General features: G+C 46.2%; 1 protein-coding gene across 3 annotated transcripts; it reads right to left on the bottom strand.

Moving 5' to 3' along the window:
- Positions 1-29,022: 29,022 nt before the first annotated feature.
- l(2)k09022 (HEAT repeat containing 1 homolog l(2)k09022) lies at positions 29,023-136,406 on the bottom strand. Of its 3 annotated transcripts, none has more exons than XM_055069069.1 (42): positions 135,901-136,406; positions 134,819-134,987; positions 133,149-133,365; positions 131,636-131,777; positions 130,970-131,071; positions 129,102-129,356; positions 127,071-127,171; positions 124,511-124,741; positions 123,809-123,928; positions 119,329-119,551; positions 116,925-117,017; positions 115,535-115,620; positions 113,383-113,576; positions 109,994-110,100; positions 107,696-107,981; positions 104,146-104,297; positions 100,883-101,096; positions 96,532-96,700; positions 83,063-83,201; positions 78,504-78,752; positions 76,291-76,419; positions 69,887-69,984; positions 69,253-69,396; positions 66,610-66,802; positions 60,318-60,446; positions 59,210-59,434; positions 55,571-55,688; positions 54,753-54,889; positions 53,678-53,863; positions 50,831-50,971; positions 47,481-47,690; positions 44,216-44,391; positions 39,891-39,990; positions 38,950-39,102; positions 37,280-37,417; positions 34,446-34,550; positions 32,960-33,030; positions 32,490-32,587; positions 32,076-32,221; positions 30,849-31,004; positions 30,282-30,390; positions 29,023-29,139 (listed from the first exon to the last, which is right to left on the bottom strand). In XM_055069069.1, exons 2-42 carry the CDS (start codon positions 134,961-134,963, stop codon positions 29,051-29,053), a joined length of 6,276 nt encoding a protein of 2,091 aa, XP_054925044.1. In that variant the 5' UTR covers positions 134,964-134,987; positions 135,901-136,406; the 3' UTR covers positions 29,023-29,050. The 3 variants fall into 3 exon arrangements, with proteins under 3 accessions (XP_054925044.1, XP_054925045.1, XP_054925046.1); XM_055069070.1 differs by having other exon boundaries at positions 135,937-136,406; XM_055069071.2 differs by lacking the exon at positions 135,901-136,406 and adding an exon at positions 135,804-135,870.
- Positions 136,407-144,179: the final 7,773 nt, after the last annotated feature.

The raw sequence follows: 144,179 nt of genomic DNA, 5'->3' as shown, positions 1-144,179 counted from the left end.
CAACGTAGTCCCGGACCATCGAGCAAGCCGCCGTCTTCAACAACTGCCCCCGGAGCACGGACTTTTGCCTGAAACCAGGAAGATCACCACCAAGTCCACCCCAATGGCAGCCCCAGCATCTCCCATCGTGCTGCAGCAGCCCAGGGAGCCTCCGACGTTCCGCGGTTCAACGTTCGAGGACCCGGAAAGCTGGCTTGAGACATGCGAGAGGGTCGCTGCTTTTAACAAGTGGACCAGCGACGACAAACTGCGACATGTCTTCTTCGCATTGGAAGACGCTGCCAGGACGTGGTTCGAGAACCGAGAAGCCACCTTGACGACCTGGCAGCTATTCCGAAGCGGCTTCCTGCAGACATTCGCAAGCGTTGTACGCCGAGAACGAGCCCAAGCGCTATTAGAAACCCGGGTGCAACTACCAAATGAGACCACCGCGATTTTTACAGAAGAAATGAGCCGCCTATTCCGCCACGCCGACCCGGAAATGTCCGAGGAAAAGAAAGTCCGCCTACTCATGCGTGGTGTAAAGGAGGAACTTTTTGCCGGGATGGTACGAAGCCCACCGAAGACTGTCGACGAGTTTCTTCGCGAGGCCACCAGCATCGAGAAGACACTCGAGATGCGAAACCGGCAATTCGACCGCCGCACGAACTCGACAAACTACGCCGGAGTTCAGTCACTGGCCACCGACGACCTACGCGAGACTATCCGAGCTGTCGTGAGGGAAGAGCTACAAAAGCTGTTCCCATCATCACAGCCTCAAGTGGCTACGATTGCCGACGCCGTGCGTGAGGAACTCCAACAACAACTTGGAGTAGCCCCTGAATCGCCGCAGCCTGAGCCGCAAGCGATGACCTACGCCGCCGTCGTACGCCGTCAAGGTCTCCCTCCGCGACCACGCCAGGGCCCTGTCACGCCGCAATTCCGTCGTCCGCCGCCAGCACGACCACCCGTCGCCCAGCGCACCTACGCGAGGAAGACGGACATTTGGCGCGCTCATGACCACCGCCCGCTCTGCTACCACTGCGGCGAAGCCGGCCATGTGTACCGCCGATGCCCATACCGCGACCTGGGATTGCGAGGCTTCGCCGTCAACGCACAGCGCCCGAGGGAACGTGAACGCCCTCGTGACATCGCCGACTACCTCGCCGCTACTCAGTGGAGCCCTCGACGATCGTCCCGTTCGCCGTCACCAGGCCGCTACCTGTCGCCGCAGCGCCGACCATACACCGGCCCAGCCCGGGGCCGCACTGTGAGCCCATATCCGGAAAACTAAAAGCAGCAACCGATGGAGGTGCGGTTGCTGTTCGTCGAACTGACGAAGATCCTCCGCCGCCGACAAAGACGACGAAGAGACCACCTCGACGACATAATAACGACCCGCCGCCCTCCCGACGAAGTCAGGAAGCCAAGACTACACCGACGAAAGACCACTTGACGACGCGACGTTCCAGCTTCAGTTCAACACGACGCAGCCGTGATCCGACGCCAAGACCTAACTGCAACGCCAGACAAAGAACCACCGACCTCGACGTGCTTCTCGACGGCCACGCAGTTACCGCCTTAGTGGACACAGGTGCTGATTACTCCGTCATGAGTGGACACATCGCCGCCCAGTTGAAGAAGGTTAAGACTGCATGGGAAGGCCCTCAAATTCGCACCGCTGGAGGACACCTGATTACGCTAACTGGAATCTGCACGGCAAGAATTACCATTCATGACCGGACTTACCCTGCCACCTTCGTTATCCTGCAACAGTGTTCACGAGACGTCATTCTCGGCATGGACTTCCTGAACCAACACGGCGCAATCATCGACCTGAAGTCGCAGTCAGTAACGCTGTCGGAAAATCAAGCGATACCGTCGGAGAGCCCTCGTAGTCACCACGCCTTGAGTGTGCTCGAAAATCAAGTGAGCATCCCGCCTCGCAGCAGCGTCGTTATTTCGGTCGGCACCGAAACACCCGCTGACGTAGAAGGCGTCATCGAAGGCGACCAACGTCTACTACTCGACCGTGAAATTTGCGTCGCAAGAGGGATCGCTCGACTGCACGGAGGAAACACGAAAGTGCTGCTGACAAACTTCAGCCAGGAGTTCAAGCACATCAACAAGGGCACGACGATCGCATTCATCGAGGAAATACAGGAAACCAGCGATGCGTTTGTCCTCTCGGATTCTGTCGTATCTACCCCGACGACCGTAGTTCCCGAGCCAGACTTCGACATAAATCCAAGCCTCCCCGTGATCAAGCAGCAACAGCTCAGAAGTCTGCTTCGACGATACAAAGACTGCTTTTCGACGTCATCGAGGATTCGACAAACACCAGTCGCAAAGCATCGCATAATAACCGAAGAGTGCGCTCGACCACTCCGCCAGAGCCCTTACCGAGTTTCGACGCGAGAACGCGAAGCTATAAGACAACAAGTCGAGGAAATGCTGCGCGACGACATCATCCAGCCATCGAAAAGCCCGTGGGCGTCTCCAGTTGTTTTAGTTAAGAAAAAGGACGGAACCCTACGTTTCTGCGTCGATTATCGTCGACTGAACAAAATCACGAAGAAAGACTTATACCCCCTCCCACGGATAGACGACGCATTGGATCGGCTCTGCAATGCTAAATACTTCTCATCGATGGACCTCAAGTCTGGCTACTGGCAAATAGAAGTCGACGAAAGGGATCGCGAAAAGACCGCCTTCATCACGCCAGACGGCCTCTGAGTTCAAGGTTATGCCATTTGGACTGTGCTCGGTGCCTGCAACGTTCCAGCGAGTGATGGACACGGTTTTAGCAGGATTGAAGTGGCAGACGTGTCTTGTTTACTTGGATGACGTCGTTGTCTTCGCCGCAAATTTCGACGATCACCTAGGCGGCTTGCGACAGTATTAGAAGCCATCAATTCATCAGGGCTCACTCTGAAGCCGGAAAAGTGCCGCTTCGCTTACGATGAGCTTTTGTTCCTAGGCCACGTCATCAGCAAATCAGGAGTACGCCCCGACCCACAGAAGACAGCTGCCATCGCAAAGTTCCCTCAGCCAACCGACAAGAACGCAGTGCGCAGATTCCTTGGCATGTGTGCCTACTATAGGCGCTTTGTCAAGGACTTTTCACGCATCGCGTAGCCGCTAACACATCTAACCAAATGTGATGCCGCGTTCAAGTGGGAAACGCCGCAGGCCAAGGCATTTCAAGAGCTCAAACGACGCATGCAGTCGCCGCCGGTACTTGCACACTTCGACGAGGACGCAGATACCGAAATCCGCACTGACGCCAGTAGCCTAGGCCTCGGTGCCGTCCTAGTCCAGAGGAAAAACGGAGTCGAACAGGTGATAGCTTATGCTAGCCGGTCGCTGTCAAAAGCGGAAAGCAATTATTCTACGACTGAAAAGGAATGCCTTGCCATCATTTGGGCTACAGCTAAATTCCGCCCTTACCTCTATGGCAGGCCATTCAAAGTCGTCAGCGACCACCACGCGTTGTTTTGGCTAGCTAACTTAAAGTACCCTTCCGGACGGCTGGCGCGGTGGAGCCTCAGACTACAAGAATATGACGTCACGGTAGTATACAAGTCCGGAAGAAAACACTCCGACGCCGACTGCTTATCACGCGCCCCAATCGATCCCCCGCCGCAAGACGACGAGGACAACGACGCCTTCCTTGGGATAATAAGCGCGGAAGACTTTACTAAACAGCAACGAGCAGACCCGGAGCTAAAAGGCCTCGTCGAATATTTGCAAGGGAACACCGACGTTGTTCCTAGGGCATTTAAGCGCGGGTTGTCTTCGTTCACACTACAAAAGAACCTGCTCGTGAAGAATTTCTCACCAGTCCGCGCCAGCTACCTTCTTGTTGTGCCATCAGCGCTGCGTCCAGAAATACTGCACGCCCTACACGACGATCCAACCGCTGGGCACCTCGGATTCTCCCGGACGCTATCGAGAATACAGGAAAGGTATTACTGGCCGCGTCTGACCGGCGACGTCGCCCGTTACGTCAAGACATGCCGAGACTGTCAACGACGCAAGACACCACCGACAAGGCCAGCAGGATTACTACAGCCGATCGAACCTGCTCGTCGACCATTCCAGCAGATTGGGATGGATTTGTTGGGGCCGTTTCCGATGTCAACATCCGGGAATAAGTGGATCGTCGTGGCGACGGACTATCTCACCCGCTTTGCTGAAACCAAAGCTCTACCGAAAGGCAGCGCAGCCGAAGTGGCTAAATTTTTCGTCGAGAACATCCTGCTGCGACATGGTGCCCCAGATGTCCTCATCACCGACAGAGGAACGGCTTTTACAGCAGAACTCACCCAAGCCATTCTGCAGTACAGCCAGACAAGCCACAGGAGGACAACTGCCTACCATCCGCAGACGAATGGTCTCACGGAGCGCCTGAACAAGACCCTCGCCGACATGCTAGCAATGTACGTCGACGTCGAACACAAGACGTGGGACGCGGTCCTGCCGTATGTAACCTTCGCTTACAACACGGCGGTGCAAGAAACACAGATCACGCCGTTTAAGCTGGTTTACGGCAGGAACCCGACGACGACGCTCGACGCCATGCTGCCGCACGTCACGGACGAAGAGAATCTTGACGTCGCGACCTTCCTCCAGCGCGCCGAAGAAGCTCGACAACTCGCCCGCCTACGGATCAAGAACCAGCAGCGTACCGACAGCCGACATTACAACCTCCGACGACGCTTCGTCGAGTACCAGCCCGGTGACCGTGTTTGGGTTTGGACCCCTATACGCCGACGAGGACTGAGCGAGAAGCTTTTGCGTCGCTATTTCGGACCGTACAAGATCATACGACGTGTTGGGGCACTGGACTATGAGGTCGTGCCAGACGGCATTTCGCTATCACAGCGTCGCCGCTCACGACCTGAAATAGTCCACGTTGTGCGACTCAAGCCGTACTACCAGCGATAATGAACTTTGGGACTTCGCGTAACTGACCTTTGGACTTACTTTCTTTTCGTTGTTTTGTTACTTATGTTTAATAAGTGTCCTTTTGTGTTTTGCTCTCTTATATTTGTAGCATCGGGACGATGCTTTTTAAGAGGGGGGTATTGACGCGTGTACTTATCTTTATCGGGCGACCACGTTTTCGCCGCCTAACAAATGTAATCGCGCAGCGCGGAACGCGCCTGCATGTATCCGAAGTTTCTGGAAAGTTATCGATGCTTCTATCCGCTGTCTGTTGTCGCCGAACCTTGTATTATCTGATTTCATCGCGTGACTCGAATGTTGTAGAACTTTGTGGAAGGCATGCGGGTCCAAACGATTAGTCTGGAACATTCGACGACTGTTGTATAAAAGCCGACGCGCTTGACCCGCTGATCAGATTTCCGACGATCGCCGACCTTGTTCGCCGCTATCGTTGTGCTATAAGTGTAGCCTGTTCTTGTGGGCACAGGTTCGCCCAATAAAAGTTAGTTTTTGCCTTTCACAGTATCGCTACTGTGTTCTTAACGTCACCACCACGTGACAATATGCAAGTAGTGATGTATGACAGCTATGGCCGTGTGTGTTCCAAACGTGCTCATATTTGTCTGTAGTTAAGGTCGGTGTGGATCGCAGGTGCTACAGCAGATCTAGTTGGCCGTGCATTGAGTCCGTCGGACTTAACTTAAATGTGGATGCTGCGATGATACAGAGATATAGGAAGATGTGAGCGAGTAGCAGTGAGAAGAGGGTACGTCCGACAGAAGGGGGGCGGGTGGGACATATGGTAACCTAGGTAGGCAAAAATTGGTCCCTGTCGAGTGAGGAGAATGCGGATTTCCTGACAGCCTCTATGGATGACAGCTAGAAAATTTCAAGCACGCGCTAGGTACTGGCATTGATTAGGAAGTCCAAGGCCAACTTCATCTTCAACAACAGAGCTGTTTATGGCTAGAGTTCCGTGCATTTTTCGTGTCTGTCAACAAATCTGAGCAAAAACTATCACCACCATTAATGGCTCGTGCCACTGCCAGTCGGTGCGGTGGTTTTGGTCTCAAATTGTCGCTATATATCGCGACATGAAAACACGAACGCACTGAACGAATGAATAACCCGAATCAACGCGGAGAAATAAAGTAGGTGTGTGCGTAGCTTTCGTCACGGTGACCACCTAACAAGACAATAAATGTGTTTGTACCTTTGTTCAAAATTCTATGTGACCTCTTTGTCGTGTGCCACATAGCTACGATGGTCATGGACCTTCACATAGTTGAATGGCAAATGATGTTTCTACGTATCAACGCACACAACTTGGTTTTCTGCTGCTTTGCGAGTCGAGTGTACGGGGTATGGTACCGGAGGCGGAATATTAACAGGGCGTTACAGTCTCAGCACACCCATCTTTCCTAGTTCACGAGAGGAAGTGGAAATACGACGGAGTCGGCTGAGTATGCGCTCGCCTTATTGGCCCTTGTCATAAGTGCACACCAAAGCACCTTCGATGCAAATTAGCATAGAGCTTTCAAGGGAGCATTAGTTCAGAAGAGTTGTATCATTGCACATGGCCTCTGATGAAGCTTTTAACAGCAACAACAATGTGCCCTTGGCGCATCGGTCATCTGAAAAGAGGATAAAAGGTTTGGGCCGAAATACGCATTACAATGCATTTATATTTCGTATTCCGCAACTTCTCTTAGTACATTAGAGCTAAAAACAATACGCACGTAATAAAGTCGTTGCTTTACCAAATACGGATGCTTTGGTTCTGATGCTGGGCACTATGTGCGCCGGCAGCGCACTATACAGCTGTCCCATGCAAGTGTCACCGCCAAAGGAGCCCGCCAGCGAATAAATAAAGCGCGGATAAATAAATGGCGATGACTATGAGTAATGTTGTTCTCATCGGGTACGGGCTGTACAATTATGGCTTTAGCCAACTTAAAAGTCGAGTAAAACAGAACACTTGAGTTTGTGATATGAAACCATTTCATCAAGCTGAAGCATTCATTCAACACTGCCTCCGTTATTTTCCAACCAGTTACGAAATTCTACTACATTTATTATGCCTAATTCTATGATTTCTTGAATCATCATTCTGTTAGTGGCGCACAATGCTTACAACGTACTCTTTGTAAGTCATTGCTGTTTATTTTCTTGCGCTGTGCAACTACGCAAGTACACCATTGCAGGTACAGCATCTCTCGACTTGCCTTCGTCAACCATGGAACACGTTCAAGTACGTCATCGTGGTTCACAAGGACGCTGTCCAGGCGCATGTGTGTATAGTCCGTCTGCATTGGCCTAGGTGGTTGCAGGACCACTTTTCAAACCTCGAAAGAAATTGGAAATGGAGTTTTAATGCCACCATTGATCCTATGTGATCACTCTTTACCCGCTCGCGCCAAATCTTATGAAGCCTTTTCACAGGTCCGATGGTAATGTGCACAGCTGCTACCACTACGACCTTCTAGGTCGAGAATGATATTGAGAATACCATCAGGAGGAGGCTGAAAGCCTGACTTAGTGTTTTTTTTTTAATATAAAATGGATGCAGACGTTGCTAATGTGCCAGTGATCGTAAGGACATGTGTGCTTCGAACATATGTCAACACTCTGCTGAGTTTTTTAGATTTGTGGCTGCACGAGAGTAAAACAAAGCACGTTGTAGGTACGGCCTGCACATATACAAACCGGTAAGTTGTAAGCGCTGCTGGTGTTAGGGCAGTCCTTGCCGAGTACTTTGGCCATCGTGAACAACTCTTATACAGTGCTGCATGCTTATGAATGTCCCTGGACTTTTCAGAAAGGCTTCAGGTGAGCCTAGTTAGAACATATTTCCGCTTACTGTGCTAACTTTCACACAAAACCTGTTTGTAATTTTCCTTTTATTTAACCAGAGTAGCAAGCCAAAACAGGCTCACCTTTTTTTTAAATGTGAAGCATTTCTTTGCTAACATCTGCCTCTTTGACAGTATCTGTATCTAGCCACCTACGCCTTGGTGCTCTCATAGCTGTTTCGTTATGTTTGTATGCACCAAAATTGGCATACTATGGCAAGAGTATGACGAAAATAAAGGATATAGGTCATGATATGGGCGTGTCATGTAGGCCATGAAGGGCCGCCTACGTCTCGGTGCTCTCATGGTCGTTTCGTTAACTTGCTAGGCTCCCCGCACACTGTTTCGCATAACGTCGATTCCCGCAGGGCGTGGGAACTGCCTATTTTTTTCTGACAAGTCGCACTCTGCCCTTTTTCCTCAGTTATCACTTTTACTCACTCAGTGATCCGATTATTTCGTATCGATATGAAAGCAAACTAGAATGACTGAAAACAGAAAACGCATTTATTTGTTATGTAGCTTTTGTACATTTACTATTGCTGCAGTGGCTGTAAAGGCTTAAAGGACCATAACAGATGTTTCCCCACACTATCGCCAACCCCTTTGTCGTTGTGGGATTGCGAGGCGAAGCCATGTCCTAGGGCACGGGGTCGACACACACACATACAGAAGTCGTTTACTACAGCGAGCGTACGTCTTCCATTTGCGCGGGTTCTGAGCGTGTCCTGCGAGTCGCGTTGCATGTACAGTCGAGAACAGAAGTCTAGAGACCACGGCATCATCAAAATATCAATTTCTTCCAGCATAGCAGTGCAACGTGAAATTGATTTAACGCAAGACGCTGGTCAAACGGGCGCACGTAGGTTGCACTACTTGATTTTAGCGCTTCAGTGATGGAAGTCGCTTTTGCTGTTTTGAAGCAGAACTTCATGCTTTTGGAACAGAGAAAAATACTACACAGCAAGGAAACCATAATATGAGAAAAACTGCGTACTTTAAAAATGTCTGCATTTATTGTGGATCACATATTGCATAAATTCAGTTTACTAAAAAACATAAAATGAACACTTGAATTCTCAAGGTATACGGGACAGTTTTTCTTTTGCACATTATAACAGTGTCACAGGAATATTCAATATCAGAATGAAAATACCACATCACAGATTATTCAGCACAAAAAAAAATGCAATATCACGGTGAAATTTATCAGCGGGCCACTATATTGAAATCTGTACTTCTCGACTGCACTATAATTATTTAGGCCTTTAAAGGCTGCTACAAAATTTGCGCTGTGCACTTTGTGCGAATTGCATGGATTCATATCCCGCAAAGCAGGATCTACGTCCTCATTTAAACGTTTCTTCAACGTCAACATGACATTGGGCCCATCACTGTAAAAGCAAAGCATGTTTCTCTGAGGCAAAGTTTGGATAGTTTCCTTTACACACGCTAGAATGATACCTGTCGTTGCATAGTCCAAGTGAAAGGAGTGCAGATCCTGGACTACAACACGTTTTTGTGCACCGAAAAATGTGACGATGACGTCCAGCTGTTGGCAGCATTCTGGGAGGGGTGTTTCAGCATTTAACATGGTGTAATGTTACGTGTTTGCCTTGTTAAGTTCGTCTGGCTGCTTTCTTAGGGTGGGATCCTAAACCATCTGATATTACGCAAAAAATCTTATTTCGCCCACACTGGAACTCTCCGGCAATTTTGGAGTCCGGGGACATCAATGGCATAATCCATGTGGCCGCATCCCAGTATAAATAGGTATCCAGGCATGGAAACTCGAAGTTCAAGATATGTTTCCGTTCGAGCAGCGCGGTCCGCCTCTGAGAGTCCTGGTCCAGATGATAACATGACTACAGTTGAATTTGATTGTAGCAGGCTTCCTTAAGATCCCCAGCACATTCCTTTGTTGGCTGCAGACATTCAATGCAGCGCTTATTCGCAGCATGACGCGGTTACGCCGTGCTGTGAGCAGCTAATGAATGTCGCAGAAGCTGCACAAGGCTTCTTTGATTCCTCCTGTGCAGTAACTAGAGATGGTGTCTCCACTGGAATCAACCTTGCTGAGAACTTGTACATTAAATTTGCTATGACCACCTGAAAAGAGAAGGTTTACTCAGATTATACAAGCTGATAACGCAACCGCACAAAGTCTCCTTATAGCTTTAACACATTAATACCTAAGCGAAAATCAATTTTTAAAAAATTTGTCAATCATTCCTAAAAAAAGTCATACCGCGTTTTGGTAAATTCGGACCACCCAGAGTCCGGCGCTAAATGCGAAGATGATAGCGAAGAAACAAGGAAACAGTGGTGCTAGCATGCACTCGAAGAACTACACGTCTATTTCTGCCTTTCGGTTTTCGCCTCCACGACGCACGCACGGCTTGCCCAGAGCATTCGAAGAGCGAACTATGGGGAGCGGGGTTCGGGGGTATGCACTCATCGAGCAGCTGCTCTTTCGCTCAGCGCGCGGCCCGAAGCAGTAGCGCTTCACACATGACCACTTAAAACAAGAACAAAAAGTAAACATGCGCGCAATTATCGCGAGCTGCTTCATATGTAGAACTCACATTGCTGCCGTTGACTTTACCAGGTGTATAATCGGAAGCACGCACTAAGTTGTCAGACGCGCGCTTCGGTTAGCGCAGGCGAGCGTCTGAGGCACGTAGTCTAAGGTAATCGTCGGCTACGATCCGCTGTTCCCTAACTTCATTCAGGCCCATACGCACGGACTTTCGGCTAATTTGGACAATTTTCGTGGTTCCATGGGATCCGCACGAATTAGATTTTACTGGTCGTGCTTGCAGAAGCTACGTAGGGGGTGACAGTTCAACACCACTGCTGTCAGCGGCAAACAGCGCGCCATAGAATCGCGCGCCCACACTAAGCTGCGTGAATATGTGCAACGTTATATACATCGCAAATTGTTGTCAAGGCAGAAAATGAACGGTAAACAGCGAGAGGCTACCGATCTTTAGACAGACTGACCGAGGCTTGGGTATCGTATGTTTAAATTTGCACGTGCTATCCATGCCCGCGTGGTTGAAACAATAGATGCCCACGACACAACACGTATTAAAGGCTTACCTTTAAGCTTCGAAAGGGCCATTGCAGTTCAAAGCCAGGCATACAGGAGCCCACACAAATCGGCAAACTCCTGCGCTTCGGTGTCGTTACGTACTCAAATAGGGCCCCGATGCGACCACAAGGAAGTCGAGCGTGCTGCCATCGCTGCAGGTACCGCTTGGCTTGGTTGCAAGGATACCATACCCAGAGTTTTGGAACTATTACAATCCCGCATATTGTGTGGACGTGAGAGGTTACGCCGCTCATGTACGCCTTCGCCCAGGCGTGAGGCAAATTACGCGAAAAGGCGCAATTTGGCGCAGCATGTATCAGTATTTCTATTTCGGTGCAAAATGGCGCACTTGGCGCAGCACTTATGTCTCTGGCTAGGCTGCGAAGAAACATTTTTATCAGCACCTTTAGTCCCTAAAACTTTTGCTCTCAACTGTACGTGCACGGAATAATCTAGATTTCTACTTCTGCGCCGGGTATATGGGACGGCACGTTGAATGGAACAGTTGTCACTGGCTATGTAATCTGTATCACATATCGCGAAGCCTCGATCCTGTGAGGGGCCAATGCATGTGTTTATATTATGCGGTGGGCGCTGTCACTCGTGACTTATTCCGTTTGAGGTGCTTCTTGACTTGTGATTTTTGCTGCTCCGAATTCGTATTCCTTCACAATGGTCTGTTAGCTGGATGTGGTCCCGAGGCGGAGAGCATCACAGTAAGGCAGCGGAATGTACGCATCCTAGCCTAGCTTCATCATGGTTTGCTTGTGTGGATCATACATGGGCATCTTGTGACAGCTCATTGTGACCAATGCTCCCGTATGGAAGCCAAAACTTCAAATTTTTCACTAAGCGTTTTCTTTTTCTTGGTCGGCGTTGTCATTTTTTCAAGATGCACATCTTGAAAAAATAAAGTTCAGTGCAGTCGGGTAGGCCACTGCAGCTCTTGGGCATGTTAAGGAAGGTAGCGACGAAGGCTGGTGGCCAAGTGGCGCAGTGGGGTCAATCCAATGTTTGCGTTTATCTACCGCTGAGTGGATAATATGGCAGCCTATATATCCCTATGGAAATTACAAAAACTGATAAATTCACGCACATCTCACTGTACCACACACTTCGGTTGGGATTGAACACCCGCCAAAGCACAAGGTGAATCTGCTGTTTACTTGCATTTCAGCCAGGCGTTCACCTTGCAGTGCTTTAGGATAAATCTGACGCCGCGATGACGGACCCAGCTTCGCCTGCAGCCATCGTACTAAAACAGCCCAAGGAGCCACATACCTTCCATTGAGCTTCAACGGACGGCCCAGAAACCTGGCTGGGGACTTTCCAAAGAATCTCAACCTTCGACAAATAGAACTCAGAGGAAAATTTGCACCGTGTATACTTCTCCTTGGAAGGCAGAAGTTGGTTCGACAATTAGGAGCCTTAGAAACTGGGACCTCGTTCGCAGCAGCTCCTTTAAGATTTTTACAAGCATCGTCCGAAAAGAACGCGCAAAACTTCCACTACAATCCCCAAGGCAGCTGCTCAACGAGAACATCGCCGTCTTCTCGGAAGAGATCACCCGTCTTTTCCGGAACGCCGACCCGGAAATGTCCTGTAAGAAAAATGCCCGCTTCCTCACGTAGGGCGTAGAGAAAGATCTCTTCGCCGAACTGATCCGAAACCCGTTGAAGTTGACAGGGGTGACGACGATTGAGAAGACTAGAAATGCGCAGTAGGCAATATAACCGCCAACTACTCACGCCGCAGAGCGAAATCCAAGCATTGGGCTCCGACGAGCTCCAAGAGATCATCAAAGCCATTGCGCGCAATTAACTCCGCAAGATGTTCCCTTCTTCGTATCCTCGGGTGGCCTCGATCACTGCCATGGCCAAAGACGAATCTCAACTGTCACTGGGAGTTTACAAAGAGCAGCCCGAATCGCCGCTTTCCATGCCTGAAGTGATGACATACGTCGCCATCAAGGTCCTCCTCCGCGCCCGCGGCAGGACCCCGTCGCAACTTCCCAAGGAAGACTGGCTTACGGCGCGCTCCAGACCACTGCACCTTCTATCACTGCGTAAAGCGGGGCATGCCTACCACCGTTGCCGATTACTGCGAGATGGGACTACTACGGGTAGCCGTCAATGCTACACGTTCCCAGCAAGGCGAACTGCCTTGTAACCATAACCGACTACCTTGCCGCAACTCAGTGGAGCCCTCGACGACACTCCCGTTCGCCGTCGCCAGGCCACTACCCGTCGCCGCAGCGCCGACCACACACTGGCCGAATCCGTGGCCGGTCAGTTAGCCCATATCCTTAAAACTAAAAGCGGCAACCGATGTAGGTGCGGTTATTCGTCGAAATGTCCAAGCTCTTCCGTCGCAGACGACGGTGCCAGAACCGCCTCGACGACGTAGCAACGACACGCCACCACCAAGACGAAGACTCGATGCAAGGAAGACGCCACCGAGACAAGACGTGACGACGAGACATAACTGCGGGACAAGGCGACGCAGCCGTGGCCCGACGCCGCGACCTAACTGCAATGCAAGGCTAAGAACCACCGACATCGACGTGCTTCTCAACGGCCACGAAGTCACCGCCCTTGTAGCGCAGCAGCCGGCTATTCCATCCTCAGTGGATCCTTCGCTGCCGAGCTGAAGAGTCAACACTGAATGGGACGGCCCTCAAATCCGCAAGTTTGGGGGGACACCTTAATAAAGTAGATAGGAATCTGCACAGCAAGAGTTAAGGTTCATGACCTGACACACTGAGACATTCGTTATCCTCCAAGAATGCTCACGGGACACAATTTTTGGCATGGACTTCCTGAGCCATCACGGCGCAGTCATCGAACTAAGTGGATAACCCTGTGCACCGACCAAGTGATACTACCGAAGAAAATTCTCAGATGGGTCTTGTACGTGCTTGAAGACCAACTCAGCACACCGCCTCGCTCCGGCGTCATCACTTCCGTCGGAGCTGAAACATCCGCAGATGTAGAAGGCGTCGTCGTGGGCGAACACCTACTGATCGACCATGAAATTTGCGTCGCAAGGGGAATCGCTCGACTGCACAAAGGGAAATTTAAGTGAACGTGCTGCTGGCATACCTCAGCCTGGAATACAAACACATGAGCAAGGTCTAGGCGATCGCCTACATAGAAGAAATTGTCGAAACCAGGAAACGACGGACAGCCGACGCTAGAACCTTGGACAAAGCTATGAGGAATACCAGTCCGGCGACCATGTTTAGATTTGGTTTAGATTTAGATACCGATGAAGACTTAGTGAAAAATTTTGCTACGCTATTTCGGACCCTATACAAGATCCTATGACGTATTGGTGCACGGTAATATAAGGCCGTGCCGGACGGCATTACGCAATCACAGCGGCGCCGCTGATGACCTGAAGTAGCCGATATAGTACGCCTGACGCCGTTCAACTACCGCTAACGAAATCTATTTCTTTGTTGCTTGGTATTTCTTTCCTGCGCGTGCTTTTGTTTTCCGCTCTCGTGTTATGTTCGAAGCATCGGGATGATGCTTAAGAGAAGGATGTGACACGCGTACTTTATCTTTTACCACAGACTGCGTTTCACCGGTTGATAAATGTTAGAAATTATCACTCAGCGCAAGACGCACCAGCATGTATCAGAACATTCTCGATCATTCTCGCGCCAATTCTATTTGTTGTCTGTGTTGTAGCCGAACCTTCTGTAATCAGATCGCACGCGCGACGCGAATAGTGTTGTACATTTTGGAAGTCACGCGACTGCCAGCGATTACCCGTTCATCTGTGACGAGTGGGGCGTTCGGCGGGACGAGAGGAGAGCTCGAACTGTGGTTCGAGATTGGACGGCTCGGCAGAACAGTCACGGGACGGCGACGACCCGGTAGGACCTGCTCCTACCGGAGCAAAGAGCAGCAGCAACCACAAGGGTTGTAGTAATGAGACACTACAGGAAGCTTCGGTCTTCCGTTGTAGCAAGCCAGTACAAGGCATGCAAGGAAAAGGCGTGACATACATCTCATGCTCCGGAAGCATGAGTGGCGAACTACAAAGCTTGAACATAGAAGCTGTGTAACGAAGTGGAAAAGAACCACATGACCAATGGTCCCATGATGAGGACACGAGTTCCACGAAGAGTAGCCTCCACATTATCGTGAAGCGCGGCCAAAGTGGAAGAGCGTGCTATCTAAAGACAAATGTGCTTCAAAAGAGTGTACATGTTTGCTACTTTGTGCGCTGTGGGATGGCCATACACTCAGAAGTTTTGAACATCACGGTTGCGCCTTTATTGCAAGTGTCAAAAAAGCACCAAAGCACAGAGAAGGTGCTAGGAAAAAGGAGCGGTCGTTTTGCGCGAGCTTGTGGATGAAGAGAAAAAAAATTTAGGGCTCCACACGCTCGACCAGGTGCTTAACGCGCTTTATACGCCGAAATAGGGTTAATACCAGTGGGACACTGTCCAGGGTGATGGAACTTTTTTTCTTGTTAGTACTATATTTTGTTGGGCAAGTTTATGGTAGGGATGTTCCTATATTGTGTGCTCTCTTCATTGCTTGTGTGTGATGTGCGCTCAATTGTTGCCGTTGTACCACCTCCGGACTCAAACTCGCGACACAACGTACTGAAAGTGGGGGGAGTGTGAAATGTGGGGCGTTTGGCGGGACGAGAGGACGGGGAAAGGAAGAGTGCGCGGTGGTGCGTGGCCGGCGGCACGCGAGAAGAACTCGAGCTCTCGAGGTTCGGGATTGGACTGCTCGGCAGAACGGTCACGGGACGGCGCCGGCCTGGTGGGACCTGTTCCAGGAGCGATTGAGTCGGCTACCGGTCTGTCTCGATTGCACAGCCGGGCAGCCCAAGCACGAGCGGCTAACGGTCCACTCGGGCAACCGTCCGAGCCTCCTGGGGACCAGGGAACGACTCAGGCGGCTGACGATCCGCACTGTTGGCTGTGCTTGCGCTAACTTTCTACCCTACAGTGGCAAATAAAGTTGTTTCTATCGCTCTCTCTCCCCGCCTGGGAGCCGCCGCCGAAATCAAACCGCGCTGCAGTTCGTGTAGCCACCATCAGTGCTTCCGGTCCTGTTACGCTGGCAGGAACCGGCATAGCTCGCCGCCAACGGGTCCGTCACGCTCCTCGAGACCAGAGCGGTGAGCGTCTTCGCCCTCTATCCCGTTGCCCGAGCGTGGCAGCTCCACTAGACGACACGGCTGCGGTCATTCGGAGTACCCTGAGGACACCGCCGTGGCTCTGCGCGAGAGTTAGTCGCCCGTCGGGTGAGAGCGGACACTTCGCGACAGCGAACTGTGCCGCGTAGACACGGACTACTAGAATAAAACCACGAAGTCTGCTCTAGACTTGTTTAAGTACTGTATGGCTTCTTGTGTTTTGTGTGGATGTAGATGCTTTGCGCACCCTGGCATAAAAGGGATGTAGACAATGTCAAAACCCCATGCCTTTCTCGCTGTGTGTTGAGCCCTGGGCCCACGAACCCCAGTGTATATCGCACATCTTCTCGACGAGTAATGTATACACAGCCGACGTGCTTGACCCGCGTAATCGGGTTTCGATGATTGACGAGTGTGCTCGCCATTATCATTGTGCTGAGTGTCGCTTGTTTTGCTGGGCACAGGCTCGCCCAATAAAGAGTTAAATTTGTGCCTCAGCAGTTTTGACGTGCGTCTTCACTGCCGCTACAACGTGATAATAAGCAGGGCTATTTGCCTGCACGGGCCACGCGAGCGTAGCTAGAGTAGGAAGAAATTTTTTTTAATTGATGTAGAGAAGCTGTAGCTCTTCCTGCTCACACAAAGCTATTTTTACAGTCGAAGTGTCGCATAAAAACTAAACTTTTACACCGTATTTTCGGTTAGTGTAAGCAGCCGACGACAGAAACAGGCTCGCGTTGCAAATGCGTGGCACGATTTTGTCTACGACTGTCAGGACTGTCTATGTATGTGTGTACGTGTGTGTGGTGACGATAGCTAAAGAAGGTTCGCTGCAGGGATGGCACCGAAGTGACCGCATGTCACAGAGAGAGGTGTGCGAATCTTCCCAGATATTATACCCATGGCCCACGGGTGATGAGCACGCAGACACAGCGAAGCTGTCTATGGCTAGGATACCAAGATTTCTTCGTGACGTAACGTCGACGGGAAAATATCTATGGCTCATGCCCCCATAAGGCGAAGGCTACAAGCATGAAGTGTATTCTGCATGCTGCAGAATGCATGCATTCTTTGGAATCACGCATACCACATACAGAACAGCATCATCATCATCATCATCAGCCTGATTACGCCCACTGCAGGGCAAAGGCCTCTCCCATACTTCTCCAACTACCCCGGTCATGTACTAATTGTGGCCATGTTGACCCTCCAAACTTCCTAATCTCATCTGCCCACCTAACTTTCTGTCACCCCCTGCTACGCTTCCCTTCCCTCGGAATCCAGTCCGTAACCCTTAATGACCATCGGTTATCTTCCCTCCTCATTACATGTCCTGCCCATGCCCATTTCTTTTTCTTGATTTCAACTAAGATGTCATTAACGCGCGTTTGTTCCCTCACCCAATCTGCTCTTTTCTTATCCCTTAACGTTACACCTATCATTCTTTCCATAGCTCGTTGCGTCGTCCTCAATTTGACAAACAGAACAGCGTACGTTTCATTAAAGAACAAGCTGAAATCAAGCCTTCGAACCACATAATAAGGCGCTCCGACGCTTACATGCAATGCTAACCACGTAGCGCTCCGCGCATACGTTTCCCGGTAAAGATTACTGTTGCACAAGCTACCGTGGCGACGGCAGCTTGACTGTAGCATACGAAGCAGGGAGTGACGTGACTACACTTCCGCACGTAAAAGAATTAAGAACCTGCCTAGCAACTTATTTGTGTTGTGGCATTACTATGGGAAGGCCCCGTACAGTGAGGACTCCAGAAGAGCAGCGCGCATACCAGGCGCAGCGAATTTCTCTGCTCTCTGGTCCACTCTTTGTAGGTGCACGAAATACATTGCGGCGCAAGCCAAGTCGAAGGCCGTCGAAACGTGCTATAGGCTAATAGTTAGGCAAAGTGCATGTGAATGTCGCCACGTTAATAAGCTCAACCTACGTCGCAATGGGTAATCGTTCTAGTTGTTTACAGCTTCGCTGTTCGACAACCTACACAGCATGGATTGGAGACCAATTTGTTATATATATATACATATACATATATATATATATATATATATATATATAAGGGAGTCTTACCATGCGTTGCTCATTCGCGATGTATTTATCTGCAGTTCGTGCACATCGAATATTTAGCATAGATATTTAGCTTTTCCAATGTTATATACAGCATCCAAATGTACACCCGTGAGCAAAAGTATACGGACCACGGGAGCGCGTGCCAAACTGCATCGACGCGCAGTCTACCAACGCGGTGCCTGCTGTCGAGAGGGCCGCTAGAGCAGCTGTGCGCGTCCCATCATATCTGCTGGCCTGACATGTAGCTTTGCCTGACGTCGCTGTGGTGCTCGTAGACTAAACGTCCACTGGGCGTCGTTTTCTCTGCTCCGTCGCATCTGGGCCATTGTTTTACGCAGCGGCTGCGGCTGGGCTGGCCCGCGCGTCCGCCGCGCTTCGCTTTCATTCTTCGGGGGAATTATCGCACGCCGCACTGCCTTCTCTGACGCCTTTAGATGACTCGCACAAAGTGGCCTTCTGCGGCTTTGTCTTATCTCGAACTGTTCCAATGCTTGCTGCCGCAGGTAGAAGCAAGGTTTTGCAATCGGTGTCCGCCGTCGCGTTAACAACTAGAACTGAGCTGCAGGGGCTACTATGCTCCGCAAGCAGCAAAATGCTAAAAGGAGAAATTGGCGGCACCGTACTGCCCTTATTTCTTCAAACCCTTCAACAAGGCTTGAACAAAAAATGCACGCAAGGGTGCCACTACAGACAGCAGCGGCAACGCTGACATGCGCGAGAATATAAAATCAGGTGCAGCTGTGCGGTGCACGCTGCCATGAAGTTCCAATTACGGCTGCTACCTTGCGAATCGGGTCGAGGTTACGGACCTGAATTTCCCATCCGTGGTCCGTATACTTTCGCTCACGGGTGTACAGTACATCGCCACGTCAGGAGGGAGGCTAAAGGCTGTATATGCCTGACGAGGCCTATCCTCCTCGTGGTGACAAACAGTGCATTTGAGACAACAAGCTTTCTTAAAATCATTAAAATAGCACGTGTTGCTGAAAGGAAACTGGTACATCGGCTTTTAGTGCTCAGGAAAGGGCGCATACACAGCTATAGTGGGTGCGAACACAGGCCCAGTGTGCTATGATTGACCACAGCCCAGACATTCCCGAGTGCAGCACACGTCGTCATAGCCTCTGCCCGACACTACACTCGCCTGCACGAAGTGTAGGCAAGAAAAATATCCCTACTGCAGTGCAATTAACTCTCGTACATGGCGAGGTTGACAAGAGCAGGCGACACTGCCCCGTGGAATGCCGCGTTGGGTGTTGTCGTGGTTCGGGGACGAGACGCCGCCCAAGCTAAGACAGCATGTGCGGCCGCGAAGGAACCGACGAACATAATTATATGCTCTGGCGCCACAGTTCGGTGCTTGGAGCTCCTCTAACGTGTTATGATGATAAACGTTATCAAAAGTACTTTCGAAGTCAACTGCAAGAATTAGTCGAGTTGTGCCAAGGGCGGAGAATATCGCCTCCCGGAGTGGAGCGCTTCTTTGGTTGGCGTGTCGTCGGTACCCAACGAGCGAGTGTGGGAGGCGTCTCACGTCCAGGTGCGTGTAAAGAAGGCGGATAATTACCCGCTTCACAAGATTTTCAACAAAGCGAAACGTTTCAATGGGCGTAGAGTGAGAAAGCTTGCGTACGGCTTACATTTCGGTCGCCGAAGAGCCGCCGTATAGTCCACCCCACGTAACGTGGATGCACGGTGAAAAGCCGCCTGCCCCCCCTCCGTCGTCGTCGGCAACGAGGAGTGGCCATAGGCTTATCGGCCGTTAGCGGTGTAAATGGAGAGGCGGTCGAAACAGGAGTTACCGAAGGTAATCCGACCTGTTCTGGGGAGTGAAGGGAGCACACTTACAAGCAGATGACGCAATCAGACGCTGGTTAGCGGTATCCGCCGTACTTCGAGAGCCACAGCCAGGTTTTGGACAGACCGATGCAGACACGTCCGACGGCGTTGGGCAAACGGCGCGCCCCACTCGGACCGCCGAGGAACAGGCCCACCGATGGTCCTGGCTATGTAGAACGTGAGGCGACGCTTTGGGCCGCACGGGCGCGTGATACCGAGAACGCCTGGTTCGAGATAGCGCGCATTCGTCCGAGCATGCGCCGCAACACTGATTGGGCTGCACTGATCTTTTTTCGCCTTACCGGTCACCCAGACTTCGTCAGATGCAATCATGTGCCATCGCCAGAGAAGGCGCCGTAAGATCGAGGGGCAAAAACGAAGATAAAACACGTAGGAAAACTTTCAGGGTAGCGCGTGCCGAAACGTTTCATTTGTTCTTGCTCAGTGGCCTTTTTTTACGCGCTATATAATGCGCTTTCTTTTTGTAGCTAAGCAGCGAAAGCTTTTCAAATGCCGCCGTCGCGTCCTAATCACCGGCGCTTGACTTCAAGCTGCTTTGGTCCGCCATGTTCACTGTAACGTGGTGGTACGACGCTCTGGACTACGAAGTGCACGTTCAGGATTACAACGTGTTTGAACTTCAAATCGCCTAAAATGATGCCGAGAGGTCGGCGCATGAACCGTGTACTTTGCTGACCCCTGCTATAGCGCAACATTTGATACTCTAATGGAAAAACTTAGAGCGCTACAAACACAGAGGACGTAGAGAAGCAACACACACCACGCGCTCACTCACAACTGATATTTAATGCACGTATGGAGAAAAAGATACATATGTAGAAAATGGACGCATCGCGCATGTCAAGACGAAGTACACAACAAACATACATCCAAGGAACGTGTTAACATTGATTAATAAAATTGAATTATTTCTCATGCAGTAATAAGGATGGCTGGCTTACAAACAGTGCGGCGTTCTTGGTGATGTGATGGGTTTCCGAGATCCCTCGTGTGGTTTGGTTAGGATGACGGAACAAAATGACCGTGTTTTCGAAAATGGGTTTACACGGACCCGATTTACAATGTGAGGCAAGGTGAGAGGATGGCGCCCCGTTTAATGAATTTCCGTGCTCTCAGTTTAATGAATTTCTGTGCTCGACGTTCATACATCGGCCTGTTTCGCCAATGTACGTATGACCACAGATTAGGGTAATTTTGTACACTGCTCTCGAGACACAATCGACAAAACAACTAGCACGTTTCTGACTACATTTTCTATCACTCGGTGACGTGGCCTGTGCCCTTCTGTGCACAACGGAGCAAATGCGACTAAGCCTGTGCAGAAGATGCCACCCGAACGCCATAACGCCTTGCTACAGGGCATAACTGCCGATTCCTTGTTTCCCTCATCTTGAACAGGACGACGACGCCCGCATTTTCCTTGCTTTGCAATGCGCACAAGCTTTTCACAAACTGATAAGAGTGCATAGGGTAACCTGCGACCTTAAGGCATTCCACTCGCATTCGGGAATTCGTGCTCAGCTTGTGCACGCAAGTTTTTTTTTTTTTCCAGGGCCACGCCTAAGCACGACTGAACAATTCCGCGTTTTACAATTTCCGAGTGCCTCGACCCGTAATCTAAAACCGGCTTTGCAGATCGTGGATTGTAATGCCAGCAAACATGATCCGCACCAAAATTAATGCACACGTCAAGAAACTGCAATTATTATTACTCGGCAGCTCGGAGGTGAATTTTATACCCATGCCTTCTTCTTCAAAGCAGTCAACAATGTCTCCATTTTTCTGTGACGCGCGCGATTCGTCAATAAAAATCGACTAATCCGTCCACATATCTGAAGACTGATACACCCTCCTGAAGTTTGGCGTTTACAGCACTATCTACCGCGCCAAGAAAAAATGGAACTTAATATTGACGCCATGCAAGAACCTATACAAACGCCTGGTTTCTGCGTATAAAGTTTCCCGTGCCAAATCACGAAGGTAAACTTTAAGTAGAAGGTAAAACTTCGAAAAAGGACTCAACCGAAACACCACATCTATTCCTAAAGGAAAATTCGTCGTTAGCTTCTACAATACACTCTTCAACGCGGCTTAACTATTTGTCGTGAGGCAAGGAATAATAAAGATCAACTACGTCAGTGCTGAAGGCTGTGAAGCCAGCAAGGTCATTGCTGCTAAGGTACTCCACAATAACGCCAGAGCTATCAGCATAGAAAGGGTATGGTATGTTAAGAAAGAAAGGTGCTTCTGAAGATACTTAAACACGGCTAGCTGCCAGGTGTCCTTTTGTGGCACAATTGCTCTAAACGCCATTTCCGGTTTTTGCGTTTTAATAGTGAAACATGTTTCTGTCTCTACACCTTTCGCTCTCTGAACGCTCGAGCCAAGCTTTCCTAAATTAAGCCTTTACAGCAGAAGCTTCGCTCTCGTTTTTACCTCCTTGCTTTCACCGAAACTGGTTAACTTCCTTGACTTTTTCGGTGAAGGCGCCATTATAATAGCAACAAGAAAACGTTCTTTATCAGAAGTGAACCTTTAGCTTGTTTTTGGAACAAAAATGTACCAAAGGACCCGTACTCAATTTACGCTTATTGCTCGAATTTCGCTTGAAATTATGTCAACACATTTCGCAACACACCCATGTCGTCTTCGTCTCTGGCCAGCCTAGAGATAGCCCGGGCTGTAGCTACGCTTCCTTCTGAACGGAGGGAAGGTTAATTCCACCGAGAACTTGGACTTGAGACCCCTCCGTAGAACATGCTGAAACTTGTCGGGCAACGCCATGTCGCTCAGGTTTATGACACGTCCCTCAGATGAAGCTCGCCTCTTCTTGAGTGGAAGTTGCGGCCGGACGTAGTTCCATAGGACTTCCGTCATCCGGTCCGAGGTCTTACGCCAGTCACCGAACGTTCCACGGTGGGCGCTTCGCTGAACACTCAGGTCGCATGGGACCCGCAGCCAGTTCTGGTAAAACCGGACTTGCCTGTACCCATCGGAGCGAAGAATGCGACACATCCTCTTCGAATGATCATGGTGGTAGGTTCACCTATCCAAACAACAGCTGCACGTCCGCTGAGCACGAGTCTTGTCGTAAGTGCCACGAAGCAACCCGTGCGCGGCAAGTAGACACAGCTATCCACGATGCTAAAATCACGGGGTCTTGAAGAGAGGGATTCAAACATGGAAAAGAGCCCTGTGTAACAGAAATACATTGAAAAAGCATAGATAGGTAGGCTAGTTGGTAATGCATTAGAAAACTTGGAGCACTCTAAACGCATAGGACGTAGAAAAGGAGCATACACCACGCGCTCACTCAAAACTGACGTTTATAACACGTATGGAAAAAAATGCATATATGGAAAATGGACGCATCGCGCATGTCAAGACGAGGTACAATACAAGCATATCAACGGCACGTGTTACCATCGATTATTAAAATTGAATTCTTTATCATGTAGCAATAAGGATGGTTGGCTTACACAGTGTGGCGTTCTTGGTAATATGACAGGCTTCCGAGATTTCTCGTGTGATTTGGTTAGGGTGACCGTATTTCAAAGATGGGTTTACACGGACACGATTTACAATGTGAGGCAAGATCAGAGGATAGCGTTCTGGTAATGAATTTCTGCGCTATCTGAGGCGTAGGTTATTGACACATCGACCTGTTTGGCCAATGTACGTATGAATATATACAGCTTAGGGGAATTTTGTATTGCGGGCGAGCTCCACCACTGGAAATGCTGGCGCCACCGTCGGCGTGACGTGGCATGAGGGATCACGTGGACTCGGCGGCCGCGTCGGCTGCTTCGGAAGCGCCGAAGTGAGCTGAAAACGACGGCTTAAAGTCCCACCTGCCCTGCGATTCTGATTAATTGGCGAGGCTTTCCCGCCTTGGGTGTCTGTTTGACAACATTTGAAAGCACTACAAGGTAGTGACAGCCTTCTTGGGGGTGCAGCATGGTAGCAGGCTACTACTCGGCGCCACAGTGCCGGACGTACGCAAAGGAGCCCGGTTTCGGCATTATTCACACGTAGCCGCCGGACAAGCTGCGTGAAGCTTGGCTCGCGAAAATTACAACCGGCAGACAGCCATCGGCTACAACTCGGTTATGCAGCAAACACAGACTCGAGGAAGATTTCTGCTACGGCGCCGGGACTGCGATCTTAGGCTAGTAGCAGAAAACGCGCACTGAGACGCTCGCTCGCGCCCGCTGCCCGGCTAATGCCACGACGGTTTGGTCTATGCACTTGTTGATGCTAGATACTGGCAAGCTCACTGGAATTCAAAGGGAGCCGTAAGAAGCACATTAAAGAAAGGCATGGCATATGGTCATGTTTGTGATATGAATTAATGCCCTGGATTACGAAAAAGAAGCAGCGGGAAATCGCACGCTGAGATGACCGATAAATATACAGTGCGAGGTAATTTGAGAAATAATATTAAAACGTCCAAGAATTTAGAAGAAAAAAAAGAATATTGAATCGTCGCGGCGGCACATCACAGTCGCTGTAGGCGTCGAAGTCTATATAACAAAATTACTTTGGACAGTTCTGATAGCGTCCACGCAACAATGGTTGCTTGTATACTGTCAAATGCTTGTATTCTGCGGCCAAATGCTCACGGCACGGTGCGAAAACGCGCACGCAGCGAAAGCGAAACATTGTGCGGGAATATGCATGAAGACGCAGACTCGCTTACTGCGAACCCTGCAATCGCTGCATCAGGCTTCATTCTGTTATGCTCCCTTTGGTTATACAGACAGCCCACTATGAGCATATATTTCACATCGTTTGCTCTCAGCGTTTGCCTACCTCTCACGCAAGCAGCCGGTTCGGGAGACTCCATCGCCGCGACCGCGCGCGCAGTGGCGTTCACTGCGTATTCGATAAAGAGATAGCGTCTGTAAACGATTCTGTGTTTTCAATTTGCCAAAGATTATTATTTCGACGGTACAAAACTAACCTCGTTTTGAGAGTACTTACATAAATGTCCAGGAGGGCTGCCGCGTGGCGTTTCTATTGAGCGCCGCAAGCGAAACCTGTGAGGAGCGCGCCGCGTGATCCCTCGTACTACGCAAGGGAGGCGCTTCCGACACATGGCGACTCCGTTAAGTCGACGCCCCCAATACTGCCCTTCAGACACAATCGACAAAACGACTAACGTGTTTCTGGCTACATCTTCTATCACTCAATGACGTGCCCAAAAAATTTGGCATGCGCAAAAATTCAACATTCCTAATACGAATCGAACAGGTTCTTGCCATTCGATCCGTACTCAATTCGAGACCTCACTGTTCGATATAGACGAATATTCGTTTCTGTTCGAATACAAGGGATAACAACAGTTATTTCAATAGCAATTATATGGACACTCCAGGCGAATTTCCGTCGCATGTTCCGTATGAAGTCCAAGTGCGATAGCATTGCGGCCGCGCGCTTTGTCCTCTAGGTGCGAGCAAAAGCTTGCGAGGGTGAGCCGCTAATGCGGCGGTTTCTTCACGCGCTCGCAAGGGTGAAAGGCGGGTAGGGTGCAAGCCGTCTTCTCTCGCGCGCTAGGAGGAGGGGAGAGCTTACAGGCTGGTGGGCATCTCTTCTACTCCAGCTGCGGCGGCAGCGCGAGTGCTATCTTGGAAGCAGTCTGAGATGGGTTCGAAGGCTAGCCGACCCAACACAGCTGATGGCTTTGGGTGTACTGTGTTATCGCGCGCCTAGTTCGCGTTCAAGCGAGAGGCGCCGCGAAGGGGGATTCGCTCGCCACTGCTGCCTCTCTTCATCACGCCAGCCTTTTGGCAGCGAGTGTCCGCAGTCATCGAGCGGTGTGTGTTCGTGTTGGCCTCTGCGGGCGTGACAACATGCTCGTTAATTCAGTCAGTAAGTGATGGTTTACAACAGTTTATGCAGCTGGTAAAACGACAACCCTAACTTCGTATTGCAGTCTAATAATTTGCTATAGCGATCAACGCTTCGCCTTTCGTGCAGAACTGAGTTTTTGAAGCCTCGACGGAAATAGACCAATGAAAGACGGGAATTTTCCAAATGATTCTGACGCAGGAGACCTAAGACCCAACCACTGGCAAGCGTCGGCATGCGCCTACTCGGCAATAGCGTCGGTCGCGAACAGGATGACGCGTTGCGATGCGGGGATATTTGGACACCTACCAGTGCGACGCGTCGCCGGCGTCCACCAATCCGAGTCCACAACTCCGGCTGCTATGTCTATGCGCGCATAGTCCAAAAAATCGCACCGTGAAGGATTTCAGCGTCCTAAATTTCAGAGGCCCTTATACATTGGCTCTATGGGGCACGTGGAGGAGCCGCGAAGGTGTCCGATTTACCAGGCACGTCCGAACATCGGTCGTTGGCTGTATGTATATAATGCACATAATTAGATGGCTTCGGGTGTAATAAATGCAAAACCCATAATGGCGTTTTGGTAAGCGGTAGTAAATTTTCAGTTGTGGATAGTCCAGCAAATTTGCTACTATTCAATTAATTGTCATACGAACTAATTCATTCAGTATTTAATTGTTTATACGAACAGTGCTGACAAGCTCCGGAGTCAGTTTTCCCCTAACTCAGATAAATTTCCTAGATTTCCCTAAGTTTTTGCAGATATGGCTGTTTGTCAACATGGTCTCTGTGAAGATAATTTTGTTTTTATGCAAATACACGGCAAATTTAGTTGAAACTTCCTTCTAAGCTCGTTTTAGAATATTTCAATAATGATGTAATTCCAATAGTACTACCGCATTTCCAGGCGTACAACTCGCTTTTCCTTTTTATATTCAAAAGCTTTCGCCAGTGCATCTTGTGCAACTTATGTGTGGAGAAAACCATGCATTCTGGTATTTTTTTATTGTTATGAGTACAATAAATCTTCGTGTAGCAGCATTCTGAAATAAACTGAATCTTGTAAAAGCAGTGGGGGGCAGTTGGTAAAGATATTATCTCACAGCTATGTAGGCAATGTGGCAGCAGCAGTGAAAACCGCCAGCTCCGTCATTGGAGGTCACACTATAGTTTGCTGTTATAGTTTCGTTTTTCTTTTTTAAGAAATGTTAGACCCACGGAACTGATGCAGTAGGTAAATAGAGGCACCACAACTTTTTATTGTTGCATTGTGGCACACGTGATCTACCCTTTCCAAAATGGAGCACTTGGATATCATCATCACCAACTGCCCGCGCAAGAAGTTGCAATGCTTCCATTTTCTGCGGTGCTGTTCTGGACATTGTAAAATTCCATAATATTGTCAAATTATGTAGTGGCGGCACTGTGAGGCAATCGGAGAGGCTGTAGCAGTCCTCTGGGCCTGTTCTGGGTCAATCTGCGCTTAGCAAATGGTAATTTCGACAATATGATGGAACCTGACAGTGTCCACAGCAGCACCATCGGTTAGGATGTGCTAGAACCTGGTCGCCATTTTGCTTTTCGCATGCATGTGTTCAGTCTGGTTCAGGCGTGCTGTGGTCTTTTGCCTGTTAGTAGCGAGCACACTGCACCGCAGTGGAAATGCCTGCAATGTGCCTACAACGTCGCAAAGCCAACAACAGTTACCCAGTGATGCTGCCGACTAAGTTTCTAGCAGTGCATTGGAGGATGAGGCCTCCAATGGCTTCGAGTGAAGTGCAATAAATATTGCACTGTTTACTGTGCCTAAGAGGAGTGTTAATTCAAGATTTTTTTCTGCTAGAATTTGTGGCTCAGAAAAATTTTGTTTACGGAAATTTAATGACCTGAAGTGGGCAAGTTGGCACATTGCGGTAAGTGTACATGCACACATCGTTTCATTATGCCAACCAAATTAAAATAGGTGCGTCTCATGTACTGGTGTGACTTATGCGCCAATTTCCTTTTTCGGCAAAACTCAGGAAAAGTGGAGGCTGTGTCTTATACTCCAAAATATATCGTAAAATGATGTTGCAGTGCAAGTTGTACCAACGCAGCCTCCTGCTTGGAGCCACATTCACAGAAGACGTCAGGATGCTTATAGTTCGCTCCACACGCAAATCAAGTTAGGACAACAAAGTGCCAAGATTGACACCGAACCTTACTTGAGTTGCAAGAAAGATGGGTGCCAGGCCCCCCTTACAGAATGTAGCAGTGCCAAAACACTGGCCACTTTACGACACTAATGTAAAATTTGTGCAATACATTTTTCTTGCACACCATGACATACTAAGGTAGCATCACCATATTTACATGCTTACATGTTTGCAGCGAAGCACACCAATATGCAGTGAATTCTTTTTCTTTTTTCTACACGCCAAAACTCACCCAAACATGTGACCACTGGCACTTTATGACTCTGTCCAAGGTTGCTCTGTCTATGGCCAGAGGTGGGTAAACAGGTTGGCAAACAGGTGTTCCGGGTAAACAGGTGTGCATATTGGGCGCCCCACAAACACCTTGTCTTGCTCAGTGCTAGGGATTTGTGTCCACTCGTACCGAGAATTGCCTGTGCTCCTTTGTCTGGTGTTGCAGCACACATTTGCTTTGCCAGTTACAGATAAATTATTTCATTGTAACCGAGCATAAAGCAACAGCACAGCTGGAGGTACAAATGGCAACAGTGCAGTAGCTGCACTCAGTTAACAAAACTCGGGACATCCTGACCGTGTCATTTACCTGAAGATATGCATTCACTGCGCTGCAGTATAATCATAACTCAAACTTCGCATGCTAATGCAAAAGTAATTTGAGGGGACTGAAATCAAAATACACCATGATGTCAGCGGTTCCACGTATAGGAAATCGCGGCGTCGCAGCTGTGGTTTTTCACGTCTCCCGAGTTTTTCTTTCCATTACGTTTTAGCACAAATGTTCCCTAGACTTAGATGAATTTTCCCTGGGGTCAGCAGGACTGTCTCCACAGCCACCAATGAAGATGAAAAAAAGTTTTTTTGTACTTGCTAAGTAATGGTGTTATGGCCCCCGTCGGGTTATTGAGCTTTTAGTGTATGAACAGGTGCTTTTAATGTTGTAGACAGTTGCTCTGCTACAACCTTTATAGAAGTGGAGTAAAATGCAGACCCCTCATGTTCAGAGTTAACTTTATTGCATATTAAAAATATTTCATTAGTGGTTCACCGAGGATCTGCTCCACTTCAAGGATGACGTCTTGGCACAGGCTTTCCACTTCTGTGCTCTCATCTGAACAGGAGAAAAGGATAACAAGATTTTTCTGTACTATAACATTAGCTCCATGCCTTCAAAAAATGAAACTACTGCACATAGATCTGTACAGGCAGAGAAAGATCACACCAGTAAGTGCAAACTGTGACGGCAGTGAGTATGGCTACAGACTGACAAAACTAAGATGATCTTGCAGCCTACTTCACAGTAAGAAAGCTTTCTTGAAGTTTCTTTTTTTTTTTTTTTTTCAAATGTCTAAGTTATGATTGTGGCTTATACATTAATTAATAAAATATCGAAATGATAAAACAAACTGGTTTTTCAGTCACCAAGCCCTGCTGTCTCATGAGTGCAGCTGTTAAACAATATTAGTGTATACATCAGTGCAGAAGAACGATTGCTCTCATCAGATTTTTTTTTCCCCTAGACGATCTGGAACACCCTGAGCGTGTGCCACTACGGCAAGCTACATTCTGAGAGGGAGAACCACAAATGTGGTTTTCCCTTCCCACATTGGTAACTTGAGCTTAGTTAAGTAACACTAACGCATAAGAAATGGCTGCTATTACCTTACATAATGGTAAAAAGAACGCACACAGAAGGCTTCTCCTATGCTCATTGCGTGCTGGTTCATTAGTTTTCATAGCATGTTTAACTCAATGAGAGGAGTGCAGAACCATCTAATGGAATGACCAGACAAGTTTCTACTTTAACAGGATCCGGACTGCTCTTGTTAATGTCCCACAGCCGCTGTCTGTGTGACATGTATTGTGTGACATGCACACTTCCTGTAAAATCATGCATACACATTCCCTGTCCTGCTTCCAATAAACATTCATTGATAACACTTGCATGTCTCGCCTCCTCTGACCATACCTCGATGTTGCACTATTACTATAAACTTCTACATAGATGAAGTTGTTTGCACAGATATATATCGGTGCATTGTGTTCACCGAACTAGTGCAAGTCAAGCTATTACAAGTGCTAGTACAAGTGCAAGTCAGCAGCTATTACTAAAAACAGCCAGCTCTTTGCGTTTTACTGTAACAAGCATTGCCGAACCAAGCTCCTCATGCAGCTGGACATGAAATATCGACCTGTTAATGAAATAGCTCTACCAAAAAAAATGTTTCGCAAAGTAACACAAGTAGTTCATACCTTCCATAAGCTCAGCCAGGAATGGAACAGCCTCAGGTAAGAAGGACAGGTAGTCATCACCCAGCTTCCGCACCGCCTCGCGGAATGCCAGCAGCGTTGTGTAGCGTACCTGCAGAGCGTAGTATTGCATGCAACATAACTTCACCATAATTCTTGCTGCCACATTTAAAGCAGTAGACGGGTGTTTGGCTCTAAATGACTGCAAAAGACACTTATCCATCAGTAAATGTCCTGTGGCAGAAGAACGAGCCACCCCTTGACCACTGAGAACACATTTATAATACCAGTGCTAATTGAATCATCAGTCATGTTGGTATTTTGCTGCGCTAGTAAGAGACAAACACACCCTTCCATCCTTTCCGACGCCGCTGTTGGGAGTGCAAGTTATATGCAGTCGCACACCACATGCATCAAGATACGCTAATAGTAGTACCAGAAAAATGCGAGCATTACACAGAAGCACAGGGTGCACAAGAAGACGGATATTTCTGTATGACCTTGGAGCTACATTGTGAATCATCTAGCATTTCTTGAGAGAGTGCAATGGCTATTGGTGACTCGACAAACCTGTGCCGAAGAGTTGCGCATCTGGTAGAGCAGCTTCTGGTGCCACTCCTTCCGGGTGGCGTCCTCGCAGCCGGCAGCAAAGCTGGCCAAGCAAGGCACCAGGTGTCGCTCCACTCGCTTCTGCGTCACCTCCTCGCCACCCAGCTCATTCTCCACCTTGTCGTAAAGAAGGGTGACATGGTAAGACCTCTTGCAGAAAGTATACAACCACACTTATCTCATTTTTAAGGTAAACGTCTAGGAACCTGAAAACTAAAGTCATAATTGTTTGGTTATTTACACATTAATAAAGGGAAAATGAGACATCCACCCAATCGTAGCAATTGCTATAAATAAAACCGATACAGGTTGCTCGAGAGAAAAGCCTCACAGTTGAAGAAAAATTCGTCCTGGTCCATGACTCAAACCTGGGAGCACCGCCTTTCCGGGGCAGCCGCTCTACTATCTGAGCTAATCAGGCGACTCAGGCGACTAGCAGAAGGCAGAGTGGCAGAGCAAAGTCGAACTTATCAACAACTAGAAGCAAAGGCAAGAGTTTGACGTAATAATTCTGCGGACACCCCCAAAGTGGAGAGAAATAATTAATAAAGGGAGAATGAGACATCCACCCAATTGGGCAGTATTGGCGGTATGTACAAGTGGCAGTAATGGCAGTATCTACAGATACTGCCATTTTGCACAGCAAGACACAGCAGGAGTGTGTACAGATGGCAAGCAAACGTGATATTGAATACAGACTGTGCAAGAGCAAAGAGTAATCAACAGTCACCACAACATGAAAATACATACTTAACAAACCCATCAAGAGGTAAGTCATGCACAGAACCCTCAAGATCAACCGCTCAATAGCGTTTGCAAAAAAAGACAACTTAAAACAATCTACATCTGACCAAAGAGGAATAATATGTGCACAAAATCTATCGGCAATTGACCAAATGACGCTAAACTGCACAGTTTTTCAAGGAATATTGCTTAGCAGAGTATCGTGGTTTGTCAACAAACTTCTGTTTGCTATTGTGAAGCTACAGCTAACCATTAGCCTGAACTGGTTGGCGAAAATTTCGAATATGTAGAGGGTAACCTACAATAGGCATCATGCCAGCCATTCCTCCCCCCAACTCCTCTCCCCACAACTTACTGAAAGAAACCAGTTACACCGGACTGAATACTAATGATGTTCTGCCCTCTACCCTCAACAATGCACTAAAACTAACTCTCGTCACATACCTGGTTCACCAATGGCTTAAGCAAGAATGCAGCCCTCTCGCGGGTCAGAAACTGCTTGCCTCCATGATGAAAGCACGCCGTCAGAGTTGCCAGAACATGGTTCAGCAGGCGACAGCTTTTGGCCTCATTATCAAAATAGTCTTCCTCTGTGGAGAAAATAAAAAACAGGCATAGAAATAAAAATTTCAGTTTGCATTGTTCTTTAAGCAAATGGTTAAATGTCCGAGCAGTTCATGAAATACAGCTCCAAATAGCATTCTTCATTAGTATCAAGGTTTTTCCACTCGGAAGTTTCGACACCGTGATGAGGTCACAACACCAGAACATGTGCATGAGTGTAGCAGCTATTCTAAAGAGAGTAGGCAGCAGAAACCAAGCTGCGTCTTGGAAGAATGAATGTATGGCAGCACGCACCTGTCTTGGCAGAGTTCGTCGCCACCAACAAGTCAGCCCCATGCTCCACAAAGACGCCAGCAAACAGCACAAACAGGCTCTTGAGCATTTCTGATAACCTGCAGATTAAAAAAAAAAAGGAGAAAACAATAAATAAGTAAGGCAGCAACATAAATTACAGAAGCTGCCTGCAGCAGCTCCGAACAGTTAATCAGTGCAATGAGTGACTCCATATGCAAATCATGCTCTGAATTTTACACAGACATAACATTACAGAAGCTGCTGTAACAGCTCGACGTTTCATTAGTTCAACGAGTACTCTGCACTCACTTGCCAAAGCTCTCATCTTACTATGTCAACATCTTGACAACACAAAACTACTTGTACTAGTACAGACAAGAACTGCACCTACATAAAGTGTATGCAATCTAGACTGAATGAAAAGTTCAAGTTTAGAAAAAAATGAGTACTTCTTGCTAGGAATTTTTTACCTTTCAGTGAGGTGGTAAAATGTGAGGACCTTGTTCTTATCTGGTTCCTCCACAGCAGCCCAGTTGTATATCTGAAAATGGTTCACAAGAAGCCTAATTAAAGCACGGACGTGATAAGTGCTCCGCACAGTAGTTCTCAAATGGTGAAGATCAGCTCAGATTGTTTTGCAGGCATGTGGAAACAAAAAGTGACCTACATTCCTAGCCTTGTACACTGCAGATACTGATTGGAGTTAATAAATTTAGAAAGAATGCATAGTTCATGAACAGAAAAATGGCCCTGTAAATCCCCCAATAACATAATGCAGGGATGTTGTACATATTCTGATGATATTAATATGACATCAGATCGGAATGTCGCAAATACAATTAAAAAGCAAAGCTGCGGTGATATATCCAATTTTATTTATTTATTCATTTATTTGCTTACTTAAAACAACATATAACACAGTCTTGAGAGACATGGCTAAAGGCACTGGCTAATGCCCCAATTCAGACACTGGAAATATTTTGAGGTGCTAGCACTGTTTCCATGGGGGTAAGGATGCTTTACCAAAATCTCTTCTGGAGTCAGCCATCATAGCCCAAATTCTATGTTCAATTTCAGGGCTTCAGAGACTTATTCTCTATATATAGGATCCTTGAGCATAAGTATGAAGACAGGATGGTTAGAAATGATTTATATAAATTGAACATGAAAGTTAAACAGAAATGGTTTCACTCTTCTGCACTATACACGTCCGTGTGGCAATGACATGTTCTGCACTCCATGTAGCAGAACTTGAGGTATAATAGAACAGTCATTCAGCCCAGTGTATTATAATCATATGCATGATGTGCATGTCATAATGCTAAGCACCAGTGCAGAGTTCATGCTTTCTTACAGAAATGAGAAGTTGATACAGCAAAGACATTACAACTACTGTCAACTCGAGCAACTTGTAGAATAATCGTTCCTTAAGCATTTCCAAAATGCTGGGACACATTGTGGGAGGGAGTACTGCAATGCTTATAAGTTTCACACACCGGGAATTGTAAAGTTGAGGAAATATTACTAGAAATAAACTAAGCACAGCTAATTTGCTGGTAATGTGTTATGCAGAATAGGGGTCGTGAAGGACCAGATTTCATTGTTTTGTTCACAAAGAAGTTTAAGAAAGAAACTAAAAGTGAGGTAAAGAAGCAGAAGTACTAGTTCTGCAGCACCATACCAGGGAAAACACTGCCTAAAACTGCACAAGTAGTGCCTGCAAAATTGACAGTTAATGTTTAAGTGAAAACTTAAAGCTTCTTTTCTTACATAACTTAGGGAGCTGGTCTAGGCATGCATTATTCGGCGACTGCTTAAAGTCAACACCTTTTTGGTGCCTGTTTGCAGTGCCTTCTTTAATTTGTTCACTTGCAAGTCAGTGGGGCTTAGAACAACACACAAATTAAAACAAGAAATCAAAGTGCCAAACAATACAGGCTTAAACACGTAACACACCTTGTAAAAGAATGGGCGGAATGTGACCTCTGAAAGCTTGAAGGACAGAGACGTCACAACACCAACTATGCCGGTCTCGACGGTGTCAACTTCTGAATCTTCCATCTGAAACCCCAGCACAAAGATCGTCAAGGGTCAATAAGTTTGCACTTACAAAAATGCTAAATGCTTGCCTAAATTAAGCAGCAAAACAGTACAGACATAACACGAACACAGGTGGTCACAGACATTAGTACACATAGCACGTTTGAAATCAAGACTGCATGCCCAGGCTAAAAAAATATTCAGCTTTTTCTGAGATGTTGCACCCTGTAAATGTTTCTCCACTGTAGGTTACCTTACTTGCTCAAACATACGCTGATACTTTTTTAAAACAATTTTTTTAATGTTCAGGTCAACTTAGGTTCAAGGACGCGCTTTGACTGCAACCGCCAGACAAACAAAGTCACCTCACAGCCACAGTGCTCTAGGCAGTACATTGCAGCGTAGTCTCAGAAACTTAGCAGCATACAACCTGATATCGGAAGCCATGATTGCAGCTGACAGGCTTGAACGCATCATTTTATTTGCACATAGCATCCCGTCGTTGGGAAGAACAAAGCAATGAGGGAATAAATCAGTGATAGAGAGGCTAGCAATGTCGATGAAGACAACAAGTGAACGTTGCACATGCTTGCGATCAGTGTCGAAAACAATTCTTTATGCAGTTAAGTGCCTTCTTATTTGGCTTAGATTCTAGGAATTATTTTCTAATCTTCCCAATTTCAGGGGTCTGCTTTGAATCGAGGCCACCCTAGGTTAAAGTAAATACTGTAGCATGTTATAAATCATGTGATGGTTAGAGGCTCAAGCTACACACACTCAGTGGTGTGCCTGTGCGACTTTCTTCATGCTTCATCATCTTCACGTCATTTTTAATGAACATCACCTACTGATCTGACATTCCATCCACTGCTACAATTTACACAGTGAGTAGATGGGATGAGCAATCACTTAAGGAGAGTGAAGACTAAGCAAGTAAAATAAAACTAAAGATAAGAAATAAAACTAAGGGATAATGAGACTTCTTACAAAACCTTCAGCTGCTCAGAAAATGTTGAATGAATATTAGCATTAAATAGAAAAACATGGTGCCCAAGTCCCTATTTTCATTGCAAGTACTATAGCACAAGCACATTGACACACATGAAGGTTGTTTCGAGGCTCTGCCTCGCCATCTCACAAATGTAAAATGGAATCCTTATCCTGCCGATCTGACAATAGATACATCAAAGCCAGCAAAGCTGTATACTCTATACGCAAGTTCTCGCGCCCTTCAAAAGTACTAAGGGGGTGTGCTTGCTGGCATACGGCCTCGCTCAAGCGCAGCTGCTGCATTTGAGCACAGTTGTGCCCAGCTGTTCTTAGCGACGGCTTTCACGCAGGCTGCACTGCAGCAGCATGGCGTCTGCTTTGAACGTCGCAGCCATACAACCCCCTGGCTGACCAATGCGGAGCCAGTATAACGCGACATGAGAAAAAAAAAATTACGGATTACTGGCTAGAAAAAAACTGCACATATTAATTGTACATCTGAATATATAAGCAAGGTAACTTTTGTCTTATAATCATTACGATTCAAAGCAAGTTCGGGGCCTCCGACAGACAGTATGTTGCATTTACATTCGACATCGACCATGCCACTGCAAATTGCTGCATGCTGCCTCATAGAAACCATTGTGAAACTCCCTTTAACAGCTTCGCTGTAAAAACAATGCACCTAATATGTAAGAAACAGCACCAATGAAATACAAATACAAAGTATGTGTTGTTGTATTAGTCGTATGTACAGTGCTCACGGATGAGACCAAGGACAAAGGGAAATACACAGGGCATGCACTGTTTGTTTGTGACTCCTTTTGTGCATCTTAGCTGTAAGCACAGTAAAAGTACAGTAAAAGCTTCTCGAATTCCATGAAAGCAGAAAGAAAACTAATTCTCCAAATTAATTGAATGTCGTACTACTGAATGTAATAAGAAAACAATAATCAAATGCTTACTACATCAACATGCCTTTACTTACAGAAGGAATCCGCAACCCTCATTCAATTTTGCACAAAACCAGCATGGAAGCTGCATTTCTCATCATCTCATGCCTGATAAGCTCTCAGAGCGACGAGGGCTGCACTTCCTGAACAGTGTGGCAGCGATGCACGTTTTCATCCGAGTACAGCTGCTTTCTACTATCATGCACACATCGGAAGTATTTTAACACCAGTGTGCTGGTCAGCAACTGATTGTCCATTGCACTGTTGCCATCGAGTTTTACACCAATGCATGAGACACAGTATAACGGTTCTTCATCCTCGACGGCTTTTGCCATGTTTGTGACAACAAGCGCACTTCATGCTGAATCTAAACGAAATTACTGTTTGCATCAACAGCTGCCGGTGAACCTGCGGTCACTATCAGCAGTGCCATGGATGGTGACCATGCAGTTCTGAAGGCACACAGCCAATGCAGTGTCATGCAAAACAGTAAATGCGCGATTAAAATGGCGTAAAGCATTCCCGTCGTGCTTGTACAGTCCATGCTGATGACTATGGTGATGAGGACTTATGCACAGCATGCTCAAGGGTTGCACGAATTAAACGGTGTACAGCCAAATGCATCCAAATTAACGGGAGCTGGATGCCGTTACATAATGCACACACTTGCCTGGACCAGAGAGCAAGCCCTAGTCATCAGCTTATACAGATTAATGATTAATTAATTAACAAAATTTTGCTGAATTAACTTATCTTTCAATCCGAATGTCACTGTCGTTTTCTAGCGTTCATACATCGCCTGCTCACCTGCGGGTTGTCCCGACGGAAGGACAGCAGCTGGAGGACCAGCTCTTGAAGTTGGGGCAGATGTCCTTTTAGGTCAGCCTTCTCCATGGAGGTAATGAACTCGCCTAGCACAGACATCAGGGGGGCTAGGGCAGCTGCCTGCAATTACAATACAATGGGATGGTTCACAAACTCGTGATCAATCTGCTTGCTAAATATGACAGTGCTCAATTAAGTGCTCAAACTTAAGTCAATTCAGTGCTTGATTACCAACTTAATTCAGTGCTCAAACTTAAGCAAAGAGGTGTACAAAAATGTACTCATAATTTTGTAAAAAAAATTATAAAATGCACAAATATTACAAATTACAACAAAAATAACACTTGACTTAAGAAATGATGCCTGACCTAACTTGTAATAAAGATGAGAACCAAGCGACGAGAACCGTAGCAGCTCGCTGCAGCAGCTTCCCCACAATACTAGCCTGCCTGTCTCACATGAAAATGCTGACGCGCACTCGGTTTCGTATTCCGGTATACAAGCTAATCTCCTCCTGGATTGTCGTACGGTATTCAGTGTTATTGCCACTAACCCTATTGCAATAAGCATCTTCACCTATCTGTTTCACAGAGCGTAGGGCATGGTGCTGTTAGGAGTGCACAGAGTGCGTGCTTTCAATAAGTGATAAGCTGAGCACGGCTTCGTTCTTTGCTGCGGGCAAGTAAATGTAATGTTTTGCTTTGGCTGCATGACAGGCATCATACTCCGGCGTCATCAACTAGCTCGACTTCATTTCCGTTTCCCGCCGCAGTCTTAAAGCACTACGCAATATGAAAACGGAAATGCATGTCTCGAGTCACTTGAAAGTTGAGCCCCACCAGCTTAACGTACATCGGCACTTTGTGCTGCAACAATTCGAGGGGAGTGGGCACAGCAAAAGTTCCCGGCGAAATACCCTGCTCGAAGTATCTTCCCACACAGGCCAAGTTCGAGTAGCACAAATGCAAGTTTGCTGAAGCTGCAAAAACAACCAAGCGCCTCTCAGGCCCCGCCAACTCGGCGTGTGTCAGCGTCTCATTTTGCAATGATTTGCACGACGCTAAGCATTGCACAGATGTTAACTACAGCTGAATCTGTCAAGGCTTTTAATGACTTTGGATCGTACGTTTTCCCGGTTATAAGCAGTAAACAATGCTAAAAAACAGGACAAGGAGAGGGACACAGACAACAGCGTTGTTGTCTGTGCCCCTCTCCTTGTCCTGTTTTTTAGCGCTGTTTACTGCTCGTAATCATGAACCAATCAGCCCAAATGCGTACTCTTCTTCCCGGTTACAATTTTTTTTTTTTTAGAGAGCTTACAAACGAGGTTCTATTGTACTCATGTCATGTTGATGCAATGATTTTCCCCAGTGATGTGGTCTGTTAGGTGTTTGTTGCAGGTCTACTCTTTAACCTACACTTCCACCACACTAAGGGCACCTACAGTCATCAGCAATAAGCAAGAACACTTGCTGGCGTGCCTGCTTTGAAAGCAAAATTACGAACACCAGTAGTATCACCATTTGTTGCTGGGCTAGTTGGTTCGTACTTATTAGGAAGTGTTAAGACGCAAACCAAAGTGAAATTCCTGTTTTTGAGATGTTTCACTTTGCTTTGCATGTTGACCTGTTTGCATGAACACCAGCACTTACCGAATGGCTGAGCTTGTGGAAGCTTTCTTCGATCGCTGGGATGAGGACACGAGCTGGCACGTGGTGAGCAATGTGCGTCGATATGGACTCCAGCCGCTGGCCAAGGATTCCACTGCCAGTCTCCTTCGTGCATGACACGTGCATCAGGCACACCTGTTGGCAGTCGACCCAAGACGACAAACGAGCCAATAAATAAGTCGCCAAATTTCATTCGGTCGATTAGTAATTGATAGCAGCCAAAAACATACACAAACACCAGCAGACAAAACAAACATAAAAAACGCAACTGTTTTTAAAAAATGATTACATTATGCGGCTTTATGTGCCAAAACCACGATCTGATTATGAGGCACGTTGTAGTGGACGACTCCGGATTGATTTTGAACACCTGGGGTCCTTTAATGTGCACCTAAATCAAAGTACACGGGTGTTTTTTGCATTTCGCCTCGAACACAGCTTCTTTTTTTATTTCATTCAGAAGGTGGAGGTTTACTAACAGACAATTTCAACAGATGCGGGGCACAAAAAAAAAGGAAGAAAAAAGAAAAATATGAAAGTGCCGTAAGTTGTCTCCCCCATGGACTAACACAAATCTTGCAACAGAATCAAGACAACAATTTGGCATGTAGTAGTCCTGACTCTGTGTATAAAATACAATTTTCTACCCAGCTCACGCCAAGTTTCACAGCTCTAAATTTAGAATTTTCGTTTAAACGATGCAGCTAGTAATACATGATTACTGCAGTGGAGATTGTAAAATTGTAGCAAGCTTGAAAAAAAAAATTCAATTCAATTTGATGCAGTGCAGCTGGAACACTTGAAAGCTCTCAAGCTCGACAGTTCTAAAAATAAAAATAAATTCCCAAAGAGGCCACACAATATTTTTAAGGCTTGCTTTAGCAGATAAGGCAATATAGAGCAAATTACTTGAGCGCACTCACCTGAACCAGGATTGTGGTCAAGTAAGCACTCAGGAATGGTGCCAGGCTTTCGACCAGGCGATGCAGGGCTGTGATGAGTGCCATTGTAACGACATCTGACCTGCAATGCCCAATGATGAAGGAATGCATCAGACTTGGGTAACATTTTTCACAGAGAACTAGGTTTTACGTTATGTCTCCGCTATTAGCTTTTTTTTTCCTGTTTTTCTTTGTGTGTGTTTTTCTCCTTATCCTAAAAAGAAAAGGTAGCAGACCCTAATCTTTGACTTAGGTGTCTCTCAGTGGCACTCGGACCTCAGCGTTGGTGTTCTTTAGGTTAAGTTTAGGCGAACGCAATGCACAAAGCGAATTCGGAGGCAACTGCTTTCCATTATTTAGCCAGTTAAATATCATGCCACCTACTTGTGTGTGACATCATTAGTGACGTCATTACTTCTGCTTTCTATTTCCGGGTTTCCAGGAATTTCGCTAAAGTCGTGCTCACGTGGCGGGTCTACATTCTATGAAGTCTAGGATTCTGTGCTTTGGTGTGAGGTAATCGGTGATTCCAAATTATTTCTAGTTATTCCAGACACTTCAGTAACTCAACTTGTAACTAAAGTTACGCTCTGATATCAAATGTATAATGAAACCCATGAATTTTGTACTCTACAATATTTTTTTCTACTTCTGGTTTATTTTGACTTTCCTTCCCGGTCATCTCAGGAGGTGAACAGGAAGTGCTGCGCAAGAAACAAGAGTCAAGAGTATCACTCAATGCTCGTGCTACTAAAAAAACAAGGCAACCATGGATGTTGTGAGAGAGAGACTCTTGGCTTAATATGTTGCCAACACTGCAAACATGGCCAGCGGAACCATAAACCGTGATAGGTACCCTCCTTAAAGGGGTACTGACACATGTAGATTCGATTGCTGCAAACACAGGTATCATCTGTAAAGTATTGCTATCAAATGCAGCTTAGTTAATTCAAACTTGAGGTTCATGCGAGTGAGGAATCTGACAGTGCAGCACCTCTTGGTGTAGTCATCAGCATAGGCCCTGCTAGTGAACAATGATACGTCAGAAGTTTCAGCAACTGATTTCAGTGACATGTGACATCATTCGCTTGTCTTGCCTTTCGAAAGACATATCAGCACTGTTTGCATTGGGTCTCTAGCACTGACCGCACACGAAGCGTACGTATATGCGTGCACAAGGAGCGTACATGCAAACTTCTCACTTGTTTATGAATTGTCAGGTTACCGAAGTGGCCGGCAGTAGCAGAGCTGCTGGCGACATCTTGTGACAACTTTTTCAACTACAATGCATTCACAGTTTTTCTTTTTGCCACCTCAGTGAATTTGTTGAAGGGAATTATTATATAAGTATGGTACGTTAGCAGTTATGTTGCTACCAATGCTTTTACACGAGCAGTTAGGTAGAATGTGTCAGTTGCAGCACAGTTAAACCTCGATATAGTGAAGTTGGTAAAATTGGCGATTCGATTCGTTATACAGAAATATTGTAGTAATGAAATTCAATCCTCTAGGAAAGCAAGTACAGTCAAGATGGATTTTTCTTACATGCAAAAAGGACCACAATATTCTCTGAATTATCGGGCAATGGGAAAAAGCAAATTTGAATGAGAAAAAAATAATTTTGTTGAAATTGAGTGTCGGTGACGAAAGTTTAAGTTTCATGTCGTGTCGACGATATCTTTGCTTCCACGGTACAAAAGGAAGCCAGCCATGCTTTCGCGTCCACTTTGCCCCCGCGGCTGATAATGTCGCCCGCAGTGGAATGATGGTATCATGAAAAGCGCCAGCAATGGAGAGCGTATGCTTCATCTGCATCTCGCTTCAACGTGCCTCCGAAACTCAAGATCACACAACCTCGAGCATTAAATGCACAGGAAGACGGCGCACGATGCCATGCCATCTTGGCTCATCCAGACTTTGCACACGGAGCAGATTACACCTAAAACACGGCGTGCTAGCTGCGTGTGCGCTCAGCCACACTTGCAGTCATACACAGCCACACTATAAAAAGGAGACGGGTCCTAACATGCTCCCCTCCTCTTCCCCCCCTTTCTCTTTCCTTTGGCATGCTTGATCAGCCTCACGAGCTCACACCCCACCCTCGCTTTCCCCTTGCTTGTGCAGGAAGGCAACACTCATCAAGTCTCCATCCTTCTTAGCTCACCCTCACACGCTTTCACTCATACCTAAAGCATATAGTGCGTGGGGCATATAGAATCTTATCGCACTTGGACTTTATAGGGAACATGACACTGATCGAAGCAGTTGCTCTCGGTCGCTTGGCACGTGATTTGAGAGGTGCATTCGCAAGTAGCCGGATGGAACTCAGCCATTTGACCAACTGCATCCACGTATCTTCCATTTATTGTCTCGGTATTTATTTGCAGCAGCAGTGAAATTGCGTTACACAATCGAACCCGCAATAACGAAATCCCCTGTCAACGAAATTCTCATGGCAACTAAATATTTTCGTATCCTTGGCAAACCACATAGGATTCAATGCATTTCGTACCTCCTAAGAATTAAATATCGCTGAACTGCAATCCTGCTGCAACTAAATTTGCTGGACATAACCCCGCATATTACCTGCTCACGCGAGGCTAGCAGGCTCCACGAGGTGCTCAAATGTGTTTGCTTCGCAGTAAAATTTCGTACCATACAACCACATTACGCTTACATGGTTGCCGCCATTTTTGTTTACAAAAACAATCAAGCGCCCGAAGCAATCACTTGTGCCAAAAACGTGTGATAGCCACCATCTTGTTCGTTGGTCACCCGTTTGAAGCAACAGTGAAATGCATATAGTAGTGCTGCTCAATGAGAAAAGTGCAGCAAAAACAAATAAATCCCATCCATACAAGTCCCACGCGCCTTATACAAGTCCTGACATGGACTTGTATATGGTGCTTGAGGTTTGCAGCCGCAGTGTGGACTGCCACTCCTCAGGCTGTAATTCAGCAATCATCCAAGAATATGTGTCCCTTGCTTCATGAACGCTGGCTTCTGGCTTCGGTGCCACCCAACAAGCATTGCATGCGGATTCGGCACCGGACATAGATTTGCACGAAAGGGCCATAATATCTAGATTGATCACCTTCAGGGACATGAGATACCATCACTTTGGCGCTCGCCACTGGATGCATTGGCGTCTACGGGTGACAGCGTGCACTGGAGAAGCAGTGCTGCGAGCTTGGAGTGCTGTTGCTTCGCATACGGTGCCAAGCTACGCAAACTATTGCAAAGCGATCGTATCAAAGATAGTGATCGAGTGAGAATACTGCTCCAAGGCAGTGCCGCCGCTGATCGACACACGGGGCATACTTTATGCTGTTGGCAATGCGGTTCTACATCCTCAAGCAAGGCTTGCCAAGGCAGACAAATGGAGTTTTGACAGTAAATTTTCGTTCTCTAATGCATTCCCTATCTGTGCTGCCTCATTTCGCAAGAACCAAATTCTTGCAAAATCAGATTTTCTCGCAATCCCCACCGATTTCATTATTACAAGGCTCAACAGTATTGAAATTGGGTATTTGCACGCTTCGCTATATTGAGGTTCAAAATACAGGGTGCTCTATGTACAAGAGGTCATAAAATGTTAAATACTTTATTATATCGAGGTTTAACTGTATTAGTTTTGCATGTTCTCCAGTGCTCTCTGCGTGCTCACTTTGTCGCCACATGTCATTACCAGCATTGTTCCGTCGTACACCCCTCTGATTACTTAGTTAAGTGCGAACAGTAAGGAGTTTGTAGACGTGCTAAAGCTTGCTAATGCAAAGATCATACTGCATAGAAGACTTTTGCCCAACAAAGCATTACAATGATGTAGCAATGTACAGGTTTCCCACCAAACTAACAGACGAAACAGGCGCACAAATGGCACGGTAGATGGTGCGCCAGCATGCTTCACAGGTCATGTGAGCACCACATGATCAGCTCTCAAGCTCACATGATGCTGATTCTAAGCATGCCTCCTATGTCAAGGGGCACAAAGTACTCTTCGAAATCAAAACCACAACTGGCCGTAACATACGAGCATCGTTTGTTGAGATTGTTTAGTTAAATAATTGCTATATGCTGGAGCAAATTAGTTTCTTTACCATGATTACTGGGTCAATAGTCGCTGATTAATTGCAAGAAAGCCCAAACGATTTTGTTTCAGTACTCTTTAGGCGCACTGATCCTAACCACTACAGCCAACCCCTGTCACAAAGTTGGCATGGCGAAAGTCACAGAAGAAACGGTCTATTGAGCAACAACAGCAATAAAACTAATGAAGAGTAAGGGAGAGGTTGGAAGGTGCTGACCCTTCCTTGCTCTGTTCCTGCAGGATGTTGAGGAAGGGTGGCATGAGACGGCCAAAATGAGCAATGGTGGGCGTCGGCAGGCTGTGGCACAACTCGGCAAAGCACAGCAGTGCACTGCTCATCAGCAAAGGGTTTAACCGCTCGTCAGACAGCAGCTCGTGAGCCAAATCGTACACCTGCATGAGGGAAGCACAGATGTCAACCATCATTGCCCTTGTTTTAAGTTGCCCAGTTGCAAATCAGCAAATGCATGAATTTGCTCAATAATTTTACAATTTGAGTGTGGCATTCGGTATTGTAAACCCAGAAAGCCCCAACAACATTCCAATTCAAGAAAAATTAGAACAACTTGATCACTTTTGTTTCCGATAACAAACAGTAAATGTTAACCAAAAATATTCACGCAGAAACTCCTCAGGGAGTTGTCCAAGTATGTACTATAAGCAATGTACCACTTGCTCATCTTCATGCAGCCTGGTATCACAACCAATGCTATGAAACTTTATCCGACCAGTATAGATGACAGCGTTGCGGTGACACGAAATGCCGTGAACAGCTGCGCAAAATGGACTGCCGCAAGCAAACCACTGTAGGTGACAGCGCCGGGTGCGCTGATGCCATTCCGGTCATTATGAGCCATTACCGCTCTTTAGCGCCTTATCTATCCATGTCGAACCATTATCAACCGTGATCAAGCATACTCCAGCGGCAGCTGCATATGCCACTGCTGGAGCATGCTTGATCTGGAACACAGGCCGCCGGGCAGGCCTGTATCCTCGCCGCTCAGTTCGCGTTGAAGCAAGACGCATGGGCCCTACCTTGAAAGTGATCCGCGATGGGGACGCAGTGCGTCAAGTGCTGATAGCTTCGCGTGCACTGTGTTCTTGCCGTTTAGTTCGCGCTGAAGCGAGAGGTAGCAGAAAGGTGAATTCCCTTTCTGCCACCGTCCCTTTCTCTAAATCAATTGTCTTACACAGCGGACAGAAGGGTTTACTTGTTGGATAAGCATAGAAATGCTTACGCATTTAAAAGAAACAATGAAATGTTGGAGTAATCAATAAAGAAATTTATAATTTCCTCATAAATTAGTGGTTGGTTTGCTAAGTTATCTACAACTAAAACGTTTCTCTAGCACGTGAGAAAAGCTACTGCACCTCTTGTGTTAAGTTTCTCGTGCTTAAATACTCACTTTGAGGTACAGTCAAACCTCGATATATCGAACACGGATATATCGAATTATTGCGTATATCGAACAATTTCTATATCACATTGAAAATCGCATGCATTTTTAATTCTTTATTTCGAACGGGGCCGGATGTAAAATGGGTATATCGAACTCCGCCGCCCCAGACCAAGTGCGCTCTGTTGACATGAGGCGAGCTTTCCCGCAACACTCTCGAAGATAGCGGCGGCGCGATCGGCGTTCCAGACTGCTGCGTACGACAGCTGCCCACATCGGTTGCGCCGAGGGCGCCATTTGAACGTAGCGGCGTACACACGCGGCGGCTTGGAGCCAGCACGGGCGCCTCGATCACGCGCGCACGGCGAGGCTTGCCCCCGCCGTGCGCGCGTGGTCGAGGCGGCCGTGGAGCCAGTTGGAGCGCTTTGTCGGTGCTGAGCCACACATCATGTGCATTGCGGACTTCGTTGGCGGTGACGACAGCACCGGAACAGTGGCGGAGTTAACAGACGTGGAGATCGCGGCAGAAGTGACTGCTGAGCGGCCAAACGAAGACACTGCCGAGGCTGATCCAGCAAGCGCTGATGTTGCCCCGCTCCCGACTGCAACTGAGGCTGTAGCTGCTTTGGCCGTTGTACGCCGCTACTGCGGCGCAATAGAAGGTACTGGACTGTCTCTTGTGGACCGTTTGGACTATGTTGAGGACGCCGTGGTCAAGCACGCGGTTGCCAATATGAAGCAGGCTACGCTGCTTCAGTACTTTCAGCGAACTAAATAAATACTTTGTTTGAAGCTTCATGTGAGTATCTATTGCGCCACGATTGGTTCATTGATTGATTTGCGCTAGTTTTTGACGCGTTTTCTACGTGATTTTATATATCGAATTCTGGCTATATCAAACTATTTTGCGATCGCCGCACTGTTCGATATATCGAGGTTCGACTGTATTAACGCATCAAACTATATATGTTGGGCTTTGGCAGGCTAACGTACATGGAGGAGGCATCCAATACACTTCTTACTGTTTGAAAAGTTGTACAAGAAACATAACTACAGCTGTCATTTCTGGTGTAGGTGTGATTTGACACTTCACCAAAATTATGGCTCAAATTTTATGCACGTGAGTGACACTGAAGTGCTTTCAGCAACTTCAGCACATGAAGACAGCTACTCCAAAATGCAAAGTGCACCTAAATTGTGTATGCTATGGTCAAGTAACCAATTAGATCCAAATCAAAGACAGAAGTAATTGAGTTACACGTAAATGAAAGCGACATGCTAACTGCAGCAAAAGTGTTTTCATTATTTATGTTAACAAGTCCTCTCCTCTTGAAGTAACTAAAAAGGAATAAAAAGCCTGCCTAACTTATATGCTTTCTGTGTTCCAAGAAAGTTCAAACTAATGAGGTTAAACTTGACTCGCATTAACTAAGTGTACGATCTGGGTGGTGGGGTCACAGAAATGAACTTGGTTAAAACACGTTGGCGGGCTAGTTGGTTAGAATCCATGGTAGTGTGCATTGTAGTATGTTTTTTTCCCTTGCCTTGCACATGTGTTCAGTTCAACGAAATTCACCACTCAATGTTCTTTTTCGGTGTTACGTTTGTTTCCACTCGCACAGTATATATTTATCGATGCGTGCGAAAATAAAACCTATAGTTGAAAGTGAAGCGCTGTGTCTGTGTATGTTTCCTTCTTCGTCCTCGTCCAGTCGCGCTTATACACACTACCAAGGGGTCACAGAGCAACACACAGGCTATGAGAGAGGCTGCAGTGAAGGGCATCGAATTAATTTTGACCACCTCGGTTTTTTCAATATGCCCCACGAGCATTTTGGCTACTGCTGCCATTAAAGTACGGCCGCCTTGGCTTGGAAGAGAATGTACAACCATGTGCTTCACAGTGGAACTTCAAGTCTCTTGGCCAGCGTGATGTTAATTAGGGGGATAGAATGTTGGTACTAAAATTTACGAACTTCCAAATATTCACACTGGCTTTCACGTCTGCAAGCCGCTGAGCAAGGGCAAGGACAACTCCACAACTCGAGTGATCGCCACTCACTGCGATCCCGCCTTGCCACTCACCTCGGCGAAAGCGTCGCGATGCTCGGCGCCCAGCGTCCGGATCAGAAGCTTGAGTGACAACAACGCCGTCTGACGGTTGAGTGCTGCTTCCTCGCTGGAAGTGGCTCGAGAGGTTTTGTCACCGTCAGCTGGCTTCACTGGCACAGTGGACGAAGATTTGCCACGAGCCATTTGCAGCAGCATGGGAACCAGCTCCAACAGGGACTGCGTCTGAGGGAGCCGTGCATAGAGAACAAAATGAGTAGGGGTGTGCAAATACTGAATACATAGTAGATTTCGAATGGAATATCAAATCGAATTCAATGTTGAATATCAGAAAGTTTACCACAAAGCTTTATGCTTAAAATTTTGTCAAAAAGAAAGTAAGGTGCCGCAAGTGCTCAGGAGGCTACTCACTCACATTACGTAACAAGAATCTTGCTAGCTCTCAGTAACTTAGCTAGCTGGGAATCGGGATGTATAGTATGCTCTACGCTCATTAAAGGGAACACCAAATTAGTATGCCAGCACTTATAATTAATTCAGTTCGTACACAAAGGTCCGGAAAATATTTTTTATATATAGATTATCTGCTGAATAGATTCAACTGATCTTTTCCCTCTGAAGCTGAAGAAATAGTGAAGTTGTCCTAAATACTAATAGGGTTTTCAGCTTGATAGTAGGCCATACTGTGCTTAGTGGGAGTCTTGTATTGCTTAGAAAGTTTTGCTTTCCAGATTAAACCAGTTCGTTAACGCCAATCTAAGCGACAGACAAAAGCGAGAAATGCGCATTATGTCACTCAACACTGCTCCGCATGGTCAGCAGTTACGGTGAAGAGTTCTGAAATCAGGAGGCCAACTGCAAGTGTGCACGACATTCCCCCCCCCCCCCCACCCCCCCAACTTCGTTTTGTCTGTGCATCCATCTGCAGTCTGTGTAAATGTGTCTGCAGCCAAGGGTCAGCATGCTAGTCACATGATACAGTCAACGTTTGATTTTTCGGACTCGCTAGGTGCCGCGAAAATGTCCGAAAGATCGGGCAGTCCAAAAAAAAAATGAATGCATACCTTTCACTGCCCCCAAGGGCTCAAATCGCCACAGGCACGTCTTAAATAGCTCTAAAGGCCTGCCAGTACACTTACTAGCGGTATCGGTGCTCTTACTGTGGTAGGGGACAACAGGTGCACATGTGTATAATTAAAGAACACATCCAGTGTCCCATGACAATTGCCCCTTCCCACTGTTATGCTTCACCGCGAGCCACTGTTGTATTGAGGCGAGGCTGACTTCCGGGAACCAGCATTATGCAACGCGCCATGCTTTCCGAGCTTCGAAGCGAATGGCGAGGATTACAAAGGCGGAGTCAGTGCCATGGCTGGCAGCGGTGAAATCTTTCAATGGAAACCACAGCACCGAACGCCAAGAAGCTTAAAAGCAAACACGCTAAGGCTGCCAACGGATCTGTTTGCGAGAGTGCCGGTTCGAGGTGGCGAGATAATCAAAACGGCAGCGGTGGTGGCTTTGATCTATGCCGTTTCGGGCTTGCGGTCACAGCAAAAGGTCTGGAAAATTGGACAACAAAGGGTTCTTGTGTCCAAAATTTTAGACGTTTTTATAGACTGACTTACATGGTACACGGTGGTGCCATGAAGCCTTCCAAATTATAGAGCATGTCCAAAATATAGGACGTCCGGAAAATCGGCCATTGACTGTATTTTCGAGCATGCCACGTAAATACAAAGCTGGTCTTGTGATGGGTCACCCAAAACGACGACAAGAGACCGTTGTGCACCCATGAATGGCATTCAGAACGAGCGGCCACTGTACAGTGTTTTGAAATATGGCGGCCGTTAACAATGATCATTCCGTACACTCGCTTTCACTGGTGAGGCAGTTTGTCGGCTTTCTGAGTGTAGTGCGACCACTGTGGATAGATTGGCGTTGATTCGGTATGAAACCATAACTTATAATCGCCGACACCTGACGGCGCAGTACTGATTAGGCCTAACGTGCTAAAGACAGTGTGGCCAATGGTGTGGCCGTAATGAAAATTTGCTCTGGCTGATGCGATAATGAGCTGCAAACCATTGCAGAAAACTTGTCGCTAATATGTTCCCACAGGTGACTCATCAGTGACTGGTCACGAGATCACGTGTACAGGTTATATTAACATCCGTTGAAGTGGCATTTGGATACGCGGGCAACCAGACGGCAACTACCGTGAGCAAGCGAGCCAAGTTTGTCTACGTGCTTGCATATGTGCAGAAGGCTCTGAACTATGCGAATCTGCATGTGTGAATACTGAACTCGCACATCCAATACAATCAGCATGCCTTCCAGTGGCTAATCGGCCCAACCTCCACACGTGCTTCCATGCTGCTTTCCACACTCATTGCTTTTGTTGTTCCCTCTGTTTGCACAGCGTTAAACGTTTCAAATGGTCCACACAGACTGCACGACATGGCAACGCTGAGAGCGTCAAGGCACCAACCACAGCCTAGTCATCAACTGTATATACAGAACATTCGAAAAGCTGAATGTTTGAGAAATCAAATACTAGATATTCAATTTGCGAATTAAATTATTTGAACGTTCCCTAATAGAACGAAACTGAATGAGTATTCACATGCCCCTAAATACAAGTGATTGTTTGTCTTGCTTTTTTATAGTTCCATTGCTGCTTGATTGCCGGGTGTTCTTTTTTTTATTTTTTATTTACTCTTGATCAATCTACAGTGGGCCCATGTTAGTCCAATGTAAAGTCAACATTGGCTCAATATGCCCCCATGTCAAGCTACATTGGCCTTGCTTTCTGTGCTGCTAGAGACACAGCAAACAGTAGTTTTATGGCCAATTCCAGATACTTGCAATGTTAGGCAAGAAATCAACTTGATCCTGCACAATCACTTGTGAGGAAGTAAAGGTGCAATGCTCCAGTATGCTGCAATACAAGATCACCATTGCCACTCTGCCTTCCAGAGTGCCTTAGCCAAAAACTTTCTTTTTTCCACACTTGTGCACAGCATAAAGAGCCAGAAATTTGGCTGGCAGCAGAATTATTGTGCAAAAACAGCATGAAGACGGGACACAGAGGACAAGAAGCTGACGCAATGAAGTGTTCTCTATTTGTTGCCCTCTGTATCCTGTCTCTGCACTGCTTTTTTTATTTTTTTCGCGTTAAGATTTGCACGAACCAGCCCAAGTAACACAATTCTGGGAACAGACCCCACTAGGCTAGTATGTCCCCATACAGTGCTTTTCTAATGGGCAGCAATACTACTGACAAGGCTAGCAGAGAACCCAAAAGTCATGTAATGAATCTTTTAACAGCTGCTCAGTCTAGAAGGCTCAACAAAGCACAGACTTACATCCTCCACTGCAAAGTAATCCTTGGCAGCCAGCTTCTCATTCAGCATGTCCATGGCGCTGCGCCGGATGGATGAAAGTTCGTGGCACATCAGCGACCGAACCACGGATACAAACTGCCCACTCGGGAGCAGCCCATTCACCTGGTGTGCCAAAAGTAAACGATCCGATGAAATTAGTAGGTGCAACAGAAAAAGTCAACAATAACTGAGTAACTGTGTCACAAATGGTAATCTGCAAAAAAAATAATGGAACAAGAGAAAAAGTATGACAAGGCTCCTTGTGTTAAATTCAGAAACATGCGTAAAATATTATGCAAGAATCTGTTTTTCCCACTCTCACTGATTTTGAGCTTCACGAGAAGGCAAGCTCAACGATTAGATGACAAAGCTATGCACAAGGGTTAACCTCTCTATGCCAGGGAGTGCGGGCTTTCAAATAGAGCGCAACACAGCACAATGAATAGAAATGAAGTTCATGGCAGTCACTTCAAGAACAGAAACTATGAAGAGCACAATTGTCGTGACTTTAGCAGATGACCACAAGTGACGCAGTATTTATGCCTCACTGTTGTACGAGTATGAAGCGAGCATCCTGATCAAGCCGCAATCTCACTGAAATGCTGTGGGCTTGCATGCTGGCTTTTTCTGGGTGCAGTGCAAGGACTGACTGCGTCTGCTCAAACGTGCTGATCATCTTGCCCAAAGTCATGATTAATAAGCTGTGACCACACTGATGCATGACTTACAACGTTCTAAATGCACAACAAAAAATGGCTGTGGCTTAGCTAAGGTTAAGCCCAGGATGCGAAGCATACTAGCCTTCATTTTAGTTGTTGAACCACTGTTTAGCCTGATGAACTGCTGTTGCTTGGCTATATTTGGTTCGGCTAGACGAAGAAACAACTCATGCGTTACTCTGCTTCGCCTTCAAGAGTGGAACGCGACAGCGTTCCCGTCGACCCGCCAAGGGGTGTAAGACAATGGGCTACGGCGCAGCGACTACGCGCCCTGCATTGGACGCGGTGAGCGTCGAGCAACGCAGCGTTCGGCGCGGCAACGAAATGTGCGCCTGAGCAAGCGACGCACGCCTGAGCCTTAGAAACAGCTCGTTTCTAAGGCAACACCGCATTCACTAGAGGCGCTTTTGTACCGCTTTGAAGCATTGTACTTGTGGCTCAGTGGTAGCGTCTCCGTCTCACACTCCGGAGACCCTGGTTCGATTCCCACCCAGCCCATCTTGCAAGAGTTGAGCCAAAGCCACCTAGAAAATCAGTCTCTGTAGCACGCCGCAACCTTCGCTTCTCATTCCACCAAGCAGCTCTGTCTCCAGGAGGCATCTCACCTCGTGAGTGTCTAGCAGAGGCAAGCGCAGCTGCTTATATACCGCCGCGACGCCGCCACGCCACGAGCGACGGCGCGAGTTGGAGCCCCGTTTCTCCTCTGTCGTGACGTCACGGTGTCACGTGGCATTGAAGGCGACACCGCCGTGCCTGAGGAGCTGGGTTGAGCTCTCGTAATATGCTTCGCATAAAAAGAAAATCGCTTCCCAAGTCACCACTGCTTTGTGAGGCCACAAAAAGTGGCAGTGAGCAGCCAAGCAATTGCATGGAAGTGGTGACAGATAGAAAGAAGGGGGAAAGACATGCTGGGAGCGTGGCCCTGCGTCTGGTTCAGCTAGTGAGCTGCTGCCGCCAAGTAAAAAGCGATTGCAAGCAATGCTGCCCCACTGCCTCTTTCTTGGTATTATCGAAGTCAAGATTTCGAGATATCTGGAGTCTGGCAAGAAAAACTTTTCTATATAAGAGGTGAAACGCACAAGGGTTGAAACCACAGCCAGAAAGAATGTATCGAATATTTCAAGACACCAAAGTTTGAGTTAATGAGGGTTTGCTGCAAAGTAAAACTTCATCAATTCGACCCTCATTAATTTGGAAGTTCGGATCATTAGGACTCGTCCTTCGGTCCCAGCAGGCCGCGTGCATTATTTAATGACATCCAACTCTCGTTACTTTGGATGTGTTTGGCGGCAAATTAATTATTTCGGACAACCCTGAGAGCACGACAAGCATGGAGGGTTGCAAATGTGCAATGGAAAAGAGCAAAAGCGGCATATGCGGCTAACGGAAACGAAGCAGCAGAGGTCCACATCGCCATAGTGATCAGCAAAAACCGTACAGGAACGGGAGAAACATCAAACATTTCATGTCCATTTGAGCGTTTATGCGTTTATCACCACACAAAGCCACACGTTCCTACAAAACTGCAAGGTCGCCTTCTCTGATCGCGTCAATAATGACCATAGTTTGGCTGCAGCAGTTGCAGCAAATGGTAGTTTTGTTTTTACTGAGTGCGCACATTGGCTGCATTCCTTCAGTACTGCATGGTCGCCTTTCACGATCTTATCGAAACCAACTATGACTTCATCTGCAGCGGCTGCGGAGAGCAGTATTTTCCTTTTGACTCAGTGCACGTGTTGGTTGCGTGTCTTCAGAATTGGCATCGATGGCCACGGTTTCGTCGGTAACGGTCACGGCAGGAGGTAGTTTCATTCAGTGAGCGCATTGGCCAGGTGCCTCCAGAATTGTGCAGCCACAATGTATGATCATATCGATAGCGACTGCAGTTTCATTTGCAGTGTTTATGGCAAGCAGTATTTCTGTTTTTACTCAGCCTAGTGCGCCTATCAGTGCCTCGCATATCAGTGCCTTAACAGTTCCTGTGAATACCCCTCTCACCCTTTATGCAATTCCTCTAGAGGCCTCTAATAGTAGCAATAAATAAATAAATAAATAAATAAATAAATAAATAAAAGCAGTGCATTCAGGGGTTTCTGTGACATTCACGCACCTTGTGAACGACGTCGTGAAGCTTTGACAACAAGGCCTTCCAGACACGCTCCTGGTAAGGGGTCTTGGTAGGGCTGTGACTCCAGCGGCTTACGTGCTGCACGAACTGCAAGCAGGCCGACAGGCAAGGCCCGCAGAGGGCCTCTGTTGTGCCCTGATCTCCCTTACCACCCTGCAGTGCTGCCATCTGGAACGGAAGGTGGCAACATAAAAGTGACAGTCTATTCCGCACGAGGAAAGGCTGATTAATTCAAGGGGTGTAACACCCCAAAGCATCACTAGGGACGCACGTGGAGGGTCCCAAATCGATAATGGCCACAAGGGGGTTTCCTTAACATGTACCTAAAGCACAACAGAGTTATTGCAATGTGCTCTCGTTTAGAATGCAGCAGCCACAGCCGGGAATCAACCTTTGACCTCATGCTCAGCAGTAGAGAAAGAGCATAGCATGCATTTTTATTTTTTCTCGGGCATGCACCTTTCTGTGGGGTACACAACATGCACTTTCATTTTATTTATTATTTAATTTATTATCGCCTTAAAGGCCCAAATGCATTACGCAACATTATTAACTGATTATTAATAACGTGATCGTAGCACACAAGCCCCAGCAAACTTGAGACGGCAGAGCTCAACAACCAACACATTATTTTTAAAAAAAGAGCGGCTTTTTCGGTGACAATCTTGCTTGCTATGGAAATGTATCAGAATAAACTGGGCCAAAACAGGTTCCTCCTTGGTGTTACTTCACCATCAGAAGACTTCCATAGGTATGGTCATAGACTGGTGAGCTAAAATGTTTCACAAACATAACGCTTCGTGAAACTTCACACAATGCTCACTCCCTGAATCACAGAACAAGCCCCAGCTTGTAAACCTTGGAAGAGTTGGCAGGCATGCAGTCACATCATGTGACCAGCTGCAGCATTACATAAAAATTCCTGACCGTCTCGGGAACACATTTACAAACACCACCCAGTCAGTCTCGTACCTTTAACGCGGCGAACTTGAAGCAAGGCAGAAAGCCTGGGAAAATGAAGCAGAACTCAACTTTGACAAGAATTCAGAAAGCTCACCTGGCCCAGGAAGGTTGACGAGCCCAGAAGATTGGCCACAAAGTTGGCAACACTCAGTCGGAACCGCTGCAGCTGCTTGTCCGAGTAGAGTCGCAGGTCAAACACTTCGGGGTGGCTTGGGGGCTCATTGCTGTTATCTGCAATGCAGGCAAGGTCATGGCATGTGCATCAAAATGGCTTGACGTTTGGCAAGTTGGTGAGGAATATTGAAAATGTGCTGCGCTGCAAGGGCTTACACAAAGACAATACAACTTGTAGTGTGGCGTTTCATTACTACGAAAGTTGTATTGTGTATATGTTACAGCTCTAGTGTAGCTTTTCTGTATATTTGTCCTGTTTCCCTAACTGAAATAGCTAGGCACCTAGAATCCTTACAACATACCCTGCTAAAAATATTTTTTTCTAAGGCTGTGCAAGGAACAGGGATATGTGACAAGCGTATTGAAGGTAATGCACTTGAGTGGCCAGTATTAAGCTGCAATCTCAAGAAGAGCATTAGTAAGAATTTTGTAGCTATAATGCTGTGAGATGAGCCAATTGATTTTTATTTCAATTGTGAAACATGTCCCCTGCGCAAATTGAACATGACACAAACAGAAGACATAAACAGCTCCTTGCACTCCCTTCAATTTGTGCTGGTAGCACAGCAGCACCCTCATTCCTAAGGTCAAGCCATGGTGAGAAGTGCTCATGGCAGTATAGAACCCAGCACACAAAGCAGCCACAACCACCACAAAAAGATCACAAATCCGTTTACTGCTTGGCGACGCATGGTGACAAAATGCAATCACTGTGAAGAAGAGTTTCGTGCCACACACCTTTGATGGCAGGCAAAGTGGCAGCAAAACTGAGCAGGTGCGTCATCGTCTGCATCTGGACGGGCACCTCGAACTGGCCACACAGGGACAGGCCAAATTCAAGGATGTTTGATGTAGACTGGGAGGAAATCGAGAAGGAAAGTCTGTGTGAGCTCGGGTGCAAGCCATGAGTAAAGTACCACCATGATAGCAGCACTGTTACCAGCGGGCAGGTACCAGCACTGGTGCTAGCGATGCACAAAGGCGGACAGCCAGGCTAGTTAGTATAGTATAGAGCAGACTTCTGGTAATTTGACTCCGGTTAACTAGACTTTTCGGTTAGTCTGATACTGACAAAAGGTCCCGGCTGGCACCCATACATTTCTATTGGCCCGAACTTTCGTTGTTTCGCGTTATTTCGACCATAAAATTGACCTCTGCCAGATAACTTGAACTTACTTGCCGTGCTCATGCATGACCCCTATGGTGACCCCAATAGCAACCACGTCACTGGCAGCATTTATTTTGGCAGAGCTTAAACGACAGACGTTGAACACGTGTTATCTCCTGCCGAAAACATCTATTTTGGCCTGCCCTAGGAACTGATCACGGGATTTCAGCGATTCTAACGCATGCCTCCCCTCCCCCCCCCCCCCCCCCCGATAGATCACCTTTGCATCGTTCATATGCTTCGCCGCAAGACACGGCTTTAATGCAGAAAAGCTGACTAGAAACCATGTGGCAAGGCTGACTTTCAGAAACTGGCCGCCAAAGAAACAACACATATCAGACACTTGCCAATTTATCATGCTAAAACATTGAGTGGCCATTACATTTCTACTTTTTTTTTTAACTTTATTGTTAACTGTATGTTATTTTTCTACTTTGGACACATTGAAAGTGCACGCACATTTGATTTGAAAGAGTGTTAGAACTGGGCAAATACCGCTGATTCATTTATCAGCAGCGTATTTTGATGCTTTTAATAGTAAATCTTGTGTAATTCGACCTGCTGGATAATACAACCGATTTTGCTGGTCTCATCACTCAGATTTAAAGGGCCCCTGAAACGGTTCGGACAAATTTTGTAGACGCGTAGGGTACAGCTTAAGTAGGACATTTGCACCACAATTTAAGTGAAGCGTTACGTATTAATGGAGCTACAAGCGATTAGAAGTTACCCTCCTCCCTAGCCATGCTTTTCCTCCTCAACTCGTTCGCCGAGCGAGTGGGACTAAGCTCCGCCTTCAATGGTTCGGCGTCACGATGCGACATCACATCGTCCACTTCCGGTTGTTTTGGAGCCCGCCCCCCGCCCGCGCGAGACCTCTCCGCTAGCCGCTTGGCCGTCGACCCCAAGCAGGGCTATCGAACCAGCGTGCGTTGCGAGCAATCTGTCGTAGCGCCGAACGTGTCTGGTATTCCGGTAACCACAGGCAAGCTGATTATTTCGGCAAATGACTGCAGGCATAAACTCAAGCTGATGAAGGAACTGTAGCGGTCCAGACACTTGTTGGCGCAGCGCTTAACCAGCCAAACAAAGCGCTAATATTGCTCTAACCAAGCGTAAAACATTTTAACCATTTATAAAAACAACGTGTTGATGATTACACTCCTGCGAAAAATACACACCAGCAGCAAAGAAGAATACAGTTCGTTGCTGCTACTGTGTATGGTTGAGCTCTGTGGCACCAGGTGGCTGCACCGTGCAGACCATTCACATTTGCCCTTCTGCTCATCTCATGGCTCGTCCCGTTACGGCACAGTCAAGCGGCCAGACCCCGTCCCCTTGCGCTTGCGCTTGCGTTTGCCCTAATACCGGACTCGCGAAACGCTATTGCGTTAGTAATCTTCCGGTGTATAGTGACGGCCACAAACGCGCAAATCCTGGCGCCGATCAGACAGCGGCAGTCCAATGCTCAGCAGCCAGTTCGCTCGTACGCTGCCTTGCAGAGGGACACGATGTCACAGCTTGACATATTGCCAGTCGCTACTTTTGCAGTCCACAAGGCAACAAAGTCGAATCATAGTGCTCGCGAAAAGACTGAGACCGACTCTGACCGCGGAGCTCTCGTCAAAATGGGGTACATTGTATACAAGCAGACGACCATTGCTGTTTGCCGGAAGTGCTTGGGTGTACTGAAAAATTGTTCTTGTGCATTCTCTTTATGTTACTTTCTTTTTATAAGAACAAATTAGCTAACATTCCAACTATTACGAAGATCATTTGTTTACCATAAAGTTGGAAAAATTATCGATCACGCGCCCTGATCAGCCAATCGGATTGCTCGCCCCACAGACGTCATGTGGGTGATTTCGGTCATATGGGTAGGGGCGGCTTAAAATTCCGCCGAGCAGTGCGCTGCGATCGGCAGCGATGTGCATTTTTAAAACCTTATAATAAATTACACGCTTTACGCGGAGCACTTAGATATGTCAATTAATGATCAGAAGGACCTACTCTAACGACTCAGTACGTTTGTGCAAAATCGTCAAAAGCATTTCAGGGTCCCTTTAAGTGTGTGCTTCTGTTTGCACTTCAATGCCATCACTAGTACTTGAGCATACCTCTAGATCAGCTGCAGAAAATTGATAAAGGTGCTTTCCACCATATTCATTCAATTATAGGACAAGCTTTTATGCTGAAAAAAATTAGCAAAGCACACTACACACATCACAATTGAACAATCTCGTAAGGTTCCAATAGCAGCACCTCACCAACATCAACTCAACAAAATGGTACCCTACTACTAGTCTGTGCTATGCAGCTTAGACATCGATACGAATTTGTGCACACCGTTTGCTGTGCCTTTTGCGTCTTGGCAAATGGTTCATTTTTCTCTGCATTTCGATGTGCTTAGTGTTCCAAAATGAACATGCTAAAATTCTGAGAAAAACAAAAGCTAGTGCATTACCACGCATTTTTTGGAAGCACTGCCCCAGAAAATACGAAACAATGAGCGAGTGCAGTTAATTCGAGCTGGGAATGCAGAGACAAAGAAAACTGCACTGGTGTGCCCCATGGAGTACACGCCTATAATATAAGTATTTAGCGCTGATCATTCGCTGGCAACACAAAATGGCTTAAGAGCCTGATTCTTTATGGTATCATAAACTTTCTGATGCGCTGAAGTGTGGCACACGATGACAGTATACTAATATGCTGCCCGTCCAGCACTTTACCCCGGTTATGTGGAGAGGTGGTGCAAGCATTGAGGGCCTAACACATCACGAAAAGCTCAAAATGCACCATTTCCATGGTAGGCATGGTTATGGTGGCTAGCGACGCATCAGACTTCGGCCTTTGGCTCGGGTTTGTCCAAACGGTGGTCCACGAGGGCAAGAAACTTTATTCGAAATAACACGGCGCAGTTTTCAGTTCTAAATAGCAGGAACTATGCCCCTATTCAGGTGCACGACACTGCCGGAATTATTGATAAATTCGAATTATTAGATTTCACTGCAAATGAATGGTGCAATGAGCTCCATTGGTGCACACTACAAAGTGCGAGAACTTTATAGACTTACTAGCAAACTGACGCAGCAAACTGGCACAGATTTCTTTCTTATACGTGCCAAAAGATAGCACGAGTAATGACACCATCAACACAGTTATTGTGCAGTTCAGCATAAAAGCTCAACAACAAGGAGGCAAACCACCTCATCCGTCTCCATGGCGGCCACCATCTTTGTGACGTGGTGCTCGCCCATCTGTGCCGCCAGGACCCAAAGATGGTCACTAGCGCCCAGGGTTGTGGCCAGCTTTGTGAAAAGTGGTAATCGTCTATGCTCGGGAATGTCCAGGAAGGCCCCGACAAACACCCGGGTCACCGATGCCACTGCACTTTCCGAGGCCTCGGCCGACTTGCTCTCGCCAGCGCAAGCCTGCAGGAACACAAGAAAACAGGTGGGTCAGCAATGTTACTGCTTGAAGAATGAAGAAATCTTCTAGGATGAAGCTGTGGGTGAATATGTTTTTCACCTATGCGGGACTCCGTTTTTGCAGCAAAGCTTAGTTTGTGTTCTGATAATCACAAAGCATACGCTTCGTAAGAGACCAGGGTACATGAAATGTTCTCACTATAACATGAAAATTTGATTCCTGGTTCTTTTTTGACAGGTATTTTACTTCAAAACATAATTTCCTGAAGGAAACACAAAGAAGCAACCTGTGGGTCGACAGGCATGGCTTCTCTGCCAGTATTATTTCCTGATCCCACATTCGTTAGTGCACAGGCGAATGCATGGACAAGTGCATTCATTAGTACCAATTAATTCCTATGTCAGTAATGCAGGATGAAGAAACAACTTTCTATGCTTGATTTCACACGGTTGGACAGGAACTGGATGACAGCGTGCTTCATCAAGCAGTCGGCCTATGAAGAAAGACAAGTACTTGTGCCCCCCCCCCCCCCCCCTTTCTTTCTTTTTTCTTTACAATTCGGTAGCCAGTGGCAGCAGGCAACAGGATGGAGAGCAGAACCGTAATTTCAATGAATGACCTTTACCATGGTGAAAACTTGCATCAGATACTGTTTAACATCAAGTGAAAGACCCACATTTAGAGGTCACCATAAATGCATTTGGATTTAGCTAATGCTAAAGCAAATACAGTAAGATAGCCACAAGATTAGCTCATTCGGCTGGTAACTAAAATGGCACTCATACAGCCTGGTACAACAAGCTGGTACATCCTATTCAAAGTGAGTTCACTTTGCAATGGCAAACGGCTTTCATGCAGGACCAGGAGCTCTGCTAGGCACCCTACCTGAAGCAGGGCAGGCACGACCGTTTCAACCGTCTGCATGACTGTCTGGAAGCTGTAGTTGTCGTCCAGTCGCAGAAGGCTGGCCCCCATGAAGGTGAACACCGAGGTTACATTGTGGAGAACTTCCTCCTGCAGACAGGTCAGCAATGCACAGTTGTCACAATGGCTTCATTTCCATAGCTTCAAAAGGCAGACAATGTTATTCCATAAAATACATGTACGCATGAAGTTAGTTTAGAACCAGGGGTGTGCGAATATCAAAATTTTCTAATACGAATTGCATACGAATACTTTGCATCAAATATCGAATTGAATAATGATGTGCACATGCACTTATCAGGGTGTCTACCAAGCTGACATTTCCAAATTCCCTAAGTTTTCCAGGTTTTCCCTAAGTGCCTTTGCAAAATTCCCCAAGTAACACAGAACCATGTTTTATGTCAAGAGAGACTGACACCACGTCGCCCAATGTCACTCTCTAATAAGCACATTAAACAATACAAGATGACTTAATGCAGTTTGAATATCGAGCAGTACTGTTTATCTTATTCAATAAGAAAACAGAAGGGAGGCATTAGTAAAATGCACAGCGAATAAAATATCTTTAAAAGAATATGGCAATGCCCATTGCAAATCAAGTAAAACGTTTTCAAATACAAATAAAAACAGATGCATACAGAAGTAGATATTTTCGAATATGTGCTACTTCTATCAATTGATAGCAAGCTCATTGGTACGAGGCCTGAACATGGTCACAAGTGAGATTCCCTCTTAGCAGCTGGAAAGTCAACCACAACTGTCCTGACATACACTCAGCCCACGTACAATGCCTCAGTGTTGTGTTTCACTGCTTTAAAAAGTTTATTTTGGTTTGGATGAGGGACGCCTGCATCTCAGCATCAGCCAACACTATGATTTTTGAGCTCAAGCTCCTTCCTTTCCCGTTCATTCTCGATGTGTCAGTCCTTTCTGTTCTCATCCTCCTTCCACCACGTGTTCGCCCCATGGACCATTTGAATCATCCGCTTGGCCAGTTGTACAGTCAACGTCCGATTTTTCAGACTCCCTAGAGGCCACGAAAACGTCTGAAAAATCGGGCAGTACAAAAAAATGAACATGTCTTTTTACTGCCCTTAAGGGGGGAGGAGGGGATCAGAACTAACTTTTTTGTTTCTTGACAGAAAGGGCTGAAATTTGGCACACACACTGCACATTGCAATAAAGAGACAAATCTAAAATTTCATTAGGATATCTTAATTAGTTTTTGTTTTATAAGAATTTATAAGTTCCTTGCTTGTGGAAAGCCTGGCACAGTAACGAAACATGATAGGGAGCTGGGAATACTTTGCATGTTTGCCCAGATGTCTAATCTACATCAAGACAGTGTTCGATTTTTTTTTTAGTGCGCTAATAATTTTTTGCTCAACATAACATGCACATGACTGTGCTTCACTGCATGGAGCCATGTAGTAATTGTGAAATAATTAAATAATGGAAAGATAAAGAAACATTTCAGGACTGTCTTTAAGTGCAGCACAGCTTGTGGATCACAGCAAAACAAACTGGGCCAAAATCGGTCCAGCCATTGTTGTGCTACGCTTTCCACGAGCGAGGTGATTGACAAAAAAATGCAATTGAGAAAACTGGCTGCAAAGTTTTAAAAGCACTGCAAATTTAATAAAAAGCACCAGGGCTGTAATATTTTTAATCATTGCTGTCAGGCATCTTCTTACACCTTTGCCTCATTGTTTGGTGGGCTTTGGATGCCTTCTTCATGCGTTCTTTATCCTTTTCTTGCGCCGTCTGGAGTAGTGCATGACCACCATTTTCACTGCCAGACCGAGCCTGGTATCGCACTGCACACCCACAGAACGCTGTTGGCATCTTGGGCACAGAGTTTTAGCGATCAAAGAGTTCATCGCGGAAACAGGCATAATAATGAATTCAGTCACAAGGGGCCGAAATTTGTTCTTGGCATTGCTGCTTCCGCTCAGTCGCGGACACTGCGCGAAGGGAGTCGCGAACACTGCATGCCTGCGCTTCTGCAGTCACCGCTGACAAAAAACGCGGCTCGAGGCGCGTCTGAATCGTGCGACGATTCGTCTGGTGAGCCTTGAGTCACCATACAGTATGTAGCTCGTCGACGGTTGAAGCTTACTCGCAGGCTGCGTGTCCCTGTCGCACGATGCATCGGAAACGCACACCGTCTCTGCCGGCGATGGAGACCTTCGACCCGCGTCGCCTCCAACAACGCGATCTCGGTTGCCGGCTCGCGCGGCCGTACGCACAGGTGCGAGAGCCTCCGTTGGCACGTCTTCCGGTGGCTTGGTTATCAGTATCGATGTCACAGGGCGATTGTCGGTATCGCTGCTGGAATCGCACGGTGCAAGATAACGCGGCACGTTATTCGCGTGTTCAGTCGGGTTCTCCGCTTCCCCCGCTGGCCGCCGCCTTTTTCTCGCCGTAGGAGGCTTGCGCTTCCGTTTTCCGAAGGCATACTTCATTTAAAAGTTATTTTCGAATGAGCGTCGATCCATCACTGACCTGGGAGCTTTCATAAATCCGAATTCCGCGAGTGTCAAACGAAGAACGACGCCGGCGTGGTTTTCAAAGCAGACAACTGCGGTCCGCTGTGGTTGCCAGCTTGCCCGCTGCTACAGCAGCAACCAATGGCGAGACGCCTTTCAGTACGGCAACCAATCGGAGGCCCGCTTTCATCGCAGGGCCCGTGTGACCGCCTCTAGCAGACCCGCGCTTCTTTTGTGTTTGTGTGTTTGTCACAAGATGGCGACGACCGAAGAATTCAGAAACGGAATGGCGAAACTTCGAGCTTTCGAACGATACCAAGATGGCGGCGTTCGGTGGCGGGAAAGACGAGTTATGGCTCCGCGAACTGCGGTGATTTTACGCGATTTAAAGCTGTTTTCTCGCCCTACGCACTGATAAATTAATTTTTTTCGGGCACTTTTAGCGCGTTTTCAGTCAAACCATTTTGATACAATGTAGATTAGGCATTGCAGATACCGAAACGCGTCGTTGCCAAAAATCGATCTTTTTTGCGATTTTCGCGATCTGATCCCCGCGTCCCCCCTTAAAGGGCCCCTCACCAGGCCCCACAGCAAATTTTGGTTATATGCTGGAAACTTATGTGTCATCTAGGGAGCGTTCTGCCGCAAAAATTTTTCAAATCGGCTGATTAATAGCCGAGATAGAAATATTTCAGTGCGGCGAACCCATGATTTCAGCAGGTGGCCTCCATTGCCAAGCAAAACGTTCTTTCCACTCGCCCCGTCTAGCCTTTGCAAGCGAAATTCCTTCCCTGCGTTCTCCCATACCAGACTTTGAGGATCGCGTGACACATACATCACAGGCCCTGCCTTTATATTTTTTCTCCTCGCTTTTTTTCTTCTTTTTCGGCGCTACACACTTCCGCTGACGGCGGCGCACACGAGCTGTTGTCTTGTTCATGCAGCGCACTATTTTGCACGCTGTGCACAAGGAAACACGACTAGCAGTATAATTCAGTGCTACACGAATACAGAGGCAGAACAAGCAGATCGCAGAGCATGGTCACATGCTGGAGCACGGTAGAAAATGGCATGGTTTCAGTACCTATGCACGTGAGCACACGACCATGGGAACAAGCAGATGAAGCGGAAGTACATCTCTCTCTTCGGTAGGAAGTAAAACAGTCATGCTCCAGCTTGGAGCTCGGCGGCCACGAGGAGAAGGAAAAACGTCGTTCGGTTTGAATTTTCATATCTTTCCGCGGCGTGTAACGATGTAATAGACACGATCGTTATTGTGCAATGTATGCTCTGTGCTTGTCAGCTTAAGGGGGGACGCGGCCCTTGAAAACCGAAAAATCGCGAAAAAGTCGATTTTTGAAAAACAATATTTTTGGATTGTATGTCTCATAAACTACCTGTTCCATAATTATCAGCATCTAATTCAACCGTAAAGTACCAAAAATAACGCTACCTTTGAGGCCACCGCGGCCCAAAAAAGCACGCGCAAATGCCGAAATGAAGTCAAACTTCGCGCGCGCGCCATTCCCGGCCCATACGGCCTGCCCGCGCCATCTTGGTGTCGTCTTGACCGTGGATTCTTTGTCTCTATTTTGCCGCCTTGCAAAATGGCATCGTCGGCGCGGTTGAGGCGCTATTGGCGTTTTCCCGCGATGTGATGCGGAGCGCTGATTGGCCGGAGCAGCGCGTTCAAATCTCGCGGGCGAAAGCGCGCCTGCCATTGGCTGCTGCGCGGGCGGCGGCGGCTGCTCAAATCCCGCGGGCGAAAGCGCGCCTGCCATTGGCTGCTGCGCGGGCGGCGGCGGCTGCTCCCTTTGATGCCGCGCTCGCGTCCCTGTTGCCCCTTGCTCCGTGCCTCAACATGAGCTTGCGCGCTATCATCGCCTTGCGCTTTCTTTTAGATTATTTGCTCAGCTTTTTCTTTTTTTTTTTTCGCTAGTTCTTCGCTTCACGCGATGCCGGCAAAGCCCAAGACAGTGCAGATGTTCGGTGCACGGGAGCGCGATATGCGTCTTCTACGAGCATCGAACTTCCGATCTCCCGCAGCGAGTGCCGATTGCGTAGACGCTTTTCAGCGGCGGAACTGTGCTTTCGACTGTCGCCAGTCGAAAATCCGACACACTGAGTGTGCCTGGAGCCGCAAGAGCTAATTAGAAGCTCCGCAGGAGCTTTCTAATAAAAAAACACATGGGTTCAACTTTAAGGCCTGTTTTCTCGGAATTGATTTTTTCGCTAGTAGTGGTGCTGGGGAAGGCGATATCTCAAGAACCGCTCTTCAGATTTGTATGCCGTTTTTTTTATTCTGTTCCCGAATGACTTTGCCAGGGGGTAACAGGCTTCTTTTTTTGAAAGCTGGTGCAGTTAATTTATAATAAGCAATTAATTTTTGATGAATGTGGTCATTACTGGCTACATCAAGTTCAAAGTTGTCTTAAAATTTTTTGGAGGGGAAATTAAAGAAAAGGGCTCTTTAGCCCCCTGGGATATCTATCAAGGGATCATCACGGTGAATTTCAGCTTCCTACGATGTCCTGGCATTTCTTCAGGCTCTTCCTCAGGCATATACATGAATCACCTAGTTAGACCTCAATAACTCTGGAACTAATAAACATATATTTATGAAACTTCGCAGTTCCTCATAGTTCGGTGGTGTGAACGTACCCTGAAAGTTTCATCTGGATATCTTAAAAAATAAGAAAGTTCGGTCTCCAGGGTAGCCTCCCCCCTTAAATTGGCCAGACCTGGTGAGGGGCCCTTTGAGGATTTAAATTACCACAGGCACTTCTGAAAAGGTCTGAAGGCCTGCCAGTACACTTATTAGGCATATTGGTGCTTGCACTGTGACAGATGGCAGGTGCACGCATGTATAATTAAGGAATACATACTGTGTCCCGTCACAACTGCCCCTCCCCAAGCTTAAGCTTCACCGCAATACTTTGTGTATGCTTCCCGCGTAACATTGCCGTAATTAGGTGAAGCTGACTTTCAGAAACTGGCATTATTCAACGCGTCATGCTTGTTGAACTTTGAAGTAAATCGCGAGAATTACAAAGGCAGAATCGATGCCATTGCTGACAGCAGCAAATTCTTTCATGGAAAAACACGGCTCCGAACGGCAAAAAACTCGAAACTCGAAGCAACTAGACCTAACGTTGCCGCGGTGTGGCTATGGCTGCGATCTGATCCCCGCGTGCGAGAGCGCCGATTCTAAGCGGCAATATAATCAAAATGGCACCAGTGGTGGTTTTGATTAATGCCGTTTGGGACCTGCGGTCACGGAAAAAAGTGAGGGACTCTGGAAATTTGGGCCACCTGGGTGGGGTTCTTTAACGTGCGCCTAAATCTAAGTACATGGGTGTTTTCAAATTTAACCACCATTGAAATGCGGCCTACGTGGCAGGGATTCGATCCCGCGACCTCGTGCTTAGCAGCCGAACACCATAGCCACCAAGCAACCACAGCGGGTGCGAGATAAAAATGTCGGTTGTGGCAAGTTTAAGTAATGTCATTTCGGACCAGCAGCCATGGCAAAAGGTCCACAAAATTGGACAGTGAAGGGTTTCAGCATCAGAATTTCAGGCGTTCTTATACAATGGCTCTGTGGGGTACGTGCCGCAAAGGCGTCCGAATTATCGGGTATGTCTGGAAATTATAGGGCGTCCAAAAAATCGGTTGTGCATTGTATAGATAAAGACAGGAACAAACAACGCTGCGGAAAATGTAGGGGTAGAGAGCACCACGTGAGAGAAACCACAGCAACCTACGGGGTACTTTTGGGCGGCGAGGTTTAGCAGGACCAAGGAGAGTTGCTGGGCCTGAGCACTCTGCGAATGACGCAGGCACTTAACAAGGGTGGCCAGCTCGTGCCGTGGCGCAGACAGGCCGTGCGCCTGCAGGCATGTCAGCACGCATTGGCGCAAGTATTCGGCGTGTGGTGACTGGTCCAGCTCAAGGCTCCTGCAGTGAAAAAGAGGTGATGGGGGCACCACAATTTTAGAGCGAAGCTGTTAAAGAGACGCCAATGGAAAACATAAGTGAAGCTCGACTGAAAGATTAGGCTTCTGTAATAATGAATTTGTCATTTGACTTGAAAACACAAATTTCATAAGCAAGAAAATCATAAAAATGAAAAATCAGACTGACGCCACCTATGTTGGACTATGGTACTTCTTATGCAACGCCAGCACTGGCTGATGCACAGACAGCAGCAGAGATGGTTGGTCAAGTGAAGATTATGTCAACACATAATTATGTTGCAGCAGCTGCTGCAACCTGGATTCAATCCTGCCACCTTGTGCACTGCAGCAAAATGCCATAGTTAGAGTTACAGACAACCATTGGTTTATTCCTACCCACCAATGCCAAAGTGGATAAATACATACCAAGGGCTGGGCTTTGCTGAATGTCCATGTGTGCATGCCATTACTAACCGCATCCAGTGTTTTCTAACCGTTACTGACCCCAAAAGCTTAAATGCTTCAAGGGCAAATGTGTCTAACTGTGAAAGGGCTACCACCAGCCTCTGAGCCCTAGCAAAGGCAAACTATACACTGTCAACTCCACTGTACAGCCAAACCTCGTTATAATGAAACATAATTTAAGAAAACAATGAATATAACAAAGTAAATAAACTTCCCTTGAAGTACTCATAAACATTTGTAGTAAAGTGCATGTAGTAATGGATATAACAAAGTATTTCTGGCTGCTCCTCCAACTTCGTTATGACAAGGTTTTACTCTATCTCCCTGTGAATTCTACTTCTGTACCTGCGTCACTGATAAGCCAACATGCTATGCCAAATATTTGGCCACCTAGCATCAGCACAAACTGTTTCAGCTGGTTATGTCGAGAACAGCAAAGTCTAACTCTTAGCACCACTCAGAAGATCATGCATGATGCAGCAGTTAGCCCTTTCAGCCTTGTATATTTCTTCATATAACTACAGTGTTTTGTTTTTTTAACGTAAAGAAATTTCCAGAAAGACAACTCACAGACGAGAAAGAAGCAATTTTGCAATTTTGATTAAAGTTATGGATAATGCATCAAATTATACCATAAGGGCTGAAAGATCGTAAACAGACACTTATCGTAATCTTTGAAACACAAATAGCCTCTTTTCAATTTCCGTTAGAGGCGCCGCAAAAATACTCTTTCCATTTCCATATAATGTCGTCTCGGTCCTAAAATGTAAAAAAAAATAATAATTAACCCTTTGAAGGTTTTCGCCGTACATGTACGGCAGCGGTTTTCTGTCCCGCAAGGTATTTGCCGTACGGGTACGGTTCCAGCCCTCCGTTTGAAATTTCGCGCCATAATGACGATGAGCGCTCATCGGGAGGTGCTGCCACCTCTTAGCACTTACAAGATGCGTTTGAAATTGGTGCTGCCTTCTTGGGGAGATAAACAGAGCTGATTGCTAGCTTTAGCGCGTCGCTCAGACTGCGGCTACGCCCCTTTGGCGGTTTCGGTTTCGCCGCGTGATCGCAACGGAGGCGCGCGAAACGTCATCTTTTTCTTTGTCGGCACTCTCTTGCAGGGCGGTGGAAGTTGATTTCTACCTTGATTGGCGCTGCTCTTAGCTTGCTTATCAGCGCCGTTCGCGAGGTATTCTCGCTCTCAGTGGCAACGCGCTTTCGCGGTTTCGGTTCCGCCGCGTGATCGCAACGGAGGCGCGCGAAACGCGGTTTTTCTCTTTGTCGGCACGCTTTCGCAGGGGCGGCGGAAGTTGATTTCTATCTTGATTGGCACTGCTCTTAGCTTGTTTATCACCACTTGCTTATCAGCGCCGTTCGCGAGGTATTCTTGCTCTCCGCGGCAACGCGCTTACGCGAGAGGGTGCCTCAGACCTCTGCCCAAGGCAGCCGCACGCAGAGATGGCATGTGAGCTGGCATGTGAGCGCCAACACAACTCCTCGCTTCAAGAGAAGAGACACGCATTTTAGGTGTGCAGACTGCGATAAGGCACTGTGCGTAGACCCGTGTTTCAAGGAGTACCACGCTCGGAAATACTATTGAACATTTTGCAGTTCTGAGTGATGCCGACACCAAAATACTGTTCCTAATTATTTTTGACTATTTGTTCCCGACTTAATACATTTTGTACATTCAAGATCCGCAATAAAGTAATTTGACCACTTGGGAAAGTTTTTTTCAAAATAATTCGACCCTCAAAGGGTTAAAGAAAGGTTATTGCATACGTTTGCTTTGCTTTTTCGGTTCAAGAAAACATTTCTTGTCCTACTCAAACCCCAGCTACTGAAATTGCATAAAGACCGTCCCAAGTTTCGCGTTCCTAGGTTAATTTTCCCCATTTATTTCCTTTCTTGATGCCTGCATGACTTTTGCAATATTGGAGCCGACTTATGCCGCAAGGGTCAAAAGTGCTGGATAGAAGCGCACGACCTTACCTCTTGAGCAGGGCGTACAAGGGCGCCACGAGGCACGAGACGTCTTCAATCGACTTTCGGCTCTGGATCATCTCCAGCAGGATGAGGATGCGCTTCCACTGGGGTGACTCAGCCGGGTCCTGCTCTTCCGACGCATCCATCAGCCTGTTGGCAGATTAGTAAAACTATTTTAAATGAAATTCAGGTGTTTTATGAGTCAGTACCACAATCTGATTACGAGGCATGCCATAGTGGTGACCTCCTGGTTCATTTTGACCTCCTAGTACTCTTTAACATGCACTCTATGCACAGTATACAAGCATGTGCACGTTCTGCCCCCATCGGAATGCAACTGCTGCAGCTGGAATCAAACCCATGACCTTACACTCAGCACAGCAATGCCATAGCCACTGAGCTACAGTGGCGAATTGGCAGAGAAGCGACGCTGCAGCCTGATGCTTTGCCACAGAGGCCAAAACTCCCTGAGGCAAACTAAAGAATCAGAAACTGAGAAATAAAGAAGGGGCCATGGTAGACTGGTACTTCAACTAGGTATTTGTTTCCATATTTGCCTGCCTCCTCTCCCCCCGAACAATTTTGATTTGCATGTGAATGCTAGACAAGTGTGTTCATCAATGAATACTGAACCACTTGCCTCATCTTCTTAGCTTCCCGAACCGTCTTGGCTGGGCTCTGCCGCGACGTGCTAGTCCTCTGCAGAGGTTCCACGAGAAGGCTGCCGAAGGAACACACCTGCAAGTATATGCACGAAACATTCCGCAAGTTGTAAGCGAAAGCAGTACTTGCGCCAGACAGCCATCTGCAAACCTTCATACAGTCCACGCTTGATACAACAGATCTGCACGCAACATGTTTTCGGACACAACAGACCACTCGTCTCACTTTGTTTGGTCTGCCTATATTATCAAAGCAACATGTACCACTTTTGACAGACTCAGCTATAACGAACTATCAGTTACAATTTAAGTTTTTGGGAAAATTTGCTCAAGATGGTGCAAATACAATGTACTTTGCTGTGGTGATCCATGTGTGTGGCAGGGCACTGCACGCAATTATTTTTGGCCATTTGCAGAATCAGTGAATATGCACTTTTTCTTAAGGAATCAATGCACTAGTGGCAAGCTTCCCACTATGTAGTGCCGTGCTATGTGCTGCCGGCAGAGAGTATTGACGTTGACCACGCAAGCGGCCCACTGTTGGCTCGGTGCCTAGAAAGTGCCAATGGTGCCACTAGGCTTGATCAGCTTCGAAGCAAAGCCATAAAACTACCGTATTTACCCGCGTATAACCCGCCCCTGCGTATAACCCGCACCCCTAACTTTGAACTCGGCGGAAAAAAAAAACTCGCGTATAACCCGCACGTTTACCTGAAAAAAAAAATTAGCGCTAGAAAGATGCAACTCACACTCAGTGATCATTTCGTTTTCAGAACATTTATTCAAACGACCGCCACGACGTCACTGGTTATCCGATTCTTAATCGTCGCCGCTCTCACTACTGCCATCCGAGGCTTCATCGCCACTCTCCAAGACGTAGTCGTCCTCGGAACCATCCAAACTATTACTGATCGCACATTTTTTAAAGCTTTTGCGCACCAAATCGGCCGGTATCGCTTTCCACGCATCCACGATCCACTGGCACAGCAATGGAATATCAGGCCTTCGCACGCGTCCCGTCGGTGTGAGGGCGTAAATGCCGTCGGCCATCCACTGGGCATACAGCCGCTTCACGTGTGCCTTGAACGGCTTGTTCAGGCACACGTCGAGTGGCTGTAGCATGGACGTCATGCCGCCAAGTATTATGACGAGGTCGGTGCTGGTCTCGGCAAGGCGAGCCTTCACCGCATCAGTGCAGTGGCCTCTGAAGGAATCTAGTACGAGCATCGACCGGCGTGCCAGCAAGGCACCTGGTCTTCGCTCCCAGATTACTCGAAGCCAGTCACCGACTAGGCCACTGTTCATCCACGAATTTTCTTCCACACGCACAACGATTCCTGGGGGCAGTGGAATGCTAGGTAGCGTCTTGCGTTTGAAAATGACATACGGGCGCAGTTTCGTGCCGTCAGCCAAAGCGCATAGCATGACTGTGCAGCGCAGCTTGGCATTTCCGCCGGTCAGCACGCTGACTGATTTGGAGCCCTTTTTTTCCACGGTCGTGTCCATCGGCATCTCAAAGTACACAGGTGTTTGATCAGCATTTCCCACCTGAGACAGCAAATAGCTGTGCTCCTTCCGAAGTGCGATCACATATCGTTGAAAGTTCAACAACTTTTCCTCGTAGGCTTCAGGAAGTCGCTGGCACATGGTTGTTCGCCGCCGCATAGAAAATCCATGTCTTCGCATGAAGCGCTGAAGCCATCCACGGCTTGCACGAAACTCACGTGGAATGTTCAATTCCCGGGCCAACTTCAGGGCTTCCATTTGCGCCATCTCAGTCGAAACAGCGTGGCCACGACTTCTCTGCTCCTCAATGAACTTCGCAAGCTGCGTCTCGAGGTGGGGGTACGCGCCAGTCTTCGGACCCCGAAACGCTCGCCTGTCCCGGTTCGTTGCTTCGAGACTCTCTTTTTTCTTCCTCCAGTCGCGAATGCACGACTCGTCGACGTCATGCTGTCTTGCAGCAGCTCTGTTGCCGATTTCTTCGGCAGCGGCTATAATCTTTAGCTTCTCTTTCGCTGTGAAACACTGCCGTCGAGTTGCACTCATGATGCCAAAACAAAGCAGGCAAACAGTGCAAACTGGGGTAAGTACACTAAACAGCGCCTAACGCGAGGCTCAACAATGCTGGCCTTTCGTTGGCCCTTCATCGGCTTGACAAGCGTCGATGACGATGGGGATGGCGGACTACACGGGGAGGCCGCCGCACATTGCGGTGAAGCCGACCCCCCCTCCCCTCCCAAGGAAAAAATTTGCAGATAACCCGCACCCCCACTTTTTAAACGCGTTTTTTCACATTTTGGTGCGGGTTATACGTGAATAAATACGGTATATATGGCACTTCAAAAACAACCGCTGACAATCGCAAAATGCAACGTGTTGAGAACACTTTACTCCTTGTTGCATCAATTTGCACAAAATAGGATACTGGCAACAAGATTGGGCCATAGGTGGCAGCACCGTCATCGCGTTAGTGTGGATTGGCGGTGAGCGCCACAAATTGATATGTACACGGCGGCGCTTCAATGTGAGCGATCTGGGCCGACTGTATAGCAACTTTTTGCATGATTACGTGCATGATAATGATGGAAATACTTTTCAATTATTTTAAGACCCAACATTATTACGTTATTTGTTCTATTTATGAAAATAATGGCCGCTACCTTCTGTCAAGCTACCACCATGCTAAATAGCGCATTATATTAGCCTCCAGCAACTCAGTTTTGCGATGTACTGTGTCTGGCAACTGCAATTGTACATGTGATCTCTCGGATATTTTATCTCCGCTTCCCTTTTCTATTCAAAGTACCAAAGCGCAGAAATTTACCTGTGAGGTAAAATTATTTCTGCCTAGTGGAATATCCACATAGTAGAAGGGCATCTCCGGAATAGCTAAGGATTGTCACGTAACCACCAAGCGACAGCCCTACAATTAGTATACGCTCTAAGATAGATTTATCTTGCGACATGTTAATTACGCTTAAGACTTCTTTTTCTACTGCTGAGTGATCTCACGCCACCTCGTACATGTCTTGTGTTATCACAAAGATTGCGGAATGATCAAAACAAGTCAATACAAGAAATAGCTAAAAAAAAGTGGGTTCAGGTATCGCGACGACTACAGTAAAAGCTTGTTAATTCGGACTTCTAGGGACCGTAAATTATGTCCAAATTAACCGAATGTCCGAATTATCGAGCGGACAACAAAAACAATAAATGCACGACTTTCATCAACAAACCTTTACTGCGCAAAGTAATCGAGGATGCTCGTCTGCTTTCAAGCAGAAACCCGCGTGGATACTATTTTACGAAGTCCTTCCAGGTGCTTATAGCAGCTCGCATGCTGTCTGCAGTGTCCCAACAAAATTCTTCCAACACAGCAAGGGCCTCCACGGCTTCCTTCACAGTGCGAGGGGGGCCGAGGCTGCTCCTCTCGCGGCTTCTCTTCCTCCTTAGAATCTTCGCCGTGCAGCACGCCCCTGACAATTTCTTCTTCGGTAAGCGAGCCAGCTGTAACAACGCCGTCATCAATGCCGACGTAATCAGCGAGTGTCACCGCATCCGGCAGAACTCCTCCAAAATCCTCGCAGTCATCTCCATTGTCATCTAGCGACACTTCGGCCACTGCATCATCCCCAGGCTCACGCACAACGGAGTCACTGAGTCTAAAACAGTTGGCGACGACGTGCGCGGGCGTGTTGTGCCAAACGTAGGCAAGAATGTTGACCGCGCTCGAAAGATTCACGTCGTACTGCTTGCCGACGACTTCATGGCACAGGAGCATCCGTTCCAGCACGTGCCTGCGGTATTTGGTCTTGACATACTGAATTGTGCCTTGGTCCATCGGTTGGAGGGCCGATGTTGTGTTCGGCGGCAAGAAAACAACTTCTATGTTGTCCAGTCTGGTGACACTGTTATGCACACTACAATTGTCCAGCACCATTAACACTTTGCGGTTCCTTGCGGAAAACTGTCAGTCTAACTTCTGCATCCAGCCATGAAAAATTTCCGACATCATCCAGGCCTTTTTATTCGCTCGGTATTCCACCGGAAGAGCAGGCATATTCTTAAAGCACCGTGGCTTTTGTGCCTTTCCAATGTTGGCGGCTAAAAGAATGGTGACGCGTTCCTTCGACCTTTTGCCACCGATGCACGGATCTCCTTTCATGGTCACAGTCTTGTCTGGCAAAGCCTTAAAGAAAAGTGCTGTTTCATCAGCATTAAATATGTCATTTGGATCGTAGGCAGCGATGTGTTCGAGCAGCTGACCGTTCTTCCAGTTGTTGGCAACGTCTTCGTTGACAGCGCCTCTTTCGCCGTACACAGTCTTAAAAACGAGGCCATGTCGCTCTCTGAAGCGCGCACACCACCCTTCTGATGCCTTGAATGCATCGATATGCATCATCAGTGCAAACCTCTCGGCTTGCGCCATGATGAGGGGTCCACTCAATGGCAGATTTGCATTACGCGAGTCGACCACCCACCGAAGCAAAGCCTCTTCCAACTCTGGATGAGCTGCTGTTCGTAGACGCTTTCGTGACACTCGAAACTTCTCGCTTTCGAACGCCTGAAGAATGTGTTCTTCATTTTTCACATACGTGCTCAAGGTACTTCTTTTCACGTCGTACTTCTTCATGGCTTCTTGTCGAAGAGTCCGCCCTTCAGGGCCCGCAAAATTTCCACCTTGGTAGCCAAGTCCTTCGCCTCGTATTTCGGCCGCTTTGGCGGCGTTGCCATCGGCGGAGAATGCAGTGACACGGGTGCACAACAGAAAAGCACCAATAAAGTTAAATAACTGAGCTGCGCTAAATCCGGCGGTCCTCAGCAAAACAGCGTGCAAGGATGTAGCGCACCAACAGCAACAAAGCGACAAAATGGCCCCGTCGATAACGCCGACACATGCAAAAACAAGGAAAAGCACCCATCCAGCCACAAGTCGAGCCAAGTGGATTGGATTGGCCAAGTTTCAGCCACTTGATGTCAATGGCGATGCTGCGTTTGGGCAACGAGGCGTTGGTTTGGGTATCACTTTTATGCCGCGTTTGCCGTATTTTTGTTTTTGAGCCTCGGTGGCTGCCCGAATCGTCCGAATTATCCGAGGTGGGCTGGAATCCGTCCGAATTAACGAGAGTTTCGTCCCATAGACTCCTATATGTAATTGTAGGGACCAGGCGCGAAGGTCGAATTATCGAATTTTCCTAATTAACGGAAGTCAAATTAACGAGCTTTCACTGTACTTAATTTGTTTAAAACAAAGCCAATTTTTTTTTGAAGTGCTTGTATCAGAATCTAGCGATAAAATTTGAATAATCAGAACGAACAGAGCGTGTAACGATCACATATCAGGCACTCGATTATGCAGTCACCGATTTTACAGCAGTGTAAAGACTACAGCGCAAAGCCAAACAAGCCTCTTGAAAAGTAAGCTTCCAGGTGAGTAACAGGCACACCACTTGTGTGCTCTTACGGCACGGGGCGTGGCAAAGTGCGAGTCAGGGCCAGTTGCCAAAACGGCACCCGCCTTTTTAGTAAGCCTGACGACAACACTCTCTTTAGAAAGTGAAGCTGCTTACAAGCAGACTTTTGAAAACACTTCCAGAAATTGAACACAGGGTTCGAATTTTATTCTTCCATTTCATTTTTAATTCATTTCCTAGCATCGTGTCGAGCAGCAAATGCAATCAATATGGCTGCAAAGTTGCTGGTTCCTTGCCAGAAATGAAACGCACCATTCAATAAACGTAAATTAATACATGGACAAAATAGAACACCTTGCCTCACACAAAAAAATGTGGCAGCAAAAGTTGCAGTTTAAAAAAAAATATATATAAAACTGTCCTATAACAGCATCAAAGTGTTGTGCGAAATACAGAGTGCAATAAGCCTGAGCAATGTTGACGAGGAGCTTTTTAACAAAATTTATATGCCTTCTAAAGTTGGCATTGACACAGTCAAATCAACAAATGCCAGAGTTTTGCAATGTCAGGCCCTTGGTATTTAGTGTCACATCACTTAATCGCCATACCAGAGCTCACCTAGATCATACATTGCTAGTTTGCAAATTGAATTCTTATATGTACTGACGTTATTGCAGTTTCCTCTGGTTGCTCATCCTGTACCAGTTTTTAGCTATATCGAGCTGTATAACAATGCATAACTTGCAAAATGGCTTTTTGCCTTGAGTCAAAATTGATGCCTCTTATGTGCCTTATAACAGGAGGACCCGCTGCCATTGCAGTTTCAAACTTCGGGACCTCTGTCTGTATAACACACCAATAAATACTACACAGGTACCACTGATGATGAAACAATAAACTGAACTGAAAGACAGGATAAAGAACAGAACAGTGGAGCTCACTCTAGCTGTTCGGGTCTTCCATACCTTGCGCAATGCTCTGAGCACTGCCGAATGCTGAACGGCAGGTGGCGTGTCAAGGGCCAGGTCAACGAGAGTGTCAAGCAGCGCCACCTGATTCTCTTGGGGAAGTTTCTTCACCAAGTCCTTGTTCACCTGTGCAACAAAGGAAAGCAGTTTGTGGGCACAGAAGCTTGGCAGTGAAGCTACGCGCACAGAAGTTTGGCAACAACCCAAGATGGGGATATCGACACCATTTAATTGGTGCGTAATCATTTTGTTTACACTCCACCCATCACTGCACTAAGCAAAAGTTTAATGCAATGACTGGTGGAGTCCGGTGATCCACTTCCACACGGTCACAGCGGCACATCTTCAAACTTAGTTGGAATGACAACTGGGTTCAACATTACACACTATGCTGGAGCAATGGCGCATGAACGTGGAAACCAAGAAGCACTTTTTAGCACAAGTAGAACTTCATAAGGTACTGACTACAGCATATCCAAAGACATAACCATATGTGCATGGAAAATGAATACATAAGCGTGTGTCTTGTCTCATGGCATGGCAAGTCTGAAGAGTGCCTGCCTAGTGAACTGTGACATCTTCGTACTTCTGGGCTCCCACCCACCTCATAGCAATAACCAGAAGAGCTAGCCAATGAACATTCCAGTAACACATCTCAGCAGATCTACCGGGAAGCTATTGCTTGACTACTTCGACAATCAAACTCAGGTGGTTCGTGCTCAAACCTTTCGTTCGTAAAGATTAGCGAGGAAACAGCATTATTACAGTCGAACCCGACTATATCGAACTCGTTTACATCGAATTATTCTATATATCGAACAATTTCTGGTCACGGTATAGTTACAATGAGTATATATAGCAAAAATTACGCTTACATCGAACAAATATTGCAGTGACTCCCGATATATCGAACGTCAAGCGCCGGAAAAGTGCCCCCAGAAGTTGGCTTTCCCTCGCGGTAGCGGGGAAACCCGGCGGCGCGGCTCCATCCAACCGCTCTCCCTACCGTGACCGCGCTGCCTCGGGCTGTTCGGGCGAGCCGTCGACACTCCCCCTGTAGCGCATAGTGGAGTCTATTAGGCCACATCCTCCCTCTTTCTCTATCTTTCACTTGCCACCCCCTCTCCCCTGACGACGCTTCGCCGTGCTCTCTCACGGGTTGCAGAATCAAGCGTCCTTCCTTTCTTTAGATCACTATCTAGCGACACTCCCCAGCAAAAAATGATCCTGGCCCGCCTACAGCGCTTGCTCAGACAGCCAATCAGAGGCTCTTGTGCTCTCTTCGTGCAAGATGGCGAAAGTGCGACTTGTCAGGCTGCTTCTCTGGTTTATCGTGTTTGCGCCTTGTGGGCCTTCTCCCGCAGTGTTGCCGTGATGAAGCGGCAGAATTCGCCTTTCGTCGTGAAGCTCTAAATCATAAATCGCGTCGAACGCGATGAGAAGTTGGATGTCCCCGCAGCGTGCAAGATTCCGAGGAGCACTCTCGGCACGATTAGGGCTAAAGTGGCCAGACTCGCAACCCGGTGCCCATGGCGCCCGACGCGTACGCACGGCCGTGTACGAGGGGTTCTTCATACGTGCCGGTTTCCGCGTGCTCGGTAAGGACTGTAAATTCTGATCAATGCGACGAAGCCGTTGCCGGTGTTGCCGAAGTTTGGAGCGAGCTGTCAAAATGTCCGGGACATTCGAATCAAGGGTGAACGAGTTTGTGAGTGCAGATGATGCTGTCGCGACCACGGTAGAGGCCGGAAACGAAGACTACATCGCCGACATCGTACCGAGCACAAATGAAAGTAGGCACATTGAGGAAAGCAACTACGGTCCTTTGCCTACATCCTCCGAAGTGATTGGTGCACTCTCATTAGTCCGGCGCTTCTGCGCGAATGCGAAAGGTTGCGGCCTCAGATGCTCCGACTCCTTTGACAACGTGGGGAAGTGCGTGCGTCGCAGGCAGCGAAATTGCCCAAGCAGAAGAAAATGCTAGAAAACTAAGCTAGTTTCGTTAATAAAGTGATTTTATAAATGGTATGTGCTTTTATGACATCCAATTATTTAGCAGGCTTATATCGAATTATGCTCTATATCGAACTGATAGGCGTTTTTTTGCGAGTTCGATATAGCCGGGTTTGACTGTATAAGACATGTTCCACATCTTTCATAAAACATAGAACAGAGTACCTTTCAGTCATTTGGTGCCAACGTGAACTTACCACTTGAAGTGCCATGGTAGCCACGGAATCACAGCCCTGGCACGTCTTTGTGCTGCGCAGTGCATTTTCCAATGTCTCTACAGCGCCTTCGATGTCAGCCAGTCGATGAACTGCCCCCAAGTTGTACTTTGCAAAGCAAGCCTCGAGCAGATGTGCCTCAGCAGCAGGTAGTGACGACGTGGGTGCGATGTCGCGAGCTTCAGGACCAAGCGTCGCTGTGATCACTTTCACAGCTGCCTCCAGCATGGCCTGCGTGGTTTACATTGTAATTATTACGGATGTAAAAACTCACAAAAACACAGAAAACCCCACCCATAGAGATAGACAGACATGGAAGAAAAGGGGGGTTACTACACACAATGCCACCGCAGTGCAACAGCAATCAACTTCTAAGCAAGAGTTCATGGGCGCAACTGTCTGGCTGCAGCGGCAACATTCCAAATGAGGCAGAATGAAACAATACTGCTGTACAGTGATAGCAGTGAATTTCAAAGAAATGCAATCCTGCAGTGGTTGTGTGGAAACTAGCACGAAAAGTATTCAGTCTCCTATCAAGTTCACGTTAATGTAATCATATACTGGAAACAGTGAAAAGTAAGCATGATAGCAATTGTAGACTGGCATCAGAGAAGGCAGAAAGCAGCATGGTCTCAACTTTAGGAAATTAATGAGCTCTGCTTGAAAGGCAATTGTTGTCACATTGTAGTGATGGTTAAGAACGTCATGAACTTAACTATTTGTTGAGTGAACAGTGGTCTAGTGTAACTGTGGTTAGCTGGTGGTGAAGAACGGTCACCGAAAAAATATAAACAATGTATATGCGTGAAAATGGTTCACATCGTCACAATTTTCACAGATTTGAATTATTTGTATGATAACACATACATGCTCTTATGTCCTGTCAAATTGTCTTTGAGGTTCCGGCGCTCTCACTATCTGGCTTAGCTAGGTCTTCGAAAGCGAAGCAGCACATCTACGTGTGGTTGAGCAGTTTCATACATTGTTACAGTCATGTGTGCGATTTCATAACACAATGAGCTGACAGCATAATGCAGGTCACAGGGATACTTAAGGGTGTCTGCCAAGTTTACATTTCCAAATTCCCCGAGTTTTCCAGGTTTTCCACGAATGCTTTTGCAATATTCCGAGTGACACCGAACTTTATGTCAAGAAGAGCTGACACCATGTCGCCCGATGCTGTCACTCTCTAGTAAGCATGCTAAAAATTAAAAAAAAACGGCTTAACCCGGTTTGAATAGTAAGGAGAAGTATTTATTTTATTGAAGAAGAAAACAAAAGAGAGGGTTAGTAAAATGTACCGCGAATAAAATATCTTAAAAAAACAACGGCAAAGCCCATTGCAAATCAAGTCGAACATTTTCAAATACGATTAAAAAGAGATGCTTACAGAAGCAAATATTTTCGAATATGAGCTATCAACTGATAGCAAGCTCACTGGTATGAGGCCCGAACTTTGTCACAAGTGAGATTCCCTCTGAGCAGCTGGAAAGTCAATACGCCAACTGCCCTGACATACTCTCAGCCTGCACACAACACCGCAGTGTTGCGTGTCTCTGCTTTAAAGGGTTATTTTGGCTTGGATGAGGGACATCTGCATCTCTGCATGTCAGCCAACACTTTGCTTTTTGAGCTCAAGCTCCCTCGAAAAATCGGCAGTACATGGCACCCAACGGCAAGAAACTTAATAGTGAACGTCGAAGCCGCTTGGCCTAGCGTTGCCGCGGCCGTGGCTATGGCTGCCAGCGGGTCTGCGTGCGAAAGCCCCGGTTTTAAGGCGACAAGATAACCCAAACGACAGCGGTGGTGGCTTTGATTAATGCCGTTTAGGACCTGCGGTCACGGCAAAACGTCCGAAAAATCAGACGGCGAAGGGTTCTTGCGTCCAAAATTTTAGTTTTTCTACACTGACTCTGTAGGGTACGTGGTGGTGCCACAAAGCCGTCCAAGTTATTGGGCATGTCCCCAAAATTCGGGCGTCCGGAAAATTGGTCTTGACTGTACACTGGTAGCCCCTCCAGCCGACGACATGGCGTCAAAGAGGATTCATTATGATTCCTCTCCGTTACTTGAGCCAGCATTAGCATGACTTTCGTTCCCTTTCAAAAAAATTGCAGCTAATTTTTCCTCATAGAAGCACAAGTTCCCTGAATTATCCCTGAGTATTTCCAGACTCTTTGAAATCCCTGAGAATTCCTGGTTTCCCCAGTTGGTAGACACCCTGCACTTGCCAACTTATGTGACTAAAAAGCAGCCGTGTGCACCAGCTTGCACCAAGGGCCACCCCAGTTCCACAACAGTCGAACAGCGATAGCATCACAAACATGCATCATCATCGTCATAAGCATGATGATGATGGTAAAACATGCATATAACAAAGAAAATCTGAAATTTTTCTCGCTGATATTTGCACATAACGAACACATGCTTATACAAGAAAATTGGATATCACAATGCATTTTTACACTGAATGCGACTTCGTTATAAAGCAGTTCAACTGTATAGTATTAACACCATAGCATTAAGGGCCCTGTGTCGCAGAAAATCTGGCGTCGGCATCCCGCATCACAAAAATCATCTTGAACTACGCATACCCAACCACGCAGACCCTCCGTGTAGCTAAAGAAGTTACTGAACTACAGTGGAATCTCGACAAGCGGAAATTGCTTAAACGGAGCTGCCTCTTAAACGGAACACCATTCTCATGGTTGGTTGGTTTTCTATTCATGCAATTGTATTCAGCTCTGTCACTCAGTAAATGGAACTCCTAATAAAGGGAGCCAATTTCCATGGTCCCTTGAGGTTCTCTTTAAATAGAGTCCACTGTAATTGAATTTCTCAAAGTAAAATACGTCAGAAAAATTGTAAAGCACAGCTTACACACAACCTACAGACATGATAGTCTTGGACTGTAATTTTAACATATAAAAAAATATAATTCTGTTATGTGGAATCTCAAACACAAACCCCACTTCCAGCGTTTCTATCATTCATAGACCGACCACGGCATCCGAGATTGGCGCGCAACAGTGCACACAAATCCCGAAGGCCACAGAGCAGCGTGCCTGATTCCTTGCAATACCTCCATATGGCGCTCGCCTTCACTGCACCGCAGCCCATGCAAGAGCCCACGTTTCTACCAGAAAGCTCACCTCAGTGCATAGCATTTGCCGCCACAATTTCCTGGTAAGCATTATGGTTACATAAGCTGCAGTTGCCGGGAAGCGTGAGAAGCAGTCAGGGATCTTTGAATGCTATCGCATTAAACTTTTAAAGGCGTCCTTCAAAATTTTACAGTTGCTGATGCAAAGGCATCACTGCCTTTCATGCTTTCAAATACAATGATTATTAATAAACTGAATGGATGTCCTCTGAAATATCAGACAGTCTGACTGTCCACAGACACTATCAAAACTGCTACTGCTAGGTCATGACTGCGGACTGCGAGCGTGAGGCTGTGACTGCAGACGCCTGTAATCAAAGGGTAAAATTAACTGAAACTTAAGATAGATACTAAAAGGGGCCATTAAGTTAAAATGTGAGCAAACTGCGCTTCTACAATAGCAAAGTTACCACTGTTACCATGAGAGGAGGCTTTGCAAGAAAAGATACAAAAACGAGACTCGTGGCAAAGCCACTGAAGTAAGCACACCAGCTCAGCATCACGTCGTCGATCTCGACAGTGTCTACTCAAGTCTAGATAAATGTTTAATAATAAATTGTGTGCTTCAATGAATAAAACAGCGTTTTCTTAATGAAAGCAACTGGAATGCTAATGCATTTCGTCGGACCACATTGAAAATTAATATCTCGAATCTGGTGCAGTCCTAAGAATTCATTCCAAGGGAATACGCCCTGTAAACTCACCGACTATAATTCGTAGAATGAAATAGTGGTCATTATGTTAATAATTAAAAAGGTAATTAACATAATTATGCTGATTATTTAATTACTTTGGTTTCTTATGGAAGTAATAGAGTAATTTAGATCCAGAATTAGAGTTCTGCTATCTGCCACAGGCAATTTTTAAAAATTTGGTACAGCTGAAAAAAAGAAGACACCCTGAATATTGGAGGCTATAAAGTGGGCCGCTGGAAGCCAAGCCAGCAGAATATACAACAAGGCGGCATCCAAGATAGGGTGGCATGGCTCGGAACAAACAATTTAGTCTGAAAAAATCAAACTTTCGGGTCTAAATTCATCCGAAAAATCAGTTGCGCAAATGCATTAGCTCTATGGGAGCCCTGAGGGTGCATTTATTAAGCCTGAAATATTAATCAAGTCCGAAAAATCCGTCGGCAACTATATCTATTGGCAGGACAATTTCACTTCGTTAAAACAGGTTGTAAATACATGTATATATCTCTATGGAAATTTGAAGGGGAATTTAATTTACTTCACCATATCCACTATTTCATTAATATCCCGTTTCGTTATAACGCAGTTCGAGTGTATTTCTGCTCCTTGATGGCTGTATTTAGAACTACTATAATTGCAACTACGTGCAACATTACTGAAGCCACAAACTGAGAACACTGTACCTTGGAGTCGATGCGCGACACCAGTTTCAGTACGCCGCACCTCATCGCAACGGGAACCTGTTCGTGGTTCAGCAGCGCCAGCAACGTGTTTGGCTTCTTCAAGGTGGTGTCCCAGGAAGCGATGAGTTTCAGCAGCTTCCTGCAGACAAATGGAACAAGAAGGCGAGGCTTTTAGATGCCTTGCGCGAAGCTGAAACATTCAGAAGATCAGGCTCTACAAATATCTCTTGCCAACGATAATAGGCTAATTACACTATGATTAGCAACATGCAGCCTCTACTGCTAAATGTTACCGATAGTTCCAGGATTTAGGGCAGCAAACAGCAGTCGTTCACAACCGCCCAACAAAACTTTCATTAGGCCAACATAATGCACACTGTTGGACCTTAATATAACAAAGTAAACTTAAATTTGCTTTGACATGGCTTGTTTTAATGAGTACGCTACTGCTACAGTAAAACAAAAAATGGGAGACCCAAGAGAACATCAGTACAGGCACAAGGTAAAATCATTTAAGCTGACTTAGACTCCACCCTGCCACCTGTTCATGGCACCCCAACTTCCCATGTAATCACGCTCTCTTTTTTTTCTTTGTTCCTTGATCCAGCCCGAAGCATGCAGTAAAACAGCACCAATTACAGTGAAGCAAAATATTTGTTTGTTCAACAGCTCGAAATATGCATTATGATTTATTATGCTAGCAAAAATGTGAAGTACTAAGCAAAAGCTATGTGTAATGGCACATCTAGATGCACAGGTGCATTTTGGTAAGTGGCCTGGCTGGTGAGCGCCCGACACAGTAAAACCTCGTTTATTCGGAAAATCAAATAATTTGGACCTGTCCTCTGGTCCCGGCAGACATATGCATTATATAATGCAACGAAACTCTCGTTAATTCTGACCTATCTGACTGCAGATCGGTTAATTAAGACAACTCTTGGAGCTCAGAGCATCGCAAATGTGCAATGCAGTGGAGCAAAAACAGTGTTAGCGTGCACCAAAACAAAGTAGCGGAGTTCAACCATAGTCATTAGTGGAAATCGTACATGAAACGCCAGAACGCGTCATGCCTATTTGTGCCTTTAAAGGCTTTCTTCTTGCGTTTAAGCCGCACTTAGCCCCGCATTGGCCTTGTGCCTTCATGACTCCATAGTTGCCATACATGATCACGTCAATAGCGGCCACGGTTTTGCCCGCAGAGGTTGTGGCAAAGAGTAGTTTCATTTTGACTTGGTGCATGCGTCAGCTCGGTGCCTTTAGAACAGCAAGGCCACCGTGCATGATCACATTGACAACAGCCGCGGCTTCGTTTGCAACGGTTGCAGAAAACAGTAGTTTCGTTTTTACTCAGTGCGAAGCTGTCGAGGATGAAGACCACCGTCTACATCGCAATAGGCAGTGACCTGGCAACAGTGGTGAAAAACTAATGGAAACGTGCGCATGGTAGTGAAAAGCATCCCAGATGAAGACGCACGCTGCAGCCACGCTGTTGTGAAGGAAGCAGCGAGGCCTTCGCTGCTGCGAGTGCTAATCAGTCATGAGATGAGAATTGCAGCTTCTGCACTACCTTCCAGGGCTAGTTCACCGTGCGGCTAATTACGCGCTCGACACATAGGCGCCAAGTACAGCTGCATGTAATCACGGTTTCACCGGTGCAGAAGCAGCTTCTGCACTACTTCTGTGCAAAATAGAAACAGGATTTGTTGATTCATTCAGTAAATAAAAGCGTGTTGATGTAGAATGCATTTGCTTATTGTTTTCTGGGTACCCTCGATAATTCAACATTCGGTTAATTTGGACATATTTTTTTCAGTCCCATAAAACCCAAATTAACAAGTTTTCACTGTACGATGCAATCACACCGACTGCACAGTTGCACATTAATAGCAGCGTGAAGTGTGTGTTGTAACTCATCACTGCTGATATACTGGCATGGTAATTCGCCAATAGCTCACCAACTCAGGGTGGCACACTCACCCATGAGTACAGTGACCGATAGTCACTGCACACTTATTTCACAGGATTGAGATAGAGTGTTAGTGAGTGATGGATGGTGTTAGTGTATGTGGGCATGAACAGGAGTGCATGCTGGTGAATTTGAGCAGACTTCAGCATGAACAGGAGTGAGTGCCAGTTAACATGAGTATGAACAAAAGCCACAAATGTTCATACTCATGCCAAATCGGCAACCATTCCGTGGGCATGCCAAAAGCTTGAGGACAATGCATCTGAACAATCCATTCTTGTTTTTCATCAAGCTGAGTGGCTACAGCCAAATTCCCAGGTATTGTAGTAATAACCCATGTCAGTTGCTTTTGCAGGGCCCACAGTCGCTGCTCGCAGTGTTGACACATGTTTAGTTATATTTTGTAGGTCTTCTTCCTCCTCGTGAGGATAGTGGATCTAATCCGGGACCATCTACAGATAAAATGCTTAAAGACATCATGCATGAAATATGCAAGATCAAGCTACCTAAACGTAAGCTCTTCAAGCCCAGGTCTTGAAAATGTACTTATTTCTATTGACAGGAAGGTAGATGATATCGTAGCCACTGTCATGGTATACGCGTGTAAAGTAGCTAAACTGCAAAATACCGTCGATCATCTGGTTCTTAAGGTAGACGATTTGGAAAACAGAAGCAGGAGGAACAACTTATTCCTTCATGGGCTTCAAGAAAAGAAGGGTGAACAGCACCAGGTCTTAGAACAGGAAGTTACTAAGAAAATCCTCGAGGACGTACTGAAAGTTACAACTGTAAATATAGAGTATATTCATAGGCTTGGGAGCCCATGTGAGAACCACTCCCGACCAGTCATATTTAAAGCACCGTATTTACTTGCATAATGATCGCACCCCTGAATTTTGTTGTCAAAATTCTATTTTTTTTTTTTATTTCACGTGTAATGATAGCACCCTGAACTTGCCGCAGCGATATGTCATGTGACAAGTCTAGCTAATAATGATCGCACTTACCATCTGTCGAATGCTACGTGAACGACTCATCAAGACAGGCGAAGCGGTGTGCACGCACCAAACATTCTTAAGTAGATGCCTCATTTCATTACTTTCATCACTTTCTGCACTTCCATGACAAAAAGAGGTACAACCAAACTTGCCTTTATTATGGGTAGGCTTTATAATGGTTGTGGTTAACAAAAACAAAAAAGGCGCCTTTCGATTCTTTTCATCTGCACTCGTGGGCATGCAACAAATCGCAAGCGGCAATGATAGTAGCCACGTTTACACCGATACGTTACAGGTGTACCCTATTCATACACCAACGCTTGTAACACAGCTAAGATATTCGCCCACCCTTAGCGGAAATGTGCCGTATTAGGATAGCAGTGAAGACAGATGCCGAAGTTTATGCAGCACGCCGGCCATGCATTTCTATGTCACTGGCAGCTAAGCGCGCCCATCTGTTTCTGTCCCCTCAAAGTGGACATGGCAATGTTATTGCAGCAAACTTGCCGAGATTAACGATATTATTCATCACTGATACAGAAGAAACTGTTTCAATGCACGCAATGCGAGCAAGAAACAAGCAGTCGCCCTTTGAGCGATTAGGAATGAGATAGCCATCAGTTTTGCAAGCGCAAAAAGCTGAAACCGCCCGCGAAATAAAATCCAGACGGCCGCCCGCCTGCACGCACGCCAATGCGCGAGCAGTGGTATATAGACACGCGAGAGCAAACTAGCGCTAAAACAAACCATGCAACGAAAACCGAGAGAGGGAGGCACGCGAAAAGAATTCCCTGTATCCCCACATAGTGGCAGCACATGACAGAAAAGAAAAAGTTAGGAAATCGGCACGCTATTTAAAAGTACAGACGGCGCCGTAAATATACAGCATCGACCATTTTCGGACTTGTTCGCGGCGCTGTATATTTACGTCATTGACCGTCAAAGGGTTAACAAACTTTTCAGAAATCCCTTGCTGACTTCTTGTAGTTTCAATGTAAAAACATTTCAGCACTACGAACTTCAGAATACCGAACTTTTCAGAATAAAAATATTTTATCAGTTTCCATGTCATGTTAACGCCTCAGTACTACGAATTAATATTCCGAAATCTGAGGACTCTTTGATTTCCATCTATCCATTACGGCAGCCGGAACAGTACGCTAGCAGATGACATAGCACAAAAAACAGACGCTGCAGCACATGGGTTCAGAAAACCCGAGACGGTGCCGGATGAAAAGAAGGATCGCCAGAAAGGGACATTTTTTTTCTTCTTTTGAGAAAGCAAAACACATCAAGTTTTGCGAGTGCATCCTCCACCCAGACAAGTGTCACCTAGCAACGAAGGCACATCTCTTCCTTCTCACGCACTAGTTTCTGCACACGCTTCTTCTTTCTTTCACACTTCTTTCTGCGGTCGTACCAGCTACATGCACGCAGAAATGTAACGTCCATGCTTGCAGGGATGCCACACCATGACACTGTTCAGACTGTGTTGCTTACACAGGCTTGCACTTTGGGATAGTTCAGGTGTCAGGGTGTCTACCAAGTTGACATTTCCAAATTCCCTGAGTTTTCCAGGTTTTCCCTGAGTGCCATTGCAAGTTTCCCTGAGTGATGCAGAACTATGCTTCATGTCAAGACGGGCTGAAAACATATCGCCTCATGCTGTCACTCCCTAGTAAGCACATGAAAAAAATTTAAAAAGCGACTTAATATAATTTGAATACTAAGGAGTAGTGTTTATGCTATTCAAAAAGAGATTAGAAGGCAGGGGTTAGTAAAATGCACAGCAAATAAAGTGTATTCGAAAAAAATTGCAATGGAGTCAGAAATTCTCAAGTACGAATAAAAAGTAGATGCATATAGAAGCAAATATTTTCGAATATGAGCTATTTCTATCAACTGATAGCAAGCTCAGTGGTATGAGGCCCGAATCTGTCACAACTGAGATTTTCCCTCAACAGCTCGTAAGTCAACCTCAACTGTTCTGACATACTCTCAGCCCGCGCACGACGCCCAAGTATTGTGTTTCACTGCTTTAAGGGGGGATGAGGGGATCGGAACTAACTTTTTCATTTTTTATCTTAGAGTGATGAAATTTGGCATACAGGTTCGAAATAGCATCAAACAGACAGCTGCAAAGTTTCACAATCATATCTTCAGTAGTTTTTATTTTATCATTATTTATATATTGCTCACATGTTGCTTGCTCGTGGAAAGCCTAGCGTGACAGCAAAATGGGTTATGGGTCTGTAAATGTTTTTAATAGTTACTAAGAAGTATAGTCTAAGTCAAGATTCTCTTAATTTCTTTTTAAATTTCTCTGCTCTTCTTCTAAACGATATAGTATGCACCTTCTCTTTATGTTTAGAATGTATCATGCTCCAATTATTGTGTAATAAAAAAATGGTGAGCCTAAATGGTAAATCTGAGACTGTCTTGACATAAGGCACACTTCACCAATTGCAGCAAAACAAACAGGATTAAAATCCGTGCTCCCATTGCCGTGCTATGCTTTCCACGAGCGAGGTGATAAGCTCAAAACAAACTTTTGAGAAAACAAGCCTCAAAGTTCCATACTGGCACACACTGTCTAGAATGCTCCTGCATTGTAGAATTTGGTGTCCTTGGCAGCAGGTGACTTCTTAGCCCTCTGTCCTTTCAGGAGATGGACTTTGTGTGCCTTCTTCATTCGCTGGGAGTCTTTCTCGACAGCCCGCTGAAGAGAGAGGGCACCAGGGCGCAGGCCCAATGTTGTGCACAGGTCTGAATAAGCTTTCAGACTGCCCGAGTTGTACTTTGAAATTGCCTCGTGCACTGCTGTTTCCACAGCAAACAGTGAGGCATGCTGGTCTTTTGATACTAGTGACCATATCACTGAATGGAGACTCTCAGCCGCGTTTTGAGTTTTGCCTCCTCTGCACCGGGCCAGCAACTGAGGGTCTGAGAGGCGCTGGTACACAGGCAGGAGTGCTTCAGCAACTTTAGCTGAAAGCTTGTACTTGTGAGCTGGTGCTGGCTGCCCTTCTGCCTCAGCTGACCGGTGGTTGCACCAGCTAAGGGGGCCAGGGGGACACAGCTCATGATGGGGCTCATCATCTGTTGATGTGATGTGGTAGTACGTTGCCATTACTGCCCTTTGCATTTCCTCGACTTCCGAGTGGTTCCGCAGAGCAAGGCCATAGTAGTTTGTCAGTTTTTTGATGAGCTGCTGTGTCAGGCCCCCCTTTCCACCTAGTGGCTCTCCTTTCTTTGCCTTGGCCACCAAAGAGCGAAGTGCAGCCCCCATTCGTTTTTTAACATGATTTATGCAGTCCTCTTTAGATAGCTGCACAAAACCATAAACTTCTTCATCACATAGAGTGCGAAACATGCGGCTGTCCCCGTCACAAACTATGTTTGTGTAACGTAGATCATTTCTGCTCAAGGAGCGCCTGAAGAGCTGTAGTGCAGCCTCAACCTCCATTCTTCCAGAATTCACATCAGTGTTTTTCTGGCACTGGTGTTGCTGCTTCCATTCAGCATAGTTGGGGTCACTTTCTGCTGGCTGTCGGCTGCACCCAAGGCAGAAGTTGGACAGAACTATGCAGTCCAACACAAGCCCTGTATGGAAATCAATTATACAGCCTACGCCGGTATGGGAGCTGTGGCCGCGTGTCAACCATGTGCCATCATACACTACTGTAATGTTCTTTGAAAATGTTGTCTCCATTTCAGTGTACACCTTTTTCACTGCCTCTACAGCATCTGTGAAGATGTTGTGTGCAGCTGCCGCTGCGGCAGGCTTGAAAGTCTTTTTGAGGTGCCCATCATATGTTTTGTGGTGTAACCCACGATGCGAGACATTCATGGTGGCCCAGAAGTCATTAAGAGCAGTTGGTCCTTTCCCAATGCTCTTTATTGCTTGCATAGCTCTGATGTTGACCTCGAAAGCTCTAGAGCCGCTCTTCCTTTGTGAGGACCACTCAGACTGTAGGGTACTACCACAGGAAATGCATGAAAGTACCATCTTCACAGCTAGTCCCAGTTCAGTCTCGCGGTGCACTGCTAGGCCGGGCTGCTGACAAGTTGGGCAAAGCGGGGAACCAATCAGCGAGTTCAAAGCAGCAACTTGAACAAGCATAAACTCCTCTTCTGGAGGTGCGGGAATGGCATTTTCCTGTGAGCCAGTCAGCCCGAACTTGCGCTCCGTTGCTGAAACCGCGCGAAGCGATTCGCGAACTCTCGACGCTTGCAGTTCTGCAGTTTCCGCGGACACAAATCGTGTTTCCAGGTGAGCTTGAATAGTGCGGCGTTCACTGGGCGAACAGTCAACACTGCGATGAGCGGCAAGGTCGGCCGCCGGCGCATCCGCGGCAGCGAGCGTGCGCCCGCGTTGCAGCTCCGTCGAAGCGCCGGAACTCGTCGATGGCATGGGACTGCCTTCACTGGCGGTTGTTGGCTGCGGAGACATCTCGGCGTTGAACGACACACCGCGGAAGCGCGTCTCCGATGCTCTGCAGTCGGGCGGCGATGACCGCTGCAAGCTCACTCCGTAATCTGTGCTGGACGAACTTGCGACGGGACGCTCGCGTACGGCGAGACTCACTGGCATGTCGATCGTCACCGGTGAAGTAACACTGCGCCCGCGCTTCGACGGCAAAAGATCATGGTTCGTCTCACTATCGCTGGCTGGTGCTCGACTCGGCGCAAGATCCCGCAGCACGTTGGGCGAGAGATCGCACAGCACGTTGGGCGCGTACTCCGCCGATTCTGAACGGACGCTCGGCTCGGCCGAACCACCTGCTGACAATCGCCGCTTCTTCCTTGCTGTGACGGGCTTGCGTTTCCGCTTCCCGTAGGCATGCTTCGTCCGGTACTTCTTTTCGAACGTGCGCGGATCCATTGCACGTGGCCGACGTCCTCGAAACACAAGAGAAGGAAAGTCCAGAAAGGCTTCCCAGCAGCGGACAAAAGCAGACGCTCCTTGCGCTCCTTGCCTCGGCCGCCATTATGGCGCGGCGTCGACCAATGAGGAGGCGCCTTACAACGAGCCGCGGCGCAGAGCCAATCGGGGCGCGGCAGCCATTGGCTGCTCCGTGCTGCCACTCTCCTGTTTTTCTTTTTTTGTGCGCTTGCTGGCTGGCAGGGAAGGAAGGGAAGGGCTGGGACAAAGAGTCAAAGAGTCGGGCTTTCCAACGATACCAAAATGGCGGCGCTCCGTGGCGGGAAAGCCGAGCAGTCGCGCGTTGAACTTCGCGGCTTTTTCGCGATTTCGGGCGGATTTGTGGACGCCGGCACCGACAAATATATTTATTTTAAGTGCTTAGAGTTTGTTTTTCGGTGAAATATTTCAGTACAAGATAGAAATGATGCTGTAGATTCTGAAAAGCGTACTTTTCAAAAATCGATTTTTTTCGCGAAAATCGCGATCTGATCCCCGCTTCCCCCCTTAAAGAGTTTATTTTGGTTTGGATGAGGGACACCTGCATCTCGGCATCAGCCAAAACTCAAGCACCTTCAAAACGGCGGCAGCAAGCTTCTTTTCGCGTTTATTCCTCAATGCGTAGGTCATTTCTGTTCTCGTCCTCCTTCCGTCACTCGTTTGCCCCAAGGACCATTTGAAGCATCTTGGTCAGTTGCACAGTCCACGACCGATTTTTCGAACTCCTTAGGGGCTGCGAAAACGTCCGAAAAATCGGCCAGTTGGAAAAAAAATAAGTACGCGTCATTTACTGCCCTTAGGGGCTGAAACCGCCACAGGCACGTTCGAAAACGCTCTGAAGGCCTGTCGGTACACATATTAGGCATATCAGTGCTCGTATTGTGACAGGAAATGCCGGGTGCACGGGTGCATAATTAAGGAATACATACTGTGTTCCGTGGCAATAGCCCCTTCCCACGCTTGTTATGCTTCACTGCAATACTTTTATGTATGCTTCACCAAGTAACATTTCTGTACAGAGGCGAAGCTGACTTTCAGGAACCGGCATTTACTAAGTCAATCGCGAGGACCACAAAGGCGGAGTCCATGTCATTGCTGACAGCAGCTAATTCTTTCAATAAAAAACTCGGCACCCAACGGCAAGAAGCTTCATAGCGAACGTCGAAGCAGCTAGGCCTAGCGTTGCCGCAGTGGTGGCAACGGCTGCCAGCGGATCTGCGTGCGAGAGTGCCGGTTCGAGGTGGCGAAGTAATCAAAACGGCAGCCGTGGTGCCTTTGATTATCGTCGTTTCGGACCTGCGGTCACGGCAAAACTTCTGGCAAATCGGACGGCGAGGAGTTCTTGCGTCGGAAATTTCACACGTTCTGATACGTTGATTCTATGGGGTACGTGACGGTGCCGCGAAGCCGTCCAAATTATCGGGAATCCGGAAATTCGGTAACTGTACACTGGCAACTCCTCCAGCCGACGAGAGGGCGTCAAAGACGATTCATTACGATTCCTGTCTGTTACTCGAGCCAGCATTACTGCGACTTTCGACCCTTTCAGTAAGATTGCCGCTAATTTTCCCTGATAGAGACCCAAATTCCCTGAGTTTTCCCTGACTTTTTCCAGACTACTAAAAATCCCTGAGAATTCCCGGTTTTCCCGGTTGGTAGACACCCTCGAGTAAGAAGCTGTGGTGTCCAAGGCAAGGAATGTGAAAAACAAATAAACAAAATGAAACATTACACTTTATGGTTGATATGGAGCTTCTTATTTGTTAGCGGTTTTCTCAGCATCATCATTTCTTTTGCACGCACCACTCTATATACAGTGGTGCGGGGTGGCAGAATCTATGGAAATAGCAACAGTGTGGGCCAACAGCCGACAGCTACGCTTTCATGGATAGCTCGTACGTTGACAACTGATAAACTGATAGTTTGATGGATGAAATGGTTAATTTTGGGGCTTTCATAACAATCTTTCAAAGTAACAAGCAATTTTCCACAGTCCCCTGAAGTTTGTTATATGGAGAGTTCACTGTAACCGTGCCAGTCTTAAAATTGCAAACATCACTTACAGCACGTACATAGACAGGGTGTCTACCAAGTTGGCATTTCCAAATTCCCCGAGTTTTCCAGGTTTTCCCTGAGTGTCTTTGCGAAATTCCCTGAGTGATGCAGAACTACGTTTTATGTCAAGACGGGCTGAAACCATATCACCTGATGCTGTCACTCTCTAGTAAGCTTACGTAAAATTTAAAGAAAAACGACTTAGTCCAATCTGAATACTAAGGAGTAGTGTTGATGATATTCAAAAAGAGAATAGAAGGGAAGGGTTAGTAAAATGCACAGCAAATAAAATGTCTTCAAAAAAAATTGAAAATCCAGTCGGACATTCTCAAATATGAATAAAAAGGAGATGCATACAGAAGCAAATATTTTCGAATATGAGCTATTTCTATCAACTGGTAGCAAGCTCAGTGGTATGAGGCCCGAACGTTGTCACAATACAGATTCTCTTTCAACAGCTCATAAGTCAACCTCAACTGCCCTGACATACTCTCAGCCCGCGCACAACACCTCAGTGTTGTGTTGCACTGCTTTAAATAGTTTATTTTGGTTTAGGTGAGGGACACCTGCATCTCGGCCTCAGCCGACACTGCTTTTGAGCTCACGCTCCTTCAAAACGGTGGCCAGCACACTTCCTTTCCCGCTCATTCTTCAATGCGCTAGGTCATTTCTGTTCTTGTCCTCCTTCCGCCATTCGTTTGCCCCACAGATCACTTGAAGCATCTTCTTGGTCAGTGTCACAGTACAGGTCCGATTTATTGAACTACCTAGAGGCTGCGAAAACGTCAGAAAAATCGGCCAGTTGGAAAAAATAAATGCATGACATTTACTGCCCTTAAGAGCTCAAACCACCACAGGCACATTCAAAAATGCTCTGAAGGCCTGCCGGTACACGTATTAGGCATATCGGTGCTCGTACTGTGACAGGAAATACCGGGTGCACGCGTGTATAATTAAAGATTACTTACTGTGTCCCATGGCAATAGCCCCTTCCCACGCTTGTAATGCTTCACTGCAATACTTTTAGTAAAGCAATGAAGGGGGCTAGTTGGTGAACGTTCATGGTTATATTGCGCTCAGTTTTACAAACACGATATTAAGGAAGGACAGGACGTGGACGGACGCAGCGCAAACTACCAACTTGGTAGTTGGTAGTTTGCGCTGCGTCCGTCCACGTCCTGTCCTTCCTTAATATCGTGTTTGTAAAACTGAGCGCAATATAACCATGCAATACTTTTGTGTATGCTTCACTAAGTAACATTTGTGTATGGAGGCGAAGCTGACTTTCGGGAACCGGCATTATGTAACGCACTGTGCTTTCCAAGCTTCTAAGCCAATCGCAGGGGACCACAAAGGCGGAGTCCGTGCCATTGCTGACAGCAGCGAGTTCTTTCAATAAAAAACACGGCATCCAACCGCAAGAAGCTTCATAGCAAATGTCGAAGCAGCTAGGCCTAGCGTTGCCGCCGCGGTGGCTACGGCTGCAAGATAATCAAAATGGCAGCGGCGGTGGCTTCGATTAATGTCGTTTCGGACCTGCGGTCATGGCAAAAGCTCCGGAAAATCGAACGGCGAAGAGTTCTTACATCCAAAATTTCTGACATTCTGCTACATTGACTCTATGGGGTACGTGGTGGTGCCGCGAAGCCATCCAAATCATCGGGAATCCGGAAAGTCAGTCGTTGATTGTACAGTGGCAACTCCTCCAGCCGATGACAGGGCGTCAAAGACGATTCATTACGATTCCTGCCTGTTACTCGAGCCAGCAATACCTTGATTTTGACCCTTTCAATAAAATTACAGCTAATTTTCCCTGATAGAGGCACAAATTCCCAGAGTTTTCCTTGAGTTTTTCCAGACTACTCAAAATCTCTGAGAATTCCCGGTTTCCCCGTTGGTAGACACCTTGCGCCTTGTACAGTCTGGAGTGTTGCTTGACTTTGCGTACTGCTTTAATCTGGCACAGCATGTGCAGACACCGACACGTGTCCCACAAAGGCTGGCACTGACATTATCGAAAGTGTACCAAAGTAAAGCACTTAGATTTATCTATAATGCTCACGACAGGCACATTTCAGTCACCGAACTGAGATTGTATCTGGGCCCAAGACAGTAGAAACTTGCCGCAAACTACAGCATTTACAAACAATGTATAATATCATTAACAGCCACACTAAAATTAGATTTTACACCTATATGCAATTTAATGAATCGTGGCAGACAAGAAGTAAGCATAATCAAACAATTTTAACATTGCATGTTAAAACAATCATAAATTGTTCTTCCTTCCTGCCCAAAACAATATGTGAATGGAATATCCTTTCTTAAAGCGTGGTCAACTCAACGACTCCCTGTTCTTCCGCATCTGCAGTGCAGGTGTACTTGTAATGTCACGCGTTTATTGTCTCTTCTTATTTGTTTTTTAATTCTGTTACATATTCCAACATCTCTCTCTTTACACCTTTCCTATTGTCAGTGAATGTGATGTCATCATCGTACCTCTCTGTCATGACTTGTGTATTGGAAAATGCTTGCCTTCTTTATTATCCTTTTATTTCTTATTCCCTTGAAGGAAAAGAGTATACAACTAAGTAATATATCTACCACTCCTGCCTGGGCTTCCAAAAGAAAGTCGGCAGTATTAAAACAAATAAACCAGAGTCAACAACTAACTTCAAAGCCGCCTGCTTTTTCAGACATGCCCAATAATCCGGATGCCTTCGTAGCATCGCCACATACACCATAAAGTCAATGTACAAGAACATCTGAAATCTGCGACGCAAAAGCCCTTCGTTGCTTGATTTTCCTAACTTTCTGCCGTGACCACAGGTCTGAAATGGCATTATTCGAAGCCACCGCCACCGCCATTTTGATTATCTCGCAGTCTCGAACAGGCGCTCTTGCCCGCCAATCCGCTACTGCCATGGTCACCACCGCGGCAATGCTAGGCCTAGCTGCTTTGATGTTCGCTACCAAATTTCCTGCTGTTTGGTACCGTGTTTTTCATTGAAATAATCCGCCCCTGTAAGCAATGGCCTTGACTCCACCTTTTTAGTTCTCACCATTGGCTTCAAGGAGTGGAAAGCATGATGCATTGCACAATGCCAGCTAAGTAAGCTTCGCCGCAATACGGCAGTATTACACAGTGATGCATAAGCAATGTATTGCGGTGAAGGATACTAAGATTAGAAAGGGGCAACTGTCACGAGACATGTATTTTGACTACTATTTTCTTTAATTATACACACATGCACCTGCCATCTGTCCCAGTAAAAACACCGATATGCCTAATAAGCGCAGCAGCAGGGCTTCAGAGCTATATCGGAGGTGCCTGTGGTGATTTGAGACCTTGGGGGCAGTTAAAGGCATGCATATTTTTTTTCAAGCTGCCTGGCTTTCCGGATGTTTTCACAGCCCCTAGGGAGTTCGAAATACCAGACGTTGACTGTACAGCCAAATTTCATACTTTCATACCCAGCATCAATAGTTTCCCTTTTAGAAAGCATGCTTCACTGAGTAAACCTACTTTGTGCCCACAGATACGTCAGCAGCATGTTTGGTAATCAGCTGAAAGAGAGAATGGAGTCCACTGCGTCCCTTGTGGGAACAGGCCACTGATGCCTCCACCAAGCTGACAGCCAGATCTCGAATTCCTTGTATTGGTGACAGCAGCGACAGGATGATGGACAGGAACACTGCACAGTTCAAAGTGGAAAATTCGAATGAGAACTCCATTGACTGCAAAGTTGTCCCCATTATGTGCAATCAAAGCAATACAAATGGAATGGTTGCAGGTAATATTAACAAGTTATTAACCCTTCGACTGCCACTCACGAGATAACTCGGGCAGCCACACTCGTACAGCCCCTGCCACTCCCGAGTATACATCGTTTGTGTTTTCAGCGCACTCCCTGCATCTCCAGAAGCAACTCGTGTAAAAAATAACATTGTGCACCTGTTGAGCCATGAATGGAAAGGTAATCTAAACACTCAGAAACCTTGTAAGTTTTTTACTGTAGGTAAGGCAAATGTCCCAGGGCCCTGTCGCTCTGTCACGGCAGGACAGCCATGACAAGCCAGCATGGCAGATTTGTCAGAACTTAGACAGGCAAGGGCATTTATGAATACTTGATGAATTATGAATCAGAAGAAACCGACGACAGAGAATCCTTTTTTATGTACCATTAAATGTCCGTTGAGCCATAAGAAAAAAGAAAACAGCTAGGATTGAGTACTGGAAATGCAGTCGTGGCCATGGCCAGCATAGCGTCTGTCCGTATCTCGCATCAAGAGAGCGCCACACAAGCCTAGACCTGAATTAAAAAAAAAAAAGATGAGAATGCCCAACTTTTTGGTGGGGCCTTGCAGCCTTGCCCCCTTACCGACCCCTGTGTAGCTTCCAGTGCAGTAGCGGAGACAAAAGGAGAAAGAAAGCTGTGCATCAGTGCGACAAATATCTCTAATTCCACTTACACTTGAAGGATTCGAAATATTTTTGCAGCAGGAGAGTCGTGAGGCTTCATCCTTTATAGTGCAGCTATTATATGATTAGCCAGAGGAGTGGTTCAACGCCCCTTTAAAGCAATCCTCAGTGAGAGATGAAAAAGTTTATTTTCTGTCACTGGCACCATCACATTTCATGGCATTTGACGTCAGACTACATACTTCATGGCACTGATCTTTGTCCTTCTATAACAAATATTAGGGGTGTGCAAATATACAAAAGTTCTGAATAACCAATCGAATAATGCCATATTCGATTCGGTTTTCAAACCGAATAATCCCTACCTATAAATACAAATAGTTTTCTAATAGTTTTCGAATATTTCAAATTGGCAAATGACCGCGATAAAGCCAGACTTCTTTAGCTAAACCACTGTCATTCACTTTCATGAATGAGTCCATACTATGCAAATAAGCACCTCAGTTTATCACAATGCTCCATTTATGCTTTCAATAAACAACGCTTCATAATTGTAAAGTCATGACTGAAACTTCCTAACGCTGTGAATATACTAGGATGTGAAGACTGCTCTCTATTAATGGTAAGAAAGCTGTTCATTATTTAAAATCTATTCAAAAGGTATTAGATATTCGATTAGATTCTAGCACCACTTGATTTGTATTCGATTCGGTCTCGAAAAGTACTATTCACACAACTATAATGAATATAACATACAACAAACAAAATTTTACTACACATGCAATTTCATTGTGCAGTAGACATCCATTATTTCCACTCTGGTTAATTAAACTTTTACAGCGAAGCTGTGTAACACGCTAGGGTTCCGTGCATTTTTGTTTTCCGTTTACAAAAACTATCATCCTCAACGGCTCATAACGCCGTAAGCATTGATATTCCCGTAAGCAAGCAAAAAATGCAATGGTTCATAATCATACAAGGCAGAGGCTATGAGCAGTCAGCAAAGTGAAGCAAACAGTGCTTAAATTCTTTCTAATCACGCATACAACATGCTGAACAGCATGTAGAAAACTGTGATCATCAAGCTCATACCCCTGTAAGCAAACAAAAAATGCAATGACTATTAGTCCCGTAAGGTACATGGCTACTCTGCGTGAATTAGCTGTGATGACACTACCCCTGTTTTTGTTGTCAAGGTAGATATGTTGTACCAAAAGGGAGCAGTTTATGCGTTCTGTCGCAAATATATCCCTTGCGATGCCACATCAACCCGGCCCAACCGACCACCCGGTGGCGTATGTGCATCGATTTGGCATTATCAAAGAATGTGATTACAGTTCCGAGTAAAATGATGACCGTCAATCATGACAATAAATGAGTGTGCGTACCTTTGAACACCCATCAAGACAATAAATGAGTTTGTACCTTTGTTCGAAATTATGTGTCACCTCTGTGTCATGTGCTAAACAGCTTCACTGGTCAACCACCTTCACAGAGTGGAATGGCTCATGATTTTTGGTTAATTTGATCTTGGCCAAAGGTCCTGGCCAGTGCCCATGCATTTCTATATGTCCAAACTTTCGTTATGTTGATCCTAAAGCTGTCCTTCGCAGGACAATTCAAACTTGATTAGTCAGAATGCATGTGCCTGACCTCCATGCTGACCACAATAGCCACCTCTTTAGTGGCAGCGCCTGTCTTGGCGGTGCCTATGGGACAGTGAACGCATTGAACACACGTGATCTCATGGTAAACACCTATTTTTACCTGGCCTAGGAAGATTTGCAAGCAACAGCTGTTCCTCATAATGTATGCTTACGACATTTGCCCAATTCTAACACGTACTTTTTTTTTTCAGGACAACTGGGCCGAATATTGCAGTGCCGTCGAACACAATACCAAAATCACCTTCAGAACAGTTGTGTGCTTTCTCGCATAGCACTATTGTAATGTGGCAAAGCAACCTACAAAAAACCATGTGGCGAAGTTGACTTTAACCCTTTCGCTGTCACGGACGTACCGGTACGTCATCGCGCTTCCCCCCCACGGTGTCACTGACGTACCGGTACGTTCTCTATCGTGCGTTCAAAATTTCGCGCCTGAGCGCCAAGCAGGCGCTCCTGGATTGGCCACGCCATCTGTTGACTCTTTCTACAAGTTCGTATATTCGCCCCGACCTGTGTTAATCCATGTATTGAAGAGTACGGTGACTGCCACTCCCCACTTTCTCTTTGCTGAGTGACGCGGTGGCTCCGCATTCGCTGGATCATGCGTCGCGCGCGTGTGGTTATGGGTTCAAGGGTTGTTCTGTAATCTCCGCTGGTTTGAAGGTTTTTATTTTTCTTCTGTTGGTGTGCCTGCTACGGCGCGTCAAGTTCAGGCGCACGTGCCGTTGCCTCTCCAAAAAGGGTGACTCGATTGCTGCTTTCGCTCTCTCGCCGCACCCTCGCTTCCGACTTGCAGCAGTAAACGTAAAGCCCTTCGAACTTTGTTTAGCCTTTTTCCATCTCCCTCTGTCTTCTTGATCACGCAACGTCCCATTTCTCTCCGTTGCGCAGGCGACTGAAAGCGCATCCTCCCCGCGCGCGGGTACTTTCGGATGGCTCGGCGCGCGGGACCTTTGTCTGCTCATGGGAGCGGTGCCTGAATTCCGATTCAGAATATGAGCCGAGCTCAGATTCGAACTCGGACAAAGTCGCATGAGAGGAAGAGGGTTCCGCATCGTCAGATTCGGATGTTGAACGGATTTTATAGTCAAGCTGATGATGATGATGATGTTTACTAACAACAGCTGCAGAACACTGAAATGTGCATATTGCATTGACTATGTTATTTGTATACCAATCATAATCAAAAATAAATTGCTATGTTCATTCCCTGTTATGCTCATCCCTGAAACCAAGCCGACACTGGGGGTGCGTCACGGCCAGAAACGCCCGACAGCAAAAGGGTTAAGAAACTGGCTGCCATTGTGCAACACATATCAGACTCTTGTCCATTTTTCTTGCTACAAAATCAGGTGTGCATTAGATTTCTGCTTTGTTAAGGAACTTTAATGTCATTTCTATGTTGGTTTTCTACCATGGACACATCAAGTGGGCGCGCATTTGATTCAGGGGTCTTTTCCTGTTAGAATCTGGAAAATACTATGAAATGAGTCACCAGTGTGTTTTGAGTTTTCTGCATATTGTTTAATTTAACCTACCGAATAATTTAATTAACGTTGTCGGTCTCATGAGGGTCAAAATAACAGAAGTCTACAGCAGAGAGGTTCAACTATACTATGATAGGCAAATAAAATATGAACTGCAGGCCAGTTAAGATTGCGAAATTTTCTAACCAATTTGACCCCAAATGATGCTGTAAAACATGTGGCTTCGATAATGAAGTTGAATGCAAAACATTTTTCTGCTTCTAAGTTTTTATGCTCTTCTGCCTTTCAACATGAACTTACCCAGGTTCTTTTCAGCCAGAATCCACTTGATGTCCTCCGCTTCTCGCAACAACTGAATCGAAACTGCAAGGGCCAGTGACTGAAGCCTCTCTTTGTGGTGGATAACTGGCACCCCCTGGGAATCGATGCTGGAAGCACTGCAGTCGGCATCCAGGTGCAGCAACCACAGGCCACTTAAAAAGTGCACCTGGTGCTTGAGGCTAGGGCAGTGGACCTGAAGTAGAGAAAATGCAAGTGAAAGATGCACAATGTTTTTCATTACAGCATTTCTATCCAGCATTCCATTCACGAATGTGACTTTACAAAGCACAGTTGTGTTAAAAATTTCAATTTTTAGCCCATCCATAACAAACTCACTCTTGAACTTGAATAGTGGTTGTCACTTCTAGCAATGAGAGGCCCCTATTGTTCTGCTACTAGCATGAAGTTACAGGCTTGACTACTGGCCTCAAGATCTGCATTTTAGCGGTGACAAAATGTGAAAACATTCTTTGTGCATTCAAATCTTAGGTACCCCATGCACAAGTGTGACAAACCCTTACCCCTTTCCCATTTGACCTTGATATTTTTTTCAACTGACAAAGATGCCATGATCTTAATGTGATTAGCATTCTTTGCCTACATCAGGCATTTTGAGCCTTTTATCTATTTACCTATCTAGCCTCTTATGCCAACTCAGCAGCCTAAGTTGTCTTTCAGCTAAGGCGACTGGGTATCTGAGCACGGCCCCATGATACTGTCGTAGTCACTACATCCTCATCATTCAAATTTTGTTATCTGGCTCTCATCGTGTCGTCATCTTTACGCCATCGTCACACATTCATTGTAATACTGTCGTCGTGATGCTGTCATGGTCATTCCTTCGTTGTCATTCTAACTCTGCCATCCGACTCTCGGCATGCCTTCGTCGTCATACCATTATTGCCATGCCGTCATCGTCATGGTGTCACTTGACCGTCCTCATCAATTCAGAAACATCAACCCACTGTCATAATGCCACCATCGTTATTAAGCCTACGTCGTTCCACTGATGTCATTCCACCAGCGTCATTTTATCTTAATCATTCTGTGAGCATTTAATCAGAATTATACTGCCATTATGACATTGTCATCATTGTGTCATCACCAGACTGTCGTTCTCATGCGCTTCTTGTAGTATAATTGTCATCATTTCATCGTGCTTCTTCCATTCTCGTCATTCCAGCTTCGTCATTCGGTTGTCACACCGTCGTCGTCCCGCCATTGTCGTCATTCCATTGTGTTTATCCCAGCATGATCACACTGTCCTCGTTTTGCCATTATCATCATTTCAGAAACATCATCCCGTTGTCATAATTGTCTCGTCACAGTGTCTTTGCCATTCAATCGGCTTCATTCCGTCTTCATCTTTCTACTGCAGGCACGACGTTGTCGTCACACACTCGTCATCAAGCTGTCATGCTCATTGGCGACATTGGGAAGCAAGTGCCAGAGCTATGTGGGTTGATACCGGAGACATAATACAGTCAACGACTGAATTTTCGGACGCCCAAATTCTCGGACATGCCTGATATTTCGGACGTCTTTGTGGCACCGCCACGAGCCCCACAGAATCAATGTATAAGGACATCTGAAGTTTCAGACACTCGAACCACCCGCCGTCCAATTTTCCGGACGTTTTGACGGACGGAAGGTCTTTTGGCTCCTCGCGCAGCGCCCTTGAAAAGGAAATCCACTTGCAGCTGAAGCATATCACTGCTTTGAACCACAACTAGCCGAATCTAGTCGTCACACACCGATTTGGTCTGGCCACGCTGGCTATGTTCATCGCCGCACTTCCGCCTCCGGCGGAGTTTCCGGAGCGGCGACATTTTGTTTGTTTGTTTGCGCAGGCCACGTTTTGGCTAGCGTGGTGTGTAGTTGTCTGTTGTGTCAAGTGTGCTCTGCGACGCTAGGCCTAGGTGCTTCGACGCTCGCCAGCGAACTCCACTGTTCGCAACTTGAGGATTTCGCTTGCTTTCGATGGCGCCCACTCCGTCTTCGTCATCCTCGCCGATGGCATCGAAGCGCGGAAAGCAGTACCGTCGGACGACGTGATCAACGACCTCCGCTCTGCTGGGGTTTCCATAATCACGGAAATAACTTTTGAACAGTTTGTTGATGCTGACAACGAGCTCGACTTCCGCGCAGAACTGACTGACGAGGAAATAGTCCGTCGGGTTGTGGGGGATTCAGAAGACTCCGATGTTGAAAATGAGGAGCCAATGCCTGCGCCACCTACAAGCGCCGAGTTGACGCGAGCACTGTTGACTCTTTCATCGGTGTACAGTGCTGACATGACCCTTGCTCAGATCGAGGCAAATATGATCGCATGCAACCGGAACGCCGTCAAAACAACAATCAACAAGTTCTTCAAGCCACTGCAGCAATAACACCGGCTGCCCGACGATGCACATGTACATAATAAACCGGCAGTCGGCTGCATACAGAGTTTTTGAACGCCTCTTTTTATAGCCACTTCACTGATGCTGTGGCAGGGTTTCGGAAGCCTGTTACTTCGCCCTTTACCTCTAGATCTGAGAAAAAAATAAAAAGGGTGCATTTTTTTGCATGCATTCATTTTTTCGAACTGCCTGAATTTTCGGACGTTTTTACGTTCCCTAGAGGGTCCGAAAAATCGGTCGTTGACTGTACTATATATTGTATATAGCCAAAGCAAAGAGAGTCAGAATGACTTTTTTCTTCAGAGCAGGGTAGCAAACCAGACGTGCCCATGCGGTTAACCTCCCTGCGATTCCCTTCTTCTGTTTCTCTCTCTCTCTCTCTCTCTCTACGAATGACGATTTCAGATAATAAATAAATGCGACTTCAGCAAAACAGTCTGTTGCTACGTTGCTTGAATGTTAATTGCATTACTGTCGACACTTATCATGAAATGAGTTCTGCTGTAATCTTTTTTAACTTGAGAATGTTCTTTTGTGTACGTGTGTGCCTTAATTACCACTGTTTTGTCAGGTGATGCTGAATCGTAGTTTGAAAAATTCTGGGGGTAGTTACTTTTGCACATTACTTTTGTACACCTGAAAATGGGGTCACAATTTAATCTGAAGCAATATTGAATGGCCTTGCTTAACGACAGGCTTAGCAGAGTCGCTGCTATTAATTCAATAAACCACATTCTGAGAACGATGAATCTTGGAGGTATGCAGCATAACCTTGGCACTGTTATCGAGCTAAGCAACCAGGTGTGCATGCAAGACAGAGAAAAAAGGCTTGGAGCGCACCTTGAAGAATTTCTGCAGCAGCTGGCGAAAATGTAACCGGCAGGTGCTCTTGACGATCGAATTCTCTGCGACCATCTCAAAAATGCTGGTGAGGAGGTCCAACGTAGTACGGGTGCCTTCGTCTTGCTGTTTGAGGACCCACATCGGATTTCCTACAAGGCCATTAGAAAAATTACTGTTACAATGAGTGCCCTGCCACTAAGTGTACATTAAAGAAAAGTATTTAGCAGGCTACATTGATTCATTACAGTGACATAGGTATACTGGTCACCTTTGGAGTGGACAAGTGTTTGGCATGTAAGAAAATGTCATAAAAGATATTAGCAATCACGTTATCTGTAAGTTTATGAAACTAATTACAATTTCCAAAGTTCATGATGCTTCTCAGCGGTGTCATACTACCTGGCCAATGACAGTTTATAAGTTTAGGGCACTATTTAGAAGTTCAACAGTCCCTGGTGTTCTCTGTGGTATCATCCAGTATCACAATGATTGATCAAGGCCAGATATTTGTGCATGAGCTACACTCGACATATTCTAGTTTGGCATCTGCTAACTTTACTATGTTCAAGAATGTTGCAAAATATGTCATTCTGTACTTAGATGCATATTGTACTACTGTATTTTGTACTTAAATAAATAAATAAATAAAATATCTCGGAAGCCTTGCAATCCGCATCAAGAAATTCTTTAACTTGAACAGCAGTCCTGCTTGGGTCAAGCCAATGAAAGTCGATTGTACAGTCAAACCCGGCTATATCGAACTCGCAAAAAAACGCCTATCAGTTCGATATAGAGCATAATTCGATATAAGCCTGCTAAATAATTGGATGTCATAAAAGCACATAACATTTATAAAATCACTTTATTGACGAAACTAGCTTAGTTTCGCATAAATTAGTCCTGCATTTTCTTCTGCTTGGGCAATTTCGCTGCCTGCGACGCACGTACTTCCCCACGTTGTCTAAGGAGTCGGAGCAGCTGAGGCCGCAACCTTCCGCATTCGCGCACAAGCACCGGACTAATGCGAGTGCACCAGTCACTTCGGAGGATGTGGGCAAAGGACCGTAGTTGCTTTCCTCAACGTGCCTACTTTCATTTGTGCTCAGTACGATGTCGGCGATGTAGTCTTCGTTTCCGGGCTCTACCATCGTCGCGACACCATCATCTGCACTCACAAACTCGTCCACCATTGATTCGAATGTCCCGGAAATTTTGACAGCTCGCTCCAAACTTCGACAACACCGGCAACGGCTTCGTCGCATTCATCAGAATTTACAGTCATCACCGAGCACGCGGAAACCGGCACGTATGAAGAACGCCTCGTACACGGCCGTGCATACACGTCAGGCGCCATGGGCACCGGGTTGCGAGTCTGGCCACTTTAGCCCTAATCGTGCTAAGAGTGCACCTCGGAATCTTGCACGCTGCGGGGACATCGTGTTCGACGCGATTTATGATTTCGATCTTCACGACGAAAGGCGAATTCTGCCACTTCATCACGGCAACACTGCGGGAGAAGGCCCACAAGGCGCAAACACGATAAACCAGAGAAGCAGCCAGACAACTCGCACTTTCGCCATCTTGCACGAAGAGCGCACAAGAGCCTCTGATTGGCTGTCTGAGTAAGCGCTGTAGGCGGGCCAGGATCATTTTTTGCTGGGGAGTGTCGATAGACAGTGATCTAAAGAAAGGAAGGACGCTTGATTCTGCAACCCGTGAGGGAGCACGGCGAAGCGTCGTCAGGGGAGAGGGAGCTGGAAGTGAAAGATGATAGAGAAAGAGTGAGGATAATAGACTTCACTATGCGCGACAGGGGGAGTGTCGACGGCTCGCCCGAACAGCCCGAGGCAGCGCGGCCACGGTAGGGAGAGCGGTTGGATGGAGCCGCGCCGCCGGGTTTCCCCGCTACCGCGAGGGAAAGCCAACTTCTGGGGGCACTTTTCCGCCGCTTGACGTTCGATATATCGGGAATCACTGTAATATTTGTTCGATGTAAGCGTAATTTTTGCTGTATATACTCATTGTAACTATACCATGACCAGAAATTGTTCGATATATAGAATAATTCGATGTAAACGGGTTCGATATAGTCGGGTTCGACTGTACATGTATGTAAAGCACTGTACAAAATTTGGTCATATGCCTTTTCTCAACCAAATTGTGTCAAGGTGACGTTCAGAGAACAAATCTTCAGTGTAATATCATTTTGTGCTTCTCCTTAATTGTAGGATTACTATATCACTAGCAGAGTCAGTGACAGGTCAAAAATGCAGGTGAGGTTTCTCCCACAAAATGTGCTATTATCCGTCGCTCAAGGCTACTGTAAAACAGTGCCCTCATATGTTGCACAAGCTGAGAAGGAGGTGACTCTCTAGGTTAGGAACGTCGTGAACTATGAACACTTGATCAGAAACTACCGTATTTACTCGACTGCAACAAGAGCTTTTTTTTCTTGATTTTCATTGCTTGATGTCAACTCTATGTTACATTCGATAAGGGCAAAATTGACTAATTTAAAACAAATATTCGAAATCCTGTGGTGCTTAGAGTTACAAAAGCAACCTTTGTGTCTCGATCCAATCTCATAGGCAAGTAGACCAAATTCAAAACTTGTTCTTTGATCAAATTGACATTATTTTCACTTTGCTTGTGACTGATGTTACGGTTAGGGTGCTGCAATACCCTGCAGCCTTGTACGGGAACTATGTATGGAAACTATGCAACTATGTACAGGAAAACAGACAGAAAAACAAGAACACAGTTTGCATACAATTCGTTTGTCTGTGTTTTCCTCTCTCCGTGTTTCCATACATTGCGCCAGAAGGAATAATGAATAGTGAAGGTCACGGTCTGGAAAAATGATAGCAGATCGCACATAATCCTCTTTTATTGATTTCCTCACATACCTACAGAGGAAGACAGATGACAGTGAGGGATCCCAAGTGTGACTGAAGCAGATTCAAGCTCACAAGAGCTTTTACTGACACATAAATGACTCTCTAAGGTGGTTCAGTGGCTGTGGTTAAAGCTACTCCCTACATGTTTCTGCTGACCAGATTAAGTACCGCCAACCTAACCTCTTCCTCCATGCATCTCTCTCACTCATCGTCATCATCTCTCTCGCTCATCCCTCAACCTCTTCTCATGCATCCCATCTCGCTCAAGCTTCCGGGGTCAAGCAGTACTTGCGTCACCTTAGCTCCTGGTTTTAAGCAGAAGTGACCTCATCTTCCATCTGCTACCACTGTTCACAGGTGCGAGCGTGCAACGTCAGTGAAAGCACAAATGCAGCCAAAGCACAAATGCAGCCAGCAAAAGTTCTGGAAGCAGAAATTTCAGAAGCAGAACTGACGTGATCAACAAATAGTGGAACTCTGCTGCACGTCAAAGGTCTTCGTGAAAGAGGGCAGCAGTGGAGCGTGGATGGAGAAGCTTTAGCTATGGCACTGCCAAGCACAAGGTTACGCGTTCAATTCCCCGCTGCAGCGGCCATATTCTGAAGGAGGTCGTCTTTAGACGTACAAAACGGCCTACAGGTCGATCTTACCTTGTAGAGCCGCCACAGGTTCCACTCCACTGATGACTGCCGACAGGCCACTGATGATCATGGCAGAGGGAATGCACCCGTCCCGAACTGCAGCCACAGCAAAGTCATACTCGCCGCAAGCTGCCTTTTCAGCCAGTAGTCGCTGGTAAAAGTGCAGTGCTTCACGAAACACTTCTGTGTCCTTCGCTGAGGACGCCAGAGCATTCAGGAGGGAGCCGCAGATGCACCTAAGCTGCGCTGCTGCATACCCTGTGCTCGGGAAGCACACTTGTTCCAGTGTCTTCACCTGCGGTTGGGACGGCAACTCATCATGTAATTAAGTACGGATGAGTAAATACCGACTAGTAGATTTCAAATCGGATAATCGAATCAAATCAAGAAAGAAAAGCCAACTATCGAATTTAATATTGAACATCTGAAAATTTACCGCAAAGTTTAATGCTTACAAATTTTGTACAAGAAAACACTTTACTGCAGATGCTTGGCGGTCTCCTAGCATTGCTTAACAAGAACGTAGTGAGCTATCAGCAGCTTAAAGGGACACTAAAGGCAAATACTAAGTCGACGTGGACTGTTTAAATACCATTCCAGAAACCTCGCGAAGCTTGTTTTGTGCCAAGAAAAGACTTAGTTTACGAGAAAACTCCATCACAAGGGTCCAAATACCTTTTTCAGAATTCAAGTCTCCCGTTACCCAACCGGCGGAGTGGTGGCGTTGCATACACCATCACCACCCTTTGCTGCCGTCGGTGAGTAAAACAGCAGCCGACAGACGGCGGTATTGAGCCAAGACAGAGCGGTGGATTCGCCGCTGCAGCTGTTTTTGGTCAAGTGGTGCAGACCATTCGGGCATCCCACGACATAACATGGAAGTTGAATTCTCTGCCCCTTGTAGTTTTTTTTTTTTTTTTTGCGAGTTTCACGAGCCAGCAAAACCAGCACAGCACTACGCGATAACAAAACTACTGAAACACGAAAGCATGGGCGGCGCAGAGTCGAGCAAAAACGAAACCTTTCGACCGCCCCCATAGTTGTCAAGGGTAATTTCAATGAGTTTTCTTTTTTTCCTTATAAAAAGGAAATGGAACTGGACAAGTAGCATTTTATCTTGTCTTACAATACAATACAGGTATGATTTTTGCCATGAGTGGTTGAGTAATAATGACAAGATTTAACTGAGGAGTGCTTTCGTCATCGCTCAAGTACTTGAATGTCCCAGGGGAGTCTCTAATCACATCCTGCGGTTACCTCAATTTCTCAATTATTAAGGCTCTGTTCATGATAATATTGATGCCTTAGAGTTTCTCGAGCATTAATATATCACTTTAGCTTGGCTTAATATTTGCCTTTAAGTACATAGAAATCAAGATAAATACAGTATAGTCTACTCTTACTAAAGGGATCACCAAATTAGTATGCCAGCACTGATTACAGCTCAGTTCTATTATGTGAAGGTCTGGAAAATATGTTTCTTTTACAAACAGAATTTCTGTTAGAACCAAGTGTTCTTTTTTTTCCTCTGAAACTAATGAATTAGTGATGTTCTGTTGTACTGAATACCAATGAGGTTCTCAGCTTAGCAGTGAACCAATGTCTTGCACAATCCTTTATTTATTGCACAGAGTTTTGCTTTTCAGTTTTTCTACAAAATACAGAAGGGCTATCACAACTTTACGGCAAGTGGGTTATCGTAAGGCCAGTCTACGCAACAGACAAAAGGACCGCGCATCACGTGACTCGATCACGTGATCACGTAGCCGGCGCCTATGGTAGAGAGCAGAAGCCATCCGCACAGTTTCATTGTCACGTTCGGCGTGAGCATTCAGAAATCTGGAGGGTCACGTCTAATTTACGTGAACTGAAACGAGTGAAACTTTTGCTTGCGCAGCCCCGAGCATAAGAGTCCTTACGGCGCACGTAACATGCGACATGGGTGGCACTGCGTGGGTCTATAAACTGAATATATCGAACATTAAAAAAATTGAATCAGCAGATATTCGATTTGCAAATCAAATTATTCAAGATTTCAGTATTAGATTCCATTTCGGGATGTTCAAGTATTCGCCCAACTCTAAAAACAACCTGCACCCAAAGGGTGTTTTTCCACAGTGCGACGAATTGACTCCATGACTTCAGTCATCATGAGAACAGAAAGAAAGAAAGAAGAACTATGCACGGATTCAAGTAATCACTCTAAAATACTACTGATCAAAATTGCTGCAGTGGAGCTTATCGCACCAATGTATGCCTTCTAAAAATATTTCCCAGCGCTGTGAAAAGTCAAATGCTGTCACTCACCACAACAAGAGGCTGGTCTATCTTCCCAACAGCCTCAGCAATGTCGGCCAGCAGCAATTCCGTGATGGTGTCTAGGTCCTCAGCTTCCAATGCAGATGTCATTCTCTCTGAAATCAAGTTAACCGTTAAATGACACTCTGGCATTCTCTGCGTATATTTTCTTCTTCAATGGGCAAAGTATTGTGGAGAACCACACACACTATTGCAAGTTTTGAATTGGGCTGCAGATGTGGTTATCATCATGCTGATCCTTCAGGTGAACTTAATTAGGCCGAATTTCCTTGCAAGCTGAAGAGTTATTTTTGCTTAGTTTTAAATAGCCACAGTGCACATAACAGGTTCGGCACACTATCTTCTGATAAGCCAGATTTCTGAGGAGAGTACCTCAGAAATGTTACTCTCATTGCGTAACAAGTCTAGCAAGCTGAAGAGCAATAAAACTGCTCCGCAGCAATAGAAAGTCATGTCCCGTTCGTGTACATATTACTAGGGTTGTTGGAATAGTGAAATTTCCAAATCGAATACAAATATTCCAGAAGAACAACCTCCGAATATCGAATTGCATATGAAATATTTTATTTCTAAACACAGTGAAATGTAGTTGGCATAGAACCCTCTTAGTAAAACAAGATGCTTATTGACATTTTTCACATGGGTTATTTACACACATAATTAAATGCGTGTAATGACGTTCACAAAAGGATGTCCGGTCAACTAAGGAGCTTGTAAATTTGAAATTGCTTTCAGTTATCTGATGCATCATGACAATGGCAGTATTGGTAAAGAACATCACATCACCTGTTACATGTAGAGTGTTGAGTTCGTTCAAGGGGAGAAGTGTGAGACCATAGCTCAGCACATTATTTTAAATGGGTGGAAACATTGTGCGAATGGTCAAATAAGGAACCAACTTGCCTAACTGGAGGGAATTCGCACATAGGCTGGCTAAACGTGAGGCATTTATAACGACTATCATCATTCTCTCTCCTTTGAGACTCCAATAATTGTTACCGTTTACATAGTATTCAAGAACAAATGAGCCTTCGACAGATTTGAATACTGCATTCTGAAATCAAATACGAATCAAATAGCAAAGACTATTCAATTCATGTTCAATTTGAGAACTCATTCACATTGAATGACTCTTATCTTTCCCTCTCCTTTTAAACTCCAATAATTTCTGTTACCCTTTACATATTCGAAATAAATGAAAATTCGACAATTTCTAACAGTTCATTCCTGAACCGAATCTGAATCAAATAGCAAAGATCGTTCCATTCATATTCGAAATTTCTAAAATTCACACACCCCTACATATGACCAACCACAACACACCAAAATTTAAATTAAATTAAATTCTGAGGTTTTAGGTGCCAAAACTACGATATGATTATGAGGCACACCCAGTGGGGGACTCCGCGTTAACCTGGCCACTTGGGGTTCTTTAACGTGCACCTAACGCAGGGTACAAGGACGTTTTTGCATTTTGCCCCCATCGAAGTGTGGCCGAAGCAGCCAGGATTCTATTCCACACCATCTGGCTTAGCACAACATACCGAACACTGAAGACATTAATGTTAGCATCAGCACTGGCAGCGACAGCTACCAGTACGTTGTTCAACCACAAAGTTTTCAAAATATGTTTGGGTTGCATAACTGCTGCCACAGAACGAAAAGGGCCAGTGTAAATGAATGCTTATGTTGGTGCTGATGTTTATGCACCAGCAGTCAAGTAGCACATAAACCGTCATTGCAACATTAGTTTTATGCACTCTGGTTGTGCACTCAACTTTACAAGATGGCGTCATCGGCACTGTTGCTCATGTCCACATCTCCAGTATCACGTGAACGGTAAACTACATACCGACAAACTTGAAGCCTCAAATAAAGCTTCTGTGCATCAATTTAAGTCAAGCCATGTTTCATTTAAAACTGTTCCCAATAAGCAACCATTATGGTTCACAAATTGTTGCTCGGTGGAGTTGCGGCAAACAGATTGCTTTGCACTAACTAAAACGCTCTGTCAACACATAACAATGTCAACTGGTAGTAATGTTCTCTCTCAAAATTTCGCTGTAGGTCAGAGTCTAGTGGTCCATGTTTGGGCACATTAAGTAACCGGTTCAGTTGTGCATGACAATGTCTATATGTAAAACATTGATTGACTGACTGACTGGCTGGCTGTTGATGAACACTGACTCAATGACCAACGAACTTACATCTCAGTGCTACACTACATGCTGCTGAACACCAAACTGAGGAACTAAAGAGTATCTTCACCCACTTCAATGTGTTACACCCCTGTCACACTGGACATTTTAATGTCATTAGATCCAAATGACATTTGGTGCAACAAATGCCATTCGACCCATTCGTTGGTGTTGCTCGGGAAAAATTAATGTCATTCCACCATGATATCAACGGCAATCATTGCAAAAAAAAAAAAGAAAACTGGTGAGAAAAGTATAGCAAGGTTTGCGTAGACTGTCTGAAGAGTCAATCTATTTATATTAATATAAATATTGGGCATCGCTTCACTGAAATAACATGCATATAAAACTTCCAATTCCAGAATTTCTGGCCACCATAAGCAAAAACAAGGCTTGGCCAGCTTAGTAGCCATAGCCAATAAATTGAAGACAATGTGACTGACACGGCAGCGCCGGACAACGACACTCAGTTGCATTAAGTGAAGCGATTAGTTGATGTGTGCTTTGCATTGCGAGCCAAGCATACTAATCAGAGGAAGAGGCTCGATTGTCAAATAGATACAGATGCCATTTGAGACGCCAAAAACATGTGCATACAGGCACCCGATTGTTTACAGTACGGCCGACCAGAAAAGTGACGGCTGTCAGACGTCAGTGAGGTGGAGAGTAAAAGCATTTTGCGAAAGCCTGTCTTACAGCTTTTCTCTAGTTAAAATAACAGATGCCTTAAGCCACGCAAGATTAATTACCTCTTTAGATGAATCCTTCTCAAATTATGAACATCAAGAAATAATCATTTATAAGGAATACACTACTTTTAGCATACACAGGTTTGCTATCACTAAGGCTTAGGTCATGATAAGGACGTGATAAGGACGCTTAAGACGTGATAAAAAAAATCTGCTATTACATGCAGTTACTGTCACTCTCAGGTATTATTTGTAGTTGTTTAATTTAGTAACAGGGGTCTAAGATAGCACAGTTTCATGCCAGTTATTGTTTTGCGAAATAGTTTATTGGACGCCTCCTCTTCAAAAAAGTATGGTGGCTGCCTGCTCTCGATTAAACAAGTAAGCAAATCTGTCGATGGAAAACAATCTGTCAAGACCATCTAGGGCTAGAAAACCAAAGCCACCAAATAGTGGTAACCGTCACATTGCACATGTCTTCGGTACTTACTGTCGGTGGTGACATTCTTGAACATCGGAAACCGCTGGAGGGCTCGACTCGCATATGCCACTCGGGCAAGCGACACCTCTGACCTCTTCGTTGGCATTAGAAAGGGAAGCAGTGTTGCCAGCAGCTGACCCTCGTCCACAACAGAGCAGAAGTCATCACACACAAATGCCAATGCTCGGGTACGAAGGTCAAACCTGCAGGAATACAGAAGAATCTGCTCAGGGGCTAGAGTTGGTGAATGCTAAAGCTGTCTAAAGAATCAGAACACATTACACTGGAACTGGGATGAAATGTAGCTCGACCACAGGGCATGGACACAGGAAACGACAGTTTCACGTTGTGTCTATGTCCTGGTGCTGCACTACATTTTACATCCCAATTCAAAATGTCTGACCAACAAGCCCACCCTGTCGTTTACATTGTGCTGGATGGCTTGTTGGGCTATTATGACGCTGAAGTGGCACTAGAGACAAGGGCACAAGAAGGCAACACGATGCAACACAATGCCGCATTGCATTGCCTTCTTTCCCAGCACTCAGAGTCAGAAGAGCAACTTCATTTACTGAATGCGCAGCTTTTCTTGTTCAAGCAAAATAAAGTCCACAGCGGGTCAAAATCCTCACCCGGGAAAATCTTGCTGCATTTGTCCCACTTCAACCGTAGACACATTACACCGTTGACTTCTGTTAATTCAACCCTAACAAGACCGACAAAACTTATTTAATTGTTCAATCAGTCGGGTCGAATTAAACAATATGCAGAAAGAAATGCCAAAACACACTGCCGATTCATTTGGCAGTATTCGCCCAATACTAACGTGCTCCCTAATCAAACGCATGCCCACTTTCTGTGTGTCCGAAGTAGTAAATTAACAGAAATTACGTTAAGGCTCCTAAACAAAGTAGAAATTTAACGCGCACCTAACCTTTTAGCAAGAAAAATGCACAAGACTATTATGTGTTGCACAATGGCTACCGGTTTAAAAAAGCCAGCATCACTGCACAGTAAGCTTCACCACAGCACAAGCATGTTATATGGTAAAGCATACAAGCGATGGGAAGGCAGTTTTGGTTTTGTATTTGATCGCACTGTGCAGGCAATTTTCGTCACAATTTTCCTGGAAAAAGAAAGGCGCCATAGGGATTAGGAATATGCATGCTGGCTGGTCAAGTTCGAATTTTCTTATTATAGTACCTAAATATTGAATGTCTGGGCCTGTAGAAATGCATGGGCGCCAGCTGGAATCTTCACTCGGGATGAAATTGACTGAACAATTGAATTAATTGGAGTAGAAATAATGTGAGTATACTGTACCTGCAAATTTCCTGATAATGTCACTCCATCCACTTCTCTGCCACGCTCTACACCATTTCCCTTCCCCATGAATCTATTGTCACTTAGGTAGATTGTCATTTATCTGTTCTATGCATTGCGTAACCTTCTCAGCTAAACATGTTCGTTCTAATCCTGACTAGAATATCAGCTAGTAGTACTTTCATTTGAGTCCTATCTGTACTACACCTTTTGGTGTTATGCCTATCATTTTTCTTTTCTGCACTTCTTGCCCAATTCATAGCTTCCTTGCAAGTACAGAATCCATCCTTCAAGTTTTGGCTACTCTGAGCTGTTAACTGACATAGCACTGTGATAGCATATTTTTCAAAGAATTCAGTAAGCTGCTGTTCATGACAGTACGCCTACCAAATGCACTGAAACCCCAAGTAAAACCTTTCCTTCTCATGGTTCAGTTCCTTTGTGACTACTTGCCCTAGTCATGGTTGAGGTAGGCAGAATGTACACCACACGTACGACTGCCTACCAGTAAGCTGGAAGTCCCAAACTCCATTGTACAACACAGTAACACCACAGCACATAAGGCTTTATGCAAAAAAGAAAGTCTAGAGACGAAGGCATCAGCAAACAAATTTTAAATTCATCTGGAACAGCTGTACGCAAAGCGAAAATACCTCTATTTATTACATTGGTCGAACAGAGGGTACATAAGTTTGCCACTAGTCCTAGGCTGACAAGAAAAAACTATGTTGGGCAGCATCTATGGTCTCTAGACTTTTGCTCACGACTGTGCATGTCTAGTGTGACGCCATAGCCACACCTATGACAAGAGAGGGCAAGGACAATAGCAGGCACACACCAGTTCTTGCTGTCCTCCATAGGCTCAAACAGGATTCGTCTCAAGATGCCAAGGACAAAGCTTTGCTCCACAAAGTTGCAGAGGTCCTAAAAAACAGAGGGAGACAAGTCGAAGGCAAGGATAAAGAAAACAAAGCAAGGTTTGACGTCTTGTTGGGCTAGCTGTCAAGAACATAACGCAGCTTGAAAATGCAATGATGAACAAAGCACACATAGGCATGCAACCCATGTGACATGAATCTTTGCAAAGTTTTGCAGTTCTTGTGATTGTAATTTTGTGATGTAATTAAATATGTTGTCAAGAAAGAAAGCTTTGTCAACACTGCTGACTTGCTAACGAACTCATCCAGCAGTACCTCCCTTTGGTGCTATTCTAGCGAGACATACTATTTCACCAAGACATGCCAGGGATGCTTCAATGCTGACGATGCAAGACAGCCTGCCACAGCAAGCTAGCAAACTTGAGAAAATTAAAAATACGATACATGGTGTCCAGTGCGCTTTAAGCACAGTAAATAAGCCACAGTGTTTGTAGATGTGGGAAACGAGCTCAAAGTTTGCAAGAAATTTACAGAAAGAAAATCTTGTCTTGTCTGGTTATCTCGCAGTGCTAGGAACACAGAAAGAAAGCTAGATACCAACCGCATGCTTTGTTATAGTTGAGGTGTTTCTTTTACTTTAGAGATAACAGAATGAGAATTCAGAAGGCTGTTATTTGATTATCTTTCTTGCTACCTAATGAAAATTACTTGTCCGCTGTTTACTAGCAAAAGCGCCGTATTATTTGAACACAGGTAGAACACGAATATAGGCCGGCCCCAACAGTATATTGAACTCGCCAAAAAATAATAAATTATAATTCGAATATAGGTCAATCCATATCTTACTAGAACGAAAAACTTAGAACATGACAAACCTTTATATACGGCAAGCTCAGCTACTAAACCTCGTTAGTCGGTGACACAAGCTGCACCCTCGTCAGAAGTTCCAGAGAAGTCATCCTCGTCGGATGCTTCACAGCCACCCTTGGCACCCCAAGCATCGTTGTCCTCGCCGCCATCGAGTGTGTTGAATGCGCAGAATTTCTTAAAGCCAGTCTTCATAATCTCCAGACTGGCTTTACGGCAGGCACGACGGTGGAAGTCTGTGAGCTCGGCATTTCGTCTAGCTTTGATCACGAACACAGGTCAAGATCCTTTGGTCATGAAATATAAGTTGACAGCTCCCCCCATTTTGGGCAGCATTTCTCGGAAAAAGAAAAAAGGTCAACCTATGTTCAAATAAATACGGTTACTGCGGCTGGCATGTTCCAACTTGCTATACTGCAAGCTTAGGTTGAAGAAAAGAAGAGAGAGAAGTGAGCAAAGATCTACTTGGAGATCGGCACCAACCTTGCCAAGTGCAAGCACCGCTTGTACCACTTCCGGCTCTGTGTCTGCCAAACGGCTCCGTAGCGATTCTCTAGCAAACTTTTCGTCGACGTCCTGCATATAAGAGAACAGTTTTACATCCAACCTGACCGGGAAACTAAAAAAAAGTATGCACAGTCTGTGGCAATGTCAGACCAAAGCTGCAGATTTTCACAGCAATAAAATAAAATGGTATTGTATGAAACGGTTATAGCAAAACACAGCTTGTGCTGCATTTCACCGTAGCAACAGCATGGCACAATAGTTCCTTTCACAGAGACAATTATGTTTTTCTGAGTGGAACATCTTGAAAAATTAGTTAGTTCATTACCACAGGAGATTACTTCGCAAATGAAAGAAAGGAACATTACATAAAAATCTGCACAGAAACAGTGCAACCTGCAAAAGACTACTGACTGATTTTACTGAAGTGAAGAAACACCCTTATAGTATGCTTCTGTTTCTACCTACAGAGCACCATGTGCTGACAGCAAACAGCAACTTACACAGTCAAGCACGCACATACAGAACTCACAGAAAACGCAAATTAGTTCGATATACTGCGTAATTTGATGTAGAACTTTTAAAGAATTGGACAACTAAAAAGCACATACAATTTGTAACGGCACTTTACTAACGAAGTTGACTCACACCAGTGCCGCAGAGCCACTTTCGATCGCAATCTAGCCTGATCTGGATCAAAATGCTCGGTCACAATTGGCTTGCTCCCACAGCTACAGCAAAGGAGCCAATTACGACTTGAAAAATTCGATCGCAATTGGCAGAAGCCCAATCGCTATCTAAAGTGCACCATGTGACCACCGTGTGACAACCGTATTATTTTCAGATTACCCTAGCACGAACTATCGCATTTACTCGATTTTAACGCGCACCCGTTTTCTGTGCCCAAAAAAGGGAGAAAAAACACGCCCTCGATTGTAATGCACACCTGTTTCCAGTGACCTTAATAAAGAAAAGTGCTTTACAGTACCATGAACCTCATTATTTCAAACAGAAACAGAACTTTCTCTCATTTGGGGAAACAAAGATTTACTCCCAATGCACTAAAGTTGCAATAAGTAAAAAAAACGAAAGGCGAAGCATCGATTGCGATAGCAAATTAGTAGACAGCTATACGAAAAGTTTGTTTTATCAGCCGTATAAAGTTTTAAACATTCGCTTACTAACTAAATTAACAAGCGTGGTGTCAGGCGCACAAGCAAACATGAACACGTCTCACACAGCTAGTGGAAACGCTGGCAACTCACTCTAAACTTCACTGCACTCCTCCGAAGACTTTTCACTGTTGTTACCAGAAACGAAAAAACTGGCATGACGGAACCAGTTCTGAATTGTTTCTTTCTCAATGCCAGCCCAAGATTCTGTGGCGACGTCGTATTTTTTTCCCCCCCCGCTTGACTTGATGATATTTAACTTTACAGTGAACAACAGGTACAGTCACTTCACGCTAGCCATCACGCAAAAGTAAAGGCAACATGTGGAAACAAAATAATATGAAACTGCCACGACGAGAAACATTGATTGGCTGTGTGAGCGAACACTGCGGGGGCAGACAGGGATAACATTTTTTAGGGTAGTGGCCGGCCGCGGTACGCCACAGCCACGCAGGCGAAGCCGGGCTAAACCACTTCTTTAAGGGAGTGTCAGTAGCTCGTCAGCCACCACACATGAAAGCCAACTTCTGGGACAGTTTTGCACTATCTTTCAATATACCGGTAGTGGCTGCTATTTTGATTCGACGTAATCATACTTTTTGCTATATATTCCCCTTTACCTCTACAGTGTTTATAAACTGTTCAATATAAGAAATGGTGTTAAAAGAAATGGTAATTTCCGGACCAGCTTCAGTGGAGAAAAAAAAGTAAAGCCATTAGAATAGGGTAAATTATGCAATCATTTATTATGGGCTACCATTTACTTGAAAATCTTCCTATGGCAGTCGGAAAATAGGCATTTTTGGCAGGGGATGGCGTGTGTTTGACATATTCACTGTCCCCTAAGCTCCACCAAGACAGACAATGCCGTTAAAGGGACTGCGACTGGGTTCGCCATTGTGGTCACGTACAAGCACGCTGACCATTCAAGCTCAAACTATTTTAACAAAGGCCAATTTTAAGATCCAAATAACGCAAGTTTGGCCCCATAAAGATCTACGAGAGCCAGCCGAGAATTTCAGTCGAGATCGAATTAACCGAAAAGTCTAATTAACCGGAGATGAAATCAGGGAAGTTTACTGTACCACCTATCTGCAAGATAGGGAGTGAGCCAGTGAGCTAGTAAGAGGAGCTATATATATCTGGCTTCGTTATTTATGCAATGTCCACTACAATGGCAAACTCCACAGCGTTCCAACATGGCCACCCACCTGCTTTTTCTGGAGAGCGGTGACCAGTTCACGTACGGCTGCCACCCGGTGGTGCTTGCTAGCACTGTTCAGTGCTAGAAAGAGAGCGCTTCCCGTAGCCTCCACCAGGGCGTGCTCCCGACCAAAGGCGTTGGTGCGGGTAAGCTGCTCCGCTGCCAGACGTGCTTGCTCGTTGTCGCCGCACAGGTGGCGCTCCAGACAGGCGTCCACCTCGTCAGGACACCTGAAGGCAAACCGGAGGAGAATGCGCATTACCACAAGATGGTATCGCAGGTCACTCTATACACTTTCTCTGGGTAATACTCAGGTCAAACACCTTAAGCTGCACTCTGCCTCAGTAATTCTGTGCAGCACTGTGGGAGCTACAGGTGCCTTGACCAATCAGAACAACAAACGCATCTAGAAGGTATCCAACTGCGCCTCGTCATCATTGTGCACTGTTATTGCCTTTTGCCCCGCTGCCCTCGCAAGCATCTGCATTTGCAAGCCTCACAGCCTGGGCCCTGCTACATGGAAATAGAACCAAGACAGAGTATAGGGCTCCACTGGTGCTCTTTGAGGATTCTACCAGCTTTGCCTAGCACAAAATGAATAAGTACAAGCAGAGAAAGCAAACAAGCTTCCCTATCTTTGATTTCATGCCCCGGCAAGAGAACTATTGGCATCTTGGCATACTACCACATTTGCACCACCAATCGTAGTGCACAGTTAGATTACCACACAAACATCCAAAAAGATGAATTGGTGCCGATTCTACTGCGCACATCAAGTAACGAAACCTAAGTCGATGCATACTGTGTGGAAACGATTTTATGGAGCACACAAAGACACACAGACACACACAAAGCTCAATTTTAGCGGCTAGGAGCTATCGGAGTCCGATGACACCTCCTTTTCACTGTCTACCGACCCCAGCAAGTAACCTCCAGTTCCATTTAATGCATTAGAAATTCTACACTTGTGGAAGGTTCGCATAACCGTCGTCTGCAGGAGGGCATTCCACGTACCATGAAGCCACCTTGCAATGGCTGAGAATATCACTTTCTTTAGACGAACCCTTCAATGACAGTGTGGCTAGCTACCTTGCATTGAACTTTTTTTAGTAGAGATCAGTTTCGTTTTTGATTCTGAGTAGAATTAGTTACAATCGTAACACACATGCGAATTTGAACATACATTTTATTCAAAAAAGGTGTGCATTAGAATCGTGCAAGTACAGTAAGTAGCAGATTTCATGGCATGCATATTCAAAATATCTGAACTTTTCTTGTGCACGATAGTGTGTGCCGAGCACAGTGTCGTCGGTAAGAAAAATTTAAGTAGATGCTAATGCACTTAGGTTTATGACCCCTATCAGATTTATGTGCATTTTAAAGGGCCCCTCACCAGGTCACACAGAAATTTTGGTTATACACTAGGAGTTGTTAGGTACACTCTAAGGAGCGTTCTACTACAAGAATCTTTTCAAAGTGGTTCATTAATAGCCGAGATCGAAATATTTCAGTGCCGCAAAACCATGATTTCAGGAGGCGAGCACCACTGCCAAGAGAGACAGTCTCTCCACTTGCCCCGTCTACACTCCACAAACGAAATTCCTTCCCTGTGTTCTCCCACACAGGAGCTGGAAGGTCGCGTGACGCACATGTCACGGGCCCCGCCTCCTTCCCTGGCTTTTTTTTTTTGCTGCACAGCACACTTCCGCTGATGGCGTTGTGTGCAAGCTGTTGCATTTGTTTCATTTCGCACAGCTCACAATTTTGGCTGCTCTGCACGAGAACACCTGACTAGTGGTATAAATCAGAGCTATGCAAGCACCGATGCAGACACAAGCGGATAACAGAGCATGATCGCACGCTGCAAAACGGCACAAAATGACATAGCTTTGCTGTCTGCGCATACAACTGAACGACGTGGGAACAAGCAGATGAAAAGGAAGTACATGTACATCTCTCTTGCTACAGTACGAAGTAAATCAGAAAAACGCAGACATTAGATTTGTGTGTTTTATTATTTCTCTAAAGGTTAATTCCTCTGTTAAAGCAACAGATTATACAAATAACAGATGTCACCTTGAAGAATTCTCGAAGTCACGCGCCACTATGAAGCTACGTCACAGCATATACATGTATGTATATGTATATGTAGACACACTTGCTAATGTACGTCACCTCTCCGGCTGGGAGCGCAGCGCCCACGGGGAGGAGGGAGAACGGCGAGTGGTTTGAAATTTCAACTCTTTGTAATTATGTAATACTTTGCAGACACGATCGTTAATGCACATTGTATACGCTGCGCTTGTCAGCGCAAAATGGCCAGACCTGGTGAAGGGCCCCTTAAGAAACCTCAGGTGATCAGAAACACACAGCCCTTGTGCAGGCTGTGCTGACAGATAGAAACAGCAGTCAAGATGCGCCTGCTTTAAACGTGTGAGTGAAGCAAAAAAGTCACAGTTTCGCTCGAAAGGCGAAGCATCGATTACGATAGCAAATTAGTAGATGGCTATACGAAGTAAGGATAGTAGTTTTATCGGCCGTATAAACTTGGAAACATTCGCTTACTAATCGAATTAACAAGCATGGCGTCTGCCTGCACAAGCAAGTATGAACACATCACACCCAATGAGCACAGACACACTCTGTAAAAGCGCTGGTGTGACCAAGCACAGCAGCAGCAGCGAGCAAAGTGACCATGCCATCCATCACTTCAATGCAAGAGCGGCTAGAGCACAGTGTGCATGAATATGAACCATCTGCAGATCCCTTTCAAGATACAGTGCACACGGCCACGTATGACCGTGCAAAGTACGCACTTGTTGGCGGAGTCAAAGCTGCCCCCTCCCTCCCGCACTGCCTTCCCGCTTTCCTCCATATATGACGCACGAAAATGAGCCGCGATTGTCAGTTCCCTTTGTGCCCCGTTAGGAAATGTGCAGTTGCTGCCAGAGCACAACGCCACTGCACCCCCCTCCCTCCCTCTTTTCCGTCCTCCGAGGCTTTTCACGCGACAGAAGACGGCGCGTTTGTTCGCCGCTTTTTCTTTCTCAAGCGCCAGATTTAGCCACTATCATCAGCTTCTGTCACGTGCTTTCATTTGCACACACAGCATACCAAGCACAGCGACAGTGTTATCGCCCTTGGACTTTATAGGGAACACCATGGCGACGGCAAAAATGCACCTGGAGTGTCCATATAATTGCTATTGCAATAAAGAACCATTATGGTCTATAGGAAGCTATGTTTCCAGTATTACGTGGCAGCCAAAAGTTGGCGGCACAGGTTGTTTTAATTTTGTTCATGCAACTTTTATTTATTTTTTTCTTTCAATCTTCTGGCACCCTATACTTCAGCACCTTTATAAGCTTTTTCTTTAATAGAATTTACTTTCCGCAAAACTTGATGCGGCATTCCTAAAATCACAGAACAAAACCAAATGCACAAATTTTATAAATAATTAGGGAGAGTTGGCAGGTAAGCTTTTGCAACATCACTGCCGGGATTCCTTCCAGTGCCGGCTTTTGGCCCTATGCTCGTGCTACCCTTGAGAACCTGGCATATCTTGTAAGGACATTGCAAATGAAAATTCCAAAAGCTACAGACAAACCCACTTATAATGATACGTTTTAACAACATACTGAATATAACAATGAGCAGCCGATGCACCATCAACGTTCGTATGTGCACTAGGGTACAATAAAACGCTTACTACAATGTTCCCATGTCACATTATCAGTTACAACAATTATAAATATGGTTACTGGGAGTACACGCTGAAAGGAAAAAGAACGTGAAATCCTCGCAAGAAAAGAAAAAGAAACGTGAGCCACTTCGCCACTTCTTGCCTTTGTGCTTTGCACACCGCAAGGCACGCATTCATCGCATTGCCTTGGGGGAGGGGAGGAAAGGGGCTGCTTTTGTCACACCTGCCTCTGTGCCCGCACTCTGCATGGCACACTTTCTAGCATTGCCTCCCTTTGTGAGCCTCCTATGCCCTTCTCCCATCTTCCATCCACCTTCTTGCCGACTTCGGAAGGGTGGAAGGGTGACAAGGGAGGGGCAACGAAGGCATGCCGTGCGAGATAAAAGGGCTGGCGTATTTTTTTTTCCCCTGAATTTTGAACTCCTTTTTTCTTCCGCAAACACCCAGCAGTAGCCAGGTTTTATTGTTATGGCCAATAATGCAGCATGAGAGCAATCTAGTAAGCAGTTTATTTTACCTTAAAACACACACAAACGTTCAAAGTGAGATAGCTGCTCACTGTTACATCCAAGTATTGTTAAAAGCTGTAATGATATAAGGGGGTTCTCGACTGTACCTCTTTCTATCTAAATTAAAAGGTTTGAATGTTCATCTCCTTTGCTTTTTTTCGTGCAACCAGGTTATAACAATTATCGGTTATAACAATGGGATTTTCTTGGCACTTGAATATTGCAATAACTGGGTTCAAGTGTACTTGTAACTGCTACGCAGAAGAAACGCTCACCTTTGACGCAGCATTTTCATTATGTCAAGAACTGCTTCATCACTCGCAGGATCCGTCGCTTCGCCGCTATCGCTTGTTTTTGTGCTTGCATGGAGCTCGATATAAGTGTCGAAGAACAAGCTGCACAAATCCCGAGAGAGAGAGAAAGCATCTTGCAGTTCAGTTCGGCATGTGAAGTTCACTACACTCAGTGTGTTATTCGAACACATAACTTGCAGAACAGTTTCTATGAGTGTGTTCCAATTTCGCGCAGTATCGGAAACAAATCTACACAGACGGCTTCAAGCCTAAGTAATGCAATGCGTCTGGAACTGCCTGGAAGATGTTTCTGCGACACGAAGACACCTTGTGGTGAGAAGAAAAAGCTAGAAAAAGCACAGACTGTCTCCATGTTTTGACTCCTTGCATGTGCAAACCTATGGAAAACAGAACGTAACTTACAGTTTAAGCACATAGGAATGCATGAATACGTTTTACAGTGAGCGGATGACCTTGTCATCAGTTTGCAAGCTTCCTGATCAGCAACCACTTTGTTTGGACAGCAAAGCAGCCTGCATCATTTTTTATTTCATGTGTCCTAGCAAAGCTCTCTTCTTTGACTATTTAATCAGATTTCTACGGACACTTAAGATGGCCACTGTCTGATTAGCCGTCTATAGCGAGCGCTGGAGCACAACCTATAGTGCAAGTGACAAAGCTCACCATACGACAAAGTCGGAGTACTTGTCCAGTGACAAGGCAAGTTGGATTAGAGCCTTGAGGACGGCAGCCTTCTTGCCGGCATCCTCGTCTTCACTGCAGGGTGACCCCAGCACGGACTTGGTCAGCTGCGCTAGGAGTGGCTTCAGGATGGGCGACACTGAATGCTTGGATGACAGCTCCTCCAGTGCGGCTACGAGCGACTTCTTGTGCTTGACCAGCGCTTGAAATGAACTGGGCGAGATATGGCACACACAGGTTAACAGAGAGAATAATTAGAAATGGAGCACGATGAGAAAGGTCATAATGAGCGCCAGTAGTTCAACATACAGGACGTTCTGTATAGCTTGAAACAAACTAAAAAACAAAAAAACTTATGCATCACCGGCAGATGTATCACAGGCAGATGTTGCTAATTGTCTTCCGTTTACCGTAACCTTGAGCTATCCAAGATAGTTTTCGTCATTCAGAAAAAAAAAAGAAATAAAGAGATTACATCATGTAATTAACAACACATACTGTGATCATCCTAATCCATAAGAAAGGGGACGCCAAAGACTTGAAAAATTATAGACCGATCAGCTTACTGTCCGTTGCCTACAAAGTATTTACTAAGGTAATCGCAAATAGAATCAGGAACACCTTAGACTTCTGTCAACCAAAGGACCAGGCAGGATTCCGCAAAGGCTACTCAACAATAGACCATATTCACACTATCAATCAAGTGATAGAGAAATGTGCAGAATATAACCAACCCTTATATATAGCTTTCATTGATTACGAGAAAGCGTTTGATTCAGTCGAAACCTCAGCAGTCATGGAGGCATTACGGAATCAGGGTGTAGATGAGCCATATGTAAAAATACTGGAAGATATCTATAGCGGCTCCACAGCCACCGTAGTCCTCCACAAAGAAAGCAACAAAATCCCTATAAAGAAAGGCGTCAGACAGGGAGATACGATATCTCCAATGCTATTCACAGCATGTTTACAGGAGGTATTCAGAGGCCTGGAGTGGGAAGAATTGGGGATAAAAGTTGATGGAGAATACCTTAGCAACTTGCGATTCGCTGATGATATTGCCTTGCTTAGTAACTCAGGAGACCAATTGCAATGCATGCTCACTGACCTGGAGAGGCAAAGCAGAAGGGTGGGTCTGAAAATTAATCTGCAGAAAACTAAAGTATTGTTTAACAGTCTCGGAAGAGAACAGCAGTTTACGATAGGTAGCGAAGCACTGGAAGTGGTAAGGGAATACATCTACTTAGGGCAAGTAGTGACCACGGATCCGGATCATGAGACTGAAATAACCAGAAGAATAAGAATGGGTTGGAGTGCGTTTGGCAGGCATTCTCAAATCATGAACAGCAGGTTGCCACTATCCCTCAAAAGGAAAGTGTACAACAGCTGTGTGTTACCAGTACTCACATATGGGGCAGAAACCTGGAGGCTTACGAAAAGGGTTCTGCTGAAATTGAGGACGACGCAATGAGCTATGGAAAGAAGAATGATGGGTGTAACGTTAAGGGATAAGAAAAGAGCAGATTGGGTTCGGCAACAAACGCGGGTAAACGACATCTTAGTTGAAATCAAGAAAAAGAAATGGGCATGGGCCGGACATGTAATGAGGAGGGAAGATAACCGATGGTCACTAAGAGTTACGGACTGCATTCCAAGGGAAGGGAAGCGTAGCAGGGGGCGGCAGAAAGTTAGGTGGGCGGATGACATTAAGACGTTTGCAGGGACAACATGGCCACAATTAGTACATGACCGGGGTAGTTGGAGAAGTATGGGAGAGGCCTTTGCCCTACAGTGGGCGTAACTAGGCTGATGATGATGATGATGATGACTGTGATCATATTCATGAGCTTAAAGCAGAATTCTGGACAGTGCAGTAGGCCAGGCCCTACATAGGCTACCATTGTGGCTGCAAAGAGTGCCATTAAACTGCTTCAGGCAATAGCAACCCTTCCCCCTCCCCCTTCAGCCTCCTTCTGCACCTTTCTGCCCTCATGCCTCTTTGCTAACCTACATCCCCAGAAATGCATCTGAGTATACGTTCGCTGTAGTAAACACCAAAACATTTGAGTTGCCTGCACAGCTCGGATGCCTGGGAACTGACTTCACCGCATGTTATAACACAAAAAAATGAAAACACCTTACGTTTACAATACAATTATGATATATACATTATAATACAAGACTGCGAGTTTATTTTGTCATATTTGTAGATGACATTTGAGTGGAGTCGATTGGTAGGCTAGTTGGTAAAAGTGTTGTAGAGGTATTACAGAAATGACACAAGAAGAACCTGCCAAGTCCCCTTCATGTTGGCTCGTGTCACATTTGCACTAACTGTATGGCAATACGAGTTACTATATGACAAAGATGATTAGTCGCATATGTGGCCGATGAGCATCAAATCTTCAAAGAGACAGACACCCTCAAAGCAAACACTGTTTAAATGGAGAGCATGAACTCATGCACTCTTAAGTAGGGGACAGCCACTTCTCAGTACTCCTGTTTAATCACTAGAAAGGAAGAGGTCACTTCCATCACTCACGCTTTGGGCAACTCCTCGATGCCTTGCAGGGTCATCAGCACCAGCAGGCACAGAAGGCCGCCTGAGAGGCTTGCGCCTGAGTTGCTCAGAGGTTTCAGACTCTGGAAAGGGAAAATGAGAACCGGGCTTACGTAACCAAAAGGTCTAACAAGGGATTTGTCGTGCTAGCACTAGCTACTGTAGAACCTTGATGACAAGTTCCTGCTTGTTACGTTTTCCCAGCTATTGCGCTCTGAAGCACCAGTCTCGTTTAGTTTCCGAAGCGTCACGCGTGTTAGCGTCCTAGTTTGCCACATTTCTCTTACCGGTTTTAATGTTTAAAAAGCTGATTCAGTGTGCCATCCATGTGAAATCACCTGTCGGTAGCACCCACATTTACAAATGCATGTCGCCACTGAAGACAGTCTTTTCATAATACCTGCCATATGGGGCTGGAGGACCATGTTCAATTTATCAATGGTTGACGTCTTAGTGCGGCTCACGAAGTCAAGAGCCAAGAGGAGGTCGACGAAGATACAAGGGGTCCTCCGGCATGCACATTTTGCAGACACCGTTTCATGACTTTCTATAGCTTACGCAGTTACCCAATATGCACAATGGCTTGGAAACTGAAAATAAAAAAAGGCTGCAAGTGCTCTAAATAAAGTTGCTATTACCAATGATTCGGCCCAAGCGTCACCTGGAAGTTACAATTCATCTAGTACAATTCATAGCTACAAGAGCTCCTAAAGGTTTTGACTGTACGCTGTTGCCAACGCTGCAAACTCGGCTTTGATTTTGTATTCGATTGTAGCACGCAGGCAATTTTTGGACCCATTTTCTCGGAAAATAGGTGCACGTTAGACACGAGTAAGTATGGTACATATTCTTCATTTATTTAATGCAAACGAGCAATAATTGTATTAGTGATAATGTTCTCCCAATCACGAAATCAGCCAATAGCCGTTGTAAGGCCAGCTGCTTGCGATGATGCTACATGATGACGGTGCGCAAGCGAGCGCAAGCAATGTTTCGCTCTTTTTGATACAAAATGGTAAATTCCCTGCTGCCTGCAGCACAATAATATTTGGCTCCCATGTTCATAGAAGCCTCATTAACGGATCGGCAACGTTTTCTTCCTACATTAAAAAAAAAGTATTTCAGGGTCCCTTTAAAGTGAGCAGCTAATTACAATATATTCAAACCAACACAACCTGATTATCAACTTCCCAGAGAAAAGACAAAAAGGGCATATTGTGACGTGATAGGTAGATCGACAATGGTAAAAAATCATTATTGCCAAGGCTTTCGTTTCAAGGCTAAGTTGCAATAAGCCCCGAAATACTAATTCAGTGTTAACTTTGACAATGAACTGTGCTGCATATTAATGCGCTAGTGTTAAGGGACTCATGTCGCGATATATCCGATGTCGGCGTCAGACGTCGCTTGGCGAAAAATCATTCCGAACCACAACCACGCAGACCCTCAGCGTGGCACAGATGTGTTACTAAACTAATTGATTTCCTCAAAGTAAAATGCATGGAAAAATCGTAAAGTATGACCTGAACACAACCTACAGATATGATAGCATCAGAGTTTAATTTGAATATATGAGAAAACATAATTCTGTTATGCAGAAACTCAGACACAAACCCTTTTTGTGAGCGGCGCGGCCCGCTCAGTTACTTGAAGCAACCCCACCACGCTCGCCTCCGCGCATCCCCAAGAAAGCTGCAGTTGCCGGGAAGCGTGGCAAGCAGTCAGGGACCGTTGAAATCTCGCATTCCACTCTTAAAGGTCGAGCTTAAGCACCCTTGAAGTTATAGGTTCCAAGAATCTTTCAAGCACAAGCAAGCGGTGACATGGGCTTATGCCTCTGATCACTTAGAACGTTGCCCTTCTCTTTATTTTCTTTTTAGCAATATCCAAACCCCTGCCATTGAAAACTGTGAAAATAATAGTGAAACAGTTTCAGCTTTCTCTGGCTTCCTTCCTCTGTACAGTCCAATTTGCCTGTAGAGAAGCTAAAGCCAGGTGAGGCCATCTGCTCACCTTGGCAACGCGGACGAGCAGCTCCTGTGCAAATTCTCGGTTCAGAACCGAGCGCCGGGCCAGCTGGCCGACCACGAGGTAGGTGGCGGCGCGGTGGTCGGGAGTGACTGATGATGCCAGGCCCTTGAGAATGTAGGGAAGCATCATTGCCACGGTCTGGTCCGTGATTTTCTTCATCGCCTCCAGCGTGCCCAGAACTGTGGATGCGTACAGGCCAATGGCAGGACGTAGTGCCACGGCGTTCTCCGAGTGCACCTGTGAAAGGCGCATTGTCCCAACGTAACGACAGTTAAGAAGCAGAATCGGGCAAATCAGTTTTGCGGAAGCTCAAAAAGATGGAGAAAGGAAAAGACATTGTTCCCTTGGACTGCAGCACGCCGCTACAAAGGAAACTGGGGTGAGTCTCCTTTGTAGCCTCGTGCCGTAATCAAGGTGAATGATGTTTTCTTTTTTTCTTTCAAGAAGCAGAATCGCTACCAGAGAGAGCAAATAAAGAATCTAGCTCTTGATTGGGCAAGCTTTTGCCCGTAAATGAATGCAACACTCGAACGATGACAACAGAGGCAAGGATCGGTTGTCAAAGCTAAACTTGCAAGTCAAGTCTGTCCGTAATTTACACGCTACTGCACATCCCAGAGCAACTGCTGGTGCAGATTTTGGACCACAACACTATTCTCAACGCATCTGCCATCTGATCACAGATTCCCCTCTAGCTATCCAATGGGTGACAATGTTCATGAAGTTCATAGGGATGTTCATAGGGACAATGTTCATGAACTTGACCATAGGGATTATATGATAAAAGTTGCCAACAGCAAAAAGTAGCAGCTGTACCTTAATGGGCCCTTCACCAGGCCCCACTGCAAATTTTGGCTATATACTAGAAGCTCTAAAGCACCATCTAGGAAACGTTTTGCCAAACAAATTTTTCAAATCGCCTCGTCATTGGAGGAGACAGATGGAATTGTGCTGCTATCATGCCGCCAGGAGGCGAGCATCACTGTCAATGAGGACATGCTCTCCGTCTCCTTCTAGTAGTGCTCCCAAGTGGTGTTCCTTCTCTGTTGTGCTATAACGGAGCTGAGGGATATACTGCAATACAAGCCCAGCCTGCTTTCGTGCAGCGATGCGCATTTCGCATTGGATGATTAGTCACGAGGAAACACACATGGCAGATAGGAATGAGTGCAAATGACCGTGGCTCTCTGGCTGGGAGGGAGCGTGTTGCCTCGAGAGTGAAGGAGCGAGTCATTTGCTTTGAAATTTCAGCTGTTTTCCCAGCATGCAGCACCATCATACTTTGCAGATATGATTGTTAATGCGCCATGTATACACTGTTCATTTATTAAACATGCCCAAACCTGGTAAGGGGCCCTTTAATATATCAAGTTCAAGTTGTTTTTTTGACAAGGTATGGTTGCCTATGACCAGATCAATAACTTGCCATCAAGACAGCATGTGATCTATGCACTCTGGTTTCCTGCAAAACTCCGCTTGCTTTCAAACTTCCAATGCTTTCAGCTGTTACTTTCTATCAAGGCATTGTTTGAGTTCTGCATTTTCAGCATTGCTATAAAACACATTAAGTTTCAATCTTCAAGCATGTTGAGCTGCCAAACAATTCGTCCTCACACTTATACTACCGCCTGCCATGCTCTACAAACATATCTATAACCATTTGCTTTTAAGATGCACTGTAATCCACTGATAGTAACAATTCAAGAATAATGATAACCATCAATGTAAAGGCTTTCATGAAGTACTACTGCATTAAATATTGAAGGTTAATAAAATCAGCCGACATATAATGACGAAACATTATAACAATCTACACTCTGTCATTCAACTTTTTTGTAGACTCCTCTCACCTTTCCCATGGCAACAAGAACTTCGCACACAAACTTGAGTGTGCCTGGGTCTCGAGTGCACTGTGTCACCAGGGCCGTCTTCGTTAAGGACAGGCCGGGTTTCTAGAGGCAAACAGTTGCATTCAGTAGAATTCTACTAACTAGCCTATCGTAAGAATTGATTGATTCATTAATTGACTGAGTGATTGATCTGGGCTTAATGTCTGAAGGTAACGCTGTTTAGGCACACAGTAGCGAAAAAAAAATTTTTTTAATAACAACGCACATGTACTCCTGATTTACACAAACTCAAGAACCCAGAGGGTCGAAACTAACTAAATGAATTTTCTTCCCATTGGTGCTCTTCCCCACCCACATTACATTTTAAGGAAAAGGTTTAGCAGCATTCAGAAAAGGAAAAAAAGGCACGCAGAGCGCCGGGAAATGTTCGTAATATCCAGCTATGGTTCACCTACAGCTCCGCTTTGACGACCTTTGGGATGTAAAAGATCGACAGTTCACCATGTAATTCCTTTTGCATTAGGTTACCGTGTACAAAATTAAACAAGGGGAAGAGCGATTTACACACAGACACATGTACAAAATGAACTGAAAAACTAATCAAACACGGCCCTGACAACGCTTGGTACAAGTTCCATTTATCCCTAGCCACAGAGCGTGACACACCTGAAGGAAGTGGAGCCAGTGCCACTTGGAGGTATTGCTTGACAGGTCAAGCAGCTGCAGGGCACGGGCAAAGACGCGCGTTTCGTGGAACGGCAGAATGCAACGCAGCAGTGCGTCCACGTTGTATTCGTGCACGTGGAACCTGCGAGTTGAAGAGGGGCCCCCGAAGGAGTAATGTTCTTTTTTTTTTTTCTATCAACTGAACTGAACTATGGGGTTTTACATGCCAAAACCACTTTCTGCACATGAGGCACGCCGTAGTGGAGGACTCCACAAATTTCGACCACCTGGGGTTCTTTAACGTGCACCTAAATCTAAGTACACGGGAGTTTTCGCATTTCGCCCCCATCGAAATGCGGCCACCGTGGCCGGGATTCGATCCCGTGACCACGTGCTCAGCAGCCCAACACCTTAGCCATTGAGCAACCACGGCGGAATTTCTATCAACTAGTTGAGATCAAAAAGCTGATAGAGAAGTTTGCACAGTGCATGCAGCATAATGAACTCTGAATTGCGCACGTTCTGCCCAAGTTTTATGCTGAAAGCAGTTCAGATATTTAAGCTGGACTACTACTGAGCTTGCCTGCTCAGTCGGATAATCCAAGAGTGATTAAATATTTAATTAATTATTGTCCCTATGGGCATACAATACATTAGAGAGGGGTAGGGCCGTAACCAAATACAAGCAAGAAAAAAGTAAAATGGCACAGAAAGAAACAAGCCCATAATTTGCAACTGGTGCGTAGCGCACTACTCGCAGACATGCAAAAAAAAAAAAAGAGAGAGGGTAGGATATGGGCAACTGAAGATATGTGCACAGAGAAAGAAAAATTCAAATTTAGGCTAAGAAAGAACCAGCACAGAAAGCTATGTGACACAGGCAGCTCTGAAGTGAACAATACAAAATGCTGCTTTCCCTTTGCAGCTTTGTTAAAGAATTTCAAATCCAGATGCAATGAGAACAAGATGTGCCATTCTGTCACTGACTCGGTGACCCAGCCATCCGAGGCAGAGTCAACACATCAAAACTATTGCATACTTGCCAGCTTGTGCACTGCAAAATTCTTGAAGATCCTACAGAGGTGACAAGGGGTTTATTGCACATTCCATTTTAAAGCTTGCCCTCCACACCCACAAATTTTTTTTTGATACCTTACACTTTATTAACAATGACTCGTTTTTAGAGGGAGCACACAAGCAGCAGAAAACTTTTAACAACGAATACTGAGAAGTAACACATTGTTTTCAGGTCACAGTCACATTGCTGTTACCAATTTGGCCTGTTCAGGAACTTGTCTTCTTAAACTTGCTGAAAGCAGTCACACCTACCTCGTACTTTCACCATCATACTGCCTTCCACAAAAGGTTCCAAAAATGATGACTGAACCCTTTTTGCAAACATAATTTATTTTTCAAGAACCTGATGCAAAATTCATAATATGATAGAACAAGCACAAATTCAGTAATGATACAAAAATACCCAGGAGAGTTGGCAGGTATGCCACTGTCTCACCTGTACACCAGCCACTCAAGGGCTTTGTGAGCTGGCCGCAGCAGGAAGTGAGGTGACAGATGGAGCAGGAAGTCCTCAATCTGGCCATCGAGGATGGCGTTCTCCTCGCGGCTCTTGACAGCCCGCTCGAAGAACTTGGCGTTCTCCGAGAAAAGGTTCTCCTCGAAGCTCGAGAAGGCCTCATTGAGCGTTGACAACTCCTCTAACCCTGTCGTGCCTGGAAGAACCCAGCAGTGCAGGTTGACATTAGACAGCTCTGGTACATCCAAGCTGTTTGCGTGACCGCATGAACAACACGTACAGCTTGCTGCACAGAACTCCTACGAGAGGCTTTTAGCGCTGTACAGAGAAGATGCAGAGCGTGATGCAGTGAAGATGAACAGAGCGGTCATCAGATTCAGTGCAGGCAAAAGAGGTGGCCGTCCCCATCAGCCGACATGTGGAACCCACCGCAGTGGCGGCTCATTGGCCAAGGCTCTCAGCTGCTGGAGCACAAAGTTGCAGGTTCGATGCCCGATTGCAGCAGCCGCATTGTGATGCAAATAGAATACGTTAAAATAACCCCAAGCAGTTGAAATTATTCTGGAGTTCCCCCCGCTATGGGTTTCCTCATAGCCTGCCAGTTAATAAGTGTGTCACGATGCAATGTGATTCAGTAAGATATCGTTTGTGGGGAAAAGAGAAGTACCAACTGCTTTTCCATAAGTTGTTTCAAGAAGGGCCACGCACCTTCTCTTTTATTTCCGGAACATTCTCAAAGTGTTGTAGGTACTTTTTACTTAATTTTCTCCCCAATTCCTGTGATAGTACATCCTACCATGCAAAACCACATAGCAACCAGGCAAGGGTGAAAAGCAAGCTCTATAACTCACTTCTCAATGAGCCCTGACAACACTCGCACTTTTTCTCAGATACACTGTCAAGAAACACTAGGAGAACTCTGACAAAATGCCATGTTTCACCCACCACCTATTGTTAGCACGACACTGCAAGACACTATCTTTGTGACACAGTTATGACGCACTTGCTACTGGCTCCACACTTCAGACGCAGCATTCACGGGAAACGGGAATGCCCCAAAAGCCCAACACATGAAAGCTTCCCTGGCAATGCTCACAATCTGCGAAAGCACAGCCGTACGACCATGAACATGTGCCAGGCCGCCAGCCCACCTGGACCACGTTTCTGATTTTGTCAATAAATTTGCTCCCTCTCTCTCACACCCCAGTCACACCGGACACTCTGTATCGTAATCGAGGCCAATCTGGATCAAATTTTCCAATTGCCGTTGGTTCCTTTCCTCAGCCTGTGCCAATCAAGATTGCCTGTGTCAAAGGCAATCATGATTGAGAAATTAGATCTTAATCGAAAGTGTCCCGTGCGACACCTTTATTACACACATCATGGAATTTGGCCCAGATCCACTGATGGCGTTTATCAAGACCACCTCATGCCTCAAAGCCAACATTTCAAACTGTCTACCACCACCACCACCACCACCACCACCACCACCACTACTACTACTACTACTACTACTACTACTACTACTACTACTACTACTACTACTACTGCTGCTGCTGCTGCTGCTGCTGCTGCTGCTGCTGCTGCTACAGTTGTTGAGACTTAGTTCTAGCAATGTAAATATGAGAACAAGGGACAATTAAGGTTACCTATGGCATACGCAGTGTCGACGTCAAGGGCAGCCGCCTCTCGCGGGTCGAAGAGGAAGGAGACGCGAGTTTTCGTCTCCTTGAGCAGCGACGTTTGTGGTGCCGCTAGCTTCTGCAGCTGCCGTATAAGCGACGTCTGCGCCATGACGGGTCCTTACTCGTGGGTTGCCTGCACCATCAGACGAGGAAAGGCAAACAGACGCGTCGTAAAGTGGGCTACGTATGATGTGTCACTGGCAACAATAGCATCACACCAGAACAGAAGCATTGTTTCTCATAGGTTTATTTCACTGTAATTCGAAGGCGTATAAAGTAGCAACATGAGACCGACACAAGGGGGTATGAACGCGAACAGTCACTCGAACAACTCCGGCAAGAGAAACGGTTTCTGAAGCAGCACGATGCGATCGCAGTGAGACGAAAATAATTAAACTTGACAACACACTTTATCGCATTTCCACATTCACTAACATCGACAGCTGGCAAAACATGCTTCGACGTGAAGGGCAGCTCTTCCCGCTCAACGTCTAGGCAGAAATTCTCAAACAATCACGAACTATAAACGCATTACGGATAGCGAAAGAATTTAGAACATGCATTAATTGATCCCGCACATGCTTGCATACAAAAATCCCGACGATACAAAAGCACGGCGACATTGCGTTTTACACACTATAGCTTTTCGTGTTGCCCGGAGCCATCAGCAAATTTTAATGCGATTTTACGGTGTAAACTGCTGGGTATGTGATCAAAGATCAAACCACCGTGGTAACTATAACGTGACAGCTAATAAAACAGTCGTACTGTAGTCTTTAATTTCGACCAAAGCAGGGCCTCGGTTGCCTTTCGCAAATAATTACAGAGGTCTGTATGCATCGCCTAGTCACATTTCAGCATTTATCCCACCCAGGAAGGCACAAAAATTGCACAACGCTACTGACGCTACCACCATCAGCGAAAGCTAGATCGAAACTACGAAACACACCTTTCTACGTCGCAGAAGGGATAAACGAGGGAAACATACTACACAGAGCTCAAGACGGCGCGATTTATCATGCGCGATCGAACTACAGTGCACTTACTGTAAACGAAACAGAGAACATATAAGACCGACTTACCCGTGGACCGAACTACACACGTGGGACGCTTGTGTACGCCGACATGTTTTAGCAGGTTTCAGAAACGAACGTAAGAGGTCGCATTACTAGTGTCTCAAACGGAGACAGAGACGTACAAAAGCGCAGTTCGAAATGGGGGATTAGAAAATTTGGATGAGGTAGTTCATAGTGTATTTTTCTTTTTTGTTGTTTAACCTAGGTAGGACATTAGACAGTATAATAGCAAGAGCTTGATAGCGCAACCCACCGCCCTGTTTCAAAGGGGATGCTCATAACATTCATCCTTTCAAACCGCTGCCCGCAGAAAATGAAACAGTAGCTTAAGTGCTAGTGTAAAGCGCAAGGTTTAGTACCTGTTGACATGCATAACTGCTTCTTGAGGTGGGAAAGCAGTCTATGAATAACCATTGTATTAGCTTGAAACATGCCGCCGGCTAGCCCTCTAAATTTAAGTTGCGGATCTTAAAGGCTATGCTTTTTCTGGTTGAATGCGCCGGACGCGACTGCGGGAGCCATAAATACGCCATAGACGTCAAGTTCTGGACACCATTTATATTTAAAAAGGAAAGAAAAGAACAACATATTTTGAAAGGAACAAATAGGTGGCGTTCAAAACCATACCGACATAAAACCATAGCATAAAACCGCTGGATATGCCCTGGATTTTCTCAAAGTAGCGCCAACTGCCTGCAGAGGCCCCTGGTTTGGTCCAAGTGAAAAATATAAAAATGTGCGCGCCCGACGCGGCGTGTTGTAGTATTATGCGGCCGCATCATAGCCTTTCACTGCTTTCTCTTTCCCTTTGGTTGAACTAGCAGCAAAGAGCCTGGTTCTATTCCATTTCCCTCACTCGCCACGCCGACGAGCTGGCCGAGCAGCCAGAAACGGAATTTCGCAATGACGGGGACGCGGTAAAGTACACGGGCAAATCAAGTGAAACCTATGCGTGCGCTCCGTTTGAGAACGGGGTACGATGCGCGCGTAGTGTGCGAGCTGCTCTTGGACCACACCAGGAGGCGCGCTAAAGTTATCGTCCAATCGCGTAGCACGGCGGCGAGATCAAAGCCTTTCGCTACTACCGACATAATTATGCCGACTTCTATGGTGTGTCTTCAGCTCCCGAAATTGTTTTCGTCGCATTCAACGAGCTAACGCATGGGCTTTGAGATCCACATTTAAATTACAAAGGGTGCCACCTTACATTCTTACAAATAGTTTACACCCTTTGGGTCGTATCTGGTCCCACAACAATTAATCGTCATCTCTCTTGCCCGCATTCATTTCTTGAACGCTGAGCCTGGACGAGCACATCATAATTGGTTTTCTCCGCTCTTTCTGCGCATGGGCCAGGAGCAGTGGTCGCGAAAGAGAAATGTGGGGACTTTCGGTCCTTGAGAGCAGTGGTTGCGAGAGAGAAATATGGGGACTTTTGGTCCTTGAGATTTCTCTTCGCCTAGGTACTACGGGGAAGAAATAAGTTGTTAGCTCCGTTCGTCCCTAGCCGATCTGGCAACACAATCGACAGAATGCGTGGCCGGCAAGGCGAAGAAGCCGTGTCCAAGGTGAGTTTGTTGCTATTTTGTTGCGACGGTAGCATATTAAATTTTTATAGTCGCAGGGGGATACGTTTGGAAATGAGGTGTCTTCTCGGATGACTTTAGTGGCAAAGCATTACATCGTGCCGATGCATTGTTCATTAGTGCCGTTGAGCAAGGTCAGCATAGAGCGCACTTCTGGAGATTCGCGGGAACGGAAACAGTTTATGAATTCGACTGCCGTGCCGATGCGAGTTTGTTGCTTTCCTTGGTTTTTTTTTTTTTTTTTTTTGCTGCGGTTTCATATTAAATTCTGATAGTCGCAGGGGGACACGTTTGGATGTGAGACGTTTTCTCGGATGACTTTAATGGAAAAGCATTACGTCGTGCTGATGCATTGTTCATTAGTGTCGTTGAGCATACCACACACTTCGCGGGAACGGAAACAGTTTGTGAATTGAACTGCTGTGCCGATGAATTAGTTCTTAATGTAACTGAGCATACAACACACTTGGAGATTCGTAGGAATGGAACATTTTGTACTCTGTTCGTGAAAGTACTAAAACTTGCGTCGCCATGCAATCTGAGCCGTAAATCGTTGTGAAAGCTGTACAGCCACACTGGCAAAACTCTACGCCCTGCGGATGAATACGGAACAAATGTATGCTAAAGAAAAATGGTCGTCATGCAATTTCATAGTAGTAGACCCTTGTGAAAGCTGTACAGTAACACTGATATTGGTTACGTGGTGCAGATTCGTAGCGATTCTGAGGTGCTTGTGCGCAAGGGTAATTAATGAAGAAGCGCGTATTACTAGTCCCGGCTGTTACGATGTCTAACTATATACGGGAAGCTCTATGTGGGCGAAACAAGGGCTCAGATCGCCATAACCGCGTGCGAAATAGCTCTGAAGGCCTGCCAGTACACTTGTTTGTTCGGCGTCTCCGTGCTTGTACTGCGACAGGAGACGTGACAGCAGGTGCGCACGTATATCACACTATATCCTCTGACAGTGGCGAATTCCACTCTTGGTATACTTCGCCGCAATACACTGCGCATGCTTGATTGCGCGACAATGGTGCCATACGGCGAAGCTGACTTTAGGCAAACCGCACTGTGCAACGCTCGAGCCATCTTGTCCGTCACTGCGGATAGAAAACGCATGCACGTTCAAGCTATTTGAGCTGCATTATTTTGTCGGTGTTTAGCCTTCTTTACTAAATGAAGAGGATAACGTACGCCTGTGTGGGTGATTTAAAAGATTGATAAAAAGCCTGGTAACATGTGCAGTCAGTCAAAAAACACTATTTATGCAGGTGTCCACGCTACTGTAAAAAGAAAAAATGCAATTCATTGATGACCCTCTGGAGGTGGATCCGCACCTATGTAAGCACAGCCGGCTCATCAGTCGCAATGTAGAAGCTGAAGACAAATTTTTAATGCTCATTATACGACATTGATAGCGATTCATTTGTGGTCAGCCAGAGACAAACGCATTGCACTAAACAGTGAGACTTCGTCTTAATCCGCAATGCTTATGTGGCGAACAGGAGAGCAAAAGGTGAAAACAATGTTTTTATACAAGGCAAGTCATCCATGTAGTGGAATTGCGTTTATTGTTGATGTAATGTTGACGCGCACTTACGGAAGCCCAACTTTCACTACAACTTAGTTTCCGTTGGTGCAGGTGCTTCTACTGGAAACATCCAAATTATGATTTATCAAATCAGGTTGCCGTCTTGTAGTTTAGAAATTTTCCTCCGGTCTTAAGTCTTTTCTGAATCTGGAAGAGCTGGCTGATTGCACAAACCACGTAGCCAATATCAGTGTTACTGTACAGATTTCACAAGGATCTACTGCTATGAAATTGCATGACGACCATTTTTCTTTAGCATACATTTGTTCCGCATTCATCCGCAGGGCATAGTGTTTTGCCAGTGTGGCTGTACTGCTCTCACAACGATCTACGGCTCAGATTGCATGGCGACGCAAGTTTTAGTAATTTCACGTACAGAGTACAAAAAGTTCCATTCTCACGAATCTCCAAGTGTGTTGTATGCTCAGTTAAATTAAGAACTAATGCATCGGCACGGCAGTTGGATTCATAAACTGTTTCCGTTCCCGCGATTCCCCCGAAGTGTGTGGTATGCTCAACGACACTAATGAACCATGTATCGGCGCGACGTAATGCTTTGCCATTGAAGTCATCCGAGAAAACGCCTCACGTCCAAACGTATCCCCCTGCGACTATCAGAATTTAATATGAAACCGCCACGAAAAAACACAAAACAGCAACAAACTTGCAACGGCACGGCAGTCGAATTCATAAAATGTTTCCGTTCCCGGGAACCACCTAAGTGTGTGGTATGCTGACCTTAGGGCTCAACGACACTAATGAACAATGCATAGGCACGATGTAATGCTTTGCCACTAAAGTCATCCGAAAAGACACCTCACTTCCAAACGTATCCCCCTGCGACTATAAAAATTTGATAAGCTACCGTCGCAACAAAAATTGAAGGACGCTTAAGCTTCGCCTTCAAGAGTGGAACGCGACAGCGTTCCCGTCGACCCGCCAAGGTGTGTAATGGGCTACGGCGCAGCGACTACGCGCCCCGCATCGGACGCGGTGAGCGTCGAGCAACGCAGCGTTCGGCGCTGGAACGAAATGTGCGCCTGAGCAAGCGACGCATGCCTAAGCCTTAAAAACAGCTCGTTTCTAAGGCAAGACCGCATTCACTAGAGGCACTGTTGTACCGCTTTGAAGCATCGAACTCGTGGCTCAGGTAACCGCAAGCTTCAAGCGCAGCGGTGGGAAAGGGAATATTGTCAGATGGTGGGAGCAGTATGTATTGATGTATTTGTTGATTGTCTGGAAATAAAGAAAAAAAAAGAACTCGTGGCTCAGTGGTAGCGTCTCCGTCTCACACTCCGGAGACCCTGGTTCGATGCCCACCCAGCGCATCTTGCAAGTTGTTTTTTATTCATGAAGTGCCTGCTGGGATTTATCGCTCACGGCCAACGCCGCCGACGACGCCGGCTTTTCTGCGACACGAGCTCCTTAACGCTGTCGCGTTAAAATAGCAACAAACTCACCCTGGACACGGCTTCTTCGCCCTGCCGGCCACGCATTCTGTCGATTGTGTTGCCAGCTCGGCTAGGGACGAACGGAGCTAACAACTTTCTTCTCCGTAGTACCTAGGCGAAAAGAAATCTCAAGGACCGAAAGTCCCCTCATTTCTCTCGCGCGACCACTGCTCCTCGCCCATGCGCAGAAAGAGCGGAGAAACCCAATTATGATGTGCTCGTTCCAGAAAGTGTCATCGGAACATGGCATCCGCACATTTGTTTCTTTATTCTATGCCCGCACCTTCGAAGTCGTTAGCTCGGCCAATCCGCTACCTCTGCTGTCGTATTGCGTTGCGAGTCTGGCGTCGTTGCTCGTTCGGAAGTGCCCGGGCTCATGATTGTCGTTCTAGTTCAGCATCGCGTGAACATTCTTCGTCGGTGGTCGTTCCGCTCCGACGCCGTTTACATTCTCGTTGCTATTCCCTCCGGCGCTGCTCGTACGCATGTTGTTCTTCGGGTGTACGAACTGTACGTATCCGCCCCATGATGATGATGAAAACGTTTTATTTAAAGAAAGAAAAGGAGAGGGGAGTTAGGAGAAGGGTGGTCGGATTCTTATTCCGTAATTCCGTTGGCTAAGGCCGCCGCCCTAGCTCTTTCCACGAGGGCTCGCTGTTCCTTGAGGGTTCAGCTGGACAGGGCTGCCTCCCATCCTTCCCACGTTGGCTGTTTTATAGCTTCTAAGGCACTATTAGCCTGGCAGGCCCATACCATATGGTACAAATCTGCTTTCTGCCCGCAGAATTTACACTCGGCCGAAAAAGATTGTGGCTCAATAGCATGTAGCTTGACTGGGTTATTAAATGATAGGGTTTGTAACCTTCGTAAATGACATTCTTCTGATTTGTTTAATCCCTTAGTTGGGCCCGGGTATTTTCGTCGCGATAAGCGCAAGTGTTGTAATACGTCTGCATAAGTTATCAATGGCACTGGGAAGTCCGTGTCTTCGGGGAGGGAGGAGGAGGGACCCCGGGGGAGAAAAGCTCGGGCGGCAGCGTGTGCACGCTCATTTCCCTCTATACCCTCGTGACCTGGCACCCAAATCAGCTCATTGCGCGAAGCGAAGACCCCAGATTGTTTGAGGATCCTGCAAGCTAGCGGTGCAATTCGGCCCCGCGTGTAATTTCTGTATGCAGTTTGCGAGTCTGTAATGATGTATTCTGAACTAGGATGCGAAGCCGCCATGGCGATCGCCGCCTCTTCCAATTCTGCAATTTCCCCGTGCCGAACAGAAAGTCCATTGACCGTCTGCCCTTGATGCACCACCGATATTGTGGAGACTCCTCCCACCGGACCTGCAGCATCCACAAAGAAGGCTCCCTCTAATTTAGAATAGATCTGGTCCATCTTCTTGGCTCTTGCCCTCCTCCTTGCTTGATGATATTCTGGGTGCATGTTTTTAGGAAGAGGCAGTGTCGCGAATCTGCCCCTCCATTCTTTCGGAATGTCTTGTCTTGTTGCCGTGTAGTAAGGACAGCTGATATTTAGGTCCTCTAGTACCTTGCGTGCCGTTTTCGTTCCTGCCAATCTGGCATATTGACTTAATAGGTGGGCCTCAATCATCTCATCTGTTGTATTGTGCACCCCCAACTGCAATAAGCGTTCTGTAGATGTTTTGACCGACAGTCCTAGTGCCTTCTTATATGCTGTTCTGATCATGACATCGAAATGTTTTAAATCGCACCTCCTCATCCGAAGGTACGGAGCTACGTACACAATTCTGCTGAGTATAAAGGCCTTGACCAACCGAAGAGTGTCGTTCTCCATCATCCCTCTCGTTTTATTGGTGATACGTGTGATCATTCGCATTACTTGTTCGCAGGATGTACGGAGTTGAGTAATCATTGCTGCATTGACACCCTTGTTGTTAACCAGTAATCCCAGGATACGCACTGTCTCCACTTCAGGGATCGCAGCGTCGTGCGCCCTAATTTTGACCGGGGCTTCATCTTCTCGTCTGCGCATGATTAGAAGTGCGTGCCGATTTTTCCGGAGAGCAGCGCAGTCCGCACTCCTCGGCATACTTTTGAACTGTCGAAGCAGCCTCTTGGAGCGCCTCTTCCATCTGCCCCAGACTGCCCTTCGTCACCCAGATCGTGATGTCATCTGCATAGAGATGAATTACGCATCTGTTGAATGGCTCACACCCCCTTAATCAATGGCTTATGCCCCCAGACGAGGCCTCCCAATTACGTCGACGGAAGAGAAGTGAATTCTACGCTGGAATGATGAGCGGCAACGGAGCCAGCTGTGGAAGACGACGACGCTCGCGCCATTGCTGATGATGAAAGATTTTTGCACAACAGAGCCAGCTGTGGAAGAAGACGACGAACGCGCGAGCATTGGAATTAGCGTACATGTTTGCGCGGTTAGCGCCGAGAATTTTGAAGTCCTTTTTGAAAAATTTGCACGATTTTTTTTTTTCAAAATACATGTTCTTACCCGTGTGCCTGGGACCTCTTTCCGTCCCGACCACGTGTGACAAGAATAGTTCAAGGCAGCGTGACACGTTTCCGAGCCCACAGAGGTACCATTCCACAGAGGTACAGAGGTGACCATTCCCAAACCCGGCAAGAAGCCCGCAATCGACGCCCTGCGTCCCATCTCGCTGACTTCGTGCCTCGGCAAGCTGTACGAGAGGGTCATCGAAACCCGCCTCCAACATTACATAGAGGACGGTGACCTCTTACCGCACACCATGCTTGGCTTCAGGCCGGTACTTTCTGCGCAAGATGCGTTCCTAATCTTAAGGGAAGAAGTTCTCAAGGGTATCCCGAAGGGAGAACACCTCCTGCTCGCACTCGACCTAAAAGGGGCCTTCGATAACATCTCTCACGAGGCCATTCTCAAGGGACTGAACGACATCAGCTGCGGGGAGCGCATCTTTAATTACGTTAAATCGTTCTTGACGGGCCGGACGGCAACCATCGGAATAGGCCAGACTCGATCGGATACGATCGACGTGCCGAACAAAGGAACACCGCAAGGGGCGATAATCTCCCGATTCTATTCAACGTCGCTATGCTAGCGCTGACCAAAGAACTGCGGCAGATCCCCGACCTAGGTTACGCCCTGTACGCAGACGACATCACGCTCTGGGCCACCAAGGGCTCCCTAGCGCGAAAAGAGGCGACCCTTCAAGAGGCCGCGACGGCCGTGGAGAGATTTGCGGCAGCGAGCGGGATGCGTTGTGCGCCCGAAAAGTCTGAGGTGATCCGGGTGCACGGAGGAGGAATCTACAAGTCCCCCAGCCTTATCGACCTCTATCTTGAGGGCCAGAAGATCACGGAATGCAATAAGACTAGGATTCTGGGTTTTTGGATCCAGAGCAACCTGAAAGCCTCCCACACCATCCAAACACTAAGGTCTGCCACTAACCAGATCTCGCGGATTATAAAACGAATTACAAGAAGCCGCAAGGGCTTGCGAGAAGAGGACACGCTTCGCCTCGTCCAGGCTCTGGTGACCAGCAGAATAACGTATAGCATGCCGTATCACTACCACTCGCTAAACAAACGCGACCAAGAACAAGTCGATGCCAACATCAGAGGCGCGTACAAAACGGCCCTGGGTCTCCCT

The sequence above is a fragment of the Dermacentor andersoni genome, chromosome 9 (genome assembly GCF_023375885.2).
Source record: "Dermacentor andersoni chromosome 9, qqDerAnde1_hic_scaffold, whole genome shotgun sequence".
In the NCBI taxonomy this organism is placed as follows: Eukaryota; Metazoa; Arthropoda; class Arachnida; order Ixodida; family Ixodidae; genus Dermacentor; species Dermacentor andersoni.
The sequence above is the reverse complement of the archived record's forward strand: the minus strand, read 5'-3'. Positions and strand labels throughout refer to the sequence as shown.